Source organism: Indicator indicator, chromosome Z (genome assembly GCF_027791375.1).
Source record: "Indicator indicator isolate 239-I01 chromosome Z, UM_Iind_1.1, whole genome shotgun sequence".
NCBI classification, from domain to species: domain Eukaryota; kingdom Metazoa; phylum Chordata; class Aves; order Piciformes; family Indicatoridae; genus Indicator; species Indicator indicator.
Window position 1 is genome coordinate 63089712 of NC_072053.1, and position 144179 is coordinate 63233890.

The 144179-nt window shown below is 43.4% G+C and overlaps 1 protein-coding gene across 1 annotated transcript; it reads left to right on the forward strand.

Moving 5' to 3' along the window:
* Positions 1-20432: 20432 nt before the first annotated feature.
* CPLX1 (complexin 1) lies at positions 20433-120319 on the forward strand. Its single transcript, XM_054397605.1, has 3 exons — positions 20433-20520; positions 79264-79439; positions 120122-120319. The coding sequence occupies exons 1-3, from the start codon at positions 20433-20435 to the stop codon at positions 120317-120319; spliced, it is 462 nt and encodes a 153-aa protein (XP_054253580.1).
* The last annotated feature ends 23860 nt before the right edge of the window (positions 120320-144179 follow it).

Genomic DNA, 144179 nt, shown 5'->3' on the forward strand with positions numbered 1-144179 from the left:
AGAGATGCCATGGAGACACACAGAGGACATTGACGTGACTGGTCATATGCACTGGCTCAGATAAGGCACTGACTTCCACAATACCCACATACAAGACACATAGACAAGCACAAGTCCTCCTCCTCATGGGCTGGCAGAGACAGAGGGTCACTAGCGCAGCACATATATGACACTAAGCAGGTTCACAAGCATACATGTATTCACTGATATCCCTAGCACCACCATGACTCCCCTGAATACCTGGCACCCCTTCCCCAACCCCATTCACCTTACCTATCCCACAAGACTCTGACTCACTGGCCAGTCCAGCTGAGTGCTCATTGCAGACACACAACACTCTCACACTTGTCCCATAGGCACTCCAGACTCACAGGTCCCTTCAAATACCAACACACACCCTCCAGCCACTTGATACCCCAGCCCTGACCTGAGGCTCCTCTGCTTGCCAGCTGGCCCAAATGGAGGATGACTCATGAAAATACACATCTCCCCCACCCCCATCATGCACAGCATGTTTGGAGAAGATACAGACACTTGCCCTTCCAGCAGCTGGCACCAGGTCACCAGATTGTGACTCATGGTCCTGCCCTAGGCTTCAGTACTGAGCCTTTTACTTCACACTGGTTCCCCTCTGCAGCTGATTCTGGGCATTCCTGCCCCAGTGGTTGGAGGTTAAAGCCTCCCTTCACTTCAGTTGCTGGCACAGAGACCCACCCCTACCTGCTCTAGCAGCCAATCTTACAGGCCTGGGGCACCCACAGCCCCCAGTCTAACTCCAAGAGCTGGCATGGACAGGAGTCCCTGCAGTACTCACACGCGTGGCATAAAGAGCGAGATTATGCAGAGAGGTAGGTGAGAACAGACAGGACATACTGCAGTGATCAGGCACAGAGCTTAGTCAGACAAGTCTTTACGTCACAGTTTGAAAGTAACTGGCCCCTTTTGTACCCTCGTCTGTCTATTCCACCTTTGTTTCTTTCTGCTTCCTTTTACCTTGTCATTGGCTCCTCAACTGTCACAGTCCCACTCATCCCTTCCAGCATTCTGGACCATAAGGTTTGCATCCTTACCTGTTGCAAAGTTCCAGGTTTGCCTGCAGTGTCCTGGTAGTCCATCAGCTGGTGTGACTAGACCAGATTTGTTTCTGCTTGTTGCTTCAGTAACACATATTGTTCAGATTTTATGGCTCCCATTATCTTCTTCCCTTTCCTTATTGTCACACCTCAGAAAAGAAACATTCTCATGCTCTACGTACGCTTACCAGTCAGTGTGACTGACCAGGTTTACTGTAGTCATGACCTCACATATCATCTGTCAGTCAGGTTTTGCCTCTGTATGCTTTTTTCAGGGCTCCTTTGACCAGATACCCAACACTTTCCTTCTGTGTACCCTTACAGTATGTAGTTGAATGCCATGGGAATTACCCCAAGGAGGTTTACCGAGACAGAGTTACAGAGAATACTGTTAACTACTAGCCTTAATGCAAACAAAACCAAAGCAATTGGAGATGAGTCATGGGACAGCTCTTCTCTGCTGTGTTAAAACCTTACATGTCCTTCTGTTTGGCAAAGCCAGATATCTCTACTTCTACAAGTAATTTCATTTTAATTAGCTTTCAAGTTCACAGCTACTAAAACTTTATTTTAACTTTGGGAAATTCAAATTGAGGGGAAAGATCAGCTTTACAAAACTGAGTAACTTGGCAGTGATCAAAGCTTCACGTATTTATTGCCTGCTTGCTCATTTTTTATAATAAATGGTTCTTCTTAACCTAGCTTTTAAAAAGTGGAGCAATTACTAAGTGTTTTCTTAGTTTGCTTTGTAAAAGCTGAGATTTAAATTAAAAAAAAAAACCTCTTTAACAGTAGTTAATTGGATACTAAATCTTTCCAGTGGAAGCAAAGGAAACAGCTCTGCAAGGAAGGGTTTACTGAAGCTCTGAAATTATTAGAAAAAGTGAATTTCAGCTTTGCTCCTATCACAAGTTCTTGCCCCAGTCAGGAACATTTTATTAGCATACACTCTAATTTCTCGTCAGCCTACATGATTCAAGCATAGGTTTCATGATTTCCACTGCCATGTTAGGAGTGCAAGAGTACAGAGACATTTCAGTTCTTGATCTTCTCAGTCCCTGTTGTGGTTTAGGCCTAGATGGCAGGCAAGCTCACTCCACCTCTCCACCTCCACCACCTGAGTAAGATAAGAATGAGAATTAGGAGCAAAATGCAAGATCCCGCAGTTTGAGATAAGGGAGGTTTAATAACAAAATACAAAGAAAACAGCAGGAATAATCATGCTACCAAAAAAAAAAAAAAAGTAACAAATAAAGGGAGTGATATAAAACCCAGTTTGCTCATCAGATGCTGCTTACTCCAAAAACTACCACAAATGCCCACACCAGAATTTCTCTTACATAGCAAGCAGGATGTCAGTATAATATAGAATACCCAATTGGCTGGTGCGTTTGGCTGTCCTGAATGTGATCCCTCCCAATTTCTTGTGAGAAAATTAACCCCATCCTAGCCACACCCAGGACATTGCCCTCCCCTTATTATACACCATGTACATCATGCACAGTGGAGTTACTTAACAATTAACAATTTAATTCACTGGCTATTCACAACCAACATTAAAGCACCTTGCGGTACACAACAGGCAGTGATTTTGTTTGACCATAACCAGGCAAACACACGTTGTTTGTTCATTAAGCTCCTCAATTCTGGAATTTCTAGTAAGAGCCAAGCAAAGTTTAAATACCCAGTCAGAAAGCAAGGCTATTTTACAGGAAAGTCTTGAGACCCCTCTCATTGTTGAACTGGTAAAGGATACTTTTACTTCCCCTGAACTGGATTGCTGGCAATGCCCATGTCTCCGCTTTAGAAGCCTTTATTTTAAAAGGAAGGACACTACGTTCCTATCCTTTTTTCTTCTTTAAAAGGTAATTTAGTCTGAGAATTTTACAAAAGGGTCATATGATTATATTTTAGCAATATTTCCTAGTGGAAAAAAAAAAATCAAACCTTTATTTTTTTCTTTATGAAATATCTTCATAAAAACAAGGGGTTTTAGATTTTTTTGTGATTAAAGTAACCCCTTGTAAGATTAAAAGAAACATTTTGTGAAACAGTATGTCTCTCCTGAAAATTATTTTATTTCTAGAAACTGGAAGCAGAAATTAATAATAACTTTCTAAAATATTGGGGTTTGTCTGTAGCATTTTCTGATGAAGTATTTTATTTTCAGATATATTTGCTAGAAATGTGTGAGGTTAAAATTTTTCATATACCAAAACTGCTTTTCAGGAAGTAAATCACTGCTATTTTTAATAAAAAACTTGTTTAGAAAATGAGAAGTTGTTTTAATTTTTGGGGCATTTTTTAAATTTAACATTTCTTGAATTCTTTGAAAACATAAGCAAAAAATAATTAGAATTAAATCTTGAAAAAAACAAAGCAAGAAAGCACTTCTTGTTTGTCAGAAATAAAGCAAGAAAGTCCTTTTACAGAAACTGTAATTAAAAATACTGTCATCCTGTGGGGTAAAGTCCTCTTTTCTAGATATGGGGGTTAACACTGTTCCACGAGTTGCATTTATTTTATTTGGAATTAGGCTGTCATTATTATTTGCTTGGTAACTGCTATTTCATTGGTTTCAGTTTCTGCCTCCTCTGGTATTTTAAGCTGCAGCCTCCATGAAGTCAGAAAAGCTCTTATCTCAGCTTCATCGCAGGGAAAGCCCTTTATAGCTCAGTAAACGTTTCACCGTGATTTGAATTTTCACCTAGGATTTGTGGATTGGGTTTCTTCATCCCCTCTAGATTTATGTATGATTTAGAAAGCTTGACCTTACCTGCTGAATACTCATGTCATTCTACCCTGAAAATAGTTCAGTCCCAGAACCGTAATAAGGTTTCCCAGACTACTTCATCTCCTAATTGTAAAGTTCTATCCTATGTAGGAAGTCAAGGAGGGAACTGGTTGCCAAGTAACCATGACATTTCTGCTGTCTTTCTGTTCCACAGTGACTTGACACGTCTAATCTTCTCCTTGGGTCTCCATGTTATTCTGTGCTTTTACACAAACATGTACCATAGTAGATAAACCTAACAGAACTCTTTACAAGGACTTACAGAAATGGGAGGGACTTCTATTTAAATAATCACTAAGTAGTTTAAAGCTCTGCACTTTCACTTTCACATCCAGTCACCAGCACCAAGAGGAGTGTGCCAAGCTGCTCTGACTGAAATGAGTTGTCTGTGACACAGAGGACAATGGATGCCATCTGTTGAATCTTCATTGCATCTCTTGGGCTTGTCTTGGTAGGTTCTTGGACAAATTGGGGTTTGGATATGCCTTTCATATCCTTCAGGAATCATTAGCTGGTTTGCATTGAGATTTCCTTACTCTATCTTCCATGAATACTGAATGAGATAAGCCTGTTGTCCTTTTCCCCTGATTTTTAAGCCATTTTAAGATTACTGCCTGTCTTGCTGCTGAGATAGGAGGAAGGGGACCAGCACAGGACGTACTATAGTGATATTGACATCTTTCTGTTAATAAGGGTTGTAAGAGTCATAGAATCATTTTGAACGGAAAAGACCTTTAAGATCATTGAGTCCAAACATTAACATAGCCTGGCCAAATCCATCACTGAACCATGTTATTAAGCATTTTTTAAACTTCCTGGGATGGTGATTCAATCATTTCCATGTGATGCAGTGCTTTACAATGCTTTCTGTGAAGAAATTTGTCCTGTTATCTAATATAAACCTCCTTTGCCACAACTTGGGGCTGTTTCCTCTTGTTATTCATTACTTGAGAGAAAAGTGACTCCCACCTCTCTACAACCCACATATCTCTAGGCTAAACCCTGGAGCCACTGCTCACTAAGGTATTAAGATGAGTTGGGATAGATCTCTGGCTATGCTACCATGTTTCTCATGGGTCAAACTTCCTTTCATGGCCTTGTTTAGTAACTGCCACAACTCTTTCTCCATTAACTTTGCTGATGAATTTCACCTATCTGTATTTTTGTGTAATACTAGAGCTGTTCGTTCATATTTGGAATAAGTGTTCATTTTACCTTCCTTCCTGGAAGCTTGTGTTCAAATTCTGCATCTGCAGAAAGCTGATGCCTTTCTTGCTTTGCTCACTCTTTCTTTCATGTAGCAAGGATGCCTTCATGGGCTGTGTCATTATCAGCAGTGAAAGAAGTAAATGTTCAATGACTTTTCAGTAAATGAGTAGGGCAATATGAAATCTATTGCAGATAGAGAGCAGCAGACTTCTACAGCCTCTCAAAGTACAACTTCTAGGTTAACTTTCTAATTACAGTGCAGTGTCATATGGTGTGGAGCAGAAGGTAAATCTCAGATCACAAAATTGCACAGACATTCATTTAGAATTAGCTTATAAAGTAATTTTGCGACAGAGGCAGCTGCAAGTAAAAAGTGGAGTGTGGATATAGTTGAGTCCCTCACCACGTCAGCCAGCTAGCATAGTGTGAATTCCTTAAAACCTCTCCTAAGTAGATTTTCTGCTGCCTCTTAGGGACTCTTACTACACTTTTTCCTTAATGAAGACTTACTAAATTTAGCTTCCTCTTCTCTGTCAAACCAAGAATTTCTGTGAAACTAATCAAAACTCGTGATCTGAGATTTTTACTCATGTGTTATGTGAGTTTTAAACTTGCTGGTGGATTAAAATAATTTGGAGCTGATAGGCAAAACCAAATGAATGCAGAGTTAGGTTGCACAGGTACTATTTCCATATTAAAAAAGCTTTGATTCCTTCTTACTCTTTTGAGGTCTGGATCAAGGCATGGCTGTTTTTCAGGCACGTTGCTTAAGTGTGTGCTTAGCCACTTAATCCTAGCCCATTACTTGGATGTTTATCGCTACTCTACCGTGACAGAGAATCAACTCTCCAAATGAAGTTGTTTACTTCACAGTACAGACTGAGTGGGAGTGAAATAAACAACAATTTCTAGAGGAAGGCACAGCAGGGAATTTACCACCATCCCCAGGCAGCTTGGAAACCTTGACAAGACATAACACAAATGGATTACAAAAATCAAAATTTCCTGTGTGGCTCCTTAAGCTTACTTTGGACAGACATTTCTCAGTTCTGTATGGCAAATCACGAATCCAATACCAACCACAACTCTACAGCTCAGCTCCCCCCGTCACTGCACTCCATTTTTCTATTCAGAAAGTGGGTAAATGACCTCACTCTGCTAAACCATAACTGGCACAGGAAGGGGGAGCTTGCAGACAGGCATCCTTTTTTTTAATGTGTATCAGCTGACTTTTTATGTTTGATAAACGCTGTAACTTGAAGATTAAATTTTACAAAAGAAATAGCACATAACTAATTAGTGGAAAGCAATGTGAAATGAAAAGACAGTCAAGCATATGGAACAATTTCTTATATCTCACACTGGCACCTTAATAATTAAGCATTTGAGTTGTTGAATACGGAAATGCTTTGACTCTCAACACAGGATACTTTACTCTTTACATCTGCATCTCCTGAAGATTCATAGAACACAGTGCATGTTCTCTGTGTTCTAAACTAGCTAAAACTAGTGACAGTGTAAATGAGTCATACAGGAAGGGCCTGTATAAGAGTTGAATTGACAGGTCATGTTTCCAAATCACAACATTTGTATTCAGGGACACTCAGCATTTGAGACGTCCAGGCCTGAAGGAGCTAATTTGGATTCAGCAAGGCACCAATACGCATGCACTAATGTAATTGTTTTACTGTAGCTTAAGGAGGTGCTTCAAATCAAACTCCTTTTGTAGTGCTTTTGCTTAAGCTTGAATCTGTGTTTTTGCCATTCTTGTCTAACAATCTTCTCATTTAGATGTAAAAAAATTTTTATGGCTTCTCTTGCAGTTGACCAGTAGTCAGCCATCTGTTTTGTGACTCCTTAGTAGGGTCATACCTGATGTATTCCACACACACTAACATACTATAGCATACTTAACTTTTTTCTTTTTGCTAAGGTATTCACTTTATATGCACTGGGCATGGAGAGGATATGGAAGTGGAACGAATTAAAGGCTTAACTCTTTCATTTGAGCTATGAAAGTTATTACAGGATCAAAATAAATCCCTGGGCTCTGATTCACTAGTTGCTGTAATCCAAAAAGTCAGGGGGATAATATTGTAGGTCTAACAGATGTGGTGTAAAAAGTACACTAGTAAGAGAAGAAACAAGAATAGGTGGAACATTTTAGCTCCACTTGCACACATGGATACTTTCAGAGCAAAAGATGAAATGCCAACTTTGATATTGTCAGGAGGATGTGGCACTAAAGAGTGAAAGCCTTAAAAATACAAGAAGGAAAAATCCCCTTCTGATAGGGTCTATAGCATATATGATCAACTGATAAAACTAGGATAAAGCAGGAAGAAGAATGATGGAGATGTCCTTGGGGGCTCTTGGAAAGTAGCTGATGAAAGAACAGCCCATTGTACAGGGGTGTGGCTGCCTTTGTAGATGGGTTTTCTCTTTGCATGGTGGACGTTGCATTTGGTTGTACAGCCTGAAGGGATAGATCTCCAACATTGCTACCTGCGTATAACCTTGTTCCCATAACAGCTGTGGAGTTACTAACTGAGTGACACTGAAGAACCATTGCCAGTAAAGGCAGAGAATGAGTTGTTTGGATGGATTTATTTATTTGTACCACAAGTTACTTTTTACTGTTCCTCTGAGGGAAAAAATGTTAATTCTGAGACGAAATGTACGAAATATAACTGTGGATCGTGTAGACTTGCTAATTCCAGGTATTGCTGTCTCTCTTTTCAAGCAAATAGTCTCTACCTACAAAATTACTTCATCACATGCTTAGGTTCCTTATCAAAGTCAGGTGGTGCAGAGCAGTTCAAGACTGAAGGAAGGTATGAGGATTCCTGAGCTATTGGATTGCATCTATTATGGTCTTTTTGGAGACATCTGAGTGTAAACAAGCAGAACGTTGTAACAGCTTAATTTGCCAGTATCACGCATCACATTTAGAAGTAATTGCTCTACAAGTATCTGAAGTATCTAAAGAGAAAAGGAAAAGTTGTTATGGTTGAGAAATTATGCTCACTGAGGTGAACAGCTCGCTTCCAAGATGAGCTCAGAACTTGTGACTACTCTTTTAAGCAGGGAAAGAATTACAGGCTAGCATCTTCCCTCTGTTCCTTTTCTTTGCCAAGAAGTAGACTAATAAAAGAAGGCGAAGCACAGAACTAGCTGTGAAAGTGGAAATTTTGTTCTAAAGTGTTTGACATTTTGAATCTTGCTTCCATTCCAAACTGCAACCAAGAAGAAAAATGTGACCTTTTTCCCATGCTCCATGACACAGAAAATCTGAAAAAATGTGGTATCCTGATACGATTATGTACTGTTTTTGATACAAATATGTATTGCCATAAGAGCAATCAAGCATTTTTACCATATCAAAGTAGAATGCCTCAAGAGCATCAAATACAAGAAAGTAAAAATATTTTTCTTTAGCTTGTATTTAAATTTCTGTAAAAACAGACACATTTCCATAGAATGCACCAATTTGGATGAGTCTTATTTGCTGATGTAAAACTTTCTGTCAAAATTTCTTGAAATGTAATCTCACAACAAAGTCTTGATAGAGACACCATGATTTGATCATCTGAGTGATAAAGATGGATTCTCAGCTTTGTGGATGACTTCTATCTGCCCAAGAAGCCTTGTAATGTAGAGCAGTAAATCCTGGCGACAAGAGCTACAGGATCTTTATCATGCCTGTCTGCAGGAATCAGAGTGCTGCTGAGAAACAATCCGTCTAGCAACTCAAGAGCATGGTCGAAGAACAGGAAACAAAGAAAGGGATGGAGTTACACAGACAATGAGAGTAAAAATGGGAGAGTACAAACAAGAAATCATAAAGCTTAGGAGCTAGAAAGATGTAAATGGCAGCCTATAAAGGGGCTTGTTAGTAAACTAGGCATGGACACCTGTGCTCACAGAAAGTAAAATATGCAGACTTGTGCCTGTATGTCATGGAGACAGGACAATCAAGACAGGTTTGTTTCAGGTTTTATAGACACAAACAGCAAAAATTTGGTCTTGTGCTAACTCCAGCAAACATTCACCCAGAAAGGTAATCTTCAAGAAATGTGATATTCCACACCCCCCACCCTTACCACCCTCCCTGATATAGCAAAATTGGTTGAAAAATCCTTAGATGGTTCTGACTTAAGGGAATGTGGTGGGTTGGAATTACACCCCAACATAAAATTGCCAGATCAACTCAGTTGGAAAGCAAATGAAGCTGTATTTACAAGCACAACTACAATCTAGGAATATGGAATGCAATGAATATATACAAAATATACAATATTTACATAGATTTACAATCTATAAACAACACAAGAACCCCCTTGGACAAAATCAGGAGGTTACTAATAGCTTTTCCCTCTCTGCTCCCTTTCCCCCCAGTACATGGGAGAAGAGAAGAAAGGAGAAAAGCAGAGAGAGATAATATTTGTGTATAAACAAATGCACAACAAAGCCAAGGTCAGCAAAGCCAGCAGAAAGTCAGAAGCTAGTACCTGCTAGAGTGAAGGAAGTAAAAAGACAGAAAGTTAGTGTACAAAACTAACTTTTATGTTAGGTATCTGTCAAATGGGATTATTTAGACCTTATTTTTTTCCTTTTTATATCCAATGGTGATTTATTTACATTCTACCACTTTCTGTTCAAGATCTGTGGAAAAGTTACCAGGCACAGCCTAAAACTGCCACAGGGAAACACCTACTTCTTTTAAAGACTATACATACATAATTTGGTTGGAAAATATATAGCTTACTTAAAATATGCTATAAATTGAGTGGAACAAGAAGAAACAAAGAGATACTTTTGAAGAGGCAAAAATGCTTGAATTTTAAATGTTTTGACAGCCAGAGTGAACAGCCCAAAAGCAGGCAAAAACATGCTGTAGATTTGTATTCAGTGCCTGACCCCTGTAGTGAGAATGGTGGGATCTTTGTTGACTGATAAGTCAGGGTACCGTGTGGATAGGAGTTGCCCAAATAAGGCTCACAAGCATTTGGGTTTTCATCTTGAAGGTTCATCCTGTGGGAGTTGCTTGGAAACTGGCATTTGGGGTAGGGAAAAGATGCTGAAGCTGGGACTAGGAGTATCTCAGTGGGATTTGTGGCGTGATGATCCTGTGGTTTGCTCTCCTGAAGAAGCAGGACCTGTGAAACAGTTGATGTTACTATAATGTTTCACTGCCTCATGTGTCTTGATTTTCTGTAGCAGCTCTATAATCTGCAAAAAGTGGGACTAGTCTGAGGACAGAACCACGGGTACCTTTGGACAGTCAGCTGATTCTGGGTACTGACCTGCAGCTCTAAACAGGTCAATGAGTAGATGAAGGATCTTTCAAGGTCTTATCCTTGATGTGCCTATTGTTTTACGTGGATTATGAAAGCCCTTGGGGATGACATCACTTTGTTCTCTGCACAAGGAAGGACGTTTGCCATTGCAAAGATTGTAAGAAGTCTATGAACAGAAAGGATGACATTTCTCAGTAACCCCACTTGAGTGTGCTGACCATTTGCTGCTGCAGGAATTCCTTGATGCTCCAAGATTGCCAAAGTAGAGAGGAGAAACCTGGGTTTAAGTAATTAGATGTTTTAACTATTACCACACACTTCTGTGATCCTTGTCTTGTTCCCTCCCAAACTCCAGGGCATAAAAGCACCTGGAGGTTTAGTAGTGTGGGGTGGGCTTACTGTCCTTCTCTCCAAAAGTAATCACATGACAAAGGAAAAATGTGAAGTACTGTCTGACAGACCCAAATTATAAACCCTGCTCAAAATTATATGGGCACTTGGAGTGGCAACACAGACCTGGAAATGTTAACTGTACAGGAACCTGGGTGCACAAGTCCATCAGACTCCCAGATTAACTTCCTGGGCACAGCCACCCAGGCTGAGCTACTGCTACAGTATGCATGGAAAAGAGGCAATCAGAAAGACACTAGTATGTCCTTTGGTTTGGAAATGCTAGGTGTGAACCGAGAGTTAACAGACTTCTTCATCCCACTTGGTGTTCAGTTTCGCTTACAGAAGTTTGTCAGTAATACTAGGTAGGTAGTTGTAGCCCGCATGGCTGCCCCGAAAGGGATGGATTTGCCTTACCATGCCTATTTGACCTTCATGCCTTTCTCCGCAGTGGCAGGTGAGGCGCCGGTGCGATCCTTGGCCTTTAGACGTCTCCCATGGGCCACGCCAGCGCTGCTCCCCTTGCCTCCGGGCTCCCACTTCTGCGAGCACCTTTCCGCGCGCCGCTGCCCCTTTAGCCCCAATCGGTTTCTCTGAGGGCTGCTGTGCCTCTTCTCCAGCTGGCGACAGAAGGGCGGATCAGCAGGAGAGCTCGTCCCCTCCCTAACCAACTCCAAGCCGGCTGCCAGCATCCCTATAGGTGGGTACCGGTGCGCAAGGGAGTATTGCTCTGCTTTGCCACGTAGCTCTCGCACTGCACGCAGCTCCTTCCCCTTCCCCTTCAGATGCTGTCTGGAATGAAGGCTGTACTCGCTCTCTTCAACAGGCAACCGCAGGTAGAGGACTTACCCTCACCTCTAGCCTCGCTCTGCGTGCTGCAAACACTTCTGAACAGCGAGAGAACTGAGCCGCACAACCGGCGACCCTTCTCCGGCCGCAGTAACTTCCGAGGCGAAGGAGGAACGAGGAGAAAGCTTTGCTCCCTCCCCATCTTCTTCCTTGCCTCCCTAACTCCTTCTAAGACCTAGGGGATGAGAGAATATCTGCGGAAAGGGCCCAGAAGAGAGGACGCGGATCACTCTCCCACCCTCCCTCTTTCGCAGGATTTGCAGAGATTTCCCCTGACACACACACACACACACACTGACTCCCGAGGAGATGCAAAGAAGCAATCCCCAAATAAACCAGGGGGCTGACAATCTCCCCTGCTTCCCCCACGGCAAGGCGCGAGGACACCTGGCTGCTGCAGACCTCCGCGGATGGGGCGTGCGGCCCCCCCGAGGAGTTGGAGAGCGACGGGGCGCAGGCGGCGCAGGGAAGGGGCGGGGGAGAAGGGAGGAGGGGGCGGGAGAGAGCCGAGCTCCCGCAACGAGGGGAGGAGGAAGGAGGGAACAGTGTCGGTGGGATGGTCCGGAAATCCTGTGATAAAAAGAGGGGCGCGGGGGAAAAGTAGGGAGGGTTGTACTCATTCTCTCCTACCCTGCACCTGCCCCGGCAGCCCTCAGACACACGGGCGCCGGCGACAGCCTCTAGGAGACGAGAGAAGCCGCAGCAGGCACCTGCCGCCAGCACAGCACAGCTCAGCACGGTACAGCACAGCACCCGCCGCCGAGCGAGGTATCGGCACCGGGGCGGGCGGGCCGTGCCGTGCCATGCCGGCCGGCGTGCGGAAAGACAGTGAGGAGAGGCGGGGTATGGGCACGCAGGGTGGGGAAAGCCCTCGTCCTCCCAGGTGCCGGCGTGCCGCGCAGCTCTCCGGGTCTGTGACCCCGTACCGGAGCCCATTTCGGGCCAGGGGTGACAGTGTGCCCCGGAGTGGAGCCCGCTGCTCCCCGCGGCCGGGGCCGGCAGAGGGAAGCAGAAGTCTGCGCGGCGTGGCTGCTGCGCTGCACCTGGGGCCCGGCCGTCCCCCGACCTTGAGCCGTCCTGGCTTCTCAGGAGGTGTAAGCCAAGCTCGCATTGCGCTGGGGGGAATCTGGCTGGGGTTTCTGAGGGTACCTGCCCCTTATCCGTGCTCTCCATCCCGCCACCCGAGCTGCATCTGCGCCTGTCGCCCAGCATCCCCACTTGCCCTCCTAGGCACTCGGCAGAGCGCTTCACTTTCAAATATCCCTTCGACCTTCCCTGGCGGAGCAGCATCCTCGGAACTGGCCGTCCGAAAACCTAGAGGGTGAAAGGCAGGCGGAGAAACGTGAAAGTTCAATGGTTTAACTCCTTCCTGCCCGTATGCAGAAGATAAGCCAGGAAGAGCACTGTGCTGCTTCTGCAGGCTCACGCTTGGCCACTTGCCCGGGCTGGGAGAACCACAGTGACTCTTTACCACCTCCTGCCCATTTCCAGCCTGCCATCATGCATCTCTGCTTCCCAACTGCCTTGTCCTGCAAAGCTAGCATCTGCAGGGATGAGAGGCTGGAATACTCACCTGCACTTCTTTGCAAGCAGAGAAAAACTGAGGGGAGAGAGCTGAGAAAGACCGGGTCTTTTCTCCTTTTAGATACACTATTCTTCTTTTGATTGTGCCTCTTTGCAGGCATCCGTCCAAGGATTCCTGGTCTCTGTGCATGTGAGGTGTGAAGGTGGGCAGCACCCCTAAGTCATCACCATGGATTTTGTTATGAAACAAGCTCTAGGAGGTAAGTACAGCTGGCACAAGGGACCTTGCACATCCCACACACTCCTCCCCCTTTGCATCTGGCAAAAGAGGGGATGAATTGCTATGAGCCTCTGGTGTGGTCTGCGTCTGAAAGAGCTGTATGGGGACCCAGAAGAGCATATTGGCACTATAGTTAATGATCTTGGAGCCAAGTGTTTGAAGTCTGAGCTGGAGAGGGCAGCAACAAGCAGAGGCCAAAGCCCCCTGTCAGGGAAGAGACCTCTCACATAAAGGGTGCAGGCCGTAGGTCATACCTAGTCAGGCACCCTACCAGCTGGCTGCATATAGTGCTGTACAGTGCACAGCTCTTGCTTCATGGTGAGGCAGGTGTTACAGAGATTGCATGCAGGTTTAAGCCAGAGTAAATCCAAAGAAAGAGTAGCATTTTGTCTATGTGTAGGAGGCCCCTTTTTCTTGCCAACATCTTGACCAAAAAAAACAGCCAGTGCTGAAACTTCTTTACCTTCTATTTAGAGAGTTCATTTTAATAAGCAGGACAATGGTAATGAAGTACACCCCCTGACCCTACCTGGATTTGAGGCCAACCTTTTATATGGTTTCAATATATTTCCTTCCATGTGTGATGAATTGTTCTAGCCTAATAGATGGAAATATAAAAGGCAGTGGTATGAGAGAAACTGAAAACAATGAAGTATTTGTGAATGAGATTCTTTTGTTCTGTTGCAGTTGTGCTGCTTTTCTGGGCTGCTTGACCTGAAAGTTTAGTTAAAACAAGGTTGTCACTGAGATGATCCTGACTCCTGGCTGCTATTAGGAACTGGAGTAGCTGGCTTCAGAGAAAGTCAGTGAGGTGGTACTGAGCATTCTGTTCTCTATGGTATCTCATGCATGCATTTTCTAGCTCATTTTCCTTTGGAGAAACTGTAGAGTCATAGCACTGTGGGAATGTTTCATGCAGGGTGTTATTGATGTCATATGCAGCTTCAGCATTTACTGCACGACTCTCTCCCATGCCATGGAAAAAAATTATTTTTGTCTTTGAAAGCAAAGGAACTTTTTTTTTTTTTTAACCACGGGAGTAAAATTCCTACAGTCAAGAACAGAGCAAGAAACTCAAGTTTTAGCTGGGATATTTTGAGTGGGAATATCAAATTGAAGTAGAAAGAGTCTACTTCAGTTTTGCAAATTGGAGAAAATAGCAAGATCTGAAGGTATCTGTGAAAGAGAATAACAGTTTGTATGGTATCAGTTTTATTCTTCAGCACCTCTTTTGAAGGAGAAATAGTTTGGAGAAGAGGAGATTTTGCACTGTTTGCTACAGTGTGAATAAGATTGCCTGCACAGAAGTGAACACGTATACCTGACAGTTACTGCAGCTGGAGATCCATGAATCTCCTTAAGGGAAATAATTGCTTAGAGACTGCAGTTAAAGGCAGGAAGGGGAGGGATGCAGTGAAAGTAACAACTGAGATCTGTCCCTTTTCTTGTGGCTTAGTGACTAACTTGAGTTGGAAGAAGTATCTGCCCATCCTTAACAACATATACTGTGGGCAAATATTCATCCTAACATAATGTTGCATGTGAGGGTCAAGATTTGCATTGTAATAGGAGCTGGTGAGACAGCAAATTAAAAAGCATCTTTTGGTGAAGCCTCGGTTTCTGATGTCTGTCAGGATGCTGTCCGGGGTGCTAGATCTTCTGCCAGACGACAATGTGGTTGCAAAATGTGTCTGGAACTTGCCCACTTATTTAATAAAGGAGAATTTATGCCTGGAACTTGCCCACTTATTAAATAAGGGAAAAGTCTACGCAGAGTGGTAAAATCCAGGAAATGCTAATTCATTATGCAGAGACCTCTTTCTAAATTAGAAATATTTTCAAAAAGGAAAAACAAGATCTCCCCAAACAATTATATCATGCAAAGTAAAGGTGATTTTAGATACTTCTTTCCCATTGGAATCATGGAATGATAAAGCCATAGAATGTCTTGAGTTGGAAGGGCCCTTAAAGATCATCTAGTTCCAACCCCCCTGCCACGTACAGTGACACCTTCCACTAGACCAGGTTTCTCAAAGCCTTTTCCAGCCTGCTCTTAAAGTTCAAGCTGATGCAAGTGTGCCATACTGGCACAGCAAGCCATGGAGTAAAGGTTACAGTTTGTTTCATCAATCATGGGGCCAGAATGTTTTTCATCTGCTATTTCTGACATCCAGAGGGAGAGCAAAGCACCAGACCTCAGGTAGGTGACAGGCTTGCTTTGGCAAGGGTGCACAGAATCATAAGATCATTTTGGTTGGAAAGGACCTTTAAGGTCTTTGAATCCAGCCATTATCTAACTCCACCAAGTCTGCTGCTAAACCGTGTTCCTGAGCATCATATCTATGTGTCTATTAAAACACCTCCAGGAATGGTGATTCAACTACCTTCCTGGGGAGCTCATTCCAGCATTTGATAACCCTTTCAGTGAAAATTTTTCTTCTTGTGTTCAGTCTAAACCTCCCCTGGTACAACTCAAGGCCATTTCCTCTCAATTTATCAGTTGTTACTAGGGAGGAGAGACCAACACTCAACGCCATACAGCCTCCTTTCAGGTAGCTGTAGAGGGTGATGAAGTCTCCCCCCAGTCTCCTTTTCTCCAGACTAAACAATACCAGTTCCCTTAGCTGCTCCTGATATGACCTGTTCTCCAGGCTCTTCACCAGCTTTGTTGCCCTTCTCTGAACCTACTCCAGCATCAAAATGTCTTTCTTGTAGTGAGGGTCCCAAAACTGAACTCATGGTGTGGCCTCACCAGTGCTAAGTACAGGGGAACAATTGCTTCCCTGGTCCTGCCTGTCACACTATTCCTGATCCTTGCCAGGATGCTCTTGGCCTTCTTGGCCACTTGGGCACACTGCTGGCTCATGTTCAGCCAACTGTTGATAAGCACCCCTAGGTCTTTTTCTGCAGGGCTGCTTACCAGCCACTCTTCCCCAAGTCTGCAACCCAGTATGTCACATTTTTGAATCTCATACAACTGGCCTCAGCCCATCAATCCAGCTTGTCCAGGTCCCTCTCAAGAGCCTTCCAATCCTCATGCAGATCAACACTCCCTACCAGCTTAGTGTCACCAGCAAACTTACAAGAGTATATTCAACCCCTTATCCAAATCATTGATAAAGATGTTAAAGAGATCAGACCCCACAACTGAGTGCTGGAGAACACCACTTGTGACCAGCCACCAACTAGATTTAACTCCATTCACTGCCACTCTTTGGGCTTAGCCAACCAGACAGCTTTTTTTCGCAGTGACATGTCCACCCACCCAAGCTATAAGCGGCCAGTTTCTCCAGGAGGATGCCGCAGGAGACAGAGTCAAGTACTTTACTGAATTCCATGTAAACAACACTCACAACCTCTCCCTCAACTACTAAGTGGGTCGCTTTGTTGTAGGAGATCAGGTTCACCAAGCAGGATCTGCCCCTTCATGAACCCATGCTGACTATGCCTGGCCACCTGGTTGCCCTGTATGTGTTGCCTAATGGCATTCAAGGTGATCTGCTCCATGACCTTCCCTGGCACTGAGGTAGGACTGACAGGTCTGTAGCTCCCCAGATTGTCCTTCTGTCCCTTGTAGATGGGTATCACATTTGCCAGTCTCCAGTACATGGGATGTCCCCAGTTACCCAGGACTGCTGGTAAATGATGGAAAGTGCTTTGGTGAGCACTTCTGTCAGTTCCATCAGTATCCCTGGGTATGTGACATCTGGCCCCATAAACTTCTGTATGTGTGAGTAGTGCAGCAGGTTGCTAGGCATCTCCTCTTGATTAGGGGCTCATCATTCTGCTCCCCTTCCTCATCTTCCAGCTCAGCGTGCTGGGTACCCAGTGAACAACTGGTCTTACTACTAAAGACTGAGTGAAAGAAAGTATTGAGTACCCCAGTCTTTTCCTCGTCCTTGACCACTGTGTTCCCCCATGCATCAAAAAATGGATAGAGATTCTCCTTAGGCCTCCTTTTGTTGCTAATTTATTTGTAGAAGTGTTTCTTTTTGGCTTTAGCAGATGAAACCAAATTAATTTCCAGTTGGGATTTGGGCCTTTTGATTTTCTCCCTGCATAGCCTCATAACTTTCCAGGCCCCCTGAGTAGCCTGTTCCTTCTTCCAATGACCATAAACTCTTATTTTTTCCCTGAGATACAACTAAATGTCTCTGTTCAGCCAGGCTGGCCTTTTTCCCTGCCAACCTGTCTTTTGGCACATGGGGATGGCCTGTTCCTGCACCTTCATTTCTTTCTTGAAGAATGTTCAGCTTCCTGAACTACCTGGCCTTTCAGAACTGCCTCCCAAGGGAGTCTGTCAAGCCAGTCTCCAGAACAGGCCACAGTCTGCCTTCCAGGAGTCCAATGTGACAGTTCTCCAGACTCCCCTCTTTACTTCCTCAGCAATCAAGAACTCTATTAATAGTTTCTTGACTGCTGTGTCCAAGATGGCCGTTGATTATGGCACTTCAGTTGTGTAAGGCATCCCACCATGTTTCTGTGATTGCCACTATATCATAGTTTTCTTGATGCACAATGGCTTCCAGCTCTTCCTGTTTGTTGTCCATGCTGTCTATGTCGGTCTAATGGTGCCATCAACTTTTGCAGGGAGAAGTCCTAATCCCTACCTGACTGTTCTCAGTTTTTCTTGTTGTTACTAACCCATAAATAACCCATAAGTAACCCTTGTGTCTTTGCTGCCATGTGGGCAGAGCAAAAGACCTCTCTAGCACAGCATCCTTCAAACATTGGTGTGCTGTCTTCAGGCTTATTTATAGCAAGCCTGATTTTGTGCCTTTCCCCCTTAAAATCTAGTTTAAAGCTCTTTCAGTGAGCCCTGCTAGCTCCTGTGCTGGGATGGATCCCTTTCCCTTTTGCAGCAGGTGTATCCTACCTCCAGGATCATTGAGTCCAACTGCTAACCTCATACTGCCACTAGACCATGTCCTTACAAGCCACATCTACATAGTTTTGAACGCTTCCAGGGACAGTGATTCCACCACTTCTCTGGGAAGCCTGTTCCAATGCTTAACCATCCTTTCAGTAAAGAAATTTTTCCTAATATCCAATCTAAACTTCTCCTGATGCCAGTTAATGCCATTTGCTCTCCTGTTGTTGGTAACCTGGGAGAAGAAACCAAGCCCTACCTTGCTTCAACCTTTTTTTCAGGTAGTTGTAGAGAAATGTACAGTTACCCCCCCACCCTCCTCTTCTCCAGACTAAACAAGCCCTGTTCTCTCAGCTGCTTTTCGTAAGACTTGTGCTCTAGATCCTTCATCAGTTTTGTTGTTCTTCGGATGCCCTCCAGCAACTCAGTGTCTTTCTTGTGGTGGATACTGTTAAAAAGGAGTCTCCATCTTCTTTACAGAACATTGTGATAAGGTCTTCCCTAAGCCTTCTTAAGGCTGAACAAATCCAATTCTCTCAGCCTGTCCTCATATTGCAGGCTTCCCAGTCCTTTGATGATCTTTGTAGCCCTTCTCTGAACCCTCCCTACTCTGTCCCCACGTGTGGATTTTTGTTTGTTTTTTTCTCGTCCTTTTTTTCCCCCTCAGAGAATTATTTAGGCTAGAAAAGACCTTCAAGATCACTGAGTTCAATCGTTAACCTAGTGCTGCCAAGTTCGGCACTAAACTATGTCCTAATTGAGTGTCATAATTAAGTATCTTTTAAATAATTCTGGGGACGGTGACTCCACCACTTCCCTGAGCAGGCTGTTTCAGGTGTTTCTTCACACTTTTGGTGAGGAAATTTTTCCTAATATCCAATCTAAACCTATCTTGACGCAACTCGAGGCCATTTCTACTTGTCCTGTGACTTGCTACTTGGGAAAAGAGACTGGCTCTTGCCTAGCTACACACCCTTTCAGGTAATTGTAGAGAGTGAGAAGGTTTTTCACCTTCCTTTTCTCCTGACTAAGCAACTTTATTTCCCTGAGTTGCTCCTCGTAAGTCTTCAGCTCTAGATCCTTCACCATCTTTGTTGCTCTTTGGATGCATTTCAGCACTTCGGTGTCCCTCTTGTAGTGAACATGTCATTTGAGATGTAACTTCACCAGTGCTGAGTACAGGGGGAAAATTATTTCTTTATTCCTGCTGGACACACTATTCCTGATACCAACCAGGATGCTGTTGTCCTTTTTGGCCACCTGGGCACACTGCTGGCTCACGGTCAAATGGTTTTTGACAGCACCTTCAGGTCCCTCTCTGCCTGGCAGGTTTTCAGCCACTCTTCCCCAGACATTGCGTTTTATGGGGCTGTGTTGTGAAATGTAAATTCTTGCCGAAAATAAGCGGTGGAGATATCTATAGAGGTTTTATAAATATTTATTTACACTATATTACAAGTTATTTACAATTGATATTTACAGGTTCTATTATTCAGTTGGAAAGAATCAATTCTGCAGAACGTATATATATACATGGGCGCTTTAAACAGTTTGAGGAAATCTAGAAGTTTAGAAAGTGAAACTACTTCAGAAAGAGGCAGAGGTGGGGGGGTGAGTGCTTGTCGGGGATCGGCAAGCCCCCAAACAGGCAGTTTGGCACAAACCACTACAGAAACTCTATGAAGAAATATTTAGCTTACTCGCTAACTGAAGAACTTCGCGAGGTCTTTACTTAATACTGTTTTGTATTTCCGGAAATTGTAGCATGATTGTATCATAATAAAGCAATTGAAATGGCGCCAGCCACGTGGCACTGTGCTCCGTGGTTGCGGCTCCTCTCGGAACAAAAGGGTCCTGGGAGTTTGCCGGTGAGCCTCGGAGGCTTTTGCAAGTCAGTTTGTGAGGTGCGCTGTGTAAAACAAGCTTGCCACTCCGGAGGGATAAGCCTTGTCGCCACGGTCGCAGGGTATGGCAAAAAGCGGCTCCTCTGCAAGGCTGGGGCGACCTTTTCCGCGATCCACAGGGATCGGCCGGGGAGGTGCCGGTCCTGCCGCAGTGATGTCCCCACCTCAGGGTAGCTGTGGCAATCCAGGACAGGCGGTGTCATGGGCAGTCAGTCGGGCGACGGTGGCGATCTGCGGTGATGCAATCGAACACGCCGGTTCGAGTCCCGGGCAAAAGCGGATCCCTCGGCAGTGCAAGGCGTGAGGCAAACACGGGAACAGGCACAGGTACAAGCACGGAGCAAGGAGCACGGGGCATGGTTTACCAAAACAACCCTTATTTAACATTTGCCACACGAACACTGGTCCAGTGAGCATCCTTGGTAAACAGAGCAATTAAACAATGAAATGATGTTTTACCAAATGTGGTGTGAGCATGACCCTTAAACAAAGCCAGCACGAGCATGTCGCCTGAGCTTTGTTTACACCAACGGGCCCAGGAAGATTGTTTACCCAGACTAAGTGGGCCAAGACTTCCTCTCCCCTACTCCAGAAGGGAGAGGGAAGAGGGTCTTCAAGCTGAACATGGGGACATGTCCTGCCACTATTTGGGATGTAGTCTTGGGCACAGGCATCATTCACCACAGGCTGAAATAGGACAATCAAATTAATTTTCCTTTGGAATATTGCCAGTCAGAGGGGATGAAAGGATCAAGGTGTTTTGAAAGGCAAGTGAGCTAAGTTAGTAAGCAAGGAAAGGCATTCATGCTGTTTGTTTGTTTGAAGGTCTGTGTGACTAGGGGATTTAGATTTTTGTGAAATAATTTTGGCATGTTATTGTGTTGCTGAAGTAGAATGTGTTTTTTGCCTGACTTGTTAAATGGGGTCTGCAGAAACCCTCTGCTTCTGTGCAGTGAAAGGCTTTGCTGCTAGTGTTGGCAAGAGAGTTCTTTGCATGGCAGTTGACAGTGACAGAAGCCATAGAGGTGAAATGCAGTCATGATGCTGTTTAAACTACATAGGACAAGAAGAAAATAGCAAGAGGAAACCTAGAGGCTTGAAATTGCTGCTGCTTCTTCCACACAAGTAACAGAGACAGCAAACAGATATTTTTTACTTCTGACTTTGCCACACCAGCAGACATTGGCATAGGTGTGTAGCCAGTGTGATTTGGTAGTTCTGGGATCAACTGGAACAGGCTTAATTTTCTTCCCAAGAAGCTGGGAGGGCTTACATGCAGCACAGGCAGCTGAACCAGCCAATGGGATAGTCAACACTGTACTACTTCGTGCCTGCTAATAAGGGGAGGGAGGAATGGGCTGGCCAGAGTGGGCTGGCCAGGGCAGGCTGGGATTTTTGTTGCTGATTGTTCAAGTGGGATCATTGTATTTTATATCACTTGCTTTGTATGTTACTTCCTTTGTATTATTGTTACTCCTGTTGTTTCTTTGTTCTCTCAGTTGTTCTGTTAAGCTGTCCTTGTCTCAACCCCAGGGATTTTGTGTTTTCCCGATTTTCCTTCTCATTCCACCAGGGTGCAGATGGGAGGGAAACATGTGAGTGGCTGCGTGGGGCTCATCTGCTGTCTGGATCTAAACTACAGCACTGGTCATTTTGCTGTTCCTGTGCCAGTTCACTAAATGAAGACAATCACAGTGATTTCATGATTGCATTGCACATTAGGAGTGCTTTTTACTAAGCTAGGTCAGAGCTATGAAGCACTCTCATCATGACCAAGGTGTATGGCTTCCCAGTATAAAACTGGAGTTAAAGGACCTGAAGTAATTCCTGGAGGAATTTAACTGTAGTGTTTTTCACTGGCTGTTCCTTATTTATTCATGGGTTTGTGTGAAAGCAAAGGATATATTAACACCTAACTACTTGTCATAGTACACTGCCTCCTTTCCTCTGTCATTCGTGGCTTGGGCAAATAGGGAAACTTTACTGAAGTAGATCACAAACTCCATGAAGCTCTGCTGACTGTCATCCTGTTACTGGGAGACTGGAGGGCCAGGGTTCTCAGGCATTTTTAGGAAAGAGTCCATGAGAAGGTGAGGAGGGATCCTCAGACAAAATCCTCACACAGCTTCCTGGAGGGTGGAAGTGGGCAGGAGAGTGCTGATCTCTCTGGGATCTGGTGCCAGGATGCATGGGACTGGTTCAAAGCTGCATCAGGGGAGGTTCAGACCTGACAGTAGGAAGCATTTCTGTACTGAAGGTGGGGTGGGTGGAGTGGGGTGGTCAAACATTGGAACAGACTTGCTAGAAAGGTGGTTGATACCCCAAGCATGTTGGTGTTAAACAGGCATTTGGACAATGCCCTTGATAATGTGCTTTAACTTTTGGTCTTCCTAAGTGTCTGGGCAGTAGGACTAGATGATCATTGTAAGTCCCTCTTTTCCTCTACCCCTCCCCCATTCCATTCCATTCCATTCCATTCCATTCCATTCCATTCCATTCCATTCCATTCCATTCCATTCCATTCCATTCCATTCCATTCCATTCTGTAAATTCTTCAGTAAGAGTATAAGATGAATTGTGCAACCTCAGTCTGTAGTATGGTTGTGTTGTTGATCTTCTGGATCCTTTTTCCTTTGTCTGATGCTTTGATGATATGCATTTTGTCATTTTGAAGATGAAGAGGTAGTGCTGATATCTGTTAGATGCATTTTTCACAAGGAATGGCAAAGAGATTTTCTTCAATAAATCAGATTAAGTTGAGTGCAACTGTGATGTCTATCTTGAGACAAGGGTAGGAAAGAAAATATCATGTATGTATTTCAGTGTTTCCTGAAAAACCAAACAAACATAGTTTCTGTAGCTGTTCAAGGCTGGTTATTCTATACCTGCCTTGGATCTTCTTTATTTATTCATTCGATGACAGAGTCTCCGGTGGCAACCTGTAGGGGCTTAGTTTATTCTTCAGGAATTCCCATTAAAACCAAGGAGCAAGAAGTCTTCTGGGGAAACAGATTGTTGACTGGGCAGATGATACCAGTGAGGCAACTACAGTGAGGATCAAATAATGATCTGAACTGGGAAGAGGAAAACTGTCTGTATCCTTTCTTCTTGTGCATTTCCTGAGAAACCTTTCGTTTATGTTTGCTTGCCTCTGTTGGCCCTGTTGTTAGAATCATACAAAAGATTTCACTTGTGTCTGCTGGGATCTTACTTATGTTTGTCTTATATTTAAGCACCACTGAGATCAGAGGCTGATTATTTAGTATTCTTGGAGGGCATTAGCAGCCTACTGATTGTAGAGAGATGCCACAAAGAGCTCAACTAAGATTTCTCCTGCTGAGTTATCTTCTTGGCAAGAGCCTGCTTGATGTGAATTGATGTGGATAAGCAGGAAATTTTCTGTCTCAGAGGGGACAGAGGGAGAAATAAGGAACTTTCACAGTTTGTCTGTCATTCCTTCATGGGAGAACAAAAGACGCTTCTCTTTGATTCTCTGTCCACTTTGAAGGAATTTCTGGATGCTTTTCATTTTAACATCTGTTGCTGTACACCCAGGACTTTATAGCCTTTTTTAAATCTTTCATAATTGGAGTTGGTTCTCATTGGGGCAGAGAAAAGTGTTGACTCCTTTCCAGCTCCATACTTTGCAGAAGTGGTCAGTGCTGAAATTTTGGCTTATGTTGCGTAAGAAATAGTATCCGCAGCAGCATATTTGGAGCTGGCCAGGAGTCTAGTACATGATGCATTACAGTTATTGAGACCTTCCTAATGAAATGGGACTCTGAAAATAGAAGCTACTGGTTTGCCTTTGTGTTTGTCCTTGGGGAGAAAGAAGTTCTGACTGTAGTTCAGCTGTTAGTTGTGGAGACTTGCTCATGTGCTGGCAAAGGGACAACTATTAGAGAAGGCTGGAGTATATAAATGCTGATGTACATAGGATTAGAAGTGAGGATAAACCCATGAAATAAATCCATGAGGGCTACATGGGTTTGGTAATCTTGCTGAGCTGAGGGTGTGTGGACTGTTTGTGTTTGTTAGCACTGAAGTAACTTACAGGCCTACCTAATCTCTGCGAAGTTGCTATATTTTTAAGGGAAGAGAGGCACCCTGTCCTTCCAGAGGACAGAGAATGTCTTTCAGGTAAAGTCAAGAAAGTCAGCATAGCTTTGCTAAGGGCAACCTGGTGGTGGCTTTCTGTGATAGAACTACCTACCTCAGTGGATAAGGGAAGAGCTATAGATGTCATCTATTGGGACTTCTGTAAAGCCTCACAAGATCCTGGTCTCTAAATGGAAGAGATATGGATTTGATGGATGTGGGTTCAGTGATTGATGTTCAGTGGGTAATGAATTGCTTGGGTGGTTACATCCAGAGGGTAGTGGTCAACGGCTCAATATCCAGATGGAAATTGGTGACAAGTGGTGTCCCTCAGGGGCCTCTACTGAGACCAGTGCTGTTTAATGTTTCAATGACAAAGGAGAATTGAGTGCACCTTAAGCAAGTTTGCTGATGATGCCAAGCTGAGTGGTGCAGCTCACGTACCAGACGGGCAGGATGTCATTCAGAGGGACCTGGACAATCTCAAGAAGTGGGGCCATGTGATCCTCATGAGGTTCAACAAGGCAAAGTGCAAGGTCCTACACCTGGGTCAGGGCAATGCTCAGTAAAACACAGCCTGGGGATGATGTGATTGAGAGCAGTCTTGTGATAAGGATCAGGTGTACTGGTGTATGAGAAGCTGGACATGAGTCAAAATGTGTGCTCACAACTCAGAAGGCCGGTTGCATCCTGGGATGCATCAAAAGCAGTGTGGGCAATAGTTCAAGGGAGCTAATATTTCTGCTGTGCTCTCATCTGGACTCCTCTGGAATACTGTGTCCAGCTCTGGAGCCCTCAGCACAAGAACATGAGCCTGTCTGAGTGGGTCCAGAAGAGGGCCACAAAAACGATCCAGGGGCTGGAGCACCTCTCCTATGAGGACAGGCTGAGAGAGTTGGGGTTGTTCAGCCTGGAGAAGAGAAGGCAGTGAGGGAACCTTATTGAGGCCTTCAGTATTTAAAGAGGACTTCTGAGTACAAATGGGGACAATCTTTAGCAAGGCTTGATGCAACAGGACAAAGGATAATGTTTTTAAACTAAAGTACGGTCGATATATGCTAGATACAAAGAAGTATTTTATTTCTTTTTTTTTTTTTTTACATTGAGGGTGGTAGAACACTCAAACAAGTTACCCAGAGAGGTGGTAGAAGCCCCATCCCTGGAAACATCCAAGATCAGGTTGGACAGAGCTCTGAGCAACCTGATCTAATTAAAGATAGCCCTGCTCGCTGCAGGGAGGTTGAACTAGATGGCCTTTAGAAGTCTCTTCCAACCTAAAGCATTCTATGATTCTTTCATTCTGGGAGCTCCCCCAAGGCTAATAGCACTAAAATCCATTTTAGTAGCAAAATGTTTCCATGGGAGATTGCGGTATGAAATCTGTGGCAGCTGCATAGAGATTAGTTCTCCGGCAGTTTTTGAAGGCACCAAATTGTTGAGGACACTTGGAAGAGAAATGGTAGTAAGCAGGAAAGGCTGGCAGAAAGGAAGAACTCTCTAGTGTGTTGCCACTGGCTTGTCTCATGTCAGAGGGCTACCTGCAAATGCATGCTTTTCTGGTTGAACATCGTAGTCCCCTCTTCAAACACAGCATGATAGTGCTCAGAGAGGAAAGTGAGGAAACAGAGGCTGGTGCTGAGACTGAAAAGCAGATACAAGTTCTACTGTTCTCATGAACAGGAATCCTTTTTCAGGCCCTTAGCAAGGGAATATAAAGTGACTATGGGGCATTAGTCTATGACAGCTGCGGAATTTCTGCTTCCATTTCTAACAGCTGCAGATGCAGCAGGCTGATGCTCTTTCAGATTCTCTCTGATTTTCCTCTTTCATTGGTGGGGTAGACAGCACTTTGCCATAGCCTTGGATGCTCATCTTTGGGAGGCTGCAACTCTCCACTGCCTTTATACACCAATGGAGATGTTGCTATCTGCAAGTTGGGAAGGAGATGCGGTTCTTTTGAACATTCCCAGGAGTGAAATTAAGATACAAATGAGGTAATACATCAAGAAAGGGCTATTTATTAAAGAGAGAGAGAGAATGGAGCAAACAAAACGGAGAAAGAAAATAAAAAAGGAGAGTGAGAAGGAGAAGAGAGAGAGCAGGAGAGATAATTATAACCCCGAGGTCTTTCTTTGCCAGGGGGGTGGTGGGAGGGGGAGATGTTCCTGGACTGCTGCCTCCAGCCTGAGGTGTCCCAGGTGATGTCCCCCCCCAGTAAGTTGGCATATTCCAGGGCTTTTATACTGTTCTTGGTTCATTCATCATAGCTCTATCTGGCCCACATTAACGCTGCATATGTGGCTTCCAGGGGTGTCTCCCAGGGGGACTTTCCCCTGTCCTTGAAGGGATTGGCACTGAGCAGCCTCTGCTGCTCTTTGCTATCCACTGTCCACCACACTGCCTGGGCAGTTGCTGTCTAGGTGAGCAGAGATGACACCTCAGGCAGGTCGTTCAGGATGATCTTAACTTTGCTGAGACACTTCTCAGTTCTTACTGTAATTGTTACAATCACGAGGTCATTTACATGTACAAGACAGGATTTCCTCCAGGGGTGGTGAGATTGAGAGCAGCCCTGCAGAAGAGGATTTGGGGCTACTGGTGGATGAGAAGCTGGACATGAGCCAACAATGTGCACTTGCAGCCCAAAAGGCAGGTTGCATCCTGGGCTGCATCAACGGGAGTGTGGCCAGCAGGTCAAGAGAGGTGATTCTGCCAATCTACTCTGTTCTGGGAAGACCTCACTTGGAGTACTGTGGGACCCCCAACACAAGAGAGATGTGGAATTGCTGGAATGGGTCCAGAACAAGGCCACAAAGATGATCAGAGAACTGCAACACCTCTCCTATGAAGTCAGGCTGAAAGAATTCAGGCTGTTCAGCTTGCAGAAGAGAAGGCATAGTGGAGACCTTGTAGCTACATTTCAGTGTCTGAAGAGGATCTACAGGAAGGCTGAAGAAGGACTGTTTAGAAGGGTTTGTAGTGACAGGATGAGGGGCAATGGATTTAAACTGCATTAGGGAAGATTTAGGTTGGACATAAGGAGGAAATTCTTCACAATGAGAATGATAAAATACTGGAACAAGTGCCCAGGAATGTGATTGAGGCCCTGATCCTGGAGACATGTAAAGTCAGACTTGATCTGGGCAGCCTGATTTAGTTGGGGAATGTCCCTCCCTGCTCACTGCAGAGGGGTTGGACAAGATGACCTTTGGAAGTCCCTTCCAACCCAAACCATTCTCTGATATTGGCAGTGACATTTTCTTGTTTATTCTGCATCTCTCCCACAATTTTATTGCAAGTGTGAGACTTTCTGCATGCCCCCTGAACAGGCACAAGCTGTGTTGGGACTGCCTGGTCTTTGTTGGTGGTGCCTGTCCACCATTAAATTCCTTGAAATTGCATGCATAACTGAACTTCTAATTTGCAGTAACACTTCGCAAAGGTTTTGCCAAAACATTTTTTTTTGTTTGTTTCATGAAAAGCTTTTAAAGATGTGGTTTGTATTTTCTTAGAAATCAAGGTCTTAGAATAAAAGTCATCACTGAAAGACTATATGAAACAAAGATATCATATTCAAGCAGATGTTTTAGTCTGCGACAGCTCTTTCTCTTGTCCTGGAGTTAAGAGTATGCATTCTGCTTTCCCCTGATGCAGTGCGTGGCTCTTACTGAGTAAAATGTTTTGTTCTTTGTGAATGAATCATTTTGTCTTTGTAGTTTCCTTCAAATTTATTTTTTCATTAAATAAATTGTATTAAAAAAACCCCAAACAAAATAAAAACAAACAAAAATTGAGGAGAAGGAGAAAATATTCAGAGGTTTTGGTAACAGCACATCAACATAGCTGATCCTGTTCATGGTTCTAACTGAGAATAAAACTGCTTGGGAGAGTGTTTAGGAAAACCCAAGTCTTTATTTATTTATTAATTTGCATTCTGTGTATTTACAACACTTTTCTTGTGACAACTGCAAGTTTATTCTCTGTGTTTTTCTTGCAGTAGAGTTTAAATACCCTCAGTTCCTGTTCATGTCAGCCAAGCTTCACAATGACAGATTAAAAGGAACATGAAAGAGGAAATTATTTATAATTACATGGAGATGCACAAAAATGCTAATAAAAAGATTAAGAAGGGACAGAACTGCTCTCTCCAAATATGTGAAAGAGATAAACACTGCAGTGAAGGAAGAGCTAAAGTGAAGGGCAATATTGGTAAAAGAATAATGTGAATAAATCGGCCGTGAACTCACTCAAGTTAGAAATAAGAAGAGTGTTTCTGACTAGTGAAAGAGGAGAGAGGTACTGGAGAGCCTGCTGCTGAGGGAAACTGGGAGAAATGGAAGCTGGGTCTCAGGTGGATTTCGGGTAATATTATCAATGTAATTGTGCATGCCCAGAGAGATAGTGCCAGTGAGGCAGGAAATATGTTTCTGTCCTAAGTACTTCTACAGAAAGCAGACAACGTCTTTGACTCTTCATTTGCAAGACTGTCCGTCATAACAAAATCACATTTAAAAGAGGTTTAATTTTTGCACTCGATTTTGATGTTGTTACGATATGTGATAGTCTCTGATGGGGTCCAGTGGTCTAGCTCAGCTCAGTAGAAAACACCAGTGTGCACCTCTGGGGGAGGTGTTCACAGAGCTTTGGTGTATTTGCATTTTCCTGAAAACCTTTTACCCTTATTCTGTCAGTATGAGGGCAGGAGAGGTCTGACAGCTGTACCATCTCAGTATTCTGCGGATGATCTGAATCAACCATTAAAGTCAGACTGAAAGTGATTAGATGTCAAAGGACTTGGTGGATTTGCAAAGCCATATCTAGAATAGCTGGTCAAGCTGTTTCTTCTGAATAAAACAAGCTCACAGCTACACTGAATGTTTTTCCAGTTGTGGCGTTTCAGCCAAGGCAGGGATTTTGAATTTTGCATATCAAGGATAGCTTTAAATTCTCTTCATGGTAACTTCTATTGGCAGTTCACATGGAAGCAGCTGTCTCCAATATTTTTTTTTTATACTACATCTGAGAAAGAAATAATTTCAGAACTACATGTTTCCCTGGAATCTCCTCCCAGTTTTGATCATCTGTCTGAAAGCAAGGTATTCTATCTTTCTCATTTGTGATGGTAGGAGTTCTAAACTCCTGTTTATGCTGCTGACTTTATGCTCCTGCTCAGTACCCTGAGAGTACCCTGGACTCAGGCTCACCTTCCAATATGATTTAAATCTCTATCTAGGTAAGCACATCAGTAAGCTGCCTTATGCTGACTTATCACCCAGGAAAATAAGCATTGTTTTATACGCAGGACTGAATCTTTTGACCTCCAATGTCTCCTGTAGCTTTCTGAAGCTCTGTCCCCATGGCACTCAAGTTTTCTTAAAACAGCCTGATAACCTCAGGAGTGCCTACACTAAGGAAATACTCATCAAGGACACACAGGCAGATGGTCAGACACCAGATCACTGTCATAGCAAGATGCTGGCTTCTGGGAGAGAAGAGGAATGTGCATTCTTTCTGCTGACTGCATCTTGTATTCCAGCAAGAACGCTGCCAGACAGAAATCTCAGTGCAATTCACATCTCTTTTAACACCTGTAACAGGTTAAAGTGGTGTGAATGGGTTAAATTAAGTTGCTTCTTTCCTCCCAACACAGAAGTGAGGGAAAAGTTACACACAAAGAAACCCTCTGGGTCGAAATAAAAAGAATTAAGATTTTTAAAAAGTTTAATATAAATGTGTTAACATAAAGCACAATTACCTTAGTCGATTTGCAGAAAAAAAAAGCAGTAGAAAGCAGCAGCAAGCAGAAGCCAGCAAGCCAAAAACCCAAGCAAGGAACCTACTCCCCCATTCCTCCCTGTCCCACCACCATCCCAGTGGAAAAGACAGCACCCAAAACCTGGAACCTGAAAGCAGCAACTGGAACAGGAAGTGTCTCATGTTACAATCTGAACTTCAGGCTCCACCATAGCTTGCTCCAGCCAGTGCTTTCATTTTGAAGCTGGCATGGGGCAGGATGTTTTTGAATAATAACAGCAAATTTTCAACTTCAAAGTTTCAACTATGACACACCATGTCAGGTTGCTCCCTTTTTTGGTCATGTGGCCTGAATTCTCCCGTCTTGCTGACTTGCTAAGATGCCTAATTGGTACCTCTGGTTTGCTTTTTAAGTGTCATCTGGTAAAGTCATCATCAGCTGGTAGTGCTTCTGCCTGGACCTCAGTTCTTCTCCTCCAAGACAGTGTTTATGAACTCCTGTTATGCTGGCAGCTGCACTAACGGTTGCTTAAATTAGATGTGTGAAACACATCCTTGCAACCACCACCTCAGGCAAGAGTGTTCTACACTGGCTGAATTGAAGACCAAGCTGTTTTAACTCTGTGTCACGTTTGAATCCTCTCCCTGAGTTACGTGCAGCTTCAGTGCTGCCTTAACTCCAGACAACTATTGTGAATTTGCCACCCTGAGTTAAGGACACCTATTATTTTTCTCTCAGTTGTAGACACACAGTCTTATTGCTGGTTCTTACATGATTATTTGACATTTATTCGGGCCCTACTTTAGTGTGTTTAAAAAAGTAGCTGTAATTTGGTGAAAAGTAACTGTAATTAAAAGTCAGCAATTAAGCTAATGTAGCCCAACAGAGAAAGACTCTCAATGACTTGTGAAACCCAGGGCTTCATTATATGCAAAGGGTCCTCAGCCTTCATACACAATACTCTGATACAGAATAATGTAATTTACAAATTTCAGCTGTCCTAAACATGCCTTTTTTGACAGAGATCTGGCAGTCTACAGCAGCTAAAGACCAACATTTCTACCAATTTCTTGCAGATTCAAGTAAAATAATCACAAGTTTTTTCTTCTACCTCTCCTTAAAAAGCCTCACAAAAATCCCCTCAGAATCTTATGGTTGGAGTATTTCTTGTTTCCACACAGTCTGGAGAGGATGGATCAGATCTACCATCTCCACTGCTGCCAATGCTGGATAGTCTATGGAAGAGAAATCTGTGGCACGTTATGGGGAAAGGCTGGCTACCCTATGGTATGAGTTACATAATAGTTTGAACATGCTCCATGTGCAGCATGGATGCCTTGGAGTAAAATAATTCTCTATTTTGTTGTCTTAAGAACAGCGTAACCTAGATTCTCTCTTCTTTTCTCTCTTTTAATTTTTTTTCTCGTTTTTTTCTTTCCTTGTGGGGTGGCCCACTTAGTTGATTAAATTGCAACTCAATTATAACTTATTTTATTACAGCTGGGAATAAAGCATATCTAAAGAGACTGGAGTTGATAAAGTAATTTATTTTTCACCTTGTTGGCTAGCTGGAAATTAAGGTTGGAATTAAGTGATAAGTTTTGGTTTTAGTAGCTTTTGGGTGACAGATATCTCAAAATAGCCTTGGCTGGCAGAGAATGCAGAAGTGATTCAATGGAAACTTATGCATTTCATGGAAAAAAAAAAAAAAAGTAGTGGTCTTATTTATAAAAGACTTGAAATAAGCTTTAAATCTAAAATAAGCCCAAAGTCAGCAAGTACAGTGACAGAGTGACACATTTTACTTGAAGTGAATACATAAATCACATTGACACTTGTGCATTATTTATACTTCTAGTGCAACTGCAAAATTTTTGACAAATCGTCAGAGGCATCATGAGAGCAAATAAGTCATCCAGGCAGAGTTTGCAAAAGAGCTGACCAAACTTCAGCTGAAAAAACTCATCCTACACAGTCTTTGGTAACAGAATTGTTCTTTAGGTTAAGGACATGACAGCCAGGTAACATATGATCCATGCTAAAGAATAGTGTATTTAATAGAAACCTCATGTATTTTTTCCGCTCACTTAAAGCTCAGGGAACAGAACAAAAGCAAATCTATTTGGTGCAGGACAGTTTGGAAAGTCAAATTCCTCTTCCCGTGAAGTTCAAAGAGGGAAAGAATCCAATGAGAGCTCTTAATGCTTGAAAAAAATGTAGATTCAATGGCACTTCTAGGTAGATGTCTGCAGGAAGATAGTTCTATGTAGAAGTATGAAGCTGTGCAGGGAACCCATAGCTGGAAACACCACATTTATGAAGGGGCTCCAAATGGTGGGAGGAGTACCTTCTATCTCTGTGGGCTGGGTACTTTGCATGGCTTTTTGCTGTGATATCACATCACTGGCAGCCAAACAGCATGTCTTCATACTGTTGCCCCTGCACATTTAGGCATGATAACTTTGGCAGGTGGAAAAGCAGCTGACATTCTGCTCTTATTTCTGTCACTGAGTAAAAAGCTGATGTTGTAACTACGTTTTCTGATGTCAGGATGGAGGAAACCTGCCTATTCCTCTAAAAAAGTTCCATTATCCAAGCTCAGCTGTAGTGTTCTGTCTTGCTGCTCCTTACTACGTCAGTCTCTGAAAGTGGTCTCAGAGCAAAACCATCTGTTCTATGCAGTGTGAGAGAGATGCTCTACCTACCTGCCTGGATTCTCATTTGCCTTCAGCAACAGAATTACAGAATCACAGAATGGTAGGGGTTGGAAGGGACCTCCAAATATCATCTAGTCCAACCTCTCTGTTAAAGCAGGGTCACCTAGATCGGGTTGCACAGGAATTTGTCCCACTCGATTGGGCTCTCTCCAGTAGTTTCCTCTCTTGCTTGAGCTAAGGAGCTGAGTACTGGACACAAACTCCAGGTGCAGCCTCACTAGGTGTATTGGTTTAAGTTGACTGGCCCCACTAAGAGAGACAAGGAATGGGGGATGGAGGGACAGGGCTACCCCCAACTCCCACAATGGCACAGAGCATCGGAGCATGCTGGATCATATATTCTACACCACGGTCATGTCAGGCACGCTGTGTAGAGGAAAGGGGTTGGCTAGGGTTGACTTGCAATATATCCTATAGTTTGTAAAGATCCTGTTCCAGGTATTTTGTCTTTCTTCCCCAGTTTCTGCACTGGGGTTCATCTCTATTTTGTTCTGGGTTTGGTTTGTGTGTGGTCACAGTTTCATTTGCTGTGTACACTGGTACCTTCTCTTCTTCTTTTTTCTTTTTGTTTTCCCTTTGTATAATCTGATATCCCTGCAATAGAGTAGTAAATTGCCCTTATCTCAGCTGACATTTTGACTTCCCCCGCTGCCACGGCTCCTTTCCCCGTTGATCACTCAGAGGGGAGGTAGAGAGAGTGAATGAAAAACCTCTCTGCTGTAACTGGACTGTCAGGACTCAGCTGCCAGCTGAGTTAAACCAGAACACTAGGGCAAAATAGACAGGGAGGACAACTTTCCTCAACCTGCTGGCCACACTCTTAACTACTTGCCTTCTATTTGCCTTCTTGGCCACACGGGCCAGTTGCTGGCTGATGATGAACCTGGTGTTCACCAGCACTCCCAGTTCCTTCTCTGCAGAGCTGCTTTCCAGCTCTGACGTACTGATGCATGGGCTTAATCCTCCCCAGGAGCAGGACTCTACACTTGCTCTTGTTGAACTTCATGAGATTCCTCTTTGCCCAACTTTCCGGAGTGTCCAGGTCTTGTTGATAGCACCACAGACTTCTGATGTGCCAGGCAGTCCTCCCAGTTTTGTATCCTCAGCAAACATGCAATGAGTGCACTCTGTCCCTTCATCCAGATCGCTGATGAAGATTTGAACAAGACTGGACCCAGTACTGACCCCTGGAGAACATCAGGCTACAGGCCTCCAACTAGGCCCTGCACGGTTCATCACAACCTTCTGTGCTCTCATTCAGCCAGTTCTCAATCCACCTCACTGTCCAAACATCTAATCCACACTTCCTAAGATTGTCTACGATTATGGGAGACAGTGTAAAAAAACCTTGCAGAGGTTGAAGTGGGCAATATCCTTTACTCTTCCCTCATTTACCCAGTGGGTCACACCATCATAGAGGGCTACAAGAGTGGTCAGGCATGACTTCCCCTTCATGAATCCATGCTGACTATTCCTGATAATCTTATTTTCCTCCACATGCTGAGATGCAAACACCAGCATGAGCTGTTCCATCACCTTTCCAGGGATGGAGGTGAGGCTAACTGGCCTATAATTTACTGGGTCCCCCTTCTTGCCCTTCTTGAAGGCTGGAGTGACAATGTTTTTACTCCAGTCCTCAGACACCTCTCTTGCTCTCCATGACCTTTCAAAGGTGATGGAGAGTAGCTTAGCCATAACCTCAGCCAGCTCCCTTAGCACTCATAGGTGGATCCTATTGGAGCCCATGGAGTTGTGAGTGTCTAGCTTGTCTGTATGATCTCTAACCCAGTACTCTTCAACAAAGGATTCTTCCCTCCTCCAGACTTTCTCTCTTATCACCAGGGACTGAGATTCCTGAGATTCCTGAGATTCCTGCCTTAGCAGTAAAGACAGAAGCAAAAAGGCATTCAGTAATTCTGCCTTCTCTGTATTGTCTGCCACCAGGTCACCCACCTCATTCAGCAGTTTGCTTGGTATTGCTTTTTGTACTGACATATTTGAAGAAGGTATTGTTATTTTTCACATCCTTTGCCAGATTTAATTCCAAGTGGGCTTTTGCCTTCCTCATTGCATCCCTATGCTGTTGGTGTTCCTGTATTCCTCTCAAGTGGCCGGTCCCACTTTCCACATACATCCTTCTTTCATTTGAGTTTTTCCAGAAGCTCTTTGCTCACCCATGCAGGTCTCCTGCCTCCCTACTTGACTTATTGCTCGTAGGGATGCACTGATCTTAAGCCTGGAGGAAGCAAGTCTTGAATATTAACCAGGCTTGAACATTAACGAACTCTCTTGGGCTCCCCCTGTTTTAGATCACTAGCCTATGGGATTTCTCCAAGAAGGTCTCTGAAAAGGTTGAAGTTAGCTCTCTGGAAGTCCAGGGTTACAATCCTACTTACTACCCTGTTAGTTCCTTGCATAATTGTGATCTCTATCATCTTGTAGTTGTTGCAGCCAAGGCTGCCCCCATCCAGTCTATCTTTGTTCATTAGGACAAGGTGTAGCAACACACCTCTCCTCACAGGGTCCTCCACCACCTGTGTCAAGAAGTTACCATCAATGCACTACAGGAACCTCCTGGACTGTTTGTGCCTTGCTGTTTTGTCTTTCCAGCAAATACCATGATTGTTGAAGTCTCCCAAGTTAATCAGGGCATGTGATTGTGAGGCTGCTTGAAGCTGTCTGCAGAATGCCTTATTGAATTCCTGATCAGGTGGCCTATACTAAACACTCACTACACTCTACCCATATTAACAACACATGAAAGAGACATCGATCACGTTCCTCAGGGACCAGAGAAGAGCTCAGGCAGAATGGCCTGGGAAAATCTTTCTTGTGTTTTCACTGAGCTTCCCAGTATGAGAAAGGAGTGGGCTGGTAAGGAAGCAGTATGCAGAAATTCTGGGAGACACTGTACCAGGCTGATGGCTGAATTCACTGGTTATGACAAGAGCCAGATCTTCTCCCACGTTCAGCTCACTTGGAGCAAAAGAGAATGATCACAGTCTTCGTCTTCAATGTATACGAATGAGCTGCTGTTCATCTTTGTAGGATTAATCAGGGTTATCATAGAAGATGAAAGTCAGTCATGAAATTTGAGGGCTTTGAAAACCCTAGAAGGCTTTGACTTAAATTTTAAAGCATGTGAGACACACTTGCACGTGATTTCTACATCTCCTCCTCTGCATTTGTTGTGCTTTTAGACTAACTTTCATGGTTGATTTTGTGTCCTCTCTCAATAGCTAACATACAGAGATATGGACACTGGCCTATCTTACAGGCTTGTTTATTTTCTTCATTTCATGAACCCTCCTGTCATGACCTTAGGAGCAGACATTTCTAAACAGTGAAGCTGGTAGAGGGTAGCACTGTGAACCTACTGACATCTCACTAATGCTATTTGGTATGGCCAGAGCTGCTGTCTGTGTTTCATAGAAATGCTGGGGTCTGTTCTTCCAGGTGACCTCTTCCCAGGACAGCAATGGAAGGGAGAAAATTACAGAATTAACCAGGTTGGAAAAGTCCTTTGAGATCGTCAAGTCCAATCTATCACCCAACACCATCTAATCAACTAAACCATGGTACTAAGTGCCTCATCCAGTCTTATTTTAAACACTTTCAGGGATGGTGACTCCACCACCTCCCTGGGCAGCCCATTCCAATGGGCAATCACTCTCTCTGTGAAGAATTTTCTTCCTAACATCCAGCCTAAACCTCCGCTGGTGCAGTTTGAGACTCCTCTTGTTCTGCTGCTGGTTGCCTGGGAGAAGAGACCAAACCCCACCTGGCTGCAACCTCCCTTCAGGTAGTTGTAGACAGCAATGAGGTCACTCCTGAGCCTCCTCTTCTCCAGGCTAAATAGTCCCAGCTCCCTCAGCCTCTCCTCATAGGGCTTGTGCTCAAGGCCTCTCACCAGCCTCGTTGCCCTTCTCTGGATACGTTTCAGCAACTCACCATCTTTCTTAGACTGAGGACCCCAGAACTGGACACAGTACTCAAGTTGTGGCCTAACCAGTGCTGAGTACAGGAGCACAATGACTTCCCTGCTCCTGCTGGCCACACTATTCCTGATACAGGCCAGGATGCCATTGGCCTTCTTGGCCACCTGGGCACACTGCTGCCTCATGTTCAGCCTACTGTCAACCAGTACCCCCAGGTCCCTTTCTGCCTGGCTGCTCTTCAGCCACTCTGTCTCCATCCTGTAGTGCTGCATGGGGTTGCTGTAGCCAAAGTGTAGAACCTGGCACTCAGATGGGTTAAATCTCATGCCCTTGGACTCTGCCCATCTGTCCAGCCTGTCAAGGTCCCTCTGCAGAGCCCTCCTCCCCTCTAACAGATCAACAGCTGCTCCCAACTTGGTGTCGTGTGCAAACTTACTGATGATGGGCTCAATCCCCTCATCTAGATCAACAATAAATGTATTGAACAAGATTGGGCCCAACATTGATCCCTTGGGGACACCACTAGTGACAGGCTGCCAGCTGGCAGTGGCACCATTCACCACCACTCTCTGGGCTCTGCCCTCCAGTCAGTTCTTAACCCAGCACAGAGTGCTCCTGTCCAAGCCACAAGCTGCCAGCTTGGCCAGGAGTTTACTATGGGGGACAGTGTCAAAGGCCTTGCTGAAGTCCAGGTAGACTACATCCACAGCCTTTCCCACGTCCACCAGGCAGGTGACCTGATCATAGAAGGAGATCAGGTTGGTCATGCAGGACCTGCCCTTCCTAAATCCATGTTGGCTGGACCTGATCCCTTGGCCATCCTGCAGGTGCTGTGTGATTGCACTCAAGAGGACCTGTTCCATAATCTTGCCTGGAAACCATATGAAACCATAAATCTTTTCTGAGGTTCATCACTCCAGTTCCCTACTAGTGAACATGTTACCCTTCTTTGGACTGCTGCAGGTTCTTCCCTGCAACTCTGTCCCTAGATTCTGGTACTTGCCTTTATCCAGAACCAGGTGCTTCTTGGTCACAGCAGTGGGGACTAAGATACCTTGTAAATTTACACAGCTCATCTGGATGTATTCACACAGTACTGATAAGGGAGCTGGCACAAGCTGCCAGCAGAACATTTATAGAGGTTAATGATATCAGAGACTTGTCATGTTCTGTCTGTGCTCATGATGACATGATAAAGTTGTGATGAACTGTACTCATAGTGGAGTTGTGGTGGTTTATACTGTATGTACAGCTCCACCTAAGAAGGCCTGGCCTTGCTTTTAACGAGAAACAAAGGTGATCTATTACAGAAATGTGCATCCCGACCTAGAATGGGGAGAGAATGAGCTCCTTTATGCATGGGTCGTGCTTTGGAGCTTCCAGCAGTCAGCATGGGATCTTCTTCATAGGGTGGCAGGATACCCTGTGCTGCTGCTGGGTGTACTGCACCATGAACTGCAGCTGATGGAACCTGCTCATGATCTCAGTCCCAGCTGATCTCCTCTCCCAGAAAGCCCATGTTACCCTTTGAAGAGCCATTCTGTGCTGAGAGGGCATTTCTTCTCCATCTGTTAGATGTGTTCATCACTACACAGAAAACACACCGGGGTGGCTTTGCTAAACTACTTGTCTTGCTGAGAGAGTGATAGCCCAACAGTGTGCGCACAGAGTAATTTCAGAGTACTGTTGTTGTACAGGGCATTAAATGTGAGCAAGAAGGAACCCTTCCTTGACTGTATTGATTATATGAGAAGAGCAAGCTCAGAGGTAGGAAAACAACCCCTGTTATTCACCATTCCCTATAATATTCAATCTGTGTACAAGTTTGTACCAGGAAATCAAAGATGTTTGCCACTATTTTATCACTGACAGTCTTTAAGTAGTTAAATTTAGTTTAGGGGCCACACAGAGAGACCTGAGATTCCTTTTGTTCTGGCAAATGTTCAGTCTTCACAATTGCTAATTAGAAAACAAAATATATAAAGTCATAAGAGTTAAGTAACTTGAAATGCAGAATACTCAACAAAGCATTCATTTAAATGAGGTCGTTATTCCTGTTCTCTTTAACTGCGAAACCTTTATAAGGAAGCCAACTCTTGAGTCAGAGTTCATTAAGATGTATATTAAAACTAATAATAACTGCTCTAAAAAATAAGAAATCAGTTGTGTTAGGCAGAGCAGAGTGTTTTGTTTTGGTTTTTTTCTTTTTTTTCCTCTCTCACTCAAGTCATTCCCATGCCTTCAAAAAACTCCCAAAGAAGCATACTTCGGAGCAGTGAGAAGAGAGAGGAGTACTACCATAATTTGTTTTTTCCTTGGAAAAGCTGGCCTACCCTTGCAGCTTTTGTTGCTCAGAGATAGCGAACACAACACATGCAGTCAGCCCCTTGGAGACCTGGCTGACTTTTGTCAGACTCTGGTCATAAGTACCTGCCAATTTGGTAAATGAGGCAATTTCAGGAATTTTTCATCTTTTCTGACCCGTTGGATGATGCAGTTTTTTCATAGGCAATATGGGGAGTCCTGTCTGTCTCACAACACATTCCCTTTGGGGATGCTGGGGAACAGAAGCTGTGAGATGAGAGCTTTCTTCTTCCTGTCCACCATCACATTAGCTCATTACCAGAAGTAGAGTGACTTCTTTATCTGGCATTCCTGGCATGTCATTTATTTCTAGTTCCAAACAGCAGTTAGTTAGAAATTTTCTCAACACTGTTTCTGTGTCTCAGCCTGGCTTATACCAACACTGGCCTTTGTGTGTATCAGTATGGTTATATTTAATCATTTGATGAGTACAGAATGGATGCCTGGACCCGACATGCCTTTCTTTCAAGACTGCGTGTAGCCACAGATGTGCGAAAGGAAACCATCTGGACAGGCAGCAGTGCTTATTTCTGCTTTTTGGAGCATGGCCTTTAATTTCAGTGTAGTGTTATTGGCCAGAGTAAGTTGGGCTTCTGATCATTTATCTGAAAAGCAATGGTTCTATGGTTCACTGCTGTGTGATCTGTGTAAGATAAGCACAAGCACAGATATGTGTTTTGCAAACCAGTCAGCTACCATGACATTGAAGGATGCAGATCTGAATCAGTTTTTTTGGAAGAATGTATTTGTGGTGAAAAACTGCTCATCGTTATCTAAACTTTATCTTAATTAACTTGTGACAGACTCCTCTGTGTAACACTCCAGCTGAAGCATTGAAATTCCTGAGCAAGCTTGTTACAATGTTCAGTGGCAAGTAACACAAATCTTTTTAACTACAGACTGTTTCATTACATAACGTTTCAAAAATGTGCTTCCCTCAAGCAGACCTCAGCATTTCTGGCAAACATTTACAACTTTTTCCTGTGAGTAAACATGTGTTCCTTCTCTGGTCCAGAAGCTGATATGTATTTGTCATGGGTTAAGTTGAATCTGCTGCTGATACTCAATCCCATGCTGCTGTCATGCCAGCTTCAAAATGAAAGTGCTGGCTGGAGCAAAGTTATGCTGAGAAGAAATTCTTCACAGAAAGAGTGACTGGCCATTGGAATGGGCTGCCCAGGGAGCTGCTGGAGTCACCGTCCCTGGAAGTGTTTAAAATAAGACTGGATGAGGAACTTAGTGCCATGATTTAGTTGATGAGATGGTATTGGGTGATAGGCTGGACTTGATGATCTTGAAGATCTTTTTCCAACCTGGTGAATTCTGTGATTCTGTGTGATTCTGTGATTCTGTGAAAGTATTAAGGAGCTTGAAGTTCAGATAGTAGCATGAGAAGCTTCCTGTTCTGGTTGCAGCTTTTGGGTTCCCGGTTTTTGGGTGTTGGTTCTTTTTCTGCAGGGATGGTGGTGATATGGGTGGGAGTTGGGTAGCTGCTGTTTTTCTGCTGTATGCTGTTCTTTTTTTTTCTTTTTTTCTTTCCCCCTGCATATTACTGAGCTTTTTCTGCAATCTGGCTAATCTAAGATAATTGTGGATTGTATTATTAGCTAAAGTAATTGTGCATTTATGTTATCTCATTTATATTAAACTCTTAACTATTTATCTCAACTCAGAGTTATTTATGTGTTAATTTTCCCTCACTTCAGTGTTGTGGGGAAACAGGAAGGTTAACCCATAACAGTGTGTTAACCTGTTACAGTATTTAATGGGATCTGTGGTAGTTCTTTGCTTAGAGTAAAATGAAATACAGCACATAAATATATATATGTGTGTGTGTGTATGTATATATATATGTGTGTGTGTGTGTGTAGTGTATATTCTGGCCCCAAATAAAAGGAACAAGGTGAAGGTCATTTAAACATTTTCATCAGAACACCATCACTAAGAGTATTGGGATGATTTGCTGCCTGATACATTCACACTATGTCAGGATGAGGACAGCTGTATTTAGTAGCTCTTCTCTTTTATCTGCATTATGAGCTATTTCCTGGCACAATGTATTCATTTCCATCTCATTAAGTAGTAATTGTAGAGGCAGGACAAAACCTAATCTAGTCTCATTTTCCTAGAGTCTTCCATGCCTTAGCTGTGATGATAGTTTAGATCTCTCTCCTCTTCAGCAGAACTGCTGCTGAGTCGCCACTCCTTTGTTGTGGGTATACTTGTGTACTTGAATGTTGTCCTTTTCACAAAATCACAGAATCACAGAATGGTAGGGGTTGGAAGAGACCTTGAAAGATCACCTGTTCCAAGCCTCCTGCCAGAGCAGGATCACCTAGAACAGGTCAGAGAAGAACACGTTCAGGCAGGTGTCGAATGTCTCCAGAGAAGGAGACCCCACCACCTGCTTGGCAGCCTGTCCAGTGTCCTGTCACCCTCACAGTGAAAAAGCTTTTCCTTATGTTTATGTGGAACCTCCTCTGCTCCAGCTTGCACCTGTTGCCCCTTGTTATTGGACATCACTAAGAGGACCCTGCACTTATAGTCATCCTGTTGTCTACCAGCACTCCCAGGTCCTTTTCCTCAGTGCTGTTCTCCAACAGGTCAACACCCAACCAGTACTGATGCACAGGGTTGTACTTCCCCAGATGCAGTACTTTACACTTGCCCTTACTGAATTTCACTAGATTTCTCCCCACCCAGCTCTCCAGCCTATCTAGGCCATACTGGATGACATCACAGCTTTCTGGTGTGTCAGCCACTCCTCCCAGTTTGGTATCATTAGCAAACTTGCTGAGGGTACATTCTATCTCTTTGTCCAGATCACTGATGAATATACTGAATAGGGCTGGACCCAGTCCTGACCCCTGGGTGACACCACTACCCACAAGCCTCTAACTAGATGCTATTCCACTGACTGCAACTCTCTGAGCTCTGTCCTTCAGACCGCATCCACTGCCCTCCTTTCATCTATCAATCTAGTCATGCCATCATAAAAGGCTATCAGATTGGTCAATTGTGACTTCCCCTTGTTGAATCCATGCTGACTACTACAGATAAATCTATTTTCCTCAACGTGCTTTGAGATGGTGCCAAGAAGAAGCTGTTCTATCACCTTTCCAGGGATGGAGGTGAGGCTGATCAGCCTATAGTTACCCTGCTCCTTCTTCTTGCTCTTTTTGGAGAGTGGAGTGACACTGGCTTCCTTCCAGTCCTCAGGCACCTTTCCTGTTCTCAAGCACTTTTCAAGGATTATGGAGCACAGCCTAGCAATGTCTTCTGCCAGCTCCCTCATCACTTGTGAGTGCATGCCATCAGAGTCCATGTTTGGAACATGTTCAGTTTGATTAATTGATCTCTAGCTGCATCTTCTTCTACTAAGGCAAAATCTTCCTTTCTCTTGACGACTTCTGTGGCGGTGAAGGGTATGGGCCTCCTGAGGGCTGTCTTTAGTAGTAGTGAAGACTGAGGCAAAGGTGGAATTTAGTAACTCCACTTTGGATTCTCAGTCACCAGGGCACCCATTTCATTTACTAGTGGGTCAACATTTCATCTGGTCTTCTTTAGCCTCCAACATACTTGAAAAAACCTTGCTTGTCCTTGATCTCCCTTGCTAGGTTTAGTTCTCAGGAGGCCTTAGCTTTCCTTGTCACATCCCTACATCCTCTGACAGCATTCTTGTATTACTCAAAGTGGTTAGCCCCTTCTTACATATTCTGTATAATTATTTCTTCCACTTAAGTTTATTCAGTAACTCCCTGCTCTGCCGTGCAGGTTTCCTAGCTTTCTTACCTGATTTCTTACTCTTTGGAATGCTCCAATCTTGAGCCTGGAGGAAATGATGCTTGAATATAGACCAGCTCACTTGGGTGCCCATGCCATCTAGGACCCTATGCCATGGGACTTCTCCAAGCAGTTCCTTGAAGAGGCCAAAGTTAGTCCTTCTGAAATCCAGGGTGGCGAACGTGCTTGTGACGATTGTGCCTATTGCATATGGTCCTGTACTTGACCATCTCATGGTCACTACAGTCCATCTCATGGTCACTACAGTCCATCTCATGGTCACTATACCCTGCTACTTTCACATCTTCAACCAATCCCTCCTTGTTTGTCAGTAAAGGTCCAGCAGTACTCCTCTCCTTGTCACCTCCTCCACCACCTGCTTCAAGAAGTTACTGTCAATGCACTGGAGAAACCTCTAGAACAGCACATGCCTGGCTATGTCATTTTCCCAGGAAATGTCAGGTCAGTTAAGTCTCCCATGACAACCAGAACATGTGACTTTGAGGCTACTTCTAGCTGCCTGTAGAAGGCCTCTTTAGCTTCCTCATCGTGATCAGGTGGCCTATATTACAACACTGTTTCCCACTTTAGTCTTTCCCTTATTTCTTTCCTGCAATCTCTCAACTCACTCTTCATCCACTCCCAGGGAGTGCTCATTGTATTCCAGTTGCAATCACGCATGAAGAGCAACTCCACCTCCTCACCTTGTTGTGTTGAAACTTGTGAGGAGACTCTGGCTACAATCAGCAGTTGCTGCTTCCCTTTATAAAACAGTCTGTAAGTCCTTGTTCACCCCCTATTTTAAACATTTGATGTTTGGCCCATTTCAATAGTGTGCAGTCACAGTTTTTTTCCAGACACTCTTCTAGGTCATGTCTCATCATGCTTTGCATCATTTCTCTGTCTCCGGTACTGCTTTAGATGCAGCTGTGTATCCAGTACTGCTTTAGATGCAGCTGTGTATCTGGGTTCTTTTGCATTGCAGATTTAAAATTGTGATAAGCAGCTGCTAGTTGGAGTTGAGGCTTAGAGGCTCATTAACTCACAAAATCACTTGTATTTTCACATTAGTGCATTTTAGAGGTGCTTATGATACCTTGTAATTACTGTATGTGAAGGTTCTCCGTTCTTCTGAGGCTGAGTAGCAAATGTTTTTGTGTTCCTTTGATTAACCATTTGTTTTAGATAGCAGTTAGATTTCCTGTGCCATTGACAACCATAGATGTGGGAGCCTCCCTATCCTTACTGTGTGCACTGGGACATCTCTTCAGCAATGACAACAGATCATACCTGTTTAGAACTTACCAGACTGATGGTATTTTCCAAAGGATGGGAAGATATTTACTGCTTTTCACAGAAGAGAAAGCTAAGGCTCAGAGGTGAAGCCCCACTTACCAGGACATGAGTAGGGTCAAACTTGCCATCCTGACTAAGAATCAGCTGCATCCCAAATGCTCATATGTCCTGTTCTATTTGTGGAGTGATAGAGGTTTGACACAGGTTTGGAAGATTGTTTTCTTCTGTTCCTATCTTCAGCCTCACTTATTAGCCTTTAAACAGCATCTGTTAGACTGACTGGCATTGAAACTAACTCAGACACCTGAGGTAGTGTCCCTGTGAGAGGAGAGGAGAGTCTACAGCCATCAAAAAGGAATGGGGAAGTATTATGGCTTAGACTCAGCTGGCAGCTGAGTTCCACACAGCTTCTCTCACAAATTCCCCTGCCTCCACCACCCCCTGCCTTTACCCCAGCCAGCTCTCCCTTATGTAGTGGGCATGAAGTCAACATGATGTCAAATACTCATTAGCTAGTTCAGCTGACTCTCCTGGCTATGTTCCCTCCCAGCTTCTTCTGAAGGAAGCCAATCCCAGCCAAACCCCAGGCATTATCCACCACTTATTCAACACCATCTATGTCAAGACCATCAGCAACCTGTGGATGAGGTTGCCTTTGCCTGAAACAGGACTAACACAGACCATGTTCCCTAATATGTCCTTCATGTGTACTATGGGGACTTACCTCCTACAGTACGTGGGAGTTTGGACTGGGCAGGGTCAGCTTGATTGGTAGATCCTCTGATGTTAACTAGCCAGGTGGCTTGTACTAAATGCATGTCCCAATTTTTGAAAGTCTTTCCACCCATTGCTTTCAGTCTAGCTTTTAGCAATCTGTTTTAATGTTCAAGCCTCCCAAGCATCTGGTGTGTGATAAAAGATGTGAGACACTCAATGCCATGCTCCTTGGCTCAGTTATCTGACTCAGTTCTTTCTGGGGTGCCATGTTGCCATAGCACTTGCTTTACAAGGCCCAGGATGGTGTTCTGGGTAGTAGCATGGGGTACTGGATATGTTTCCAGCCATCCAATGGTCGCTTCCACTATGGTGGAGTACACAGTGTTTGCCTTGGCAGGTCTGTGGCAGTGTGATATAATCAGTCTGCCTGGCTTCCCCATATTTGTGTTTTAGCCATCATCATCCTCGTAACACAGAGTCTTTAACGGCTTGCCTTGTTTGACTGCAGCATGTTTCACGTTCATGGATAACCTGCACAATCATATTCATGGTTAAGTCTACCCCTTGATCTCAGGCCCATCTATGTGTTACATCACTTCCTTGATGACCTGAGGTGTTGTGGGCCCACTGAGCTCTACCCAATTCACCCTTACGTTGGCAGTCCAAATCTATCTGATCCACTCTTAGAACCATAGAATGTTTTATGTTTGAAGGGGACTTCAATGACCACCTATTTCCTCTGCCCTCTACTAGGTCAGGTTGCTCAAAGCCCCCCTCCAACCTGACTTTGAACTTACAATGATGAAGTATCCACAACTTTTCTGGGTAACCTGTTATTACAGAATTACCACAGGAAGTATATAGAGATGAGACTTTATGCTCACCTATGTATGTTATGAGAGGTCTTACCAGTACAGTACTCACCCAGCTGTACCCAGGAGTGTGCCTGATCAATGAGAGAGAAGTGTTTCTTCATAGTTTATCCACATCATGGAACCTGGGAGTCAGCCAGACATGCTCAGTGTGTAGCATGGGAGATGTCATGCAGAGAAGCTTGCACAAAGAAGCTCATCTGGGGTAGGTACTCAGTAGACAATGTAAATGGGCATAGGATGTAATTGCCAGCTTTTCTGATCATCACAGTTTCTTTGTTCTGCCAGTGGTACCTTATGTTCTATATCTCACCCCTTGAAGAGCTTATCATGGATATCTTTGTCTCTCACTGAGCTCATGGACTCCTCCTGAGTTCACCAGAGCACACAGCTCATCAAGAAGGCCTTGGGCTGGGAGGGACCTGGATATATAGATAGCTTTCTTTGTTGGTAGGTTTACTTGGTCATCTTTAAGGCTCTTGACACATTGTGTGTCTCCACTTCTCAAGGCCTCTGCTGTTTTCTCCTAAACTATGCCAAACTGTGCTAGAGTCATAAATATAACTACACAGAGTAACTACCTGCATCTACTGTCTTTTAAAAAACTTCCTGGGATAGGCACAATGCGCTATATGGTGGTAGTAAACACAACACTAAATGTATCCAGGAAGGATGTACATAGCTTCTTGGTAAAAAACTAATTAGGTTACTAGTCAGCCAGAAGACACCCCAAGTTTTGTGCTACCAGGACACGTTTGAAGACAGAATTTCTGAGGATGGGCTACAATTTTGACATTCCCTGTGCAGGTAGTTGACCCATACTACACTTCTGATGTGTACCAAAATAGTTCATAGGGCTCTAATTATGTTCTCCCTAAATGCTGACTTCATGGAATTGCAGGGCTAGTTTACGGAATGTAAGAACTCAGCTTTTACCTGTAGCTCTCACCAGGAGCAGCTTCTGTGTCCCCCATACATACACTTACTGTTGACTAACCTATATGGGAGATAGTGCATGTAAAAATGATGAAAGGTTGCAAATGTTTTGAATCTGCACGGTACTTTAGGTTGGAAATGTAAAGACAGAATAAATTACATGGTGACAGAATTTCTGCCTTGTGTTGAGTGGGAGCAATTTTTGATATTTATCATAGCAGGCCTGTAGGAAAGCATTTGTTATAAATAACTAAGGATTGATACAGAGGGGACCCTTATAGGAACTGAAAAAAGTGCTGAGCAAGAAAGATTCTGCCTTGTGTCACTCGATGCTCAGCATGCAGTGAGATCAGCCTGGATCATTGAAACTGACACAGCTTCGATCATGTAAATTGAAAAGGATCACTGCAAATTCAGCTGGAATAAGCAATAGGCAGACAAATCTTAATACAGCAAAGCCTTTCTGTGCCCTAGCTCGTATTAGTTCCTAGCAGCTGCTTTGTGCCTGCTATTGCTGAAATTCCCTCAAGATTCAATTCCTATTCTGTTCTCTCATGCTGTAAATTTAATTCTTCCTTTTAAACAGTGGACAGAGCAGAACAGGTGGAATCACTTTCACCATCATTTATAGCCAGTTTCAGAGCATATTTGATGGCAAGTCCCCAGGAGAACAAATAAAAAGACCATCTATACCACCGCTGCCTCCAGTAGTGGAAGTGTTGGGAAGACAGCAACTGAGTAAGCATGATGGGGATCTACCCTGCAATAAAAAAAAAACCAGCCTCCAGTAGCTGTCACTTTCACATCTAGATGTTATTTCTCTATATATTTGATAAACAACAGGATTCTCTATATGGCTCTGAGGGAGTGTTTGTGCTAAAACATAATTTGATATGGGATTTGAATAGAGGCAAAAAATCATGATTCCTTGGTCTTCTAAAACTGGATCTCCATCCCCAAATCTGCATTTTATATTGACTTGGATTTGTCATTGAAAACAAAGAAAGCTCTGCCATTTATAGGCTGTCCAAAGCAATAGGAACAATAGGAATAGGGGCAATGGTTTTAAACTACAGCAGGGCGGATTTAGATTAGATATTAGAAAAAAAATTCTCTGTTGTGAGGGTGGTGAGACACTGGAATGGGTTGCCCTGGGAAACTGTGGATTCATCATCCCTGAAAATATTTAAGACCAGGCTGGATGAGGCTTTGAATAATCTGATCTAGTGGCAAGTGTCCCTGCCCATTGGCAAGAGTGTTGGAACTAGGTAATCTTTAAGGTCCCTTCCAACCTGAGTCATTCTATGATTCTATGAGAGTTTTAAAGGCTGTGGAAGTCACTGTGTGGAGCGCTCTGTGCCTTTTGCTCTTCTAAGTCCCAGTCAAAGATTAAAAGCCATTGGACAGAAAGCCTGATTTGAGGTGAATAAAAGATTTGTACAAATGTTCTGTCTTGTTGTGATAATGATGGCTAAGGGCTATCAGGATAAATTATGCTCACTGTAAAAATAAGAGGCATGATTGCAGCCAGGGCTGAAATCTCTAGCCTATTTCCTGGAAATCACTTACTTGAAAGAAGGAATTAAATGATCTTGTGCTAGCCAGACTGCTAGGGAATTTGCAATTTTTTGCTGTCTGTGCATGCAACTAGGATACATAATATTTAGAAAATCTTACCAAAAAGCTGTTGTCTACTGTCATTTAGATGCAGATTTCTGCCTGTATCCTGCACCACCAAAGTTAATGGATGTTTTTAAGTTCTGAAAAGGCTGGTCAAAGGAATACAGACCTTTCTGATCCTGTGTGTGGTGTGGGTAGCTCATACCAGTGTCTTCCACCATCCACTCACAGTAGGGCCTTTTTAATGTTCTGAGGGGATCTAACATACCAAAAATATGTGCAGAAGGGCACCTCTACACTGGGTCAAACCAATGGTCTGCCTCTTCCAACAGTCTGGCCAAAGGTATCTACCATTTTGGAAGTGTAAGTACAGGGCAAAAAAATAACCAGGCCTAATAGTCCTTTATCTCTCTCAATCTCTGTTTTTAGTCCAGGGGCATTCCTGGGCTATGAGTAGTTTCTCTGTACTTAATGCTCCTCAGCAGATTTATCCACCGTGAGTTTGTCCAACCTATTCTTGAACCTATGGCACCTTCTAGTGTCCACAGCACATCCTGCAGGTGTTCCACCAGTCTGCTACCTGTTGCACGAAGATCCTGTTCTTTCAGACGGTTTTGGATTGTGCTGCTTGTACTGTCATTTGCTCTCTCAGATGGTTTTCTGGAATTAAAGTCAATGGGACAGGAGAAGTGCATTGTGTTTTCCTGCAGTGAGGAAGTCTGTTGTTTCCTATGACCCCACACCTAATGGAATTATTCTGAGATTCACGATTTCCAGTGCACATCTCAAGTATTCAAGAACTTGTTACTGAATATGGGTCCTTAATCAAAGTGGAAATCTCAACCTCACTGATAAAATCCATATTGTCTTCTAGCAGTCTGAGAGGACTTTCAAAATGGAGCAAGAGATAGCACTAGGTGCAATTTGAGAACAGCAGCAAACAACTCTTGAAAGTCTCTTGTATTAAAGGGACTTTTGAAAGCATTATCTCTTATTCTAAGCAGTAACTGAATGTTATCTATCAAGAGCACAAACTCTGTACAGCTTTCTTGCTACTCAAGAGCAAGCTCAGCCTTCATAAACAAATGTAACTGATATTGTCTACCTGTCAGAAGCCTTTCCGTTTCTGCAAAAGTGTCTCTAAATATTCAGTAGATCAGTTGAGGAATGATAGAAAATGCTGTTACCTAAGCAAATAATTATATTTCTGATGTAAGTAAGAAGCAGCAGCATAACCATGAATGAGAAGTTCAGAAAGCTCTACCACTTGTCAAGCTCTCTGTCCATGGTCTGCTGGCAATGTGAAGAACTAACAGCCACACCCCCAGAAATTAGAAAAGATTGGGTGGTACTGCTAAATATGCAGCACAAAGGATGTATTGGGGAAGATTAGATTAAGGCTCATTTGTTTGTTCTTTTTCTCACTTACACAAATAGGATGATCTGTTTTCATAGAAGTCTAAGACTGGCTTGAGATAGAAATCCAGCTGACAGCCCCATCTATGTAGTTAGCAAAAAGGTACCTGGAGAGGCAACAAAACCCCAAATCAAAACAAAATCCCCAAACCAAACAAAACCCAAACCAATCAAACAAAAGCAAACAACATCTCCCCGCTCAACAAAACAAAAAAAACCTAAACACAACAACAAATGAAACGAAACTGAACCAAGCCAAACCAAACCAAACCAAACCAAAGAAAAAATAAAAAAAAACCACATTAGCTATATCCATATTTTTATTTTGCTTTCATATGAAAGGGACAGATCCCCCTTGGTCACTTTAAACTATTGCTTTTGAATGAAGGGATGCTTGTGCTTTCTAGCAGGGTCAGCTTGAACTGGCCAGGCCTATGCACAGTCAGCTTTGGGATATCACCATATGTACACTCTTCTACATGTATGTCATGATGATAAAGTATTAATTTATACTGCCTTAAGGAAGGGAAGGTGGAAAGTGGCCAGTATCCAGATATCTGGCAAAGAAAATGTAAATTCCTTTTTTTTGGGAGTGGGCTGGCCTAGAGTTTCTTGCTCTGAAAGATGAACAGCAGGTGATGCAGAAACAGTTTCCTAATCACAGTAAGAGGATGGAGTCTGTGACACCTTTGGGAATCTTTCCAGACCTGTTTCCCATGGTTGTTTTTCCCTGACAAAATTATGTTGAATTATTGCTTTAATGAGGAGCAAAATTTTCTCATTTTAGGTTGTGAGAAATTATTATAGTATTAATTAGAACTCCCATAGCAATTTTCATTTTTCAGAAGTTTAAAAAAACATTAATTACTTTCTTACTCATAATTAACATGTTCTTTGGGCATTATAGAACTCCTTGTTTCTAATTGTTTGTTTGCCATTGATTTAGTTCCTTCAGATTTGTTTCTTGTTCTTAATGTGCAGTTTGGACAATTTGCACCTGGTAGGCTCAAGGTACACTCAGTTTCTTGCCACTGACCCTTTTGTTTCTGCTAAGACAGGTCACAGGTGGAAGAAGGAGTATGGATCTGTGATAGACCAACTGTAAAAATGAGTAATGGCTTCCTAACATGTCTTAAGAACCCTCTGAATGGGAGACCTCCTGTCCTGCATGCAGTTAGCCTGTGACCTGCCATACAATGCACCTAGTGTCACATGATTTTTCTTATATTTAAAAGTATTTAAGGAATGGTTTAGGGTTTTCTGGGGGGATGGTAGGTGGAAGGGTTGTTTCTTTCCCTGCCCCCCTCCCAGTAAACTGTTAATTGATTTGGCATGTTGCCTCCAACTCTCTGGAGTGCCCAGTATATCAATTATAGAATTCATTGATTTGGAATGGACCCTCGAACGTCATCTTGTCCAACCCTCCAGCAGTGAGCAGGGACTTCTTTAACTAGATCAGGTTGCTCAGGGCCCTATCAGTTTTAATTCTGAATGTCTGCAGGAGTGGGGCCTCCACCACATCTCTGGGCAAGCTGTTCTAGTATTTCACTATCCTCATTGTGAAGAACTTCCTCTTAATGTCAAACCTAAATCTACCCTACTCTAGTTTAAAACCATTGCCTCTCATCCTATTGCTGCAAGCCCTTCAGATATCAGTGACACTCTAAGATCTCCCCAGAGCTTTCTCTTCTTCAGGCTGAACAATCCCAACTCTCCCAGTCTGTCTTTGTAGGAGAGGTACTCCAGCCCTCTCATCTTCATGGTCCTCCTCTGGACCTGCTCCAGCAGGTCCATGTCCTTCCTGTGTTTAGGACTCCAGAGCTGCACACAATACTCCAAGGGAGGTCTCACCAGAGCAGAGTGGAGTGGCAGAAACTCCTCTCTTGACCTGCTGGCCACACTTCTTTTGATGCAGCCCAGCATACAATTTGTCTTCTGGGCTGAAAGTGCACATTGCTGGCTCATGTCCAGCTTCTCATCTGCCAGTACCCCAAAGCCCTCTTCTGCAGGGCTGGTCTTAATCTCCTCATCCCCAAGCCTGTATTGATGAGGTTTCCCCCACCACCATGTGCAGGACCTTGAACTTTGCCTTATTGAATCTCATAAGGTTTACCCAAGCCCATTTCTCTAGCCTGTCTACGTTTTTCTGGATGGCATTTCATCCCTCAGTCATGCCAGCTGCTCCAGATAGGTTGGTATCATCAGCAAGCTTGCTGAGGGTGCACATAGAAAAAAAATCCATGGCTGAGAGGTTGGTGTCACCAACAGAACTTTGGGGTTTTTGACCTTGGGGAAGCTTTATTGGCACTGGCTCTACTGGTGACAGATGGAGTTCGTCTGTCCCATAAGGAGAAAAGAATTCTTGCTGGCTGGGCTCACTGATAAGTCTTTAAACTGCTTTTAAAGGGGGACGGGGATTGAGCAGGCCTTGCCACCGAGAACTCTGGGTGTAATAGCCCAACACTTGTGGAGCAGTGTGTCGGCATCTTAGAGAACCAGAAGGTCTACCCCACCTCAGGGTTGAAAACTATGTACTCAACTCCCTCCCTGAAATGTTTATACACCAATGCATGCAACATGGGCAATAAACAGGAGGGGCTGGAGGTCATTGTGCTACAGGGAAACTATCATACAGCAGCCATCTTGGAAACCTGCTGGGATGAATCCCACAACTGGGATGCTGCAATCGATGGGTACCAACTTTTCAGAAGGGATAGGAAAGGAAAAAGGGGTGGTGGAGTGGCCCTCTATGTTAGGGAGACATATGAAACCATTCAAATTAATGAAGGTGATGATAGGATTGAGTCCTTATGGGTAAGAATCAGGAGTAAGGCCAGCAAGAGTGATATCATGGTGGGTACTTGTTATAGACCACACGACCAGGATGAAGAGGTAGATGAAATTTTTTATAACCAGTTGAGAAAGGTTTCAATCACTATCCCTTGTTCTCATGGGAGACTTCAACTTCCCTGAGGTCTGCTGGGAATAGAATACAGCAGGGAGAGATCAGTCCTGGAGGTTCCTGCAGTGTGTGGAAGATAACTTCTTGGCACAACTAGTGAGGGAGCCAACCAGGGAAGGTGCCCCCCTGGACCTGCTTCTTGTGAACAGGGAAGAACTTGTGGGGGAAGTAAAGGTTGGAGAGTGTCTAGGGCTCCGCGATCATCAGATGATTGAGTTCTCTATCCCTGGGGAAACAAGGAGAGGGGTTAGTAAAACTGACACCTTGAGCTTCCAGAGGGCAGACTTTGGCCTGTTCAGGGGCCTGATTGACAAAGTCGCTCGGGATATAGGAGTCCAGGAAGGCTGAACATACTTCAAGAGGGAAGTCTTAAAGCCACAGGAGCAGGCTGCCCCATGTGAAGGAAAAGGAGTCAGCGGGGAAGGCCTGACTGAAGAAGGACCTTTGGCTGGACCTCAAACTTGCTTCCTGGGAAGTGCATACCATACTGTGGTGCATGAATACGCCACGTCAACCCTCTCTCTGCTGTCCCACTGACATGGGGTCATGCGTGCACCACTTGTCACTGCTCTCCATTTGGACACTGAGCTGTTGACCACGTTTCTCTTAATGTGGCCATCCAGCCAATTCCTTATCCAGTGAGTGGTCCAGCCCTTGTGTCCATGATTTTCCAATTTGGTGACCAGGATGTTGTGAAGAAGTGTCAAACAATTTACACAGGCCCAGGCAGATGAGAACAGTTGCTCTTCCCTTATCCCCATATGATGTAACTCTATCACGGAAAGCCACCAAGTTCATCAATCAGGATTTACCCTTGGTGAAGCCATGCTGGCTGCCACTTACCACCTCTTCCTCATTTTGTGTATGCCTTAGCAGAGCCTTCAGAATGATCTGCTCCATGATCTAGCCAAGCTTAAAAATCAGGGGGGAAGAAAAAAAACAAACCAAAAGATGTAGTAAGTAATATGGCTGATATTTTTCTAAGAAGATGAAGATGTCCTATGCAACTCTGCCAAGTGATGTCTTTCAGATGAGTTTGAAAATGCTCCAAGTGTTACAGAAATGCTTACTGAATATGTACCGGGCTTTGACTGCTTCTTCGTATTCCCCAAGAAAATAATGCTGTTGCATCAAGTAGTTGTTTGAAGATGTAGAAAAAACCTTTAGATTAATAAATCAGCTGGTTTGTGAATATCTTGTTAAGGAACACTGATTGAAATAGTAGCATTTTTTCAGGGCTTCTCTCTGTTTTGGTAACCAGGGCCTTTGCCACAGTTCTTTGAACATCTGGATACACTGAAATATTTTATGATTAGACTGCATTTTTTTTCTTTTATTAGTCTTGCTGATCTGTTTCAAACATTATCTCATTTAAAGCAGGGGAAGGGAAATTGTCTCAAATAGTTTGAATTAAGATATTTTTATATCTAGCCTGATCTGATCTGGTTTCCCCAATGGGAGAAACTGAAATCAAAGTAGGAGGATAATGAGACAAACACTTCAGGGGCTCAGGAAATCAGTGGAGTTTGTTCAAAACTTTAAGCTTGGTCAGTAGATTCACTGAATCCTACCCTTCTTAATATGGAAGCAGGACTGCTTAGACTCTGCCAGATTATAACTTCTATATTTACCAAATTTCAAAGGAAGACTTTGTTTCATGCAAAGAGCAGGTTCCCAGCCTGCATGATCAGGGAAACAGAGAATAATTTTTGCCAGTCATAAAACTTGCAGAGTTCATTTTCTCAATGTTTTTTTTGGGTTTGGGTTTTTTTTTTTTTTTTTTGGTCACAAAAGTTAAGAGATAACTGATTGTGAAAAAATGAGCTCCCAAGACAAGGTTAGAATTATCATTGTGCATGATGTGATGCTCCTCCCTTCCAGCACCACAAAATGACATTCTTTGGATGATAAATTCTTCCACTACTATGAAATGAGTTTTACTCCTAAACACTCTAATATCTGGTCTGAACGTCATTTGTCTGTTGGTCAGAAACAGGTCTTTTACCTAACATATATACTTGATTGCTGTTGAAGATAAACACAAGCCATCAGAAAAGCACCTACTTGAGCACACTTTGTGCTCGAGGTGTGGAAGGTGGGGGGATGTCTCATTTGAGAGGCATGTGTTAATTCTAACAAGTGGAGGCAGGAAAAATGTGTAAGATGTGTTGCCTAGCTTATAAACCAGAGGGCAGGACCAACATGCATGAAGCCAAATGGGGTGGAAAGAGAGGAGCTGAAGCCTGCCTGGGTATCTGGCTATTGACTTGCATGTGGAAACAGCATCAAAATTTGTTCTGTCTACTGAGAAACAAGATTCTGTGTTCTGCTCACATTTTGTGTGTGTGTGTGTGTATCTCTTTACACATGTAGAAAAACAAATTACTTTGCAAGCCCTTACCTCTTGTGCTAGGAAAACTTGCAGAAAGTACTTGTTGCAACCCCCAGAGATTACACTGGCTCAAATTCTGAAGGCTAGTTTCTTCAATGAGTCATAAGACCTGAAGTCAAACAGACCCAGGTCACTTTATTGTGTTTTGAACTAGAAGGAATTGACAGTCTGAACTTTTCTGTGGGTGGGAAGCATAATTGCATTCATCTGTACTCACACTAGTATGGGCACTACTTGTGCTGCTCCCTAGAGTCTAGGCTACCTCTGCCAATGCTGAGGACTCAAGTGAGTTATACCCTCTCATCATTTCCTACACTTGTGGAAAAAACCAGGGATTCACCCTTCTGATTTTGAAGGGATGTGTGCTGAGTGAGAACAGAGCTGTTATGGAGCCTGTTTGCTTGATGGCTATGGGAATGCTTAAGATCTTTCCATAACATATTAATGCAATCCTCAGCTTTGCCATCTTTTTCATCATCACAGAGCACACCAAAAGCAGCCTTTTTCTTTGACTCAAACCTCCCATGAGATATGATCTTGATAAAAATGCAGCTTGTTCTCCATTCTGACACTGCATCTATCCAGGATTTCACATCGCGCATGAAAATTCATGTATTTAGAAGACTTAAGCATTGCAGGTATGGGTAAGCCCACAGTGCTGGCATACGCCTTAAGTTGCATGCAGGCCTGACTGGTCCACTCAGTTTACTGTCTAAGTGTATGAGGCATTGATCCTGGCCCAGTTTGCAGACTAGACCTCAGATTTCCTCACTTTTGCCTTAAGCCTCGCATTTTATCCCTGCTGTAGGCAGCAAATTCTGTATAGCCTCATGTCAAGCTCCAGGAAAGTGCAAGATAGAGAAGAAATGAGAGCTGCACAATGAAAGTATGTGGACATGAACACCTTGAGACAAAAGCTCTTCTGCTTAGGCAGTAGTCTCTCCACTGGGTGAACCTTCAGGGTTTCAAGACTTGCTCTTGCTGGTTTATTGCTGGCGGCCAAATTCCAGAGGCCAGAGAGTGTTGTCAGTAGGTCTTCTGCACTGCAAGATCTGAGATGCACATTTACATGGATTATACCTGGCTGTAAACAAGTCTGTGTGGAAGACTGAGTGCTGTAAGGATGGAAGATGTGGCTGGCCTGATGAACCCATTCTCCCCCCAGCCCCCCTGCCAAGATTTCTGGATGGCTTCTCATAAAAAGCATAAATCTTTATATTAAACTTGACTCTAGCTGTGTTGGAAATGGTTTGCTGACCTCCATGTTAGCTGGACTTGCTCTGCAGCAGAAGAGAGGCATGTATGAGGGGTGGAAGGTAGCAATTCTAACTTACGCTGCTTCCCCAGTGCTTTAAAAGCTGAGTTGTACGGCTCAGCCTGCTCTGAGGGGAGTGTAGAAGTCATACTAAGGTAATTTTTTATTCAGCGTGCTTACTTGTTAGTAAGCCATTAAAGAGCTGCTTTGAATATCTTGTTCCCAGTACACAATTAAAAATAAGGTTCTCCCTTCCATCATATGAATGAAGGAATGCTTTAGAATGACCTTCAGTGACCTTATAAGATTTTTCTTTTTCATGACCAGCAAGATACAATGTTAGGTTAACTGCTTGCTCATTCTTGCTTGGAAACCATACAAGAAAATGTAGTATTTCTATCCACTGAATCCCAGAGAAGAAGATTTTGGTAGTGCTCTTTATCACTCTTGTGTGGATCATGAGATAATGAGAGCTTTTGGAATATCCCTGAAACACAGAGCACATTTTCACAAAGTGAAATTTAAGCAAATTTCAGACAGAGAGACAAGAATCTAAAAGATATCTAGGATTTTAAGGGTTGGTTCTTCAATGCCAGGTACAATTTTTGTTTCTAGAGCTCATGTCTGTCTTCTATGACAGAAAAATTAACAACCAACCAGCCTTGCTAGTTGCTGAGAAATTCTCCTTGTATTTATGAGAATCAAGTCAAATAATCTTACTTTATCCTTCCAGGGTCTGAAAATAGGAAGCCAATCTAACAGTTCTGTTAATACTTAAATATGAAATTAGAGATCAAGTAGACTTATGTTAATGTACTAGCAGTACTTACGCAAGGATGAAAGGAAAAGCCTGCAAAGAAGACAGCATCCTAGAGAAGAAGTTAAGAAAGAAGTTCTCTTGCAGGGCTAAGACTTTCTGTCAGGTCCTAAACAAGTGTTGCTTCTGAGGCATTATGTAGTTAAGTGAATCTGTGAGCAACACAGTGATGTGATGCTGGTGATGTGTTATTATTTATTATGTTTTGGGGGCGTAAGAAACATATGCCAGCATGAAATCAGGTCTGGAGGGAATGTTGAAAAGAAAGACCCTCATCTCTTTTCTAGGTACTCTCTTTCAAGTCCTTAGTTTGTGTACAAGGCATAGCGAGAAAAAGCAACAGTGTCAGATGCACTGCTGTGAGGCTTGTTGGTTGATGGTAATTTCTTAAAGTGTAGTAGACAGCTGTACAATGTAAAAGCAAACTGCAGGCAAGTAATGTCACTAAATTATGGGAAACAGCATCAGCATAGTGCTCCACAGAAGGGTGAAGACCTGGAAATAAGCCAAGATTTAAGAACCTGACAGTCTGTTGTAATTTCAAAACAGAGCTTCACACTGCTTTCCCAAAGGAAGTCAAAGACATGCAGGGTTCCATGGAATACAATACAAAGCTGGCCAAGCATCTCAAACGATTATTGAGGATCCTGCTGTGGTTCTGTGTTTTGATCATGGAAGTCAAGGCCCTTGACACTGGAGAATACCTGGCACTTGGATAAGGAAAAGAGCTTGCCCTCCATTTACTTTGAGTAGAAAAGCACCCTCTGAGAGTTTTTATAATTATTCCTTTTCTTCAATTAGAAAATCACTTTAATCATAGAGGAAGTGGTATTTCTCTGATTGGAATTTTCCAAAATGTGAGTGGACAAAGCTCTGTGCAGCTAGCCTTGCTTCAAAAAGGCTTTGCTAAGGAACTCCAGAGATCCCTCCCATCTTAAAATGTTCTGTGACTTAGCCAGTTAAGAGGGGGTTGGTCAGAGCTGTTGGAAGTTATTTGGACATTTTCCTATGTCTCTGACTCCTAATGTGATGCTTGGAAGCCCCTGGCTTTCTCATGGGTATCCTTCCCAATGTTTTAAAAAGAATGAGTTGGCTGTGAAGGTACCAAAGTGCAACAGGAGAATACTGAAGGGCGGTACCTCTCAAAACACAACTGAGCTGAAATACTGAATGCAGAAAAAAGAAGTGTGTTTCAGGGCACTAGGGGGATTCCTTGTAGAAACTGTACCTGTAATTTGGTGGAGAGCTGATGGTCTCAAGGCCCATACCTTGAGGTCCATATCAGCAATGTGTGTGTTAGGAGGTAATTACAAGGTTAATGCAGAAGACTGAATTGTTAAGCACAGCAGTGATTTACTTGTGCTAAAACAGAGATGTCAGAGAAACTTAGATTGTGTTGAATGATTGCTTCTAAAAATTATGAATTACACTGTGATCTGCTTAATGAGATTGGCTTAGGATGCTTCTAAAATATAAAGCATTTTGAAGAGTGCAAAAGATATGTATATTTTAAGATGTTAATATTGCTGTGTAGTTGAAAATACGAACCAGGAGCATTTTTAATACTTTTTTTTCCTGGGGCTCTGATTTTATCACTCATTTACTCTTCTGACTGTAAACAGTAGTTAGATAGATGCTGTTTTATTTTGGTGGAGATACAGCCTTGCTTTTAGCAGGAGCTGAGTTAATTTTTGGGTTGTTTTATCAGCCACAAAAGCAGAAGACTGAAGCTTAAATTCTGCTTCACAGGATATTTTCAGCCCTGCAAGGGTGACATGTTGACCTTGAATGCAGGATGGAGAGCAAATATCATTATTTCGTTTCAGATGTGGACCACAAAACTTAAAAATAGATGGCTTCTGTCTCTTGAATGAACAACTTTTTGAACTACTTGAACTATTTAAAATGAATAGGTAATAAACCCTGCTCTAAATACCTCTCTTCTGCCTCTATCCCTATGAGATGTGGCATCTCTCATGCTTGGGCTTCAATATCATTCAATTCTCTGCCATTTTGCAGAAAACATTTTACACTTTCTCCACCTCCTTGGAAAAAATCTCTTCCTGTCCCTGCAGAGTTTGGTTGCATGTGTTGCATTTCCCCACGACTATCTTATCCTACAAACTAGATACTGTTCTCTTCTGTTAGGTTACCCTGGGGAGCACCCCAGGGGTATGGTTTTCTGGATCCACTGTGCAAAACAGGGTAAGGCATGCAGACATTTTCCTCCTTCCTATCCAGAAATTCATGGACTGCCTAAAGCACCTCAGAACAAACAAGTAAAATAGGATTATCAGAGAAGGAGGGTTACCGACATGTTCCAGTTAAGAAAAGCAGAGATGCAGAACATGGGTTTGGATGTATGTTTTCAGAAAGATTAATTTCTGAAAAGGCAGCAGAAATTCAAGGAACTGCAGAGGTTTATCAGTACCAAACTGAAAATATAAGTTTTTAACTGAGCTTCCAAAAGCACCAATGTCATTCAAAAGTTCTGTAACATGATAAATTTTACTGGTATATTATGTCCAGTTGCATACTGACTGTGAAATCTCAGCCTCTGTACTTGAGATGTGTGAAGAAAAATGGTTCATCTGAGGTACAGATGAGAAATAGTGCAATTGAAAGCAGTTCTGGGAGCAACACAAGATGTCTTTGGAGCCTGAGTAACTCTGCTTGCAGCCATGCAGGCAGTATAATCCACTGGAGAGCTCCCAGATGTTCAGCACAGCAGTCTGTACCCACAGCCCATGATGCTAGACTAACATTTTAAGTGCTTCAGCACATTTAAGTGCTGAGCTTGGGATCCAGACCTGAGCTCTATCAGCCCATCTTCTGCACTGTGAGAATAATACAAAGGACAGATCAGAAATGAATCCTGAGTAGGCAGTATCTCTGCTGATCCTGGAATTACTACCAAATCCCTTGTCACCAAAACACTACTCTGGGGCTAGATGTTTGGTGCTAGATGTTTTCCAGTAGCCTGCTGCCCTTTTCCTCCTGGTCTATCTATAGGGAAAAAGGAAGGAGAGAAAAAATAAGATTAAGAGCGATAGACAAAAATAATCCCCAAACAGCAAGATCTAGCATTCCTTCAATACAAATTTTATATCAAATCATGCAAGCTTAATTTCTGTCTGTCCTTTGCTGGTTGCAAGTCTTGTTCTGTTGATCAGAGTATTGTGACAGTTCTTCTCTACTTTTAAAAGATCATTCAGAAGACTTTCTGATTATTTGTTGCCAAGTGTTTAGCAATAGGAGCAGGGACTGTTAAGGCCCCGGTCTATCTTCTTCAGGGGCAGGCCTTTAATTCTTGAATCAAATGTTCCAGTGGATATATGCCATCAATCTGTGATGAAGAATTTATGCAAAATAAATTTGTCATAGTCTTAGATTTCTGAGTGACCAACAGGCTTACATTCGTAATGCTGGAGATCTATGTTTTGGTTTTGCTTCCAGCTCCTGACAAAGTTTAGAATTGTGCTTTCAATTGTGGACATTTAGACTGAGGATTTGCAGTATTCAGGTGACTCTGTCTTAAAGCAAACTCCACAAATTACCAAAAATAAGCACAATAAAATGCATCTTCTCTTAAGATTTATCTGCATGTTTAGTTTTCAGGAACTGGGAATATCTGCATGTTTTGGCATGCCTGTTCCAGAATAATTTAAGGTCCAGAGTAGCTTCATTTCCTTTTAAAGATGTTGCATTTGAAAGTTTCTGTTTCCCTTAACCTGAAGAAAGTTTAGGGTGAAATATCACACATAGCAAGCTGAATTTTGTAGGACTGTTGACCATACTGACAAACAATTCTTTGCAGTTGTTAAAGGAAGAACTGTTCCTGGTTGCCAGCAGAATCAGCTGCTGAAAATGGAGGTAATAGATTTTGCCACTGTGAGCATGAAAAACAGTTCAGAAATATTTTGTCTTGGAAAACAAACTCCTCTTATTGTCAGCCTGTTATTTCTATCCCAATCACCATTCCCCGTTATTTTAATAAATGGTATGTGTGTGCTTTATGTATCCTTGAGCAAACCCTTCCAATGAAATAGTATTTGTCTAACTATAAATTAGGGTGAATTATGTGGGTGTAGGAGCAAAACAGGGTAAGCTGGCTTTGAAAAGGAAACCTGAATAATTAGCAAGTGGCCAAAGGCTGAGACCCAGTTTCTTTAGTGACAGCTGAGCTTGAAGTGCTCTGCACAGAAGGGATACATTCAATAGTATTTCTATTGGGACAAATGATACAGCCACAATGTATAAGGCTGTTGAAATCTTTCCATCTCAAGAGGATGAGAGCTTTTGCAAAATTTTGAAATTGCTGCCATGGGAACTTTCTGGCAAATCAAGACAGTGTTTTCCCAGTAAGTTGTTAGAATACTTTGAGAAGTCTAGAAAAAAATTCATGTTACTTCAACACTAAAACGTTGAAAGGGAAAGGGTATGACCCAACTTCATCTCTGTGTTGAAAAAGTCAAGCAAATGTCTGACAAAAGGAAGGTAAGTTCATAATTCAGTGTGCATCATGTAACTGATAGAAGTCAATACACATTTTCTTTGAAGTATATCATGTAACACTAAGCTAAGTTGTTCTGGAAATGAGACAACAAACCAGACAGAGTAGCAGTACTGCTGATGTAATACCTTGGGCTCTGGAAGACAGAGAGGCAGGCACTGTGTACTGTCATTGAGTATATTAGGATACCAATGGACAGTGTACTGAACAAATGAAAGATGAAAACAAAGTCAGGTTCAGAATGTCCTTTTAAACAGAAACTGTGGCCTCACAACTTGTGCTGCTATGTGGCTGGCAAGGTGAGCATATATTGAGCTGGTGTGAATTAGATTCTATGGTCCAGATCATCATGTGGCTGTGCATCTAGGTGCCTTCATCACCCAGCAAAGTGCCACAGAGCCACAAGGAAATCTCCATTATTCTGGTGGCATAATGATGTCAAGTACTGAGTAATGGATTTCAAAGAGAATTAAGGCTCCTTTTATGTGGATTTGCTAGGACTCTCCCCGTGTATGAGGTTCAATTGCTTTTTAACCAGTCTTTTCAACATGTGATTTGGCCAGGAAGGTTTGTGCACCTTTGCTGGGGTGTTGGAAGTGCAAAGGCACAGAAATTGGGAGTGATGCATATTGGAGTCCATAAAAGAATGCTGAGATTCTGTGTCCATGCTCGCATGTTCATCTTGATGTTGGTGGAGTGGATAGTTTGCCCAGCCTAGGAAAGAATGGGGACCTGCACTGAACCTCGCAATGGCTCCTTTGAGATTTGGAAGAAGTCACAAAATGATCACTATCTAGAGATGGATGGACTATGTACTTGATAATGACAACTTAAACAGGCCTAGCATTCTTCCTAAGGACAGAACTGTGGCCAAGAGTCTGCCTATGCTTTCTGGTGTAAACAACCAAATTATGTGCTCAGATTTAAACCAAGAATTTAATGAACCTCATTTACAGTTTGACTGTACTTTCAGCATGTTCACAATAGGACAGCAGATAGGCAATCTCCTTCTTCTCTATCTGCTTGCTTACCTCTGTAACATTAGGATGAATGTGTTTTTGATCAATATCTCAATCACCAGTATCACTGCAGTTTCGTGAGCTAGCAGTAAGATGGGAGAATACATGCAAGTGTGTAAGAAGGGGTCTCCTTTCCTTGCTTATTGTGGATACTACATCACAATCAGCACTGAACTCAGACCAGCCTTGTTGGCTGTTTTTTTTTCAAGGTACCTGAAGGCATATATGAAAAGGGCTACCAATACCAGTGGAAGCTAGGGACCCTGTCAAAAAAAGCTGGACCTTTGAAATTGTGAACTACAGCCTGGCTAGTGGTCAGGCTGCACTAGGCTATTGTAGTTCCTTGATGGATGCCTTGAATGCAGCCTAAACCCAGCAAGAGAATTACTCTTAAAATTATTCTGACAGTTAATTTACAGTAATAAATGGTGACAAGTTCATTGCATAGATTTTTGAGTGTAATGCATAAACTGCTATACCAATAAATTAGTTTTTAGCAAGATGGGTTTAATATTCAGAGTAGATTTCTCTTATGGCTGCATACAAATCTTGCCTACACTGTAAATAAAGCTGCTGTCAAGTAACTCTGAGACCTTGTTAATGTTTTATATTATGCACAAGAAAAATTCAAACTTGTATAACAGTGTGACAGAAAGAAAGCTGACCATGCATGGAGATCATCAGAAAGCTTGATGCAGCACGTCAGCTAAATGAAAAGGATCTAGAAATTTATTTAGTAAAAGAAAAATTAGCTGGGGCATATGAGGGGGGCAATCCCTTCGCTTCACAGTTTCAGCAAGAAGAAGGGTTCTGATTTTTGGTGAATTTGGTAGGAAACAAATACATTCTGAAATGTGTCAGGGAGTGACAAAAACAGCCTGCATGTCGAGTCCAGAAGATGTTCAAGGTTTGTATATTTGGGCAGCAGCAAACAAAATTGAACAGAATAAACGTATTGTCCTTCTTAGGGGCAGACAACCTCTACAGAGGAACCTGGACAGGCTAGAGTCCAATAATATGAGATCCAGCAAGGCTAAGTGCCAGGTCCTGCACTTTAGTCACAACAACCCTTTACGAATAGAGAGAGGTAAGGTGGGAAATTAATATAAATATATTTATTAATATGCTCTGCCACCCAGGTAACTATATACAAAAGTTAGGAAATATTATACAGATTCGTATGTTTGGTATCTTCAGAATATTGGAATGGTTACAAATAGTTTGAAAAACCAGTATTTGTGAAAGATAAATCCAAAAGCAGTGTGTTACCTCACTAACAAAGGGCAGGTGTTTCCTGGAGATTTAGGAATATTCCAATTTACTCACAGTGCTGCTTGCCGACTGTGAGGATTTCTCTGGTGACTCTCGTTATTGGAAAACCCTCCTGGAACTGCTGCTGCTTATAAATCACACATGGTGGGAGTGGGGTGGGGTGCAAAAAACCCAAGAGAGAGAGTTTGGCAGCTCACCCATTTTTAAACATTCATGCTAATTTGCGTTGTAAATGGTACCAGAAAAACATGTCCCAAAAGCTGAAACGGGCAGAAAACTGAAACCATCAGTTCTTTGCTTAAACGTGTCCAGGCTTGCCCCAGCATGGGGGTCTGTGCCTGGCACGTAGCTTGGGGGCAATGGCCCATGTGCATCCACTGACCACAGTCTTGGGGAGGGGGAGGTGCCTTCTCCTGCTCCTTTTTCCCCACACTTTTCTGTTTTCCCCTCATCCTGGCTCTGTGGGGCGGGGGAAGGGGTTTTGAATGTACTGCCACACAACTCTACGCAGCATTACAGGCTTGAGGCAGAGGGGCTGGAAAGCTTCCTGGCAGAGAAAGACCAGGGAATGTTGTTTGACAGATGACTGAACGTGTGCTAGCAGTTTATTCAGGTGGCCAAGAAGGCAAATAATATCTTTGTATCAGAAACAGCATGGCCAGCAAGGCTGGTGAAGTGATTGTGACCCTGTGCTCAACAGGGTTGAAGTTACAACTCAACTTTCACTACAAAAGGGTCGTTGAATTGCTGAAAGGCATCCAAAGAAGAGCAACAAAGCTGGGAAAGGATCTAGAGCGGAAGACTTAGAAGGAGCACCTGAGGGAAATAAGGTTGCTTCATCTGGAGGAAAGGAAGGTGGAGACCTTTTCACTCCCTACAGCTACCTGAAGGGATGTTGTAGCTAGATGAGAGTCAGTCTCTTTTTGCAAGTAGCAAGTGACAGGACAAGTAGAAATGACTCAAATTGCACAAAGATAGGTTTAGATTGGATATTAGAAAAATTCCTTCTCCAAAAGTGTTGTAAAGCACTGCAACAGCCTGCCCAGGGAAGTGGTGGAGGTACCTAAATAAATACCAGGAGGTATTTAAAAGACACATAAATGTGACACTTAATCACATGACATGATTTAGTGATGGACTTGGCAATGCCAGGTTAATGATTGAACTCAATGATCTTAAAGGTCTTTTCTAACCTAAATGATTCCATGATTCTATGCAAGAAAAAGAAAAATGTGGACAGGCTGGGGAGGGTTCAGAGACAATCTACAAAGATTATCAAAGGATTAGGAAGCCTGCTGTATGAGGAAAGGCTGAGAAAATTGGATTTGTTTAGACTTAAGAAGGCTTAGGGGAGGGCTTATCATCATACTCTCTAAAGACAGAGACTGCCTTTTAACAGATTTTACATGGAAAAGATGCGGGGTGATGGGTACAAGTGTCTCCTGAGGAGTTTCCAACTGAGCAGTCATCATGGGTTAAGGTGTTTGATTTCTGGTTACATTTCATAAGATGTTATGCATTTATACCTCCTGCTGCTCTGTGGTGCAGTGTGCCACCTCAGGGAAATGCCTTAAAGCGATGCTGTTTCTGTGCTGGTTACTGGCATGTTACGATGTGATGATTCTATTCAGTTTAGATGTAATCTCACTCGGTTTATCGGCTGGGTCTTGCCCAGAGTGATGTAGGTCTTTCCTAAGAATACCACCTAGGACATCTGCCCCAAGGCTGAACAGCTATGAGTGGCAGAGTGTGTGTGAGAATATGATCAAGTGCCTAGAATGGGGCTCACCTCCGATTTCTTGAAATTTCACCCCTGAACAAATGCAAAATCCTGAGAAACTGGTAAAATATTTGGAAAAAGTCTGTTGTCAGCCTGGAAGTTTCTGAGAGACAGAAATCACTCTGGTGTCTTGGGACCTTGTCTATTGAGCCCATGTTTATTGAGCCTTTCTCATCACTGTTCAGAGTGCTCAGGAGCAAACGAAAGTATCTGGACCTACAAGACTGACAGGCACTGTGTCTACTCATACCCCAACAGCAGGTATGGGAGCTGCACCAGAAGACCAACCTGTGCCAGTATGGATCACCCCTGTGCAGAAAAACAGTCATGCAAAGAAAGCAGTGTGTCTTCAAAGGATGAGGATGAGTTAGTGTCATCATGGCAACAAGAGAAGGTAGTTTCCAGGCATCTGTCTCTGTCATGTTTTGCATCTGTATTATGTCAAAGCAGAGTGCAAAGCAGCATGCAGTAGAACAGTGTGGTCTGCAGTTGATTATCACACACATTCACATGGAGAGAACCTGGGACTTAAGCAAATGCCTAAATAAAATATAAAATACACGTAGTTCCCTTCATTTCCCTTCTTCCTTGTCCAAGAAAGAGTCCACAATTTGCCTTATCAAGAAGAATTTGTATTAGATAATCCACAAAATTTATAACTCAAATGGAAACTATTTGTGTCAGTGTTTGACAAAGCATGACCAGTGGGATGTCCTGTAATTCTGTGGCTGAGCAGATGGGGAGATGAAGGATTATTGCTTTCTGTATTTTATGTACTTTGCACATGTAGTTACAGCGTCAGTAGATAAAGGAAGAGCAACTGATGTCATCTACCTAGACTTGTGTAAAGTGTTTGACACAGTCCTGCATGACATTCTGGTCACTAAGATGGAAAAACATGGACTTGAGGGGTGGATGACTTCCTGGATAAGGAATTCATAGAATTATAGAATCAACCAGGTTGGAAGAGACCTCCAAGATCATCCAGTCCAACCTATCACCCAGCCCTAAGCAATCAACTAGACCATGGCACTAAGTGCCTCATCCAGTCTCCTCTTGAACGTCTCCAGAGATGGCGACTCCACCACCTCCCTGGGTAGCCCATTCCAATGGGCAATCACCCTCTCTGTGAAGAACTTCCTCCTAATATCCAGCCTATACCTCCCCTGGCACAGCTTGAGACTGTGTCCTCTTGTTCTGCTGCTGGTTGCCTGGGAGAAGAGACCAACCCCCACCTGCCTACAACCTCCCCTCAGGCAGTTGTAGACAGCAATGAGGTCACTCCTGAGCCTCCTCTTCTCCAGGCTAAACAACCCCAGCTCCCTTAGCCTCTCCTCATAGGGCTTGTGTTCCAGGCCCCTTACCAGCTTCGTTGCCCTTCTCTGGACACGTTCCAGTACAGAGAATTGGCTGGATGGCCACACTCAGAGAGTTGTGGTTAATGGCTCAATGTCCAAATGGAGATCAGCAGTGAGTGGCATGCCTCACAGGTCAATACTGGGACCAGTGTTGTTTAATCTTAATATTGCTAATCTTTGTTAGCAATATGGACAGTGGCATTGAGTGCACCCTTAGAAAGTCTGCAGGTGACACCAAGCTGTGTCCAGTTGACATGCTTGAGGGGAAGGATGCTGTCCAGATATATTTAGATAGGTTTGAGAGGTAGAGCCAATCCAACCTCATGAAGTTCAACAAGGCCAAGTGCAAAGTCCTATACCTGGGTCAGGGCAATCCCAAACACGAATATAAGCTGGGCGAGGAATGGCTTGAGAGTGGTCTTCAGGAGAAGGTCTTGGGGGTGTCAGTTGATGAAAAACTCAACATGAGCTGGCAATGTGCACTTGCAGCCCAGAAGGCCAGCTGTATCCTGGGCTGTATCAAAAGAAGTGTGACCAGCAGGACAAGGGAGGTGATTCTCCCCCTCTACTCTGCTCTCGTGAGACCATCGGAGTACTGTGTCCAGTTCTGGTGCCTCCAGCATAGAAAGGGCATCAAACTGCTGGAGCTGGTCCAGAGGAGGGCTGCAAAGATGATCAGAGGGCTGGAGCACTTCCCCTATGGAGACAGGCTGCAAGAGCTGGGGCTGTTCATCCTGAAGAAAAGGAGGCTCCTAGCCTTTCAGTACCTGAAAGGGGCCTAACAAGAAAGCCAGGAAGGGACTTTTTTACAAGGGCTTGTAGTGATAGAATGAGACAGAATGGATTGAAGCATAAGGAGGGTAGATTTAGACTAGATATTAGAATGAAATTCTTTACAATAAGGGTGGTGAGACTCTGGAACAGGTTACTCAGGGCAGTTGTGGATGCCCCCTCCCTGGAGGTGTTCAGTGCCCAGTTGGATGAGGCCTTGAGCAACCTGCTCTAGTGGAAAGTGTCCCTGCTGATGCCAGGGGAGTTGGAGCTAGACAATCTTTAAGGTCCCTTCCAACCCAAACCATTCTATGATTCTATGATGATTCTATGATAAATAGAAAACATCAGTAGTTCTGGAGCCTGTGAATATATTTTTATAGGTCTAATAGCATGTTCAGACTTCTGTTGTAACTGATAGTGTCTGAAGTTGTTGAAAACTCACTCTTGAATATTATGAGTTTCTTAAGTGAATTCTTTATGAGCTGCATGCCAGGAGCAGGCAATTCAGTAGGTGGCACGGAAAACTGTACTTATTAGTATGAATGTCTTACTAGAAGGTCTCTTTTCTAGTGCACATATTTTCTGACAAGTGACATTGTGAAAACACTACTTTCATAAATATGCTCCCACTCTGCATGAGCCATGGATTTATTTACCAGTCCTGGCATCACCATTTGTTGACTTCTGCCTCACTCATGGATATTCCGTGAAGACAGCATCCACTTTTGCCTATATCATTAGACAGCATCACAGAATGGTAGGGGTTGGAAAGGACCTCTGGAGATTGCAGAATCACAGAATAACAGAATGTTAGCTGTTGGAAGGGACCTCCAGAGATCATTGAGTGCAATGTTCCTGCCAAAGCAGGATCCCCTAGGGTAGGCCACACAGGATTGTCATCAGGTGGGATATGAAAGCCTACAGAGAAGGAGACTCCACAATGTCTCTGGGCAGTCTGTTCCAGTACTCTGTCACACTCACAGTAAGGAAGTGTCTCCCGGTGTTGAAGTGGAACCTCCTGTGTTCTAACTTCTACCCATTGTTCCCTGTCCTATCACTGGGCACCACCAAAAATAGACCATCACCTTTGTTTTGACACCCAACACTCAGGTATTTCTAGATGTTGATAAGATCCCTTCTCAACCTTCTCAAGACTAAACAGCCCCAGTTCTCTCAGTCTTTCTTTATAGGAGAGATGTTCAAGTCCCACAGTCATCCTTGCAGCTCACCATTGGATTCTCTCCAGCAGGTCCCTATCTCTCTTGAACTGGGGAGTCCAAAACTAGACACAGTATTCTAGGTGTGGTCTGGCCAGGGTAGAGTAGAGGGGGAGTAGAACCTCCCTAGCAGGTCCTGGACATGCTTTTCTTAAGGCACCCCAGGATGTTGTTGGCCCTCTTGGCCACAATGGCACATTACTGTCCCGTGGAGAACTTGCTGTCCACTAGAACTCCGAGGTCTTTCTCCATGGAGCTGCTTTCCAGCAGGATGACCCCTAGTCTGCACTGGTGCCTGTTATTATTCCCCCCCAGATGCAGAACTCTGTACTTGTCCTTATTAAATTTCATAAGGTTCACCTTCACCCAGCTCTCCATCCTGTCCAGATCAAATTGGATGGCAGCACAGCCTTCCAGTGTGTCAGCCACCCTCCCAGTTTCATACCATCAGTGAGCTTGCTGAGAGTATACTCAGTTCCCTCATTCAGGTCATTAATAAAGATATTGAACAAAACTGGACCCAGTACTGATCTGTGGGGAACATTACTGGCCACTGACTTCCAACTGGACTCTGCTCTGCTGATCACAACTCTCTGAACTCTGATGTTGAGCCAGTTACCAATGCACCTCATGGTCCAACTGTCTAACCCCCAGTTCCCTCAACCATTCCATATATGACTTACTTTCTTTCCTTTACCAGCATTGTTGCCCTTCTCTGGACCTGCAGCAGCACCTTGTAGTCTCTTGTAGTAAGGAGGCCAAAATTGACCACGTTATTAAAGGTGCAGTCATGCCAATGCTGAGTACAGGGGGACAATCACCCCTCTAGTCCAGGAAAACAGTTGACATGAGTGTGAGCAAGGGCAAGAGCAGAAGCACTCATCCTTGGTAATAATTCTGCTATAGATCTGTGAATACAAGAGTCCAGTGAAAATACTGTACCTGCATAGAATACCTATTTACCACAAGAAAAAAAAAAAAGCAGATTTAAAGCATGATATTAGAATCTCATATTACAAAGTAGTCATTTTTACACCAAGTGAATATGGAGGTCCTTCACATCTGTGAGGGATATGGTCCCTTAAAAGGCTTAAGGCAGAGTGGGATACCATCCCAATTAATTGTGCTGGATTTTCTGCTAAGGTATTTAAAAGCACGTGCAATACATTCATTGTTCAGGGTGAACCTGTACCATAGTACATCCAACAGGATTTGGATATAGCTGCCCCCTCGGGGTATTTTTCAAACCTTGACTTTTCTGTTGCTTAGATAAAGCAACAGATGTGGCTTTTAAAGACAGACCTATGGAGGGCTGTTCTATATTCTCCTGATCTGCCCTCTATTTTAAAGGACAGCAAGAGGGCCAGAGTGTCTCTGGAGAACAGGTATAGTAGGACAGACACTAGAATCCAAAGGAAAAAAAAGACATTTGCATAAGGTATAGCTGATGTCTGAGCAATCCAGACCACCATTTGCAATACTTGCTTTAGAGCACACGAGAGGGTAACATAAGCTGATTGCAAGTAAATCCATATGAATTCAGGGAGTCAGAGTAACTGTTCCCTGTCTTTTTCGCATGACAGTCATTTATAAAAATATATGGGCTTTTTAGGACTACATTATTGGTACTTTCAGTTATTGTAATATTTCTGTGAGCTGAGGTTTATCTAGAGCTGTGAGCCATTAAAATCTTGTATTCTTCATCTTTTGTCCCTAAACAAGGATGTGAAATCTCAAATTGGGCATTTAAAAATTCTCTGTAGAAAAAATTCCCCCAAATAATTTTCTTCAGGTTCAAATGTGTTCCACTTGCTTCACTTTACTTTTGACACTTCTGCAGTAAAAAGAAAGTATGGAAATGACATCAATATTTTTCTTGCTCAGTTATCTTCAGATCTCTTGAGTTATTCTGAGTAAACGCCATACCATACTGAAAAAGGGCTGGATCAAAAGCAGGCACAGCCTGAGAGAGGCTGAGAGAGTGAACTACTCTGTTTCCTAGGCTTTGATTCAGGCTCTGCAGGAAATCTCACTCTTAACTGGTAAACAGAGGCAAGGTCATAGTGGGCTTCCGTTACTGAAATTCCTTTCTGTAGTGAAATGTTTATATAAATGCTCACCTAGCCTTTCTTGACAAATTAGTCATTAAGTATTCTGACTTCTGGACAGAGTAAGGAGTCCCATAATAATTGCTATTAGACTTTTTTATTAATGGCAAGCTTATCTTTTCCACAAGCCTTAAAATGGTAAAAGGACTTGTTTATCAGACATAAGGTTTGCATTATGGCCTTGATGATAAAGGTCTCTCTCCAGTGATAACAATAAAACATTCTTAGTTCTGCTTCTTAAGTGATGCTGCAAAAATGAGTGACTTATTCCTGCTTCAGGACAGTATTCTGTGATTAGCTCCAGGTGCTTGGATGATGTGATAAAAATCATGGTGTGATTTAGGAATGTTGAGACATCAATTCTTCTCTCTTGTTTGATTTAAATACTTCTCAACCTCAAATAGCAAAAGCATCACTAAACTATGTCCCTCAGCACTAAAACTGTATGTTCGTTACCTCCAGGGGTGGTGTCTCCACTACTTCCATTGGTAGCCTGTTTCAGTGTCTCACAATCCCTTTTCCTAATATCTAATCAAAAACTCGCCTAGTACAACTTGAGACCATTTCTTATCCTATCACTTAACACTCGAGAGAAGAAACTGACTCTCACTTCAATACAACCTCATTTCAGTTAGTTGTAGAGAGTGGTAAGTTCTCTGCTCAGCCTCTTCTCCAGACAAAGTGACCTCATTTCCCTCAGCAACTCCTTATAAAACTTGTTCTCTAGGCTCCTCACCAGCTTTGTTGCCCTTCTCTGGACATGCTCCAACACCTCAATATCCTTCTTGTAGTGAAGGGCCCAAAACTGACTGCAGTATTCCAGGTGTGACCTCATGAGCATTGAGTACAGGGGACAATCACGGTCCTAGTCCTGCTGCCAATGCGATTTCTAGTGGAAGCCAGGATGCTGTTTGCCTCTTTGGCCACCTAAGCACACTGCTGGCTCCTGTTCAGCCATCTGCTGAACAACAAACTGAGGTCCTTCTCCACTAGGCATCTTTCCAGCTACTCTGGAGTGTCACATGGGGTTGTTGCGATCAAAATGCAGAACTCCATGTATGGCCTTCTTGAACCTTGTGGCATTGGCTTAGGCACAACTACCCAGCCTGCCCATATTCCTCTGTAAGACATTTCTGCGCTTAACCATGTTGTCTGCAAACTTACTGAAGATGCACTTGAATCCTTCTTCCAGATCACTGATAAAGATATTAAACAGAACTGGCCCCACTACTGAGCCCAGGGGAACACCACTTGTGACCACCACGACTCTGGACCTGGCGATCCAGACAGTTTTTTACCCAGTGAAGCACATGATAATCCAAGCCATCAGCAAACAGTTTATCCAGAAGAGTGCTGTGAGAAACAGTGTCAAATGCTTGAATGACATAGCATGCACTATGACTTCCAGCTCCTGCTGTCATTGACCGTGCTGTGTGTATTGGTGTGGATGCACTTCACCTGGGCTATTGATCCCTGTCACATTTTTGGGAAAAGATGCCTAATTCCTACCCAGCTGTTTCCCAGGCACAACCATAATTTCTAGCCAATCAATAACCCTTGTTTCTTTGCTATCATACAGCACTCTATCACCTACCTCCACTGAGATAGCAGTCTGAAGAAACTCACTAGCGTGCTGCTCCACAAATATTAATGTACCACACCCAGGGTTATCTCTAGTGAGTCTGATTTTATGCCTTTATGCCTTAAAATCTACTTTAAAAGTCTTTTGATGAGCCCTGCCACATCCTGTGCAAAAGTCCTCTTCCCACTTTGAGATGGGTGTAGCCCGTCTGTCACCAGCAGGCCGGGAGCCATGTAGTCTGACCTGTGATCAAAAAATCTGTGATGTCAAGGTAGACATAATAGCTGGCATGTGAAAGAAGACTAGAAGACCTAAGCTTCTATCAAGAGGTTCAGCAAGTGTATTCTTCCCCTCTGTTTCCCTGGAAGCTTGAAAAGTAGGCTTGAGGACAGAAGTTGTGCTCTTTCCTTCAGCTTGTGCCTGCAGCTGCAGCATCTTATGCAGATGAATTCCCTGGAGACCCATTGCTGAACTGCTAAAACTAGAAGATAGTATGTTAGGAATATTAATGACAAAGCCTAAAGTTTAGGATGGAGAATAAATGAGACAGGGAAAAAAAAGTTTTTAGACACCAAAAGTAACACAAAACATCAGACTTTAAATACAGTGTAAATTTTGCTTCTCGTAATACATTTCCATCTAGTTCGTGATACCACAGTGCCCCATTCCATACATTTAGAAGGTGACTTTGAAATTAAAGGTGAATTAAGAAAATCTCTAAGGATCTTGAAACTACATTCTTGGTTTCGTAGGTGCCCTGTGAGATGAAGACATGCAAGATCAAAGTACTAAACTATCAAAAATCTTGGCCTTGTCAAAGAGATTAAAGCAATCCTATGCAATTTAATTCCTCACATAATGAACTAAGCTGCATTACAATTTAATGACAGCCCAGAATCAGTGCTTAGAGGGGAAAAAATGCCTTTCTGCTGCTGAATTCTGTTTCATAAGTGACATCTCTGGGTAACTCTTAAGTGGAGAGAAGCAAAAAGAGAGATAGTCTTGATGATAAATTATTGAATCCAAATCAGTTCAATCATCAGTGGAAATATTTGTTGAGAGTAAATCAGAAATTAAAGGTGTTACTGTCACTGGTCATCAATGATATATGCAGAGCAAGGATGCTTAGGGAGGTTCCTGCGATAAGGAACCCAAACTATTCTATATTTCCCTTCTGCTTGCTTGCAATTTCAGTTAGTCCGTCTTGCATCCCAGGGAAGAAATCACCAGATGGTCTGAATAAATGTGCCTTCAAAATGTTGCTTTATTACTCTGACCCTGCAAAGGAGAATTCAAAATGACAGTAAAATCACAGAAGAGAATCACAGAATCAAAATACATTGGAACAGACTTTATAGATCATCCAGGCCAGCCCTCAACCCTGCACTGAAGAGTCAACACTAAAACATGTTCTTGAGTGCCAGGTCTACATGCCTCTTGAAGACCCCAGGGATGGTGACTCTACCACTGCCCTGGGCAGACCATTCCAATGTTTAATAATCATAGAATCATAGAATCAGTATGGTTGGAAAAGACCTCAGAGATTATCAAGTCCAAACTATCACCCTGCACCTCATGACTAACTAAACCATGGCTTCAAGTGCCGCGTCCAATCCCCTTTTGAACACCTCCAGGGATGGTGACTCCACCACCTCCTTGGGCAGCACATTCCAATGGCCAACCACTCTCTCTGTGAAGAACTTTCTCCTCACCTCCAGCCTAAACTTCTCCTGCTGCAGCTTGAGACTGTGTCCTCTTGTTCTGGTGCTGGTTGCCTGGAAAAAGAGACCAACCCCCACCTGCCTACAACCTCCTTTCAGGTAGTTGTAGACAGCAATGAGGTCACCCCTGAGCCTCCTCTTCTCCAGGCTAAACAACCCCAGCTCCCTCAACCTCTCCTCACAGGGCTTGTGCTTGAGACCTCTCACCACCCTCGTTGCCCTTCTCTGGACACGTTCAAGTGTCTCAATGTCCTTCTTAAACTGAGGAGCCCAGAACTGGACACAGTACTCAAGGTGTGGCCTAACCATAGCTGACTACAGGTAGTTGAAGAGAACAATGACGTCTCCCCTTAGCCTCCTCTTCTCAGACTGAACAATCCCAGCTCCCTCAGGAGTTCCTTGTTGGTCATGTGCTCCGGGCCCTTCACAAGCCTCAACGCCTTTCTCTGGACACGCTCCAGCACCTCAATGTCTTTCTTACAGCAAGGGGTCCAGAACTGACCACAATAGTTGAGGTATGGGCTCACCAATGCTGAGTACAGGGGTCCCACTGAAAGTTGCAGCTTTCCAACCACACATCCCCAAGTCTGTATCTCACCATGGAGTTATTGTGACCCAGGTGGAGGACCTCGCACTTGGCATCATTAAACATCATATAATTAGCCTTGGCCTATTGGTTTTACCTGTCCAGGTAATCTTCCCTACACTCTAGCCACCCAGCTTGGTGTCATCTCCAAGTTTACTGAGGGTGCACTCAATCCCCTCCTTCAAATCATTAACAAAGATATTAAAGAGGACAGGCCCCAGTACGGAACCCTGGGGAACCCTGCTTGTGACCGGGTGCCAGTCAGACTGAACTCCATTCACCAGCACTCTTCGGGCCTGGCCATCCAGACAGTCTTTTGTTCAGTGCAGAGGGCACTTCTCCAAGCCTTGTGCTATGAGTTTCTGAAGGAGAATGCTGTGGGAGACAGTGTCAAAGGCTTTACTAAAGCCCAGGGAGACACTGTCCACAACACTTCCCTCATCCACTGGGCAGCTCACCTTATTGTAGGAGGAGATCAGGTTAGTCATGCAGAACCTGCCTTTCATATACCCACTGACTGGGCCTGACTGCCTGGTTGTCTTGTATGTGTGGCATGATGGCATTCATAATGACCTGCTCCGTAACATTCCCTGGCATGGAGGTCAGACTGACAGGCCTGTAGTTCCCTGGATCATCCTTCTGGCCCTTCTTGTATATGGAAGTCACTTTAGGTAGCCTTTCCAGTTAGGACTGTTAATAGATAATGGTGAGTTGCTTGATGAGCACGTCTGCCAGCTCCTGAAGTACCCTTGGGTGGATCCCATCTGGTCCCATAGACTTGTGCACATCTAAGTGGCACAATAGGTCATTGATCATTTCTTCATGGATTGTGGGGGCTGCTTTCTGCTCTCCATCCCTGTCTTCTGGTTCCAGGGGCTGAAAAATCATGGAGCAACTGGTGTCACTGACAAATACTGAAGCAAAGTAGCCACTCAGCAGCTCAGCCTTTTCCTTGTCTTTGGTCATCAGGTTCCCTTCTTCATCCAGTAGTGGATGAAGATCCCTAGATCTTCTTTTACTGTTAACATAGTTATAAAAACTCTTTTTATTATCTTTAATGACACTGGTCAGATTGAATTCTACTTGAACTTTGGCCTTTCTAATTTTCTCTCCACATACCCTTGAAAGACCTTTGTCCTCTTCCTGAGTTACCTGCCCCTTCTTCCATAGCCAGTGGACTTTCCTTTTCTTCCTGAGTTTTACCCCAAGTTCTCTATGTAGCAAGGCAGGCCTTTTGCCCCACTGGCTTGTGTATTGATGCACAGAGATAGCTTGTTCCTGTGCCTTGAAGATTTCCCTCTTGAGGAACGTCCAGCCTTCCTGGACTCACTTGTCCTTCAGGACTAGTTCCCAGGGGATGCCATCAAGCAGTCTCCTAAACAAGTCAGTCTGCCCTCTGGAAGTCCAAGAATGTACTTCTATTGACTCTCGTCTTAATGTCACCTAATATTGAAAACTCCACCATCTCATGGTCACTTTGTCCGAGATGGTCAACAACTTTTACATCTCTTCCTTGTCCTTCTCTGTTTACAAGTAGCAGGTCTAGTAAAGAGCCATCCCTTGTGTTAGGAAGTTATTGTCCACACACTCCAAGAACCTCTAGGACTGCTTCCTGTCTGCTATGTTGTATTTCCAGCAGATATCTGGTAAGTTGAAGTTCCCCCAGAAGAGCAAGGGCTAGTGATTCTGAGACCTTCCCCAGGCACCAATAAAACACATCATCAACCTCCTCATCCTGGTTGGGTAATCTATAGCAGAGCCCCATCATGACATTTGCCTTGTTGGCCTTTCCCTTGATTCTTACCTGCAAGCATTCAACCCTATCATCACTGTCATCATCCTGCTCAAGACAGTTGAGAACTTCCCTAAAATACAGGGTCACTCCACTGCTTCTCCTTCTGGGCCTATCCCTTCTGAAGAGCCTATAGCCATTCAACACAGCACTCCAGGTGTGGCATTCATCCCATCATGTTTCCATCAGGGCAATAATATCATAGTTTTCCTGCTGCATGAGAGAGTCAAACTCTTCTTGCTTATTACCCTGCATTGGCGTAGATACACTTCAACTGAGGAACCTTTTTGCACAGAACAAGGCTCTCATCAGTTTGGGACCATGAATATTCCACTTGCATTTGTTAGGGGTACCTGGGTGTCTTCCTCATTTTGTCCACGTTTCCCTACAGGATGGAATTACCCAGAGGCTAGCTGAATGGAGGCAGTCATGCTTACAGTTACTATTTTCCACCTGACAAAACCAGGCCTATAACAAACATATCTTTTAAGGCTTAAAATGATCCTTTTCTCTGTCACATTTTGGGGGATTGGAGGATTGCTTTTTATTAAGGGCTGCTTTCAACTTAGGGCTCTGCCAAAATGTGTGACCTGGAAAAGAAATGAAGAGGGGAAAATCCATGGGATCTACTCACCTCTCAAGAAACTCCTTGGTGGTTGTTAGATGCAGTGGTTCATCTGGCAGCTGTCATCTCTGGGACAATGCAGGATGAATCATCCTAACAGGTTGCAGATATTTCTCTCTGTAAGAATCATGATTCCACCATCACCATGATGGAATCATGATTCTTATCACATCAGCTAAGAACTGACATGGAAAGCAAGAACAAACACAGTCCCTCTAGTGCTGTTGAAGAGGTAATTTATAAGGGAGGGGTAAATGATTGTGAAAAGTTCTTCCCTTCACTTAACCTCTAATAATGCCAACAAATAATGATTTGGAAGGACCTTGATAGTGTTTCCTTGCAGCCTAAGCCTTTGAAGAGGCCAGATAACTTTACCTTATGCAAGACAAGATGTTAAATATGTGCACATGCATATACATGTGAGTGTGCATCACAACAGGGCTGCCTCAAATTAACTCACTTAAGTCTCAGACAGCAAGGAACCAATGTGGAGCTGTCTTTACCCAGGAACTAAGGACAGAAACCAGCCACCTACAGTATTCTTCTAGAGTAATAGTACTTTTTTTGGTAAATTATGTAGGATGTTCTCCTGCTCCAGGAAAAGTCCAACACAACTCAAGGCTGCAGCCCTCAAGTGTGCTGGTGTATCAGAGTAAATACCCTCTCCATTTCCTCAGCACCTGCTTTTCTTCATATCTGAATGATTGCCAGTCACTTGCCAATGAAATGCCTCTGACATATAAGGTGGCATGGTTGTGCAGGGGCTTTGCACAATAGCAAAGAGATGGCTTAGAACCACATAGGGGCTGAAAATTAGGGACCAGGCCTCATGCAGGGTAGAAAGAGGGCCAGGTCAAGCCAGGATCCTGCTTACATATTCAGTGTTACAGATGGTGGTGTCCAAGGGCAAATCTGAGACATGCAGAGATGCTGCTTCTTTCTGATCCATGGCAGGAGCCTAGAAATCATAGAATGACTCGAGTTGCAAGGGACCTGAAAGACCATCTACTTCCAAACCCATTGCAATGGGCAGAGACACCTCCCACTAGACCTGGTTGCCCAAAGCCTCATCCAGCCTGGTCTTAAACATGTCCAGGGATGAAACATGCACAACTTTTCGTGGCAACCTGGTCCAGTGTCTCACCACCCTTGTAGTATGGAACTTCTTCCTAATGTCTAATCTAAATCTATCCTGCTCTAGTTTAAAACCATTGCCCCTTGTCCTATCACCACATGCACTTAAAAAAAGTCCCTCTCCAGCTTTCTGTTGGCCCATCAACAACTCCAAATGTTTGCTGATGCTGTGTACTCCTACGCTGCACAGGATGTGCAATTTCTGGCAAAAGTTCAGACTGTGATTACTCATCCCTGCAACCAAGATTTCAAATTCCTTTCCTTGCTTTTATGTATCACCTGCTTGTAACATTAAAAAGCCTCTAAAATCAATCTTCAGTCACTTGACTGAGCTGTTGAAGTGAAAATATTCTGTGGGTGGTAGCTTGCAGCTTTCAGGACTAAAAACCGATTTATGTTCCCATCATGCAAGACCACAGATGTAGTCTCTTCCTCTTGCTGCTGTGCTTCTCCCACCAGTGCCAGGTAACCCACCTGTGTGCTTTACCTACCTTCTGCCTCTGTGGGGAGTGAGTTTCCTCCTTGATAGAAGGAGAAACATTTCCAGATGCAGAGGGAGTGAAGGAGGTCCTGAGTGTGGGAAGAGAGAGAACTGACATGGTGGGTTTCCCACTTTCTTACAAGCCTGACTTTCTCTTGTGATTTCTCTAGGGGCTACCAAAGACATGGGGAAGATGCTCGGTGGGGATGAGGAAAAAGACCCAGATGCTGCCAAGAAGGAAGAGGAACGACAGGAAGCACTCAGGCAAGCAGAGGAAGAGAGAAAAGCCAAATATGCCAAGATGGAGGCTGAGAGAGAAGTTATGAGACAAGGGATTCGAGACAAGGTAGGGATCCAGCTTTCAGCACACTGTGGGCAACTCATAATGCTCAGCTGAGAACTACTGTTTTCAGATGATTTGTGACCAGTTCCATGAGCACCTGGAGAGAGCCAGGTCATTGCTGTCCCACACTGAACTTTCAGATCTTGTGCATTGTCCCCCAAGCTCTGACCCTGTTTAAACACATTGTCCACACAGAAAAGCCCTGCAAATTTGAAATAGACAGTAAAGAGGAGGGAGCAAAACTTCTGTTTTCCCCATCATCAATTAAACACTCACATTGTTTAAATGAGGGTGCTTTCCAGGTTTATGTTTGTAGTTAGTGAAGTGTCATAATTTGGTGTGTTTCTGAGAGACATAGTCCAAGTATCTTCTGCATAGCTTCCAAGGCTTTATTTGTGTTGATGGGTGAGATGGGATAAATCCACTCTACTTTTCACATTCAGAGTTCCAATACTTGCAGAGGATTCATAAAAAATATAATTTCATGTATCTGAGGGGTTTAACCATTGGGAATCACTCTCCTCTACTTAAGCTGGTTCTTACAATGATACAATTTGGTATGCAAGGAATAAATAATTGTGATAATTCAGAATTAGATTTAAAAGAAATGTAGAAAACAAAACTTTACCACAGAAGTGAGCTTACTTTAAGTTATCTGAACCCATTATTATCATACATTAGCTTTGATTGATGAGTGGAGTAAGAAGGCAGTTTTTCTGTCTCTCCCTCAAGACCAGGTCAAAATAGCCTCTTTTGAATAATTTAGATTTACAAATAGAGGTCCTGGAGTTCAGATAACTTGGCAAGAAATGTGAGTAATCGTTGGAAGAGGGGTTTCTGGTGATGAAAAACACCTCTATATTGGCTTACATCACATTCCAAAGAACCATAGAAAATACCTGTAGACTGAATGAGGAAGTCTTGCTTAGATGTTCTCTGTGCAGTGCTTATCTATGAGTAGGTTACCATGCCCTAATACTACGCCTTCGAGAAAGCTTCCAAGTCTCATCACAAAGCTGAGAGTGTCTGGCTGTAAACTGCACTATGTCTGCAATGACCCAAACTTTTGACCCAATCCTTGTGATCCAGGATGAAAACATGGATAAGGATGAATTATTCTGATGGCACAGTGCACCTTGTAAAGAGGTAGTAAGAACTATGCTTGAAATAAAGAAATTTGGATTATGCTTTTAAGAAAATGAAGAACTTACAGGGAATTGTCTACTCATGACACTGACAAAGACAGGTATTCGCATGATCGTTTACAAGAGGGTATTAGTTGCCAGACAGATTCCTACCCAATCAAAATGTGTTGGTTTTATAACATATTTAATGACTATATAGAGAGAATGCTAGTGTAATATATTAATATAAACATGTCAATGAATGCAGTGTATATTTAATGTATGTTTATAGGTGGAACTGCTTCTAAGAAATGACATAGGCCTACATTAGATATAAGGGGAAAAAGAAGAATAATGAGTTGCAGATAGATGAGCTAATGCCCTGTTTTCACTGATCTCTTCTGCTAGACCATTGACATGTTCCCAGAGGTAGATGGGGGCTGCATTTCCCTTGCTGTTGGACAAACTCCTTTAGAAGCATTTAAGAAATCTGAGATGCCCTCTGTTACAAATGTAAGGTGATCTAGGACTACAATTCACACACTTTTAAGTAGGATCCATACAGCCTGAGCTTGAATGAAACATCTAGCCAATGGGGACTTCCCTGGGATGGTCAGCTATCTAGACTTTGCTGGGCAGAGTACTAGGTGACAAAGTCTCTTGGAAATGCATTGTTTCCTGGGTGATACCGCAAAGAGTTGGCTCTGCAGAGACAGTGAACAAGGGTAGTTGGAGCAATGTTTTTGGACTCCAGTCAGAGCTCTGGATTGCAGCTTTTCTAGTGGTATAGTAGGTTATCTTTGAGATTAGCAACAGGAAGTCCTGTTTTGGGCAGTTTGTGAAGACAGAGGAGCTCAGTTTCTGGTGGTTTTCTTTCTCCTGGGCATAATCCCAGGTAACACAAAATCAGAAAACCCAGATAAGGCTGTAGAAAGGAACTGTTTTGTGGTGTTTGTTTGTGGATTTTGTGGTGTTTGTCTGTTAGTTTTGTTTCTTGTTTTGTTTTATTTTGTTTGGGTTGTTGAGGTTTTGGTTACTTCTTTAATGTGGCTGCTAGATGTCAGAGACACTAGGCAGGGAATCTTCATCAGTTAATGTGGGTGTAGGTGTGGCCTATAGAAAGGACAGGCTCCTTGTGTTTGTTGTTTTGGACCTTTTGTCTTGGCCTTTCACCAAGTGTGGTGAATGCACTCTCTTGTTTAGAGCTTCAGGAAATGAAGGATGGCAGAGTTTAAAAGTAATGATGACAGTTACCACAGATATGTTCCAGCATTTGCTAACTTCAGGTTTTAAACCCAGTCTGTGAAACTGAGGTACATAGGCCTTCATTCCAGCATGTCAGTTGGACACGTAAATGACTTAGGGAAAGGGTAGAAACCAGGTATTTTTTTCATGAAAAATATGCAGCATTTTATTTTGGAAATTAATTTGACATTTGGACATGACGTTTTGAAATAACTGGACCACCAGTTCTCTGCCAGATCATACCCAATACTAAAGTTCAGCATTTGATACTGAAAATGGATTGAAAGAATGTAAAGAGCATAACTGTTACATGTTCCAGCTTCCTTCTACCCCAAGATCTGTGTATGAATCTTGCTTTCTGATCTGATTTGGGCTTGATCTGAACACTACTGCCTCACAGTAGTTCTGGGCCCTACCACAGTTGTCTCTGGGGAGAGGTGCCACACCTGGCCGAGACAGGCAAGACTCTCAGGAGGTCTGGGTGCACCTGGTAGATCAGACTCTGTTGCCAGTGCCCCAGCAATGAGTCTGTGGATAGCTTGTACCCCTATTACCTTGCTAATACTGTCAGCCTGCTTTGTTAGAGCAGCCGTCTTGCTTCCAGTGCTCTTGAGCAGAATACTGCCTTCTATAAAGAGATGTCATTGTTTGTGTTATGTACACACCTCACCAGTGAAAGCTAATTATTTTTTTCATATAATGATCCATAATTGCTTATTTACAAAATTAATTATTTCCACCACTGTGGTAGAACACAAGCCTGAGAGAGCCCTAGTACATTCTTTGTGTTTAACACTGTCTGTGTTGGCTGCTGGTGCGACAATGCTTGTAGTTTGGCTTCCTGCAAATTTTACAAGTGCTTTAGAGAGTTGCTGAAAAGTAGCAAGAGCTCAAGGCTAGCCTTGGATTTCAACCAAAAAAAAAAAGTATAAGCATGCTCTTCTGTCCAAATGGTTTGGCTTCAAGACAGAATTTAGGTTTAAATTCAGGCAATGCTCAAGACGGAGCATGAACACCTTCACTAGCTGTTGTATACTCAATTCTCAGAGTGAAAGGGGGAAGTGTCTCTGGCCCAGCTTGTCTTTGACTGGCATTACGTGCTGTGGACAATAAAGCAGAAATTCAGTTATATTAATAAGGATTTCTACCCTCCAAATTGAGCGTGAAATCTGCGTAAGAAGTATGGAAAGGTCTCAGATAGAAAATTGAAATGCTGGAAGAATTAAGGTTATCTATACAATTGTAATTGACTTGAGTGCTATGCAGAGATTGTGGCACACTGCTTAATATCATGGTTGTATGTTTCTCTGTTTAGGAACCTCATCTCTCCCATTGCACAAGACAAGGTCACTGTTTTGTTAATAAGCAGATATTTGGTATTTCATCCCTGCCACACATTACAAGGTGTGTTCTCAATCTCACTTACTATTTGGTATCCAAAGCTGACAACAGTATAATGAATTTCCTTATTTGAGGGTTTAATACTTTGTTGGCATTATTATTATAATAATAACTTAGTTGATGGGTACATCCTGTGCATGGTTTCTTCTGAAATTTATCTGTGTGAGGGACAAAGAGTTTTGTTGATTTTTTTTTTCAAAGGACAAAAGCAGAAGGGTCATTATGTGTTTAAAGCCTTGGTCAGAGATGTTAACATCTTGTAGCATCAAGAAGCCTCTATGGCACACTAAGAAGTGCTTAGGACCTCCTTGCCTCTTTGCTGGCAACAGGAAAGTGGTGAAGGCTATGGTTTGATGTTTGTTCCTACAGGTAGCATATCATACAGCAGGAAAATGTGCAGTCCTTGTTCTGTGGAAGTGTGAGTCCTTCTGTCTCTGGGTGTGTGCCATTAATTCTTCCCATTTTTATTTTTGGGGCATTAAATGCTCTTAATAGCCAGGCAGTAACATTCTCTGCATTATTTGGATCGTCCACGTCCCAGGAAAATCATGATAACTGAACAGTTCTTTATAGATATTTAAGACACATAATTTCCAGGCTTAGAGCAGGTGGTATTGGAATTTATATCTAGAAAAGTGAGATCATGTCGGTTGATGGCAATGGGATAAGTCCTAAGGTAGGGCCTTTCTCCTCCCCAGTGGAAAAGTATCCTCATAATGCTGCTTTTTTTTTTGTTTGTCTGGCTGGGTTTTTTTTGTGTGTGTTTTTTGTTTCTGTTTTGTTTTGTTTTTGTTGTCGTTCTTTCTAAATCAGATTGTTGAACTCACTTTTGGTACTAAAGCTCTCAGATAAGAAGGCAATGTCAATTTATGGGTGCAGCCTTAGGTTCTTATGTGAGACAATCAACATGCAACATCATATGATTATTTACTTTTAATATTTAATTTGCATATTTCCAAATGTAACTTGTGAATAGCTAGAGAAATCCACTCTTTGGACGAGAAAAATAATGGTATGTGAATTGACTCTGTTCTCTGGCATTAACACACCTTTTAAACTAAGCTTCAAGCTCAGGGGTGCAAACTTAACTTTGGTAAAATTTTATTGCTATGGAACACATTCACAAAGTTAGCTAAACTCTTCACTGTTACTAGCTCTATGGAGAATTTCAGATGCACATAATGCCAAGGGCTTTGTACTGGGTTCTGCTGGCTGGTCTCATGAGGTGGGATGGGTGACCCCCTGCAGTGGCACAGGAGAAGTGTGCTGAGCCAGGGCCATCACTGCTGAACTGGCTGGGGGCAGGCCCTCAGTGAGCAGGGCCTAGCAGGAATCAGCTGATGGGTTATTTGACATCATGCTGATCTCATGCTGACACCATGCCCAAGGACATTAGGGCTTGTAGTTTGGACTGGAACATGAGATGCTTCCTGCTTCCAGGGGTGGCTCTGGCTCCGGCTGGGGTGGGGCCTTTCTGGTTTCCAGGCTGGGGTGCTTACCTTTTCATCTTTTTCCTCTTACGGGGTGTGTGCCGTGTGCTCAAGCTTTAGCTTCCCTACCTGCTACATAAAACTGATAATTTTTAATTTCTTTTGGTATTATTTTGTATTATTCCATTAAACTCTTCTTATTTCAGCCCACAGGGTTTCCTGTTATTCTTTTGCCTCCCAAATCCTCGTCCTTCCTGTCCCACCCAGGAAGAGTTGTGAGGGGGGTTGCTGCAGCTTGCATCTGCTGCAGCATGGTGGTGCACACTGCTGGTCCCTAGTGGCTCAGTGGCAGAATTCTTGCTCAGGTTCAGTTTCCAATCAAGAAAGTTGGTTTTGAGCAGGCTGTTAGAGCTCTGCTGCTGTTTGAATTAGAACTGTGACTGGATTGAAAAATTCCTGTACAAAGGAATGAAAATTTCACTGCCCAAAAAATACAGTTTTGAAGGTGCAGTCTTCCTTTCCAGGAAAAAAAAAAAAAGAAAAAAAAAAGGTGTATTTTTTACAACTGAAATTGTATTCTTTGCATGTTCAGCACAAAGAAAATATTTTTCTCAGCAATTAATCTCGTTCTGTAATTCAAGTTATAAAAATCATATTTCAATAAACAGAAACATTTCCCTTTTAAATCATTGATATTAAACCATAGCACTTGTAATCTAATGAAGCTGTGGCTAACTGTTCAGTGCAGGGGTCTTAAACCAGACTTCCAGGTATGTATGGGTATGGCCCAGATGGAGAGGTGTTGTTAACTTGACTCTTCTCCTGCTTCCACAGGCTTTTGATAATTCAGGATAAAAAATAAGCAAAGAAATTAATTCCTTGACTTATTTAGTTCAGTGTAGATACTCTTTCTGCTGTAGATGAAAGAATATTTAGAACTGGGTCACAGGCCCTCTGGCTATGAGAAAGCAATAGCCCTGGCTATGACACTCCCAGTGTGATGCTTTGCAAGACAGGGATTATATTGTGCTTTGCAAGAAGTGGGCCCCAGGGTGGGTGGGAACAGTCATAAAACCAGTAACGATTACAGCAGAAAATAATTGCACTCTTTGCAGCAATTAAACCATTGGCTGTTTGGAGTAAAGAAAAGTGCAAGGACAATGTCCTGTGGTTTTTATTGTGTTCTGGACATATTTGATATGTTAATTATTGAAGACAGTGGAAACTGGTGTAGGACCAAGTAGAGCTGGAAAAAGGAAAGGACATTTTCAGGATGCCACAACCCCATATATCATTTTCATATTGGTATTTGGAGGCATCCAGGAGGATAAAGTGATTTGACCTGGACTAGACATCTGACATCCTGCCAGAACTTACCCTCCAACTAACTGTGTGAAAGGATGTCCTGATTGGCCTGTATTGCCTCTGAGCCAGATTCTCAAGTTTCTATACCAGTTTTCTCTATAGCTTAAAGTAGGGATTTTTGGTATCAAACTTGTTTCCAGATTACAGCCCTTTACAATCTTCCTATATCATCCACTTCTCTTCATAACGGTTTTAAACTCCGGAGATTGCATCCACATGTAGTTGTCTGCTTTGTATCTCCAAAAAAGTCTCCTTGTCTGTGAAACAGCTATTGTCTTTTGCAAAAAGATGAACAAATTGGTCTCCTCCAGTAAAAGGAAGCACAAGAGAAAGCTATAACTTAGAATCATAGAATCATAGAATCAGTCAGGGTTGGAAGGGACCACAAGGATCATCTAGTTCCAACCCCCCTGCAATGGGCAGGGACACCTCACACTAGATCAGGCTGGCCAGAGCCTCAACTTAACAAAGTTATGTAGGTATGCCTATGTGGGTATGCCAAAATTCAGCAGTCTCTCTTGAAATTTGAGAGAGAGAGAACAGTGCCCTCCCAGATGTGCTTTCCAGCACAAAACCAGGGACTGATGTACCAGCTTAGGGTCTGCAAGGCTGTTACTAAATATAGTTATCTTTGAAATAATTCTGGAGAATCTGCTCCTACCTAATCCCTATAGTTTCATCTTTAGATTCCCTTGGAAGTCCCACAATATACATGTCTTGGTCTTTATGAATCCAGCCTCCTATATGTAGAGAATTCTCTAGGTGGTCTGAGTGAAAGTGTATGTGCTAGGTCACATCTCTTGACATTAAAGTAACAGAGCATGGATTCCTTCCTGAACTGTAACTTCAGGACATTTTAAAAATCCAGTAAAGGGAAGGACCATTAGCAAACCACTGGAGCTTGGAAGCACACCAACATCTTTTTCAACTGCTTCCATAACAGCCAGAGGTTCAGTCTTTTAGTAGAACTCAGCAGATTCAGTTTCCAGCTGCTAACTTCCCCACCTAATACCATATGGGGCTCATTAGTCAGCTTCTTGGTGCAGCTCTGCCTTGCTCTAACTGAATTTCTGTGTTTCACACTAATCTAAATTTGCACCAGTAGATGTCACTTTGAATACTTGCTAACAAGATTTCATTGAGTCATGCTTCTGGAGTTACTGAAATGTCTCTTGAAATGAAGCCTTTTTTACTGTTATGCACTGACTAGGGTGTCTTCTAGGGTCATTCAGGTGAATTCCTCACTTAAACAATTTTTGTCTCACTGAGCTGGCTGGCAAAACGTATTCACATTGCTGGTACAGGGCTGAGCAGATTCACCTACTCGGGACTGGAGATGACATACAGTGACTAATGCTGTAATTTATTCAGGAAGGGCATCCGAATTTGTCACAAGTCTTTCTGGCTAAAACTTACTGCAATTCTAAGAATATTGTTCACCCACTTGGAAAGACAAAGAAATATAGATCACCACAAACGGCCTTTTGTAAATTCTCATCCAATATCATTGGAACCGAACATCTGTGTCTGAATAGCCAGGCATTACTACCCTATTGGAGGGCCTGTTCTATGACCTCATAGTCCAGTCCACACTTCTGTCATTCATACCAGGGTAGCCATTACCAGATCTGTCTGGAAAATAATATCCAATAATTCTAATTGCCAGAACTGAGAACTCTGTATTCATAATAAGGACCTCTTCAGTATAGCCCTTCCTCACCCCATCAGCTACATATTTATGCCACCACCCAGAGGACAAGAAAGGTAGGAAGGCAGTATCTATTTGTAATTTATGGTCTGATCACATAGAACATCCTCCCTCTCTTTCCTTTATGCCTATTTTTGTTTTCTAGTTGCATTTTTTTTAAAAGCTTTCCTTTTTTTTTTTTTCCCCCAGAACCAGGATAGACTGACTAAAGTGCAGAGCAAGAATGTGTGATCTATGAAGCACTGCTTTATTTCAAATAACATCATTACTATGGGGAAAGAATATACAGAGACATTTTACATTACCAACTTTGTGTGCATGTGTACAGAGAGACTTAAAATAGATTTTTTTTAATCAGAAACATTATTTTTTCTTTGCATATAGGAGAATATGAATGGAAAGGGAATGCCTGCATCATGGACAAAGCCATACTTTGTGAAATTTTTAGTGGCAGTCTGCATTGACTCTTTGCGATGCCTAGCTCACAACTGGCAGAAGTCCACGAAGGACTTGCCTTTCTTTCGGGGATTAGTAATGGTTAACACATGCATAAAGAGGTTATTGAGTTATGGGTTATTGGGCAGTAAGCACTCACAGACAGGTCAAATCCACTACATGAAGAAGGAAGGAAAGCTAACTGCGTGCATGCTGCATACAGAGTTCTCTTTTTGCAAAGGCTGCAGATTTATCTTAGCCTTGTTCACCAGCAGAGCAGCCACAGACTGCCTGAGTATTGACTGGAATAATTTATGCTGGCTCTCCAGAACAGAAACTGACCAAGTATGTACTACTGGGACTAAGGAGCTTTATGAAGAAAATTATGGCAAATCTTTTCAGTGGATTTCTACCTGGGCTTCCGGTGAGAAACCTAAAGGTAGCAGTATGCATTCACTTCTGAACTACCAGTTCAGTTTCCACCTTTTGGATGCTTTTTTTCTGACTGTTAAGTGTGGCTAAGTGATGTTTATTGTTCACATCGGCCAGTGAGACCAAGCTGCATGGAGGAAGGGCTTTTTCAATTTAAAAATAATTTTAGTTTATTTTAATGTCCTGGATCATGCTGCTTGTGTCTCCCTCAAAATGCAGACAATGGCATGAGAGTAATTTGATAAGCACCATTGCACTTGATAAGTGCCATTGTACTATTTTTCCATGTAACTTTTTTTTTCCCTCGCTTACAAATCAGATGCAAGGAGGAGGGCCTGTATAGTTGTTGGTTCTTTTTACTGTTAAGCCAATTCAAGGATTTTTAAGGTCACTAAACAGGATTTAAGTATCTGTTCCCTTCACCGTCTCCCTAGGCAGACTGTTCCATAACCTCACCACTCTTTCAGTAACAAATTTTTTCCTAATATCCAATCTAAACCTTTCCTAGCAAATCTTAAGCCCATTTCCTCTTGTCCTATTACTAGTTACTTGGGAGAAGAGACCAACAACAGCCTCACTGCAATCTCCTTCCAGGTGGTTGTAGAGAGCAATATGATCCTGCCCTTCATCTTCTCGTCTCCAGACTGAACAACCTCAGTTCCCTCAGCTGCTCCTCATATGACACACCCTCCAAACCCCTCACTAGCCTTGTTGCTCTTTTCTGGATACCCTCTAGGACCTCTATGTCTTTCCTATACAGTGATGTCCAGAACTGAACACAGTATTCAAGCTGTGACCTCACCAGGGCCGAGTACAGGGACACATAATCCACATTATGTCTCTTATATTGGCAGTATGTTATCCAAGTCTTGAAAGATCAGATAACTCACCAGGACTTAATGAGGCTAATAGAGTAATGCCTGTTTGAGAATGCAGCCTTATGACTTCATGGCTATGCTAATTGAGGCATTATTCTTTTCTGTTAAAAGTCATCAGAGCCAGCCTCAGTCTTTGAAGTGCTGCTGCTTCCTTAGATCACGTTGTGACTTTGTTCTGGCCTCACCATGAAATTCTGCGTCTGTTCTGACATTGCTTTTAGTTTCATCAGCCTGGGATTTAAGACTGTCAGGGAGAATTAGTTACCCCATACGCCTGAAAGAAGAAGGGCTAATATAAGGTCAGATCTGACTTCATGCATGGGTCAGAGTGATAGAGTTTTGAGTGTGCTTTGCTTGTAGTATTTGCCTTTGTCTGCTGTCTTAGTTCCCCATGGATACTTGCTGCTTATGATTAAGCTGAGAAAAAGGAGGAAGGGTTTGCATGTCCCATTCATAGTGAGTGCCAATTCGTATGGCTTTCCTAAGGGTGTGAGACAGGCCTCAGGAATTCTCTTCCTCTCTGGCTGGCTTTGAGGCAGTCATGAGTAAAGATGACTTAATCTTTACTCCAGTGCAAAGGGAACTGTCTGGGGCTTCAGGCAAGGGCAGTCCGCTTGCTGATTCAAGAGGCCTGTGGCCTTCCTTTGACCATGTCAAAGTTTGGAAAAGACAGGTTGGCTATAGCTGGGGGAGAAGTAGGGCATCTGATGAAATATTTGCCCTTCTGTCCTTTACATTGGATGTGATTTTCAAGGGTTCCTTCCTTTTTTGTTCAGTACAACCTCCTTTGCCAAAACGTCGCACAAGTATGCCTACTCCTGCCAGAAAGCAGAGACTCAAGTTATTCATTACCTGCTGAGAGGGAGACGTCATGGAGGAATTGCTTTTACTCATTTAGGAAGAGGGGAGGAAGAATGCAGCCTGTCAGCTCCAGGCCACCACACTCAAATTCCCCAGCATTTCCTGGAACTGTTGGCATGGTCTTCAAAGACCTTCAGTGCTTTTGTGCTCTTGGTCCCAGCCAGACCTCCAAGCAGCCCATTAGAAATTTAGGGTAATAATAGGGCTGAGCTGACTTTAAAAATTGGCACCGTATAGGTGTGTAGGATCTCACTAGTCATTTTATAATTGCTGGATTATTTCTGTTATGCTCAGTTATAGGAATGTAAATTCTATCCTCTTGTTAAGTATGCTGACCGTAAATTAGAGGAAGGATTTTTCAGCCATAAATCAAACCAGAAAGTCAGGAAGTACAACAGCAATGCCTTCTATCCATGTACCAGCTAGTCTTCCAGCCTTTGCATGCCTGTCCCCGTCCCTGAAGGTGTTTAAAAGACATATATGTGTGGTGCTAAAGGACATCATTTAGCACGAGATGTGGTAATTAGTGGTTGGACTCAATGATCTTAAAGGATTTTTTTTCCTAACTGAAATGATTCTATGATTCAAAAGGAAAATAATATGCTATTGTTAAATTTCATTGCACAGTGAAAGAGTCTTTTCCTCCCTCCTTCACTCCTGCTCAAGGGGAAGGTGTTCTTCAAACACAAATGGAAAAGCACCAGTCTGCTTTTGGATGAATGTCCACTTTTATGTAATTCAGAATGGATTTCTGGCAAGTGGTTTAAGCTGACTGTACTGCCATATGCTTTTGGTGTGGATTTGTAGGTGGAAGAAGGTCAGGGGTACTTCAGGGCTTCACTTTTGACAGGTAGTGGGAGAATCTCAAATAAGAATCTGCCAAACTATGCCCAATGATAGGGATATCTCTGCTACTGCAGGGCATTTGACACTGTGAGAAAGGAACAGCAATGTAACTGGTTAACACTTGCTCTGTAGGCCTTTTTCCTTGGCAGGTGTGTGGGGTCCCCTGATTAAACATCCGTCTTATCAGAGATTTAGCACTTAACTTAGTGAGTATAAAGGAGAAGGGCCTTCTGCTTACTCTAGACATAATCTACCTTTCACTTCAGAGTCTGTGTAAAAGGCACCTTGCACCTTCCAGGCCCTTCTGAAGGCTCGAGTTGCAGGTCTTTTCACCAACATTTTTGGCAAGAATCTCTGAATGAATTTCAGTTGTGAAAGCAATCACAGTAATGAAACAAAAGCAATCACAGACTAAGGGAGAACTCAACACGCTCAACATACTGGTTTTCTTTTCCACCTTCTGGCTGTTTACTTGTGCTGCTCAGGTAGAACTGTGAATTCATGTTCCCATCGCTGCTTTTTATATCTGCTTGCCTCACAAATGCAAAATCAGGCTTTAAAACAAAGAAAGAAGACAGTCATCTTCTCCTTCCACTGACAGGTCCTGAGTTTCCAAAGGCAGCCTTTCCCTGCACCATACAACTTGTTCCCAAGGGTAAACCTGAGAGTTTTGAATACTGGGAGCAGTTACAGAGGTGTGAGGCAAAGGAAAAGAGTCAGGGTGCTTTGCCTTAGGTTCAGCATGGGAATGTTGTGTCAGAGCAGGGAAATGACCTGCCTAAAGTCTTTCAGTGTCTTAGATTTAATAATGTACACAAATACATGAATGTTAAGAGGTACCACATGAGAGGTAACATAGTCACATAAGAGGTTGAACCCATTAAGATAATTTAAATCTGCTTAACACTCTTGATAAAATACCTTGATGTAATATCCTTATTAAAAGGTTTTAGGCTCAATGGCATTATATTTTTTTAAAGAAATCTCACCACTTGGACAGTTTTGAGAGTCTTTGTTTCCAGTTCAAGTGATCTGGGCACCCCTTGTGTATTGATTTCATATAGTTTGAAGCCAGGCAAAGACAATACTTGAAATCCTGGCAGAAGAAGTTTAAAATTTCTCCCTGCCTATTTCTACAACATGTATCTCGGCAAGTGCCTTACCCACAGAGCATTGTGAGTAAAAGCACCTGCATAACCACAGTAGCTCTGTGAAAGATTGATTGTGGTTTGTCTTCTGCTTTTAGTGAGGATGCCCAGAAATGAAAAAAAGTACATGCTTAGTGCAATTATTTGAATGACATCAACTTTTTTCTTCTAGTGGCCTGAAGAAGTTTAGAAAGAATATTTTTTTAAATTAAAAAAATGGAAAAATTCATCAGTTTACCTCATGTCTGATGTGAAATGGAGTTGGGGAGCCAGCTATTGACTTAATTCAGGCTAAAGGTGCTGTGCCTGTCTGGATAGCACCAAACTGCATGCAATCCATTCCCATATCATACATACACCATGCAAGCCTTCAGAACAATACATAACTCTGCTTTTTTAAGGAGAATTTCTTGACATTTGCTAAATGATGACTCAGAAACCTGGTAAGTCCTGCACTGTTGTGCACATATAAGTTTGTATTTGATTATGACAAAGGAGCCTGGAATAAAAAGTTCAAAGCTTCAACGCTAGGTAAACCCAGCTTTGAAGGAGTTTGGTAAGAAGCCCACAAGACAAAACTATGGCTGCTCTAGTGCAGCTGTTTTGCAACAGCATTACACAGGTCCTGTTCGCCCAGTCCTTTGTAATCAGAGCATCATGATTGTGAAGTAAGGCAGTTACTTAAAAGAAACAAAAGTGTAACAGCTCCTCCAATTAAAATCAAACCCAAAAGGTCTAAAGTGTTGGCTAAGTAGAGTAGCAGGTATTAAAACACCTGGGTCTTACGAGGAGATGCCAGGTCTCTCTGACTTTGCTGTGCTCAGGGACTCACTGAACAACTTCACAATGTGACTGAAAAATTAACCTGGAAGGTGCACAATGGGATGTGTGTGGAAACAGACTATTTTATAAGTCAGTAGGGAGCTAATAAAAAACTACATTGTATTGATTTATCATTATTTTGATTAATAATACACATCAATGTCTTCACAAGTCTGATTAACTCAGGTAATCTATGCACTTTCTCATGATTATGCTCTTAAAATGCAGCTTCCTTGCTATTAAAAAAACCCTAGTCTTGCATACAATATTGTCCTGATCAGAGTGGCTGAAACCTCTAATGGTTCACGGTTTACAAAAGTCAAATTTCATAGAATCATAGAATGCATTGGGTTGGAGGGGAACTTAAAGGTTGTCTTGTCCAAACCCCCTTCAGCATCAGGGACATCTTTATTGCTCAGAGCCTCATTAAGCCTGACTTTGAGTGTCTCCAGGGACACCACCTCATTGGGAATAACCTGTTCCAGTGTTCCACCATTCTTATAGGGAAGAACTTTTTCCTAACATCCAAACTAAATCTAACCTATTTTAAGACCACTGCCCTTTGTTCTATTGCTATATGCAGTCCCTCACCAGCTTTCTTGTAGTTCCCCTTCAGAGACTGGAAGGCCACAATAAGGTCTCCTTGGAGCCTTCTCCTTTCCAGACTGAATAGCCCCAACTCTCTCAGTCCCAACTCAGTCTGTCTCCATAGGAGAGGTGCTCCAGCCCTCTGATCATCCTTGTGGCCCTTCTCTGGACATGTTCCAGCATGTCCAGATCCAGAACTGGATGCAGTACTCCAGGTCAGATCTCACCAGAGTGGAGTAGAGGGCCATGCTTCTCTTGATGCAGGCCAGGATGTGATTGGCTTTCTGAGCTGCAAGTGCACACTGTTGACTCATGTTGAGCTTCTCATCCACCAGCACCCCCAAATTCTTTTCTTCAGGGCTGCTCTCAAGCCAGTCACTGCCCAGCCTATATTGGTGCTTGGGATTGCCCTGACCCAGATGCAGGACCTTGCATTTGGTCTTGTTGAACATCATGAAGTTGTCATGGGCCCACCTCTCCAGCCTGTCAAGGTCCGTCTGCGTGACATCCCTTCCCTCCATTGTGTCTGCTGCACCACACAGCTTGGTGTTGTTCACAAACTTGCTGAGGGTGCACTCAATGCCATTGTCCATGTCACCGATGAAGATATTAAACAAGACTGATCCCAGTCCTGATCCTTGAAGGACTCCACTTGGACATGGACCCATTGACAGCCACTCGTTGGGTGTGGCTGGCAAGGAGTGCCTGCCAATGGTTCCATGTCCATCTCTGTTCTGATCACTTGTTCCTGAGGACTGTCTACCTGGACTTCAGCAGAGCCTTTGACACTGTCTGCCACAAGAAGCTCCTGGCAAAGCTGGCAGCTCGTGGTTTGGACAGATTCACTCTGAAATGGGTCAAGAACTGGCTGGAGGGCCGGGCCCAGAGAGTGGTAGTGAACAGTGCCACATCCAGCTGGCAGCCTGTCACTAGTGGTGTCCCCCAGGGATCAGTGCTGGGCCCCATCCTGTTCAATATCTTTATTGATGATGTGGATGAAGGAATTGAGTCCATCATCAGTAAGTTTGCAGATGACACCAAGTTAGGAGCAGGTGTTGATCTGTTGGAGGGTAGAAGGGCCCTGCAGAGGAACCTGAACAGGCTGGATGGGTGGGCAGAGGCCAATGGGATGAGATTTAACAAGGCTAAGTGCAAAGTTCTACACTTTGGTCACAACAACTCCAAGCAGCGCTACAGGCTGGGGACAGAGTGGCTGGAGAGCAGCCAGGCAGAAAGGGACCTGGGGGTGCTGGTTGATAGTAGGCTGAACATGAGCCAGGAGTGTGCCCAGGCAGCCAGGAAGCCAATGGCATCCTGGCCTGTATCAGGAATAGTGTGGCCAGCAGGACAAGGGAGGTTATTCTTCCCCTGTACTCAAAACTGGTCAGGCCACACCTTGAGTCCTGTGTCCAGTTCTGGGCTCCTCGATTCAAGAGAGATGTTGAGGTACTGGAATGTGTCCAGAGAAGGGCAACGAAGCTGGTGAGGGGTCTGGAACATAAAACCTATGAGGAGAGGCAGAGGGAGCTGGGGTTGTTTAGCCTGGAGAAGAGGAGGCTCAGGAGTGACCTCATTGCTGTGTACAACTACCTGAAAGGAGGTTGTAGGCAGGTGGGGGTTGGTCTCTTCTCCCAGGCAACCAGCAGCAGAACAAGAGGACACAGTCTCAAGCTGTGCCAGGGGAGGTATAGGCTGGATATTAGGAGGAAGTTCTTCACAGAGAGAGTGATTGCCCATTGGAATGGGCTGCCCAGGGAGGTGGTGGAGTCACCATCGCTGGAGATGTTCAAGAGGAGACTGGATGAGGCACTTAGTGCCATGGTCTAGTTGATTGCTTAGGGCTGGGTCATCGGTTGGATGATCTTGGAGGTCTCTTCCAACTTGGTTGATTCTATGATTCTATGATTCCCATGGGGTCCTATTGACTAAGTCCCTGAAGAGTTGGTAATTTGTTTTCCTGAAATTCAGGGTCCAGACTGTGCTCATTGTCTGATTTGTATCCCTTGGGATTGTGCATTCCAGGCTGCCTCTAGTCTTGACATGCCTGATAAGATTACCAGCATTGGTGACCATCAGAAGCAGTATCACACCCTGTTAGGTAGGGCTGTCTATTTCCTGTCTTAAGTTATCATCAGGGCATTCCAGGATTCTCTCCTATTGCCCTACAGCTCACTGTATTATTTTTCTAGCAGATGATGGGGTTGTTGAAATCCCTCATCATGATGAGAGTCTGTGAGTGTCATTCCTCATATACCTGGGGTAAGAAGGCTTTATCAGTGGGCTCCCCTTGATTGGGTGGCCTGTAGAAGACACCAACCACAAGGGCAGCAGAGCCTGGCTCCACCAGTCTATCTCTTATTCAGTCTCCTTGATGCTCCTCAACATTTCAGCTTCCTCTCACAGCTCTGCCACCAGCTAAGCAGATCATTCACCTGTTTGCAAAGCACGCAGCAGTTCTCAAAACTGACACTCATTACCAATGAGACTCTGGCAGTTGCTGCGATGCGAGAGATGGGACAAGGCTTGATGCAAGCCAAGTGTCAATTTATTGTACAAAGCTTTTTCTTTATATAGGTTAACATAACATCAGAAGGCAGCTTGTAATTGGTCATTACTATGTCCAAACTACAGTTGTAAATTCATGATTGGCTACAGAGAGAAAGTATCACACGGATGCATATATTTTTTAGAAGGCTTAAGCATATGTCAGGCAAGAGATAAAGGGATTCCATAATTCTGCATCTTTGATGTTACAACTTTTACTGAGTTCCTGTTATCAGGTCCCTGCATAACTCCCTTAGGTCACAGTAACTACTGGGAGTCAACATATCTGTGTTGCAGCTTTCTAGCTGCACTCTGTTCCCAGGGTTTGCCGCCCATCAGGGTTAAAGCATCTCCTATCAGTAAGACAGTGTCTGGGGTTCTGGTCCCTAAATCAATTCCTTCAGGCAGTCCCTGCAGTCTGTGGCCTGGATGGCTGTATGTTTCCATGGGAGATCTGTCTGGAGCATGTGTTGAGAGCATGGCCTTCTCCTGCATGTAGATCGTGGTAGAACTCCTTTCGAAGTTTGATGACAACCAGTAGGACTCACCCGTCATGCTGGCAGAGTTTCTCTTCCTTTTTGTGTGCCTATCCCTGTGCCCTGCTACCAATGTGGGTTGACACCAAGCACTGTTTGCATTCACTCTCCTCTGTGTGCAGTGAGCCTGTACACTGAGATCTATTTCTAGGCTGCTTAAAGGCAAGAACCTGATTTGTAGTTATGGGTGGTGCTCACGATGATTCAAGAATAATTGCAAAATACAACAAGAACCACCCCAGGAAGCAAGTAAGCAGCCTCATGTTTCCTAAATCAGAAATTGGGGTAGTGCTTTTGTGACAGGGTGAAAGGTGAAGTAACTCATAAGAATAGGGGTAAGTTCACCTCCAGTGCAGGCTGGAGAAGAAGATCTCAGTTTCAAGAAGCAGCCTGGTTTGTGTTTCCAGCAATTGTCTGAGCTAGGGCTATAAGATGGTTTGTTTGCTCTCCACAGTGGTGCTTGGGAAGAGCAGCGTGCACTTGGTGTTGGGGTTACTCCTATCTTGATGACTAGATAGATGTGTCAAAGTGAAAGGAAACGCAAATGCAGAGAGTGGGGTGTTGAGTGCGCTAGGTATGTGACAGGGTGTGGGTCACAGATCACTAAATGGTTTCCTCCATCCTGCTTGAAAAATATGATACTACAGGTTCTTCTCTGGCTCCTTTACTCAGTTGTCGTTATCTGGGAGACAGAACAGTTTGTGGATATGATACCACAACTAAGAGAAAAACAACCTGTGGTGGAGAAGTTTTGTTGCTGGTCACCCTGACATCAGCTGGAGAGGAAACACTGCAGGCCATAAGCAATTCTGGAGATTTCTGGAATGCACTGATGATAATGTCCTCCTCCAAGTGACAGAAGAACCACCAAGGAGAGGTGCCATGCTAGACCTTGTTATCACCAACAGGGAGGGGCTGGTGTGGAATGTGAAGATCATAGGCAGCCCTGGCTGCAGTGAACATGAAACGGTGGAATTTGAGATCCTCATGGCAGTGAAGAAGAAGGTGTTCAGCAAGTTTGAACCCCTTGACTTCAGGAGACCTGACTTTGGCCTCCCCAGGAGCCTCCTTGGAGATTATCATGGGATGAAGCCCTGGAGGAATTAGGAGCCTGTGAAAGCTGGTTGTCTTTCAAGGATCTTCTCCAAGCTGAGAGGCAAGGAATCCCAAAAAAGAGGAAATCAGGCAAAAATTACAGGAGGCCTATATGGATGAAGAAGGAACTCCTGTTCAAAATCAAACATAAGAAGGGAGCCCACAAAGGGTGGAAGCAAGGACAGGTAACCTGGGACAAATACAATTGTTTGGGAAACCAGAAACCAGGTTAGGAAAGCTAAAGCCCTGACAGAATTAAATCTGGCCAGGGACACTAAAGATAACAGAAAAAGACTGCACAGGTATGCCAGGGAGAAAAGGAAGGCAAGAGAAAATGCAGGGCCCCTCTGGAGGGAATCAGGTGACTTGGTTACTGATGAGATGGAACAGGCTGAAGTACTCAATGACTTCCTTGCTTCAGTCTTCACTGGTACTCACTTGAGCCTTACCACTCAAGTCACAGAGGGCAACAGCTGGGTCTGGGAAAGTGGAGAATCATCCACAGTAAATGCTGAAAACCCAGGGAACTACAGACCAGTCAGTCTCACCTCTGTGCCAGGTAAGATCATGGAGCAATCTTCTCTTGGGAACTGTGCTGAGGCACATGGAAAACCACAAGGTGTGACAGCCATCATGGCTTCACAAAGGGCAAGTCATGCCTGACAAATGTGGTGGCCTTCTATGACAGACTTACAGCTCTGGTAGATAACAGAAGAGCAACTGATGTCATGTACCTGGGCTTGTGCAAGGCATTTGACACTCTCCCACATGACATCCTTGTCTTTGAGATGGAGGAGCATGGACATGATGGACCAACCACCTGATGGATAAGGAACTGGCTAGATGGAGAGTTGTGATCAATCAATCAATGTTCAAGTGGAGATCAGTGACAAGTAGAGTTCCTCAGGGATCTGTACTGGCTCCAGTGCTGTTTAACATTTTTGTCAGCAACATGAACAGTGGCAATGAGTGCACCCTCAGCAAGTTTGCCAATGACACCAAACTGCATGGTGCAGTGGACTCACTTGAGGGAAGGGATGGCATCCAGAAATATCTTGACAGTGTCAACTGCATGATGTTCAACAAGTCAAAGTGCAAGGTCCTTCATCTGGGTTGGGCCAGTCCCAGGCCCAAATACAGGCTGGGTGCAGAGTGGGTTGAGAGCAGCTCTGAAGAAAGAGGCTTGGGTGTATTGCTTGATGAGAAGCTCAGTGTGAGCAGGCAGTGAGCTCATACAGCCCAGAAGGAAAATCGTATCCTAGGCTGCATCAAGAGGAGCGTGGCCAGCAGGTCAAGAGCGGTGATTCTTCCCCTTTACACTTCTCTTGTGAGACTGCACCTTGAATACTGCATTCATTTCTGGTGTCCCTGTCATATGAAGGACACAGCAAGTCCAGAGGAGAGCCACAAAGATGATCCAAAGACTGGAACACCTCTGCTATGAGGACAGGCTGAGAGAGCTGGTGTTACTCAGCCTAGAGAAGAGAAGACACCAGGGGGTCCTTATAGCTGCCTTCCAATACCTGAAGGGATCCTACAGGAAGGCTCAAGAGGGACTTTTCATAAGGATGTCTGGCAATAGGACAAGAAGGAATAGTTTTAAGCTTAGGGAGAGTAGGTTCAGACTGGATCTTAGGAAGTTCTTCAGCACAAGTGTGGTGGGACTCTGGAATAGGTTTCCCAGGGAGGTTGTGGATTCCTTCTCCCTGGGGGTGTTCAAGGCCAGATTGGATGAGGCCTTGAGCAGCTGAGTCTAGTTGTGAGGCATCCCTGCTGTGTTGGAGTACATGATCTCTAAGGTCCCTTCCAACCTAAGCCATTCTATGATTCTATGATTCTGCTGTAGGTTGGTATACTAATGATGACAGCAGAACTGAAATTTGTCATGCTTCCTGTTGCTTGCACTACACTGGTCATTTAAGAAGCCATCCCACTGTGAAGACCATTATAGAGAACAACAAGAAAATACACAAGCTTCTTTTGAGTCTATGTTCCTTATCAAGTTTGAATTCCACACCACCATCTGCCTCCCACCTGCAGATTAAAAAAGCAATAAAAAACCCCAATTAATTCAGAGTCACAGTGGGTTGCTGATTGTAAGCTTAATCAAGATAATACATGCATAGATTTTTATAGGTTTTTTTTACTACTTAAAAACCCACACAAAATATTGTCTACAAATTAAAGTAGCTGACAATTTTATTTAGTACTCATAAACTGCAGAGAACTTTCCTAGAGTATTTAACCTGTTTAAATGCTAATGTACAGATTAATTCAGAAACAAAGATATTGTTACACTAATCATAGCATTTTTCATCTTTTTCCATTAAAAGCTGATTTTCCCTTTCTTTTGAATCTGTAAAAGCTAGCATACTCTGTTTATTTGTTCTGAACCAACACAGGTATTTTCTAAGAAAAAATGCAGTGGATATTGCACACAGCATTGTTTTCTGTGTAGATAATTGTCCTGCTCTCTCAAGCCCCTCTCCGCCCACACAGATGGGAGGGAAAGTAATGCTAAAAAAACAACCCTGGATTTTGATAAAGAGTTTTACCGGTGCACAATTACCTTAGGCTGTTTGCAGAAAAGTGCATCAAAACACAGCAGCCAATTATAAAACAGTTCCCCCCACCTAAGCACACAGCAGCCAGCCCAGCAGAAAAGACCAGCACCCCAAACCCAGAAAAGGAAAGCAGCAACCCAAACGGGAAGCCTCTCATGTTACAACCTGAACCTCAAGCCCCATGATACTTTGCTCCAGCCAGCACTTTCATTTTGAAGTTGGCACAATGGCAGCATGGTATTGAGTATCAGCAGGAGATTGAACTCAACCCATGAAAACAATTAAACTTGTTCTGTCTGTGTATGTGTGCATGGAATGGTTATCTATGATTTATCTGATCCAAGACATCTGTCTTTCTATTCAGTGACTGCTTTTCCAGACTGTCTAGGAACAGTAATGTTCTCTACTAGCAGGTGAAGGGTCACTAATGTTAAACACAAGTCAGTCCTTTGTGGTACCCCGCTGTTCCCTGGACGTGGTCAGCTTCCTGTGCGTTCTGAGGCAGCTCTGAAGCAAGTGGTGCTCTATACTTCTGAACTCATGGTTCGTGTATAAGACTATCGCTAACTATGTTACAACATATTTAGGTCAAGGTCAGCAAGGTCAGCTCTTCAAGGATCTAAAATACTTACATAGAAAATGTAGGGGGGGAAATTTTTTTCTATCATAGAAAATTTTTTTTTTATCTATCATAGATTTTTTTTTTAATCATAGAAGACTTCAACTGAAATAAAATATACTGCATAGCTGCTATTGCCAGTACTAAAAGCATCCTTTGAAATGTTTTTCCCAGCTCAAAGGTGTTGCTTTCACAGGGGAAGTCTACATTAGACTTCATTCTGACAGATAAGTAGAAATCAGTCTGAGTACTGATGTTGGCAGGCCAGATTCATGGGCTGAGGCCAACTGTATGAGACTCAAAAAGGCTGGGTGTTGTGTCTTGCACTTGGATCACAAAAAACCCATACAACACCACAGGCTTGGGAAGGAGTGGCTGGAAAGCTGCCTAGCAAAGACCTGAGGGTGTTGATTGGCAGCCAACTGAACATGAACCAGCAGTGTGCTCAGGTGGCCAAGAAAGCCTGATCAGGAGTAGTGTAACAAGCAGGACCAGGGAGGTGATTTGTCCCCCCTGTTCTCAGCACTGGAGAGGCTACATCTTGAGTACTGTGTTCACCTTTTGGGCCCCTTACTACAAGATGGACATTGAGTCCCAGTACTTGAAGGGGGTCTCCATTACCTGAAAAGGGTCTACAGGAAAGCTGGAGAGGGACTTTTTATAAGGGCATGTGGTGATAGGACAAGGAGCAATCATTTTAAACCAGAGCAGTGTAGATCTAGATTAGACATTGGGAAGAAATTCCTTGCTATGAGGTTGGTGAACAGACTGGAATGTATTGCCCAGAAAAATTGTGGATGCCTCATCCCTGGAAGCGTTTAAGACCCAGCTGGATGAGGCTTTGAACCAACCTGGTCTAGCAGGGAGGTGTCCTTGCCCATGGTGGGGTGGTTGGAACTAGATGATCTTTAAGGTCCCTTCCAACTCAAGCCATTCTGTGAATCTATGAATCTATGATTTGCTGGAGAGTGTCCAGGGAAGGTCATCAAAGCCGCTGAAGGATCAGGAGAACAGGTCTTTTCAGGAGAGTCTGAAGGAGCAGGGGTTGTTTGGAGAAGAGGAGGCTGAGGGGAGACCTTGTCACTTTCTACAACTATCTGAAAGGAGATTGTAGCAAGGTGGATGTCACATTTACAAAGAGCTAAAATCTGGCAGGCAACAAAGTCTTGGTCTAAGGAAATGAGATTTGCAGGAAGACTGTCCTGAAATTACATCTAAATTGAGTCAGTGTATGAGTATGGCAAGAGCTATATGCAATCAGTACAAAATGAAGGTAGTTTGTCCTTCGTTCTAAAAGACTTTTCCCTTGTGCTAACTGTTGGCTGTGAAACAATAGTGTGTAACACAATATACACTGTAGCTAGTTGGGACATGTTGTGGTGACTCTTAACAGCTATTGCCAGATTTCATTAGCAGAATCCAAAGGTATTCCTGAGGCTATTTTCATTTCTGAAAAAAAAATGATTACACCAAAAGGAAGAGAGGTAGAGAGAGAGGGAGGAGAAGTAACTTTGCTGCATTCTAGTTTTAGTGGATTGGTCAGAACGAGAACAGAAAATTCAGTATGTATGTAAAAAAATAGAGAACTTTGCAGTGAGCATCTACAATGTTCAGAGTGAGAGGGAAATTAATTCAGATGAGGAGAGAGCCCTTGGATTTGTCACTGGGGATATAATTTTAGAGATAACCAGGTTGAAGAAGCGGGTCTGCCTTAGCAAGCTTTAGCTGTTGAATTGTTCCCTGTCTTTACTGGCACTGGGGGTCAGTTCTTCAGTAGTTAATGATGATCTCAAAGGAGGATGTCCCATGTGCCTGCTTTAGGAGATGTATTGCCGTCTATAGTTTATGTTTCTCTCCACTGACTAGAGGAGACCAGAACAGGTTCTTAACCTGTAGCTATAAAACTGAGCAAGGTGGGGTGTCTCACATAACTTGAATCCCACAATTACTGGTTACAAGCTCTTCAGAAAGGATAGACAAGGAAGGAAAGGTGGTGGGGTGGCACTCTATGTTAGGGACTGTTACAAATATAAATAATTATAGGGCAGCAGCATGGATAAATAGAGACTTTACTGAAACGTGGTGAGGTCAAAAAACAAACAAAGCCAAAAACCACTACCAAAAAAAGCCCACAGCCACAAACAAACAAACAACCCAACAAAACAAAACACCAACCAAGCAACCAAAAATCAGAAAAAACCAAACCATCAACAAAACCCCAGCTGATTCAAAAAAGCTCAGGTGCATTTCAGTGAAGTGTATTCTTAGTTTTTCTGGTTCATGAGCTAACGTGTTCATATGAGGCATCCATAAATATTTTATGAAGGGAAAATTACAGGAAGGTACTAAACAGTGATTGGGAGCATGAAACAGCTGAGTTTGTGATGTGCATGGTCACATGCAAGTGCAGGCTCAGTTACTGACATGTTTTCTTCCAGCACTCCCTGCCGCTTCACGTCATCCAGGGCTCAATTTCAGTGTGATTGTAAGCTCTACCTTTCACCCTCCCTCTGCAGGAGTACTGTAAGTCTCATTAATGATGCTGAAGTGTTCAGAGATTACAACAAGAGAGCAAGCCTTCATTTGCCTAGCTTGAGGAGAATAACGTGAACATGGCTGGGTAACACATGCTGTAAGTGAGTATTCAGAGCTGCTGCTTTTTGAAATGAATACAGCAAAACACCAACATGCCATTGCAAAAGAGCCTATTCATTGCTGTGTTAGAAAAAAACACGCAATGAGATTGAGATAAATATAATAGGCTAGTGACTCTTACCCTGGCTCACTATCTGGAGGGTGAATGTCTCCACACACCAATAAGTTAATGTTTCAGCTGTTCTGTTTTTGCACGTCTGAATTGCTGTGAGGTCCTGCATGTATATGAGAGGGCAAGAAAAGCTACAGTCACAACCAAGAATTCAAGAACCTTTGAAAATTGTCATAGTAACTGTTCTCCTTTGAAAAGGGTCCTTTCCTTACTTTAGTGAGGAGTGGTAGGAGTTAGATGAAACTCCTTTGTCTTTTTGCTATGAAACAAAGGCTTGCCTATGGTAAATATACAGTGGAGTTGCCAAGCTCTTCCATACAAGGTTTGTCTGTCCCTTTAGATGTGCAGCTCTTAGCTTGATGTGAGTTGTGAGCTTCACATATCTCTGACAATACTAAACATCTATTCTCTGACCACAGCCAGTCAACAGAAAGGGTGAGAAAAGGTCAGCTGTTGTTTCTGCTGGGGAGAAACGTGAAACAAGCACCTCATGTGGGTTTGGAGCTATCAGCTCAAACTATTTGCAGGCTGGTGCAATGATGGGAGTTTTATTATGCAGTGGTTGTTCACAGTTCTCCAAATTTATGGTAGTAACCCAGGCTTGCATCACTATAGAGCCTGAGTGAGTCCCACTAGCACTGTAACACCATTAATACTATTGAGTTGGTTTGTTAAGATGTATGAGATGTTCTCCCTTAACAACACTACAGACATGACTTCTACACCCCTTCAGAGGCAAAAAAATGAGCTTGAATTACAAAAGGGGGAGCATGGTGTGCCAGATCAAAATTGCCTAGAGAAAGATAAGTGAATTATCCTTCATTTTTGTCATGTACCTGTGAAGGGCTACAACAGCTGGAACCCAGGAAGTTCCACGTCAACATGAGGACATTCTTCTTTATGGTAAGGGTGATGGAGCACTGGAACAGGTAGCCCAGAGAAGTTGTGGATTCTCCTCTGGAGTCTTTCAAGAGTCACCTGAATGTGTTCCTGTGTGACCTGCTCTAGGTGATCTGGCTTTGGCTAGGGGCAGTTTGAATATTTAATATTATATGTAATATAATAATATTATATAATATTATAATATTTAATATTATATGTAATATTTAATATTATATGTAATTAATATTATATTAATTTTATTATATGTAAGTGCTCCCTTACATCTGGGACTGTTAGTTTGCTCTCTTCTAATACTCCAGGATTTTTTTGTTTGGTTGGTTTGGGTTGGCTTTTTTGTTTGTTTGTTTTTGTGTTGGGGTTTGGTTTGGTTTTGTTTTGTAACACTTAAGTAGTATTTGTGATGTCTTTGTATATGCAGACGTTCATGTTTATATATTTATCATGATCCCTGGAGGTCCCCTCCAACCCCCACCATTCTATGATTCTATGTGAATAAACACTCACACTTTATTACTTGCTTCTTTTGGGTATCAAAATGTTCTCATTTTAAAAGCACTTTGATGTCATAATTCTCCTCTCTGTTGCAAACTAATGAGATTTAAAAGTACTTTTTGTATGTCAGAAGGAAGTCTATGTCAAAGGGTTGAAACTAATTGATTAACTACTTTTGATTTATTGAAGCTTGGCTCTGACCTGTGGCAATGTCTTGGTCTCCACAGATGTACTGTTGGGGTGAGTTTGCTAATTAGATCCTAGCCATAATGGGCTATAGCAAGATTTATTCCACACAGAAGAATCTCCGGGGAGTTAATCACAAAAATTAAATAGTCTCACAGCAAGAACTAAAGATGATCACCTACCTAATCTTTCTTGAGCTCTCACTATTGCAGAATTACATTGTCTTGTGCTGTCAGCAAAGTCAGTATTGAAAACATTTGTGTTGGTTACTGAAGGAGAAAAAAATTCTTAATGAAAAGTCTGAGGGAGCCTAATGTCCTGTCAGACTTGTCCTATCAATCCAGGGTAGTTACTAAGGACAGAATAACCATTCCAGAATTCCATTCCATGAGAATGGAATGGAAGCAACTTACTATATTTCAGTGGGGCATCATCATAAACAATGACTGTGTTTCACAGCAGACTCACTGCAACTCTTTCCGAAGGGTAAATCTTATTTATGTTCTCCACCAAGACTCATACAAGTCACACCGAAAGCTGAGGAAAAAATGCAGATGCATGACTAAATGTGAGTCTAGGGAACCATTTTTCTTCAAGGTTGGTCTCCAGGATTCTCAACAGTGGTGATATGAGTGCTCCCTTACATCTGGGACTGTTAGTTTGCTCTCTTCTAATACTCCAGGATTTTTTTGTTTGGTTGGTTTGGGTTGGCTTTTTTGTTTGTTTGTTTTTGTGTTGGGGTTTGGTTTGGTTTTGTTTTGTAACACTTAAGTAGTATTTGTGATGTCTTTGTATATGCAGACGTTCATGTTTTTCATTTCCCTCACTTCTGCTATCTAACTGAAGAGTGCAATTAATGCAACTGTCCTCAGAGAGGACATGGAAGTGGCCAGAAGTGGTCAGACTACGAGAGGGAAAGCCAATAGATCAGCTCCCTCCACGAAATGCTTATATACCAATACACGGAGCATGGGGAATAAGCAGGAGGAGCTGGAGATCTGCATTAGGCTGAACAACTATGATATAATTGCCACCACTGAAACATGGTGGGACAGCTCCCATGACTGGAATGTTGTAATGGATAGCTATGTGCTGTTCAGGAAGCTTAGACCAGCAAGACAAGGAGGAGGAGTTGCTCTCTCTGTGCGAGAGCAGCTAAAATATGATGAGTTCTATCCAAGGGGAGAGGCAGAGACAGAACAGGCTGAATTAAGGGATGTGGGAAAGGAGGTGATAATATTATAGGTGTCTACTATAGACCACCAAAGCAAGAGGAAGATGTTGATGAAGCCTTCTACAGTCAACTTGAGGTAGCCTCTAGAGCAAGCTCCTTGGTGCTCATGGGTGACTTCAATCACCCTGATATTTGCTGGGAGGCTCACATAGTCAGGCACAGTCAGTCCAAAAGGCTCTTGCAGTGTATCAGAGATAACTTCTTGATGCAGGTAGTGGAGGAACCAACAAGGAGAGGTGCACTGCTGGACCTTGTATTAACTAATAAAGAAGGTCTGGTGAGGACATTAAGGTCAGGAACAGCCTTGGAGACAGTGATCATGACATGGTGGAGTTTAGCATTATACAGGGTAGAAGGAGACCAACAAGTAGAATTACAACCCTGGACTTCTGCTGAGCTGACTTTGAACTCTTCAAGGACATACTTGCAGAAATCCCATGGGCTAAGACCCTGGAGGGTAAAGGAACACAAGAAAGTTGGTTAATTTTTAGACCACTTCCTCCAAGCCCAAGCTAGGTGTGTTCCCTTGAGTAGAAAATCAGGTAGATGTGCTAGGAGACCTGCATGGCTGAGCAAGGAGCTCCTGAAGGAAATCTCAGGGAAGAAAGAAACTGACAGTTCATGGAAGAAGGGAATTGTCACTTGGCAGAACTATAGAGAAGCTGTCAGAGCATGTAGAAAGGCAACAAGGAAGGCCAAAGCCCTATTAGAACTGAAACTGGCAAACGAAGTGAAAGAGAACAAGAAGGGCTTCTTCAAATATATCAGTAGGAAAAGGAAGAATAGGGAAGGTGTGGGGCCACTGCTGAATGAGGAGCAGCCCTGATAACTGAGGATGCAGAGAAGGCAGAGTTGCTGAATGCCTTCTTTACTTCAGTCTTTACACCCAAGACTGAACTCCCCTATGTACTCCAGTCCCTGGATGAATGAGAGGAAGGCTGGAGGAGGGAATGCTCCCCACTGGTCAGTGAAGACTGGGTTAAGGATCAGTTGCAGCAATTGAACATTCACAAGTCCATGGGCCCTGATGAGATGCACCCAAGAGTGCTGAGAGAATTGGCTGATGTTATCGCTCTGCCACTCTCCATCTCTGCCAAATCCTGGCAGACAGGAGAGGTGCCTGAGGACTGGAGGAGAGCCAGTGTCACTCCAGTCTTCAAAAAGGGCAAGAAAGAAGTTCCGGGGAACTATCAACCAGTCAGCCTCACCTCCATTGATGGAAAAATGATGGAGCAGCTCCTTCTGGAGAGCATCTCAAGGCACTTGGAAGAGAAGAAGGTTATCAGTAGTAGTCAGCATGGATTTACCAAGGGGAAGTCCTGCTTGACTAATCTGATAGCATTCTATGATGCTCTAACTGAATGGATAGATTCAGGGAGACCAGTGGATGTAGTCTATCTGGACCTTAGCAAGGGCTTTGACACTGTCTCCATGACATCCTAGTGAGTAATCTCAGAAAGTGTGGGATGGAAGAGCAGACAGTGAGGTGGATTAGGAACTGGTTACAAAATAGAGTTCAAAGAGTGGTGGTCAATGGTGCCAGGTCCAGCTGGAAAGCTGTAACTAGTGGGGTCCCCCAGGGATCAGTGCTGGGTCCGGTGCTGTTCAACATCTTCATCAATGACACTGATGAGGCAACAGAAAGTCTGCTCAGCAAGTTTGCTGATGATACCAAGCTGGGAGGCTTGGCTGAGACACCTGAAGGCTGTGCAGCCATCCAGCAAGCCTTGGATAGACTGGAGAGCTGGGCACAGAGGAACCTAATGAGGTTCAATAAGGACAAGTGCAGAGTCCTGCATCTGGGGAAGAATAATAAACTGCACCAGGACAGGTTGGGAGGTGATCTTCTGGAGAGCAGCCCTGTGGAGAAGGACCTGGGAGTCCTGGTGGATAACAAGTTCCCATGGGACAGCAATGTGACCTTGTGGCCAAGAAGGCCAATGGGATCCTGGGGTGTATTAAGAAGAGCGTGTCCAGCAGATCCAGGGAGGTTCTCCTCCCTCTCTACTCTGCCCTGGTGAGACTTCATCTTGAGCACTGTGTTCAGTTTTGGGCTCCCTAGTTTAGGAGGGACAGGGGCCTGCTAGAGAGGGTCCAGCAGGCTATGAGGGTGATTAGGGAACTGGAGCATGTGCCTTATGAGGAGAGGCTGAGGGACCTGGGGCTTTTTAGTCTGGAAAAGAGAAGGCTGAGAGGGGACTTAATAAATGTTTATAAATATCTGAGGGCTGGGTGTCAGGAGGGGGGGGACAGTCTCTTCTCACTTGCTCCCTGTGATAGGACAAGGAGCAATAGATGTAAGCTGAAGCACAGGAGGTTTCACCTCAGCACAAGGGGGAGCTTCTTTACTGTAAGGGTCACAGACGACTGGAACAGGCTCCCCAGAGGGGTTGTGGAGTCTCCTTCTCTGGAGACTTTCAAGGCCCATCTGGATGTGTTCCTCTGTGACCTGAGCTAGATTGTATGGTCCTGCTCCAGCAGGGGGGTTGGATTCGATGATCTCCTTGGGTCCCTTCCAACCCCTGACATCCTGTGATCCTGTGATCCTGTGAGTTCTGAAATACAATAGGAAACATAAATTTAACTGGTACATACTTTCAGTCATGTACAATGACATTGCTTCCAGTGATCTAAGCTCCTTCTTGCTCTGCCATGATGAGCTCTTTTATCTGCCTCTTTTCTTTGCTGGTAACACACTAGCTAGCATACAAAATACCATGGACAACCTAAAGTTCCCTATTGCAAGAATCACTCTGTGCCCAGACAAACGAATGCAACATGATAGAAACAAAACTGACACTCAGAAACTGCTTTTTCTAAAATCTAGTTTTAGAGTTTATTAGGCCACCCCAGAGATTTGCAAAGAAATCAGATGCAGAGAGCCATTCAGATTTCAACCCCTGAATTTCATCTGACTTCAACCTCCAGTCTGAGAAAGTGCTTAGGATAAGTAAGCCAACAAAATTATGAACCCTAGCAAGCACAAAGTTAGCAATGCAAGAAGATAATAATTCTAAGCCTCCTGATCAGACAATGAGTTCCCTATCCCTCTGGAAAGAACAAACATTTCTTTTGGAAGTTATCTGCATCTGCACCATCCTTCACACTGTTAGACGGTGAACTACTCCTCATTCACTGGAGTACTTGGACTAGGTTCTTGTATAAGAACCTATGCTGATTGGACTAGTGCTGTCAAAACAAGATTAAATAATGCAAAAATAATGTTTTAAAGAAAAAAATAGGCAAGAAAAAAAAGAGCTTTTCACATATGTTAAACAGATTGTATCTAAAAGAAAGATTTATATCTAAAGCACTGCAGCATCCCACGGAATTATTTTTACCAGTATTGTATTCAAAGGAAGGCTTTCATCTAGCAAAGCAAAAAATTGCAGGAAGCAGAAGGGAGGAAAGACAGCTTATACTGTATGCTCTGATCTTGTAAAGTGCACCCACAAACATAGATAGATCCTATATTTTTGTGCTGTCAGGTGCAGAGGTATAGCATACACTCGTCTAAACTTATACAGAAAAATTAATTTGTGCCTTTCCAGGTCCCTGCTACTGGCTTCTGTGAATTTTTTCTTGTCAAAAGCAAAATGCAGACATTGGAAACACAAGAAATCATATTGCACTCTGGCTTAGAGAGCATTGCTGGAAAATGCACCACTGCATTACTGCAAAATGCCTCTGTTCTCATGGGAACCATCTGCAGCTTGACCCCATCCTGGTTATTGTGGAGCAAAACTAAATTTTCACTGTAACCTATAAAGACTTAAACTGTAATTGTTAGTGTGGAATGTGTAACTTTTCTTTCTTCTTATTCTGTCTCAGATGCTTTGAATAGAATTGACCCAGATTTTTCTGTTGAAGCTGTAAGTTAGGGAGAGATTTTCCAAAGGACGTAACACGGTCATGAGTACAGTATGTACAGGACATATCTTAGGCCCTTTGGTCATGAATCAGTATGGTGATTTTAGTCAACTCTCCAGGTACCTAGAGTCAGTATTTTGGAGCTTTTGATCCTATGCTCTTCGTTTTCTGCTTGCTCTAGAGATTTCTTCTTAGGTTACAAGGCAGGAGTGTTTGCTATTCAACAGTAATTTAATTACCTCCATTACTGAACTTTCTAAACCTCATTCCCTCTCGCTGAGGCTGACCATTATGCAGTAAGGTATTATTTTAACATGGATGCTACGTCCACAAGGGAAAGCAAATTAACATACTTGCAAAACAGAGAAAAAGAAAACATGTTTTCTGCTGATAAATCTAAAAAAAAAAAAAAATTATACCTATGCCTATTCCTTCTCATTGAATTTTGCTTCTCAAAGAGTAGTAAATTTGTTCACAAACTGTAGTTTACACCACCTGAATGTAGTAACAGGATAGCGGCGTTTTGACTGGGACAACTTAGCATACTCCAGACACTTGAGCAGTGAGCAGAATGGCCAGTTAGCATTCGAAGTGCATCAAGTCAAAACATGCTTCCCATTTCTCTTTTCTAACCATGTATGGCTGGCTCTACCTTGATTGAGACCAATGGAAAGATTTCCCTTGATCTGAGTTTGCAGTAAATTCACAGTGTTCTGCAAGCAGGAAGTAGATGCAGCTCTGTTTCTCACTTGCAGTTATTCAAACAGCAAGCAATCAATGTAAAGAGGCAAGGCTTGTCAATCACAGGTCTGCTGAGGAGAGCAGTACTTTATCTTCCACTGTCTCCACTGTGAGGCAGCAGAAAAGCAGCTTTCATATCTATTGATTTGGGCAGCTCTACTCTTGGATTCTGGGGGGAGTAAGTGTTCCCACAGGAATGTGTTGCAATCCCACAGATAATCAGAATGGAAAAAAAGAAGTGTGGTTTTCAGGAAGTGATGTTGCCATGAGGGAAATGGAAGTGGCTGTCAGATTTCCCCAGTGTTACCAGAAGAAGATGAAGATAGGAGACCAGAGGAGGATCAGAGGAGACCTTTGAAATCCACACCTGCATCTCATTGCAAGTGGAAAGCTGCAGGCCTCTGTCTTCCTGCCATGAAAACTTGGAAAGAAACAGAGGATAAGACTGGAACACATGCTAGAAGACCTGAACCAAGACAGATGATGAATGAAGAGTGGCTGTGATTTTGACAGACCTGAAAGCCTGGTGTAGCAAAAAGAAGCAAGGCACATGGAGCAACAGGGAACTTCCAGGGATGTGGGAGCCTTAGATGAGGCAAAGGACTGAAAAGACAGAAGCCACATCTACAAATAACCTCTGCTGAAAAAATAGCTGAAAAACTCTCATGGCCCCCAAGGACATGTCTTGGGAGGGTCTCTTCCAGGACAGACAAGGCATGAAACTGAAACTGCTCCTAGATCGATATCTTTGCCTTTGCAAAAGCTCAATTGACCTCACTTCTCTCTGTCTACCACCTCTCTCCTGAGCTGTGCTCTGGTTTCCAGACTTTGCCCTGTTCTTTTCCATTATTAACAAGCCCTCTTCTACTGACTCAGCGGCAGGGTCCTAGTCTGCAGAGCTATACTACAGCATGTGCTGGCAAGATCACCCAGACATGTGCACCTTCAGGGAGTGGCACAGTCTGAGACCCTCAACATTCTCTCTCTTACCTTTTATTGACTATCACAGCTGGATATTTGCATGGTTATCCATGTGACAGGTGGTGATTCCTCATCATCCTGAGTGCCATCACATGGAACATACAAGACATAATAAAGAATAGAGAATCACAGAATCAGCCAGGTTGGAAAAGACCTCAGAGATCATCAAGTCCAACCTGTTACCTAATACCTCACATCTCATGACAACTAAACCATGGCTTCAAGTGCCACATCCAGTCTCTTCTTGAACACGTCCAGGGATGGTGACTCCATCACCTCCCCAGGCAGCACATTCCACTGGCCAGTTTGTCTTTCTGTGAAGAACTTTCTCCTCACCTTGAGCTTAAACTTCCCCTGGTGCAGCTTGAGACTGTGTCCTCTTGTTCTGTTGCTGGTTGCCTGGGAGAAGAGACCAAACCCCTCCTGGCTACAACCTCCTTTCAAGTAGTTGTAGAGAGCATTAAGGTCTCCCCTGAGCCTCCTCTTCTCCAGCCTACAGAACCCCAGCTCCCTCAACCTCTCCTCATAGGGCTTGTGCTCCAGACCTCTCCCCAGCCTCGTTGCCCTTCTCTGGACATGTTCAAGTATCTCAATGTCCTTCTTAAATTGAGGAGCTCAGAACTGGACACAGGACTCAAGGTGTGGCCCAACCAGAGCTGAGTACCGGGGGAGAATAACTTCTCTGTTCCTGCTGGCCACACTATTCCTGATACAGGCCAGGATGCCATTGGCCTTTTCGGCCACCTGGGCACACTGCTGGCTCAGTCTACTGAGCCTACTGTTTCAGCCTACTGTCAACCAGCACCCCCAGGTCCCTTTCTGCCTGGCTGCTCTCCAGCCACTCTGTCCCCAGCCTGTAGCATTGCATGGGGTTGTTGTAGCCAAAGTGCAGAACCCAGCACTTGGGCTTGTTGAATGCCATCGTGTTGGACTCTGCCCATCTGTCCAGCCTGTCAAGGTCCCTCTGCAGAGCCCTTCTACCCTCTAACAGATCGACACCTGCTCCCAAATTGCTGACGTCTGCAAACTTACTAATGGGGAACTCTCTCTCCTCATCCAGATCATCAATAAAGATATTGAACAGGATGGGGCCCAACAATGATCCCTAGGAAATGTCACTAGTGCCTGGCTGCCAGCTGGCAGTGGCACCATTCACCACCACTTTCTGGGTTCAGCCCTCCAGCCAGTTCCTAACCCAGCGCAGAGTGCTGCTGTCCAAGCCACAGGCTGACAGCTTGGCCAGGAGTTTGCTGTGGGGGACAGTGTCAAAGGCCTTGCTGAAGTCCAGGTAGACTACATCCACAGCCTGCCCCACGTCCACCAGGCTGGTCACCTGGTCATAGAAGGAGATCAGGTTGGTGAGGCAGGACCTGCCCTTCCTAAATCCATGTTGGTTGGACCTGATCCCCTTGGCCGTCCTGCAGGTGCACAGTGATTGCCCCCAAGACAATCTGCTCCATGATTTTCCCTGGCACTGAGGTCAGGCTGACAGGCCTGTAGTTTCCAGGTTCCTCTGTCTGACCCTTCTTGTGGATGGGCATCACATTGACCAACTTCCAGTCATCTGGGACCTCTCCAGTGATCCAGGACTGGTGGTAAATGATGGAGCGCAGCTTGAGCACCTCATCTGCCAGCTCTCTCAGCACCCTAGGATGAATCCCATCAGGTCCCATGGACTTGTGAGTATCCGAGTGGCTCAGCAAGTCTCTAACTGCTTCCTCATGAATTTCAGGGGTATTACACTGCTCCCTGACCCCATCTGCCAGTTCAGGAGGACAGTTATCCTGAAGCCCTCCTGTCTTGCTGTTGAAAATTGAGGCAAAGAAGGTATTTAGTACCTCTGCCTTTTCCTCATCTTTAGTTACAATATTCCCCTCCATGTCCAATAAAGAGTGGAGGTTCTTCTTGCCCCTCTTTTTACCATTAATATATTTATGAAAAAGCTTTTTATTGTCTTTCACAGAAGTGGCCAGTTTAAGTTCTAACTGGGCTTTTGCCTCTCTAATTTTTTTCCTACATGATCTAACAACATCCTTAAATATATCTCGAGTCACCTCCCCCCCTTTCCAAAGGTGATATACTCTCTTTTTTCCCCTAGTTCCTTCACAAGACGCTTGCCCATCCAGGCTGGTCACCTTACCCCATGGCTCATCTTTTGGCACATTGGGACAGCCTGTTCCTGTGCCTTCAAGAGTTCCTGTTTGAAGCAGCTCCACCCATCCTGGACCACTTTGCTCTTAAGGGCTGCTTCCAAAGGTACTCTCTGGGTTAGTTGCTTAAACAAGCTGAAGTCTGCCCTCTGGAAGTCCAAAGTAAGGGTTTTGTTGTTGCTCCTCCTTGTTTCCCTGCATATTGAAAACTCCACTATTTCATGATCGTGGTGCCCTAGACAGCCTCCTACCATCACATCCCCCACCAGCCCTTCTCTATTTGAGAACAGCAGGTCAACCCCTGGTAGGCTCACATAACAACTGTGTCAAGAAGCTGTCCTCCATACAGCCTAGGAACCTTCTGGACTGCCTCCTCTCTGCTGTGTTAAGTTCCCAGTAGATGTCTGGCAGGTTAAAGTCATCCACAAGAACAAGGGCTGGTGATCTTGAGATGACCTCCAGTGGCTTGTAGAATACTTCATCTACCTCTTCATCCTGGTTGGGTGGTCTGTAACAGACTCCAACCAGAATGTCAGTTTTGTTAGCCCTCCCTCTGATTTTAACCCATAGGCACTCAATCCTTTCATCCTCTACCTCAAGCTCTATGGCATCAAGAGATTCCCTAATATACAAAGCCACCCCTCCTCCTCTTCTCCCTCACCTGTGCCACCTAAGAAGCTTATAACCATACAGTGCAGAGCTCCAGCCTTGTGAATCATGCCACCACGTTTCTGTAATGGCAACTACATCGTAGTTTTCCTTGAATTCATTTTTGATTGTCCTGGTCCCCTTCTTATCAATCTCTTCACTACCAGCTTGGATTACCAGCAATGGGTAATAGTCAGAGGGCTGGATTAGCTTCAATAGTCTCCTCATGATGTCCCATGCCCAGGCCCCAGGTAAGTAGCAGACTTCCCTGTGGGATAGGTCAGGATCATAGAATCATAGAATGATAGAATCAGTCAGGGTTGGAAGGGACCACAAGGATCATCTAGTTCCTACCCCTCTGCCACGGCAGGGACACCTCACTCTAGATCAGGCTGGCCAGAGCCTCATCCAGCCTGGCCTTAAACACCTCCAGGGATGGGGCCTCAACCACCTCCCTGGACAACCCATTCCAGGCTCTCACCACTCTCATGGGGAAGAACTTCTTCTTCACGTCCAGTCTGAATCTCCCCAATTCCAGCTTTTTTCCACTCCCCCTAGTCCTGTCACTACCTGATACCCTAAAAAGTCCCTCCCCAGCTTTCTTGTAGGTCCCCTTCAGATACTGGAAGGCCTCAATAAGGTCACCTCGGAGCCTTCTCTTATCCAGACTGAACAGCCCCAACTCTTTCAGTCTGTCCTCATAGGAGAGGTGCTCCAGCCCTCTGATCATCCTGGTGGCCCTTCTCTGGACATGTTCCAGCATGTCCATATCCCTCTTGTAATAGGGGCTCCAGAACTGCACACAGTACTCCAGGTGGGGTTTCACCAGAGCTGAGTAGAGGGAGAGAATCACCTCCCTTGACCTGTTGGCCACACTTCTCTTGATGCAGCCCAGGATCTGGGTGGCTTTCTGGGCTGCAAGTGCACACTGACAGCTCATGTTGAGCTTCTCATCCACCAGCACCCCCAAGTCCCTCTCCTCAGGGCTGCTTTCTAGCCAGTCACTGCCCAGCCTGGATTTGTGCTTGGGATTGCCTCGACCCAGATGCAGAACCCTGCACTTGATCTTGTTGAACCTCATGAGGTTGGCTTGTGCCCACCTCTCCATCCTGTCAAGGTGCCTCTGGATGGCATTCCTTCCCTCCAGGATGACATATAGGTGCCTCTGTTCCTCTCAGGAGAGACTCACCACTAACAATTACCCTCCTCTTTTTCTTTATGGTACTAGTCCTGATGCAAGGTGGGGACTGATTTGCTTTAGGCATCCCCTCAGACGGTACCTCTTCTGCCTTCACGTTAACATTGCCCTCAACTTTTAATGCCTCATACTTGCTGTGCAAGGGCAACAGGGGAGGCAAGGGAGGGCTGGAATGGATTCCCCATGCCTTTCCTCACAGGGACCTGTATCCATTCTCCCCTGCTTCCTGGGTCACCTCCGTCTACTAGGGAGGTCTGTAAAGCCTGCTCCCACATGTCTAACTCCCTTTCACCTTCCCTTATAGTCCTGAGTCTTACCACTTCCGTTAGCTTGGCCAACAGGTTAAGCAGATAATTAACCTGGTCACACCTAACACAGGTGTTGTCTCCATTACCCTCCATTTCGAGTGCCAGGCTCCAGCACTCTCTGGAGCTAGCAGCCTGGACACTGCATGCTTGGACTCTGCCTGGGTACCCATTGTTTTTCTAGTAGCCTTTGGCCAAGTTGTAACCGTGGCTGGATCTCTTCATGCAAATGAAATCGTTTGCAGGTTTTTTTTTTTAAATATATATATTCCACCTGACTACTATGTTTTACCCAGGCTACTGCAGAGGATTCTGCACTCTGTCACCTGACCCAGCACGCACTGCCTGCTGCGATCCGATCACAGAACAGCGCTCTTGCCAAATGGCAGTCGAGGCTGCGTTCTCCCCACGATTACATTCCCCGTGGCTGACGACACCCTCCCGAGCAGGCACGCGAGAAGATGACCCTGCCAGTCCTCGCTGTCTGTCGAGGTCCTCCTGATGAGAAAAGCCCCAAAAAGAAACCAAAATAAAGCACCTCTCAGCTCGAGCACGCCGGTCCCAGTGCCAGTCCCAGGTTGTTCTCTTGCCAAATGTCAACCAGACAACCAGGCAGTCAGGCCCAGACAGTGGGTATATGAAAGGCAGGTTCTGCATGACTAACCTGATCTCCTCCTACAATAAGGTGAGCTGCCCAGTGGATGAGGGAAGTGTTGTGGACAGTGTCTCCCTGGGCTTTAGTAAAGCCTTTGACACTGTCTCCCACAGCATTCTCCTTCAGAAACTCATAGCACAAGGCTTGGAGAAGTGCCCTCTGCACTGAACAAAAGACTGTCTGGATGGCCAGGCCCGAAGAGTGCTGGTGAATGGAGTTCAGTCTGACTGGCACCCGGTCACAAGCAGGGTTCCCCAGGGTTCTGTACTGGGGCCTCTCCTCTTTAATATCTTTGTTAATGATTTGAAGGAGGGGATTGAGTGCACCCTCAGTAAACTTGGAGACAACACCAAACCAGGTGGGTGTGTCATTCTGCTAGAGGGCAGGGAGGGTTTACAGTGGGGTCTGGACAGATTAGGCCAGTGGGCCAAGGTTAATTGTATGAGGTTCAACAAGGACAGGTCCTCCACCTGGGTCTCAACAACCCCGTGGTAAGCTACAGACTTGGAGATGTGTGGTTGGAAAGCTGCAACTTGGAGTGGAGCCTGGTGGTCTTGATTGATAGTTGACTGAATATGAGTCAGCAGTGTGCCCAGGTGGCCAAGAGAGCCAGCGGCATCCTGGCTTGTACTGGAAACACTGTGGCCAGCAAGAACAGGGAGATGATCATTCTCCTGCACTCAGCACTGGTGAGGCCACACCTCAAGTATTGTATTCAGTTCTGGCCCTCGCTATGAGGAGATTGAGGTGCTGGAGCGTGTTCAGAGAGTACAATGAGGCTTGTGAAAGACCTGGAGCACATGGCCGGTGAGGAGCTCCTGAGGGAGCTGGGGTTGCTCAATAGTAACACTGAATTCTCAAAAATTGTTCTTTATTATAAAAACTGCTTCGATGCAATATCATCATTCTCCACGAGGAGCATACTTTTGTCCAAAGTAAATTTATATTTGGGTGTTACATATGTACTTGGGCAAAAAGGCTTGTTTCTATGTGTTGCAGTATCACTACATGTAGGAACCAAGAAAAAATGATTTGGCATTTGTACCAGTGTGCTGGAAAAATAGAATCTCCCTTTCCTCAATGCCCTTTTACAGTGAAAAATGTCTTTCCAGGCTACATATTGCCCCACTCTGTTAAATGCTCCATAAGACTGGCTGTATCTTATAAGAGCTTGGGCCTGAGAACAACCAATAGAGGCTTTGTGAGGAAGCATGTCAACTCAAGCTGAGAAGTACAGTGCTAATTCCTTCATATAATCTTTGAGCTTTCCTCTGTCCTAGCACACGATAGTCCAGAGTGCTTGTTTTTGTTCTACAGTTTCTTGTGGCCTGGGTGGTTGCTGATCAAGCTCATGAGCTAGATGATCAATCCATCATGAGCTGATGCTTATTTTCAGATGAAGGATTTGAATACTTGCAGGGGACCTGTGTGTTCTTATGGTTTGTGTTGTCTCCACTTCTGCTTTTCTCATCTGCTTGGCAAAGGAAGGCAAAGGCTGTGGATGAATTAAACTGGTAATCACCTAGTGATATCTACCTGTGTCTTGAGAAAGAGTGTCAGCCAGCCAGACTGTCCACAGCCTAGCAATGTATATCATTCCCACTGCAGTGGTCGCTGGTCCTGTGTTGGATCCTCGTTGTGGTGTTCAGCCTTGTTACTACAAGTCAATCAATCAAATGTTTCCTTTGCCTTAGATCTGAATGGAGACGTCATTTCTCTTGGAGATGTCTCCCATGAAATCTGATGTGACTGGCATCCACTAGGTATAATAGTCATCAGACATGTCCTTAATTGAACAGTTTGGCTTGAAGGAGCTGATTTAGAGAACTAGGCAGTTTTAAATGGCTGGTTTCAACCTCGCAGGTTGTTACCTTAAGTTTTAATGATGATGGAGAAATTAAGCAAATATTGCCTTTGCTCAGAAACGTTTAGGAATTCATTGTCAAATACAAGAGCCCTTTGAAATCAGAAAGTCATAACAGCAACAATAAGTGTTTACTGATAAACAATTTAGTCTATTATTAATGAAAAAAAAAATTAAGACACAAAATAATTAAAAGAGCACCTACTTAATGTTTATTCAGTATTGATACTAACAAATACTCATTACTTTGTACCGACCTAATTATTTCATGTTTTTGAAATCATATCATACACCCTGAGAAGTGCAGAGTTCAGTGTTGAAACACAAAGTTGCTCCTGAATGTTTGTTTTCACTAGGAGGACTTTCTGTCCCACTTACTCCAAGAGAAAAGGAATGAGTTTGTGTATTGTATCTCCCACATAAGAATACCTAAACCTGTCATTTTCTCTGTAGTCTGCCTGTCTGTCTTGCCCTGTTTGCTTTCTTGTATTGATATTTTTTTCCCTGTAATTTTACCACATCCATAAACCTTTACTACAAAATGCTGCAGATGGAGTTTCAAAATCATTGTAGATGATGGACTTGAGCATCAGACTTGTTAACATTAGAAAAGGAGGATCATAGCCAGTAGAAAGCCACCCCAAAAGTTTACTAACATAGATTTTCTATCATCTTTACTAGGCCTGTGTTTGTATAGTCCCCAAAAGGAGGATCATAGCCAGTAGAAAGCCACCCCAAAAGTTTACTATCATAGATTTTGTATCATCTTTGCTAGGCCCATGGCTGCATAGTCCCAAATTCACTCCTATGTTTGTTTCATGTAATTTGAGCATCTGACTATCTCATCTTATGAGAGCCATCCATTCAGTGGGCTTTACTTAGCTGGGAGTTGTTAGGATGGATAATTTGGGTATCAGAGTAAAAGAGCAAACTGAGACTATTAACAGTGATGTTCATACTGCAGAGTATGAGGCACCATGTGTGATGACTGGCTTCATCAGTCATCCTACTCAGTGAGTGACTAACAATGTGTTATCTCTCCCCCTGCAGTATGGGATAAAGAAGAAAGAAGAGAAGGAGGCAGAGGCCCAGGCTTCACTGGAAGCTAATGCTGAAGGGAGTCTGACACGCCCAAAGAAGGCAATCCCTCCTGGCTGTGGGGATGAGGAGGAGGAGGAAGACGAGAGCATTCTAAACACAGTCATCAAATACCTACCGGGGCCCCTGCAGGACATGCTCAAGAAGTAATAGTGGCAGACTGTTAGATGGGCATACACAGTACTGCAAAGGATTTCTCTTTTGCCCAATGGGGATTTACAGTCTTGCCATCCATCATGCAGGCTCCACCACGTCTGCCCTCTACTGCTCCCTTTGCTTCCCACTCCCTTCTGATTGCCTCTTTCCCTTCCCCTTCCTCCACTGCAAGACTCATCCATTCCTTTTTTTGTACATAGTCACATCCAGTAGATGCCTCTGAATGGATGTAAAGATTAAAAAGCTGCAGACTACACAACTTTTATTATAAGCCATAGTACTATGTATGTTAAATAAGGCAACTGTGCATTATTAAGGATAGAAAAGGAACAGCCTCATGTGCATTTCTGTCCAAAGCAGAAGGAGTGCTCAAAAAGTGTGAACAATGGCCTCTTTAACTTTTTTTAATTCTCCTTTTATTATTTTTTAAAATAATTATTAGTCATTGTTTTTAACATTCTTATTGATTGGTTCACACTAGCCATTTATTGTTGAGCACATTTGTCCTTCTAAGGGATGTCTCCGTTATCCCCTGAAAGCAGAGCTTTTCTGTTTTAATTCCATCAGTGGCATAAATAGCTGACCACTCAGGACTGTGAAAGAAGTGAGTCATCTTCCCTTAGATACCTGTAGAAGGTATATGCCTCAGAATCTGAGCAAGAGTCATGTTACTTTGGGAATGAGCCATAAACTTAACTGAAGGAGCATGTTTGATTACAGAGTTGCTATATACAGAGTTGAAAACACAGGAGAGTGTATGATGCTCTGAGAGAGGACTGTCCCAACCACTTTGAAGGTAGTGACCAAGTACACAGACTGCTCTGGTTAGCTAACCTTCCTCTTTCTGCCCAGTACCATATTCAGCTGTCCCATTCCCAGCAGTGCTTGCAGGATGGACCTGCAGTTTCTATTTGTTTGTTGCAGCTGTGTCCTGCCCACACCGTCCTGAAGTGTAAGAGAGTGCTGTGTCCTAAGTGTTAGCCGTGGTGCTGGAGATCCAGGTTAAGGTAGTGACCTTGTGAACTCTGTGCCTTTAGCAGCATCCCTCATAACAGGAAAAAATACCATAAAAGAGAAGAAATTTATTTACTTTGCCCTCCTCACTCAGTTCTTATGCAGGTGTGACAGTCTTCACAAATAACTTCAATCATAAGTTTCTACTGAATCCAAGGTGAAGGCTGAGGAAGTTTTACTGATCTACAAGTCAGAATCAGCTGCTAAAGATATGACTTATTTCAGTCTGAATCTGCAAACAAGACATACTCATTCAAGTATAGGCTGCCAAGAGCTTCTGAGGGAAAAGAGGAAGCAGGTTTTACTCTTTCAGATAATGTCAGTGATTTTTGCCCTAACTTTGGTTTGAAGATGTGTGTTTTCCCCCTAAAACTTTTATGACCCAGAGCACTCTATATCTGCAGTACTGAGCAATTTACCCTTTTCTTGGAAGGGTGTCCTACTCACCCCATGCAAATTCAGCAACTAGTAATTTGAGTCTATTTAAGTAAGCCTCAGAGAACTGAAAATTCTCCATCACAAAAGCAGCAGCTTTTTTTAATGCGCTGCCACAGAGGGAACTAAATCCAACACCCCTAAAAATTAAAAGGCAGAAGCTGCCTCTTTGCTTCAGCCACTTGTTGGTAGACAGATTTTCTAGCCCAGGTCATACTGACACGCTGACATCAATGCTTTTGAAATCATACGAGTAATCTCTTTGGTCTGTGTCCTCTAACATATAAGTAGAACCCACAGAAATATGTCCCTGCTAAAACACATCTGCTCATGTTTCCCCCTAGCCTTGCACTGAAGAGCTCTGCAAAGAAAGAAAGAAAGAAATGAAGAGGATGAGCTCATTTTGCTCTGCTTAGGCTTTCTCTGCCACTTGCTTGTTGACCTTTTCCTAGCTCCTATTATGTACTCCCTTCCTCAGATAGCGAACTACTGCTCTTGACATAGAATCAGAAATTTCTGCCTGGTATCCTCCTTGCAGAATGGTATTGCAAATTACTTGTATGTTTTTTGTCTCCCTGGTAGCTTGATGTGCGTGTGTGTGCATGTGGGGAAGGTGAGGAAAAGAAGAAAGGGAGAAGACAGAGAAAGGAAGGTGTTTGGTGGGGTTTTGTTTGGTTGGTTTTTTGGGTTTGTTTGGTTTTGGTTTTGGTTTTCTTGTGTGTGAACATGTGGATCCAAACCCCACAGATGGCAGTAATAGCTCTGTGCTGAGTTTGTTAGGGAAGGTGGTTTAATAAATTATTTATTAATTAATGTTTACTAACTCTTTTTCATTTTGGGAACTTCCCAGCCATATCAGCACTTCTACAACCTCAGCTCTCCACACCCACTGCAGCCCTTCCTTTCCATCTTTGGTGGATGGCAGAGAGTTTGGGCAGGTGTGAGTTGATAGTTCACATTTTAATGTCCTTTTTCTTTCAAAAAACATCACAGAAGATCTACCATAGGTGCTGGACAGATTTTGTTTGGTTTTGCCTCACATAACTTTTGGCAACTTGCGTGGGTTCTGGACCTCTTCTAAACTCATTCATCTGTCCCTGAAGTGCCTAAGCCACTCTGAACAGACTCCAGAGCAGGCACTCTCCTCTCTCTTTTCCTTTCCCACTCTCAGCTGGCAACATGAGACATAAACACCTTTGGCTCATGTATGGATGTGAGAAGCATTGTCTTAGACAGTTTCTCACTCAGCACTCAAGCAGGTGTTGAAGCACTTAAGACCAAAGAGAAGCATGATTCATTGTTTGGATTCTGAATATTTCTCTGTTTCCATGTCATTGTTTTATTTGCATCACTGGTCTGTTCAATCTCAGGTAAATGAGGTCTTTTGGGTTTTAAACTAGTTTTTATTTTCACAGAAAGGTTGGTGGCTAGACACTGCAGCCATTTTTCTTCATGGCTTCAAGATCTTATTGGTTAGTAAAAAGGGCCTCCAAATCTGGAGGGTAAAATGTGCTGTTGACCTTGTGGGCTCACACTTATATTTAGAGAAAGCCATATTAAATCAGACTGCAATATAAATTATGAATGCTACTCTGCTGTTTAAAATAAGTAAAACAAATTATAAGATCATGTGCTAAATCACTTTGGAGTTCCTTTGTGTTTCTAGTGTCATATGCTGACCTAAGTCTCTCCCAGCCCATCTCCTTCATCAAGAAAGACAAATGTTGAATACATCTTTTTGGCAAGCTTACTGTGCTAGAATAAGCATTGTCGGAAATTAGCTGTTGTGACCTCAGATGTAGTGTCTTATGTATCTGAAAGTTATCTGTATCTGTTCTGAATATATGTTGTCAAGAGAACTGTTTCTTCGTGCACTGAGTTAGTAAAATATTTCAGTACTGTCATTAGAAAATTGTTTTCTCTCTCTGTGTTTCACACACACAGGACAACATTCAGCTTAGCTGTGCATTTTCTAGGAGAAGCTCTCTCCAGCTTGCTTTCAGATGCATGCAGTACTCTCCAAACAACTGGAAGATTATTCAACGCAGAAACTTTGTGAATGTGAATTTCATTTATTATGTCCCTGCTACTTCCTCTTGCATGATGTGGATAAATGGTATGATGTTCTTTTAAAATGAAATCACAGCCAATAAAAAAAAGTGGTTCCATAAATTTTTTGCATTGCTTTCCTGTGAAGAGCGTACCAGGCTGCACTTTGACATCAAAGTATGAATGCTGATATACAAATTGAATGGTAACTGAATCAAGGAGAGGCGTGGATATTATATTATTTGAATGTATACGTTCATTTTCTCATTTGCCCAAAAACACTGATGAGCTTTGACATCTACAGGGCATTATCAAATCTTAAATAAGTTCTGTTCTTAGAAACTATTTTGCCTTAGGAAGAGAGGAATGTCATTCCTTTCTAAGAAACACATGTGAGAATGTGTTTGAGTCTTCACGTATAAAAAAGAGTTAAAAAGCTGATTTGCAATGACATCAAATATATCTCTTGATTTAAAATTTGTGCTATATGCAAAACTCTTTGGATGGAAAGTTGCACACAGCTAAGCCTCAGAGACAAGTCAGTAGTTAGGTTCAGCATAAAAGCATTAGCTCATGTAGGAAAAAGAAATAACTATACATCTCATAGGAAATACTGATAACCTTTCCTCTAGGAAAGCTCTTCCTTAGAATCATTGTGTGGTGATGTGTTTGGGTTTGTTTTTTGTTTGGTTGTTTTTTTTTAAACTAACAAAAGCTGCCACAGGATTGTCACAGGGAATCAGCACATACTATTTACATTCCATATCACTTGATCAGACTTTGAGCCCAGCACTGCTAAAGACAACATGCTAATGCTACTGCAGCCTTGCAGAATCACAGAAACGTTCGGGTTGGGAAAGACCCACAGGATCACCGAGACCAACCGATAGCCCTACTCTTCAAGGTTTACCCCTAAACCATGTCCCTAAGCACCACATCTAAATGACCTTTAAACACATCCAGGGTTGCTGTCTCAACAGCCTGTTCCAGTGTCTGACTACCCTTTCTGTGATTTTTTTTTCCTAATGTCCAGTCTAAACCAGCAGAGTTGCAGCTTGAGACTGTTCCCTCTTGTTCTGTCACTAATTACCTGGGAGAAGAGACCAGCACCAGTCTCTCCACAGTATCCTTTCAGGTAGTTGTAGACAGCCACGAGGTCTTCCCTCAGCCTCCTCTTTTTCAAGCTAAACAGCCCCAGCTCCTTCAGTTGCAATTAATAAGATTTATTCTCCAGGCCCCTCGGCTTCATTGCCCTCCTCTGCACTCACTCCGGCACCTCCACATCTCTCTTATATTGAGGTGCCCAAAACTGGACACAGTACTCAAGGTGTGGCCTCACCAGAGCTGAGTAGAAGGGGACAGTCACCTCCCTACTCCTGCTGGACACAGCATTTCTGATACAAGCCAGGATGCCATTGGCTTTCTTGGCCTCCTGGGCACACTGCTTGCTTGTCAATTAGAACCCCCCAGGTCCCTTTTTGTCAGACAGCTTTCCAGCCACACTTCCCCAAGCCTGTAGCACTTGGGGTTGTTGTGACCCAAGTGCAGAACCTGGCGTCTGGCCTTATTGAAACTCATCCCATTAACATTGGCCCATTGATCCAACTTATCCAAGTCCCTCTGGAAAGCCTCCCCACGCTCATGAACATCAACTCTCCCACCTAACCTGGTGTCATCTGCAGACTTACTGATGACACACTCTATGGCTTCATCAAGGTCATCAATAAAGATGTTAAATGGAAGTGGTCCCAACACTGAGCCCTGAGGAATACCACTTGTGACCAGCTGCCAGCTGGATTTAACTCCCTTGACCACCACTCTTTGGGCCTATTTGCTCAGCCAGTGCTTTATCCAGCAGAGCCTCTGCTCATCCAAGCCATGAGCAGCCAATTTGTCCATGAGAATTCAAGGGCAGCCTCTTAATTTATTCTGAGTTCCGGGTAAGGTCTGTGTTTGAAAAGATGATAGATCAAGAAACTTTTTCACTGATTCCCCTACAAAATAGCCATCTTAAGGGAACCAGAATAATCATATCAGACTAGTGTGGCCAGGAGAGAGGGTTTAAAGAAGGAAAGCAGGTGATTTTGACAGACTTCATTTTCCAATGGAGCTAAATAATTTTTTTTGGACCAGCTTCTGACTTCTTACTAGAAAGATGTAAACTACATTTGCCCTCTTTAAAGGTACGCTTTTTCGGGTAAACTGTTCTCTAAAGGAGAACAAGAGAAAAAAAAAAAATCAGCAGCACATCATGAGTGTTCCTGGTGAAAAATCACTCCAATTATGGATGTACATTAGTGATCTTCTTAGAATCACAGAATCGTAGAATGGTCTGGGTTGAAGGGAACTCCAAGGTCCCTTGGTCCAAAGGTCATCTAGTCCAATCCCCTCTGCAGTAAGCAGGGGCATGGTCAACCAGATCAGGTTGTCCAGAGCCCTGTTGAGCCTCACTTTGAGTATCTCCAGGGGTGGGGCCTCAATCACCTGCCTGGGCAACCTTGTCCAGTGTTCCACTGCCCTCATGGTAAAGAACTTGTTTGTAACATCCAATCTAAATCTGCTCTTTCCTAGTTTGAAGCCATTGCCTCTCATCCTATTACTACAGGCCTTTGTAAACAGTCTCTCTCCATCCTTCTTGTAGGCCTCCTTTGGCACTGGAATGTCGTTATTAGGTCTCCCTGGAGCCTTCTACTTCTCAAATGCTGGTCCTGGGATGCAACAATGAGCCCTACTGCAAACCCTCAACCTTCACTGACAGCAAAGGAGGCACAGAGTATATGCTTGGGGCAGATGGTAAATATCTAAATTAGCACCTGAATGAAGTGATACTCAATAATTGGTTGTCCTAAGGAAGTGCATTGTAATGGCTTCATTTAATTTTTTTCTTGAAGTGCCATGGACAATTTAGGCCTCATAAATCTCTTCTTGAAAACAGGACTTAAGTGAAAGCTACTGGATAATGCTGGCAAAATGCTATCCTGTGTATTGGCATCCCAAAGAGGTTTGTGGCAAGCATCAATAGCCCCAGTTTAAAGACTCAGCTAAGATTTTGGTATTGTTTTCTCCCATGGTTGCATCTGCATTGGGAAGTTCTTTCTTGAAGATAGTTTTGTTACAGTTTATCTATGGTGATTTTACAGGTGATTTCAAATAGGTTCTGAAAGCACAACTGAGGAAGACAAATGCATGAAGCATACGATGTTAAACACTCATGTTTTCTTGAGCCTTTAGTATTTAGAGTGATGCAAAATCCTGCTAATGTTGTCAGATGGAAACAGCTTTTCTGGCTGAGGTTTGCTTTCCCCCTCAAACCATATTTTTATGTGATAGGGTCAGATATAGTAGTGTATTTGGCAAGCTCCAGCTGCAGCAGTTGAGAGCATTTTGAGTTGGAAAAGGATTTGTTTAAAACTTACACATTTCAGCTGAGCTATGGCCATGGCAAGCAACCACCCACCACAATTACATTTATGATAAAAAAAGCATTTTAAAATTTACACAGAATGGAACATCACCTTTCAGCCCCAAGTCAAACCCAAGCAAAGGTGAGCCTGCATGAGAAGGGAGAATGTATACTGAAATAGAATTAAGATACGAAGATTCTATATTCCATTTCAATTTTCACCTTATTAGTGATGAGAATAGATAAACTGTGCATATAGTCACTTCACATTTCATCATGTAAACCTCATCCTGATAAGATGGATGAGATGGGACTTTTTAGTATTCCACTTTCATAGCCTACTAAGCTCTGTGGCATGTTAAGGGCACAGACCCTTGCAGTATCTAGGAAGGAAACTTGAGGATGGTCACAGATAGCTCAGAAAATGGTCAAGATCTGTTTATTCCAAGAATACACACAGCTTATATACCCTCAGCAGCATCTGAAGGCAAGCTTGTTTCTAGCAGTACAATTCCATCCTAGCCACACAAAACTTATCTAAATGGTCATTGGTTAAACATTTCAAATATTTGCACTGCAGAGAACAACAGGTGTCCTTTGTCTTGTCTACTCTCTACCCCAGTGCCTTCCAAGGTTTTGTTTTAATCAGCACTTCTGTTTATTTATCAGACCACTGTGTTTCAGACTCAAAAGTGATTAACATTTTCTTCAATCCCTACATCTCCCCCTTTTTTGAATGTAATAACGCCTGCTTCAAACCACAATTAACTTTTGCTTTCACACAGCGTAACAGACAAGGAACACAGATTAAAATACAAATAAAAATTAACAAACATTCCAACTCTAATTTTACAAACTGTAAAATCCATCCTTGCAGTCCTGCAAAAAGATTACCAAACAGATTAAATCCATTATCCTGTTTGAGTTTTTTAACTCCCTCCTGAAATCTTGAATATTCTCACGTATAGACTCAGAATGATCAGAAAAATTCATGCAACACAAACCATCAAAAACATGACAACCATGACTTTGTGCTAATAATAAAAAAAAATCTATAGCAGCCTTATTTGCCTAACTGCCTAACTGAGACAACACCTAGTAATAGTCCACTTAAAGCTGGAGAGGTGACAACCACACATACCAATTTATTAAGAGTTGCCAGTGCTTGAGCAGCAGCAACCCCAGGTGCCAATATTTTTAGGACCCCAGAAATCTCTTATTATCTCTACAATCAGGTTGATAGGCATGAGCGTTTAGTTTATGCTGTTTATGTGATCTAATCATCGATACATTTGGTGTTAATATTGTCAACCTTACTAAACTACAGGGTCCCCCTTTGATATGTGAGGGGATGCCAGACCATGCTCTATCCCCACAAATAAAAAAGAGACCGTGGGGTAGACTCAGTGGCCTATTGCTGGACCTTGACATTTATAGCAGTATAATTGCACCGAGCACTACTGTTTCTAAAAGCACCTAAGCTAGTGTTTACAGATTAACTTAATGAGCTATTTTTTCCACTGTAATTAAAATACAAAAAATAATCCATTTTAACTGTTCCTAACAAACCTGTTTCTTGCAGTTCTAACCCACTATGCTTCAGATATGGTGTCCATCGATCTCATGATTCAACAAAATTTTTATAATTGACAAATATAGCTTTTTCTTTTATTGGTTGTAGATTACTGTAACTAAAATGTTTTTGAACTGGGAATCTAACATCTGTCCAATGATTTCAGAAACTGAGAAGATAACATGCTTTTGCTACCCCTTCCTGAGTGGAAATACCCATACTCTTAAATTTAAACCACTTAACTATGATATTCTGGTGAGTTAACACACAAACCCATGTGAAAATCTTCCTTAATCACACAAAAATTAATCAATCATGGCATTCAGTCCTAATTCAGATGTCCCCTGGTGTTGTTTACATGCAATCAGCCTCAGATCGATGCCATCAGTCTCAATCCAGCATGACAGTCGTCGTGATTGGTCTTAGGTCAGTTAATTTTCAGCTTCATGGGCACTGCTGTCATTGCAGGTAGCCTTCATTCGGATGTGGTGTTTCTTGTGGTTTTTTGCCCATGAGCTGATTCCTGCGCTGTCAGCTGAGACATTTGCAGCAGCGAGTTGTAGAACTGATCTCTCCAGCTCATTACATGGATTGAACTTTCTTGCTTGTATCATTGAGAATCTGCAGGTGATAAAATACACACACATCCCTTTCCTACACTAACAAATCTACTGTCCTTTCTAGGCTGACTCTCTCTCTCTGTGATGTATCAGAATTTTAATTATTTTTTTTAGGTGGTAGTCAGCTATTTCTATGCATTTATTTTTCAGAAAGAAATTTATCTATCTGCTCTGAACTCCCCTACAACCTATGAGCATGTGGAGTGTCCCCCTAAAAAGCTGTGTTCTGCAAGAAGCTTAGCAAATGGGAGAGACATAGTCAGCTCACTACAATTCAATGTTAATCAAGGATAAAACTCAGAATCACAGAATACATCTGTTTGGAAGAGACCTCAAAGATATCCAGTCCTACCTTTGACATAGCACTCAAGGGTCAACACTAATCCATGTCCCTAAGTGCCAGGTCCACACATTGCTTCAACACCCCCAGGAATGGTGATTCCACCAGTGCCCTGGACAGTGAAGAACAACCCTTTCAGGGAAGAAATATTTCCTTATCCAGCCTAAACCTCTCCTGGTACAGGTTGTAACCATTTCTTCTACTCCTGTTGCTTGTCATCAGGGAGAAGAGGCTGCCCACTCCTCACTCCAACTTCCTTTCAGGTAGTTGAAAAGAGCAATGAGGTCTCCCCTCAGCCTCCTCTTCTCTAGACTGAACAACCCCACCTCCCTCAGATACTCCTTGTAGGCCATGTGCTCTAGGCCATTCACCAGCCTGTTGCCCTTCTCAGTGCCTCTTACAGTGAGGGGCACAGAACTGAGAGCAATACTCAAGGTGTGGCCTCACCAGTCCTGGGGACATGGGGATGATCACCTCATTGTTCCTGCTGGCCACAGTACTCACTTGCTTTTGATTTTTTTCCACCAGTATGAATTGATCTAAGCCTCTTTAAGGCTGAGCATAGAGTGATCATTAATTGCTTAATGTTGTTTTTTATTTCACACAGACTGTAAGTGTTTTCTGCTTTAAAAATTCCTTTCTACACTTATTTCCTTCTTGGTGAGACAACATAGTCCTGCCTCACTTGAGGTATTTAAACAGATGTTGCACGGGCATTAAATTAACCCTCAGCAGAAGTGGAACATCAAGGATCTCACATGAGCTTTTATTCTAAGTCAGGAAATTCACTCAGCTTAAAGTATTTACTCTAGTATTTTACTCATGATTATCATAGCCTCCCCAGATCAAGGACGCTCTAGAAAAAAACAATGATAATTGTATTTCTTGGCTTGCTTGCTAAAACCTCATAAATTATAAAACTTCTTAGAACTTATATTAATAAGTAATGTAAGAGATTCATGGAAAGCAAAAATTTTGCAAGTCCTCTTCCTGCTTCTCTCCCATTAGTTGCTCTGAGTGAAGGGTAGGGAGAGGTTGCAGTCAGCAATGAAAGCAATATTTAACGCTGAAGAAATGCAGTCCATTGTGAGTGATGTCTCCTAGTCCTGCGTATGGTAGTAGTCACTGTCAGTCAGGTGACTGGAAGTCTCTGATTAAGACCAGATTCCCCATGGAACAATTTAGGCTGGGCTAAATTCAGGTTAACTGATATGGTACAAGCTGCAGAATCAGGGCAACAGCACAAGCCTACCAGTAGGGACCAGCTTCATAGCAGATCTACTGTGCTGTAATACAGTTTTCTGGTCAAGAAATGAGAAGTGAGAGAGCATTTTTTCACTGATGACTTTAAAAGGCTTAAATCCTGTATGTCCTATAAATCCCTAGCTTTGTTCTATCCAAGAGAATACCCAGATTTTTTTGACTGAAATAAAAATAAAGCATGTGAGAAAGGGCACAAACACATTAATGCTGATGTGGCACATGATGGGACAGGGAATGGCTTCTCAGCAAGCCTGAGGGACCCTTTGAGGTGCTCTGGAGAGGCAATTACCTGAGCAGTGAAGGATTTGCAATCACCAGGGCAAGTGTTTCATAAGCCTGGGAAGCTCAGGGCTGGACTGTGGGTGTATCAGAAGTGCTGAACAGAGCTTAAGCAGTGTGTGTTCATTTCTCATGTCAGCTAAGCTCTGCTGGAAAACTCAGCTGCTTTCTTTGAAGAAGGCCCATTCCTAGCTCTGCCTGGTGACCACAAAGCAACATATGATCTCTAAAACACAGGCTCCTTGACTCCAGCTATTTCCCTTTCCATATCTCTCTCCTTTTCACTTGGAAGGTGAAAAGATGAGACATTTCCATGTGAAAATATTTTTTACCAGCTCTACTTGTACATTAAATAGCTCTTATATATCCACTGCCACCTTATTTGTAGGGTTCATGCGTTCTGTGCCTCTCTGCTGATGCAGAGCTGGGACACTTACCCTCACTGTGGCCAGTTCACAAGATTAGTGTTTCTTTGTTCTCTTGTCTTTATGCCAGCCATCTCAGGCACAGTAAGCAGCTATTCTCAGGCAGAGAAGAAGATAGCAAGGAGTGAGTTTCAGACAGTGCAGTATATTGACATCTGTGCAAGCTGATTTGCAAACTTCTTCTGAAAGACCACCCCAGAAACTGCAACACTGCAGCAGTAGGTCCCCCAAATGTCACCATAACACAGGTTATAAATGACAGCATCCAGACCTTCCATACTTTTCTACCTGCTTCCACACCTCCTTCCCTACTACTTCAATACTTCCTCCAATGGTCTGCCCGACAGCATACTATCTCATTGTTTACCAGCATGTTTAGTGAGGATCTGGGACTTTTTCCAACTTCTGAGGAAGAGGACATTCGACTTGTTTAGGAAGCTGTTTGAAGTTATCCCTTGGGAGATAGTCCTGAAGGACAAGTGAGTCCAGGAAGGCTGGACTTTCCTCAAGAGGGAAATTTTTACGGCACAGGAACAAACTGTCCCTTTGCTTTGGAAAATGAGCCAGTGGGGCAGGAGACAAGTTTACAGGGGTTAAGAATACTATTACTGTCTGCTGTTGGTAAATGCTTGATGTAAACTTCTGACAATTAGAGAATGTTAATTGTTCGTTGTTTTTCAGAGCTTTCTTAATGCAAGAAAATTTAGTAGAGATTTACAAAATGGCAGTCTTACATGCATTGCTGCATTGCTCTCAGCTGTCAGTCCCAACACTTCCAGCAGTCACCTAGGCATCCAGTCTCATGCCTTGGCAGCTCTCACCTTGCTGCTTTCATGTCTACTATGTACTCCTTATGCTGCCAAGGTCAGACCAGTATTGTGCTAGACAATTTTCTGGGAATACAGTGGATCACTACACTAAACATGTGAAAAGTAATTCAGGCTGGGGCACTTACCTTGCAGAAAGCTGAGACTTCAGTTCTCTGGGAGTATTGTGGGGAGGACACAGGGAAGTGGAAAACCAACTTCAGTCCTAGCTGCATGAGTCCATGAATTACAAGGACATTCTCCCCCAAAGAACTCTGCCCTGTTGTGCAGTGGAAAATCACCCAAAAAGAGCAGACAAGCTGATACAGCTTCTGATCTCCTGAAGGGAGTCCCAGAACATCTCAGGATGGAAGTGATTCCAGTCGGAATTAGAGAGGCCCTGCCTCCAAGCAGATGCAGGAAAGGGACAGTTGGTTTTATTGGTCTGTATGGATCCCATGGCTTGGCAAGTTGTACCTAGAAGGGTATAAAGCTTTAGCAAATACAGTTGCACAATATACTCTGGTGCCATCAAACTGTGATGGGTAGAATCCACCTCTATTTCTGGCTTGACATGGGGATCCTAGCAGCTGGATGTGTTGGAAGCAGAGCATTGGCATGCAAGCCACAGTTTACTTTCACTTGGAGGGGTGGAAAGAGTCACTGGAATCAACTGCCCCATGGGCAGAAACACATCCCCACCATTGGGACTGATCATGGACTGATCTAGACTGTACTGGAACAGGGTGGAGCTCAGATTATCTGCAGTGAGAAGTCATCTGTGTACTGCAAGGCTATCTCATTTTGTGTGAAAATGGACAGTGAATGGCGTATGTTGTGTGCTGTGTGATGTGAATTGCTGATGGGTGTGACATAGATTGTAAAGAATAAGGGCTGGAGAATGTCATGGGTTGAGTTGAATCTGCTGATGATATTCAATACCATACTGACACCATGCCAGCTTCAAAATGAATGTGCTAGCTGGAGCATGGTATCACGGGGCGTGAAGTTCAGATTGTAACACGGGAGGCTTCCTGTTTCTGGCTGATGCTTCTGGTTTCTGGGTCTGGGTTGTTGGTCTTTTCTGCTGGGCCGCCTTCTGCATGCTTGGGTGGGGTAAACATTTTATCTCTGGCTTCTGGTGCTGCTTCTGTGTTTTTGCTGTTCTTTTTCTGAAAACAGGCTAAGTTAATTGTGCCTTCTGTCATTTCCAGTAAACCCTTTTATCTCAACCCAGAGGTTATTTTGGTGTTACTTTCCCTCCCATCTGTGTAGGGGGAGAGAGGCTTGTGAGAGTGGGCTGTGTTAACCTAGGACACATGGTTAAAGATTCAGGAAGGGAAGTTCTGTGTTTTCTGTTATAAGCAGGTGGAAAAAAAACATACTCTTGTCATACTGTCAGGCCATTATCTTTGAATAAAACTTGAATTGCCCAAGAAGTGTCAAGAAAAATCAGTTAATTGATTTCAAGGGCTGATTAATGAAAATCTATCACCATGAAAGGTTCCTATTCCTTTGTGTTTTCCTAAGCTTGAGTCACTCAAAAACATACACTGCAAAAAAAATCATAGCTTGTGAGAAATTAGCTGTAGTGTTGTTACAGAGGCATCCACAAAACAGAGAGCAATATCCACCTGAAAATGTGGATTTATTGTAATTACTCAACACTCCTTCTGACACAATAAAATGACAGGTTTGGCATCAGTCAGGATCACACTGCTGCACAGCTAATTATTCTACCTAGAGAGACATGAATCAAAATGTGCATTCACTCAAAAAGAGAGAATCACAGAATTCTAGGAGTTGAAAGTGACCTCCAGAAATAATCTGGTACAACCCCCCTGCCACAGCAGAATCACCTAGGGCAGGGCACACAGGAACACATCCAGGTTGGCTTTGAAAGTCTCCAGAGGAGACTCCACAACCTCTCTGAGCAGCTTCTTCCAGTGTTCCCAAAATATACACTCACCAAAGCAGGGGTGAGGGCTTCTTCATCAGAGTTCCAGTCTAAGGGGAGAGGATCTGACTGCCAGGCTGCAGGCTGCATGGAGACCAACTCAAAATGTCTCCATAACAGGACTCCATTTATACTCTGTTGAGGGTGCACTTTATCATCTCCTAGCAAGCTTCAGCTGTTTGTCTGGTGTCTGTCAGGCTTTTGTGTTTGTCATGGTGGCTGTAGCTGCCACAAATGTTAGAGTGAAAATGTCTTCTGTAACAAACAAACAAAAAAACAAAGTAGGAATTTGCTTTAATGGCTTATGTCACTGTCTGCCATCACAGTGAACACAGAATCTGAAGATTAATTATCCCTAAGATCTACAGGAAGACACTAGCTGATCCTCTGATAAATTTCAGCTGTATGAGTCCAGGACTATTGCTCACCCAAGTGGTTCCAGACAAAGCAAGTTCTGCCTTCAGAAAGCCCAGCAGTGATCTCAGATGGATCAACTAGCTCAAGACTCTGAACCAGACACCTTTTCTCCCTTTCCCCTTCTTTCACCTGTCTTAAGCTCCAGCTATTTTTACACTCCCTGCTGCTCCCTTTGGCACAGCGTAAGTATTCTGATGTGAGTGTTTATTAGTCCTCTAGCTGTGAGTCAGTGCCAATCTTTGGAGCTTACTCCTGCCACCTTCATGATGCTGTGATAACAATCTTGCTTGGTATTCTCACGACCAATACTCTTTCTAGCACCTTGGAGCACCAGTTGTATTAACAGCAATTGTATTCCTGCAACACAAGAAAATCTTGGCACTCAAAGAACAACTGCATTCAACAGAATGTTGCAATCAGCTAACAGCTTTAAGGATTTAGGGCACTTTGTGCTGTTTCTCACTCTTCTGTCCCACTTTTAAGTGATCTCTGCTGTTCCTCATAAGTCTTCAGCGTAAAAGACACTTGTTACTTGTGGAATAAAAATAGGGTTTGCATTTTCATTGCATGCTGCTCAATTTTTTGAACATCTTTCTTTTTCTTCCTTAGGGGAATTTCCAGTCATCTCTCAGAAAGGTTTTAGTGAACAGATTCAGTTGGTTCTGAACTCCACTCATGGCACAACTGAATGGCAGAACAGAGTCAAGTCAGGAACTCTTGCATGCTGCACAAGGCTGACTAATGCGTCCTAACCCTGCTAGGTCAATAAGCACCACACAATCCCTTGCTACTTCCCACCCAGTGGGATGGGGGAAGAGAATTCAGGAAAAGATATTTGTGAGCAAGGCTAAACAAAGCTGCATGACAATGGTTTGGATGAAGCACAGGCCTTGCTCCTGTCCAAGAACTGCAGCATCTCTAGACATCAGGGAACTCAGATTTAATGGTCACTGATGAGTCACTACAGGCTCTTCAGGAATGCTGAACTTTTAGGTTTTGTAATTTGCTATGGTCAAATAGGAACTTTTATAGTAAGATATGGTGTGAACCTATATCCTCTCAAGTACAGATACTGACAGTCTTTTCTAGTGCTGAAATTTGTTTTAAAGGAGGCCAGAAAAAGCTGGTTTGGGCAGAAACTAATGAAGCAAGCCTAAAACAATGAGAATACAAAGCTTCAAAATGTATTTTGAAGGATACAGCAACTGAGCAAAGACTCTTGCCTAATTAATTGCAAAATTATTATTAAAGTTTTGTCATGGTTTTAAGCCCAGCCAAAGCCAAGCACTATGTGACCACCAACACATCCACCCACCCCCTCCCAGCTGGTAGGGTGGGAAAGAGGAATTGGAAGCAAAATGCAAAGTCACACTGTTTGAGATAGGAGTGTTTGATAGAGCGTTACAAAGATTAAATGAACTGCAGGAATAGCAACAATAGTAAAGAAGTAATATACAAAAACTAGTAGTATAAAATGCAACACGCTCATCCAATGTCCACAGGACAAAACCCTGGTGCAACAAAACCCACATCACCTGCCAGAGACAGTCCCCGCCCATCTTATGATGTTTAGGGTATTGACTAGCCCATTGGCTGGTTCATCTGACTATCCTGGGTGTGGTCCCTCCCAACTCCTTGTGAAGAAAACTAACCTTAGCCTAGCCAACTTCAGGACAAGTTCACACCCCTAAGTATGATAAAACAGACTACATGCTAAGCATATGCAACTCTGTTACTTAACTCTCCTTCCAAATCATGCTAAATATCATGTAGAAGGCAGAGACAGACAGTGTCATGATATAAAAAACCATGAACAGAACACCTTTTGTGTTGGGGAAAGGCTGGATTTCACAGAGATGAGGACAGCTAATGAGCTGTGCTCTTTTCCTCCACTCAACGCAGGGCAACTTCTTGGTAAGCACTGTGCATTTAAAATATGTTTGCTGGCATTTCTGTTACACGTTAAGTTATTGCAAAGATGTGCGTCTTGAGGGTACTGGTTGACAGCCAGCTGGACATGAGCCAGCAGCGTGCCCAGGTGGCCAAGAAGGCATCCTGGCCTGCATCGGAAATAGTGTGGCCAGTAGAAGCAGGGAAGTCATTCTGCCCCTATGCTGGCATGTGGCACTGGTTAGGACACACCTTGAGTACTGTATCCAGTTCTGGGCTCCTCAGTTTAAGAAGGACATTGAGACACTTGAACGTGTCGAGAGAAGGGCAACGAGGATGATGAGAGGCCTCAAGCACAAGCCCTATGAGGAGAGGTTGAGGGAGCTGGGGTTGTTTAGCCTGGAGAAGAGAAGGCTCAGGGGAGACCTCAATGTTCTCTACAACTACCTGAAAGGAGGTTGTAACCAGGTGGGGTTTGGTCTCTTCTCCCAGGCAACCAACAACAGAACAAGAGGACACAGTCTCAAGCTGCGCCAGGGGAAGTTTAAGCTTGAGGTGAGGAGAAAGTTCCTCACAGAAAGAGTAATTTGCCAGTGGAATGTGCTGCCCAGGGAGGTGGTGGACTCACCATCCCTGGATGTGTTCAAAAAAAGCATGCATGTGGCACTAGGAGCCATGGTTTAGTTGTCAGAAGGTGCTAGGTATTAGGTAATAGGTTGGACTTGATGATCTCTGAGGTGTTTTCCAACCTGGTTGGTTCTGTGATTCTGTCTCCAGCTTTATCAGATGTCACCTAGGATTTATTATTTCAAGCCTTATCACTTGCAGTTAGTGCATTTATCACTGGCAATCTCAAACCTGTTTTATCTGTCACTTTAATAAGTGAAACCTATCTGTTATTTTATCTTTCTGACCCCATGTTCAGTGCAAGTGCTTATGGGGGTGCTGGAAAAGAGGCAAAGGTTAATTTTGTCAAACAATTTCAATAAGAGTCCTGGGGCTCTGAACCAGGCAAACGTTGGGATCTTACACATAATGTGACAACTTAATGTGGTGTAACTCTAGACAAAGACAAAGGTCCTCATGATGTGGCCTGAAAAATCAACACATTCCTTCTGATTTATATGAGTTTTGCCAACTTCAGCTGACACCATTTTGAAAACACATCTTCTCATAGCACAGCTGCTAATCCTCCCAAACACAACCCACTCTGCCCTCTTCATGGTATGAACATTACACAGAGCTATAGCAGAACCCCACATTTCAGAAGAAACTGTGATTGGTAACAAAATCCATAACCACAGGCTGGGAGTGAGGACACAAGAGGAGCACAGTTCATTGAAAGATTTCTACTCTTTGAGGTGAATCATAGAATCAATCATAGAATCATAGAATCAAGAAGGCTGGAAGAGACCTCAAAGATCATCGAGTCCAACCTGTCACCCTAAACCTCATGACTATCTAAACCATGGCACCAAGTGCCATGTCCAATCCCCTCTTGAACACCTCCAGGGATGGTGACTCCACCACCTCCCTGGGCAGCCCATTCTAATGGCCAACCACTCTCTCTGTGAAGAACTTTCTCCTCACCTCCAGCCTAAACCTCCGCTGGCACAGCTTGAGACTGTGTCCTCTTGTTCTGGTGCTGGTTACCTGGGAGAAGAAACCAAACCCCTCCTGGCTACAACCTCCCTTCAGGTATCTTATTTGTTAACAGGGCAAAGCCCTTTGGGTGTTTTGAAATTGCAGCTGTCAGGTGAATCAGATTGGTTTGCCATTTTCTTCCCGAACAGGAGCTTTCACAGTCAATTTCTCTGATGAATTCCACTGAAGTTTGTTGATACTGATTGTTCAAATATGTTCAGAGCTCTCCTGAGTCACAGTACCGTACTCAGAAGCAAAATTAGAACGAGAGCAAAAGTTTTGTATTCTTCTATAGGATAAAGATACTGGGGTGAGATAACCACTGGTGATAAATTTAAGGTGATTTGGATCAGTGGTAAAGAAAAAATTCAGCACAGTGGAAACAAAGACTTTCTAGCAAAGAACAACTGTGCAAGTGAAATTGCCAAGGACAAGACACAGATGTTCTCATCACAAACAATAGAAGATTGTTTCGTTGACAAGGAAAGTGTACCAGCCCAACTCAGACCATCTTCAGATACTGTGAAAGCTGAGAAATCAGTTATGAGATTTTGCATATCAAATATACCACAACCTATATGTATAACTTGTGCTTGGGGATGTTTGGGAGATTCAAAAAACTTTCATGTCAGGTCACAGTGCTAACAAATCCTTGTTGCACAGTGAATACAGGAAAAGCTGCTCTGTTGAATAAACTTACTGAATGGAAGGAAGGGAACAGAAATTTAACAACAGCAACAAATAGCTGCCTCTAGAAATAACGGTTGTAAATGACACACCACAATGTTGGGAACAAAAGTGGAGAAAAGGAAAGAGCATGCAAGATTGCCAGGGGATGAGTGAGCAAGAACAGGGTGGTGGTAATGGTGGAAGAAAATAATGAGGAATTTTCTTGGGAGATGGGAAGGCAAAGGTAGGAGCTGTAAATGTAATGGAGAACTCTGAGATGTGTTCAGAGATTGCAGAGAGGTTGAGGGTTCACAACATGAGGGAGAAGAAATCAGAAATGAGAGTAAAACTTCAGTGAGTAAAAACCAGATGGGAAAATAAAAACATGTACCCAGATCACACACTGAAGTTCTAGAGCTCACAGCATGGTTCAGTCTTTCTGCATCTCCTTAGTCTGCATTTTACTCTTTAGGGCAGGTTTGGTCGATTGCTGTAACCATTAGCAGGAATGAGTGAGATAGCAAAGTTGAACAAGCTCCATGTTTTCAACACATGGATTACCACAAATCCTTCTTTTGCTTCAAGTTGTATATTTTTCCTCAGTTAATTTTCTCCAGTATAGGGATTGATCTCACACAGAATAATGCTACAGATAGGATTACCTTTCCAGCTGCCACCTAGAGAAAACAGTTTTCTTTATGCTTAGTCTTAACAGTGGCTGCTGACTAGGCTAGCTTCTATAGGCAGCTGAAGTTCCTTCATTTTCATGCAGGCTCTGGTAGTTCTGCAGCTATTCTTTATTCTCATTCACAAATTCAGTCTTTTTTTTTTGGCTGAGAAATATGAACAACATAACAGCCAAAGCCTGATGCAAGAGTGCAATCTTTGCACAGGATTTTAATAGCACTACAGAACAAGCAGATTAATCACTGCAAAGGAAATTTGATCTCAAAAATAATTTTAAAATGCCAACTTTTATAATAACTGGTAGTTAGAAAGCACTTATGGGAAATCCATTACTTAGTTCCTCTTCTACAATATATAATTAATCCTTCAACCCTTACAGCATTCTGTGTACCAGAGACAGATCCAGCAGAGGCACTGAAGTGTAAGTATGTGTTAAGTAATGAGATTACTTGATGACAGTGTTTTTATCAACAGTATCTTAATGGCTTCCCCTCAGCACAGAAAAGTTGCCACAAAAGACAGATCCTTTCTTTCACCAAACATTAACTGTTTTGTTTTCTGGAAATGTTAAAGAGTATAAAGTCCTTGAAAATTAAGAAAAACAGACCATTTTAAAGAAATTGCAAACAGAAAAAATCCAAACACTTGGTATAAGGTATCTTTGAGTTTGCTCATAAGGGAAACTTGTCCAGATACTGTTTGCTTGTGGTGACCAGTTAGGCCAATTTGTTAAGTTAAATGGAAGTTCTCACTGACAGAGAAAGAATCACTGACCTTGGTCTGAAATGGATTTAGATCCTTTTGAACTGAGTTGGGGACTCGTAGTGGTTTGAATCACATATTGTATGTATCTCCCACTATGAGATCATGAGTTACAACTGTGCTGTATTACAGCCCCGAGAGGTGGGGCACTGCTTGCTCTCTCTCTCTTCCAGTTTTTGTTTTTTAGGCAGCTGTGTTTTGCCTGTTACAGGGTCTTGGATGGGTATTCTTTTTTCCCTTTTCCCTCTGTTCTCTCTGTATATACTGATGTATCTGATACCTTTTGTAGTAGAGGAGGAAACTGTTTTGTGTAAATGAAATAAAAATCCCTCTCCATCTTTTTTCCCTTCCCTTTCTTATTTCCCAGTAAGAGAAAGAGAGGGAAGGTGGGAGGGGAAGGGGGAAGAGATATCTTGTGCTACCCCCTGACAGGGCTGCAACTATAATTTATTTGGGAGCCCAGTCTCACAGTAGAAGCGTCAAAGATGTCTGGCCAGCAGATCAAGTGAGGTGATTCTGCCATTTTGCTCCGCTCTGGTGAGACCTCACATGGAGCACTGTGTCCAGGTCTCAAGCCCTTAATATACAAGGACACAGAGGTGATGGAATGAGTCCAGAGGAAGGCCATGAAAATGATCAGGGGGTTGGAGCACCTCAGTTACGAGGGCAGGCTGAGGGAGCTGGGGTTGTTCAGCCTGGAAAAGAGGAGGCTCCAGGGATCTAATAGCAGTCTTCCAGTACCTGAGTGGGGCCTACAAGAAGAATGCAGAGAGACTGTTTACAGAAGTCTGTAATGATAGGAAAAGGGGCAATGGCTTCACACTAGAGAAGAGCAGATTTAGATTGGATGTTATGAACAAATTCTTTACCATGAGGGTAGTAGAACACTGGAAAAGGTTGCGCAGGCAGGTGGTTGGGGCCCCGTCCCTGGAGATACTCAAAGTGAGGCTCGACAGGGCTGTGGGCAACCTGATCTAGTTGAGGATGTCCCTGCTTACTGCAGAGGGGGTTGAACTAGATGACCTTCAGATGTCCCTATGATTCTATGATTCTAAGTACTAAGAAAATATTTTGAGCACACATAATTCCCATCTCCTTTCCATATGCCTTCCTGAAGAACAGACCTTAAGCTTTGAAGGAAGGACACTCAGCACAATCTGCTCCTAGTCAGCTTATTAATCTTTCAGGAGCAGGAAATACATCTCGTCATGTTGCTGCCAACACCCATGCTAGCTTGCCCCCAGCACTGGGCTGACATCAGAATGTGAGCACAGTATCAGATATTTTGGGTTCTGGAGTCAGTGCTCTGATAGGCTTGAGGGCTTTAGTCATATCCATGTCAGCTTGGTAAGTCTGACACCTTATTCACAATATTGCTGTTTCCAAGTGTATGTACAGGCATCATTCTGTCACTGTTCACCAAGGTGGTGACAATAACCTAAATGGGTACTTTTTTTCTTCAAAATCAAGTATTTTCATCAGTTCCTATTTTTGAGTTAGAACTGCTCAGGTCCCTGTTGTGCAAAGATCTGCCTGCTTACATTTTCCATAGCAACCCAAATCCATCTCAGCCAGTTCCATGGAATTCTTTATGAGGATAAACGAAAGGTCAAGGCATCATGGCTGGGCCAAAGTTGGATGTGCTTAGGTTTAAGGGACTTGTGCTAAAAGGGTTATTGTGAATGGTGCTATAAAGGCATAAATTGAAAAGGTAGTTGAGGAAAACAGCTGGAAGGAGAAGCTGATGGGAGGCTTGGGCTGACGAATGCGTGAAGAGACCTCCAGGCCACCTGAACACCATTTCCTCAGTGGTCACTTGGCCTAGCCTGTGAGGGAAACAGACAACATAAGAGAGACTGTGAAAGAACCTCTAATCTCTAGGAGCCCAGAATCTAATAAGATGCCCAGATACAGAAAATTAGCTAAGACGGTGGTCTTACACGTACACTCAAAGTTTGCACCTGCTGGCTATACAGAACTTTCATTCATGTATGAATGTGAAGTACTTCTGCAAGCAGTTTGTCCTCACTTCCATTCCTCCCTATATTGATCTCCACACCTTCAGGCCACCAGCAAGAACCATGTTTATCATGCCTCAACATGGTTCTACCAGTGATCCTTAGATTTCCAATGCTTTCAACTTCTTATGGCACATTCTCTCCCTTCACCTATGATTCATAAAACTATGATTTAGGCAAGGCCTTTTTCATCCCTGATTTAAGGGTGTGATCTGAAGATAAGTTAAAAGCAATGTCTCAGGAGAAGGAAATGTAGTTTGATCTCACGCTGCAAAATGGCTGGTCACATGGAATAGTTCTGCACCTCCAGCAGTGAGGCTGCAAATCAAAGTCAGCACCACAAGGAGAGCCCCAGTTATCTTTGCTGTCTTTCTACACTTTTGTGTGCATGTCTGAAGGGAAAATAGAAGTCTGAGTGACAAAAGCAGCTTCAGAAATTGAAGCATAACTTTCTTGCTTTCCAACTTCTCTCTTTCATACTGTCTATAGGATTGCCACACATGTCTTTTCCATATAACAGACTTTCAGCAGCGAAATAGAAAGGAACAATGAATAATGTTGAATGAAAGCCACATTCTCTAGTGCACATTGCTAACAGTTTATCTTGATTTACTTATTTTTCTTTCTATGACAAAAGGTTAAAAGATTTAATGCTGAGGTTTCCCTCCACAGTCCTTATAACAGAGGCTAGCAAAAATAATAGCAGAGTTGACATCTCAGCTCCATATTTAACATTGGGTCAGTAATCATGGCTTTCATCAACCCCCACATCCCATCCCCAGTCTATATAATGCAACCTTTGACAGCTGCTTTTCTTCAATAGCTTTTCTATCTCCCTGTGCATGGCTTCCTGGTCCATGTCCACAGAACCCTCTGACTATGGTACTTGACAGATTCAAGTGGGCATAATGAGCCAAACCCAAGTTACCTTTTCCACTGTAGGCTGGATTTTGGCTTGTTCTGTGCCAATGAGAGCTTAAGAGCAAGTAGGAAGATGGTGAGGTAAGAAAGTGAGAGATGGTGCAGGGCTCTTTCTGGGTCTCAGTAAGAAAGCCCTGTGTTTCTGATGGAAGCTGAAGCCAAGCACCAGGCGGGCAGAAAGAGATGTGCCATAACCAAGTTTGTCACATTCTGTCTGAAAGGCAAAGTTATTCCAGAACAACACAGGGTTGAAATTTAAAGGGCACAAGCAATCTCTCCTGCCCTGTAACTACAGTGTTTTGATCACAGAATGGTAGAATGGTTTGGGTCAAAAGGGACATCCAAAGGTCATCTAGTCCAATCAGTCTCTTTAGCGAGCAGGGACATTCTCCATTAGTCCAGGTTGCCCAGAGCCACGTCAAGCCTGACCTTGAATATCTGCAAGGATGTGGCCTCAACTACATCCCTGGGCAACTTGTTCCACTGTACCAGGTGGTACCTGGTAAAGAATTTCATACTAACATCCAGCCTGAATCCACTCTTCTCTAGTTTAAAAGCATTGCCTGCTGTCCTATCACTGCAGGCCTTTGTAAGCAGTCCCTTTCCAGCCTCCTTGGAGGCCCCTTTCAGGTACTATGTTATGGTATATACACTATATGGTGCTATGTTCCAGTCTTCTCCC

Coding starts and splice junctions, on each gene's coding strand:
- CPLX1 (XM_054397605.1), top strand. CDS start 20,433: ATGCAATCGAACACGCCGGTTCGAGTCCCGGGCAAAAGCGGATCCCTC. Junction 20,521..79,263: donor AAACACGGGAACAGGCACAG/GTACAAGCACGG, acceptor TGATTTCTCTAG/GGGCTACCAAAGACATGGGG. Junction 79,440..120,121: donor GACAAGGGATTCGAGACAAG/GTAGGGATCCAG, acceptor CTCCCCCTGCAG/TATGGGATAAAGAAGAAAGA.